The 144179-nt window shown below is 45.6% G+C and overlaps 1 protein-coding gene across 1 annotated transcript; it reads left to right on the forward strand.

The window, feature by feature from the left end:
* Nucleotides 1-43686: 43686 nt before the first annotated feature.
* Nucleotides 43687-92753, forward strand: ONECUT2 (one cut homeobox 2). Its single transcript, XM_062201721.1, has 2 exons — nt 43687-44914; nt 86419-92753. Exons 1-2 carry the CDS (start codon nt 43687-43689, stop codon nt 86703-86705), a joined length of 1515 nt encoding a protein of 504 aa, XP_062057705.1. The 3' UTR covers nt 86706-92753.
* The last annotated feature ends 51426 nt before the right edge of the window (nt 92754-144179 follow it).

Below are 144179 nucleotides of genomic sequence, written 5' to 3' on the forward strand. Positions count from 1 at the left end.
GCCCAAGCAGCTGGTCAACCCTAGAGAAAATTCAAGCAGCGCATGAATGTGGTCAACAAATTACAACTTGTTTGGACTAATCTCTAAGTTAATAAATGTCTTGTAACTGTGACATAGGCAACAAACCACAGTGATATTTGCAGTACTTTTAGAAATAGAAATCCCAAATACTTGTATATCACATTATATTGCGTCACCACTTTGTTGTTGTTTTTTTGTTTTTTTTGGACAGGCAGAGTGGACAGTGAGAGAGAGAGAGAGAGAGAGAGAGAGAGAGAGAGAGAGAGAAAGAGAGAAAGGTCTTCCTTTACCGTTGGTTCACCCTCCAATGGCCGCTGCGGCTGGTGCGTGGCGGCCGGCGCACCGCGCTGAACCGAAGCAAGGAGCCAGGTGCTTCTTCCTGGTCTCCCATGGGGTGCAGGGCCCAAGAACTTGGGCCATCCTCCACTGCACTCCCGGGCCATAGCAGAGGGCTGGCCTGGAAGAAGGGCAACAGGGACAGAATCCGATGCCCCGACTGGGACTAGAACCCGGTGTGCCGGCGCCACTAGGCGGAGGATTAGCCTGTTGAGCCACGGTGCCAGCCTATCTCACCACTTTGAAATGAATAGGTTTTAATGCCACCACTATTATTCAATACAGCAAAGAAGCACATATGCTGCATAAAAATTAGTTCTTTTTTTTTAAGATTTATTTATTTATTTGAAAGTCAGAGTTACACAGAGAGAGAGGAGTCTTCCATCTGATGGTTCACTCCACAATTGGCTGCAAAAGCCAGAGCTGAGCCGATCTGAAGCCAGGAGCCAGAAGCTTCTTCCGGATCTTCCAAGTAGGAGCAGGGGCCCAAGGGCTTGGGCCATCTTCTACTGCTGAGAGCTGGCTGGAGTGGAAGAGGAGCAGCCGGGACTAGAACCGGTGCCCATATGGGATGCTGGCACCTCAGGCTAGGGCATTAACCTGCTGAGCCACAATGCTGGCCCCAAGTGAGAGGGTTCACCATGTTTTTTTTTTTTAACTTTTATTTAATGAATATAAATTTCCAAAGTACAGCTTATGGGTTACAATGGCTTCCCCCCCTCCCATAACTTCCCTCCCACCCGCAACCCTCCCCTTTCCCGCTCCCTTTCCCCTTCCATTCACATAAAGATTCATTTTCAATTCTCTTTATATACAGAAGATCAGTTTAGTACATCACCATGGTTTTTATCCATCTATCAGAGAAGCAAATGAGTCCTTCAGTCAGCGATCAGACCCGTGTCAGGACAGCTGCATGACTCCCTCAAGTCCGTGAGCTCCTCTTGATGGAGGACAGGCAAGGACTCCTTGGGCAATTTTAAGATGCATTTAAGCGCGATGCCTGCGTGGGTTGCGGGGCGGTGAGGTGTGCGGACGCTGGCAAATCGGGCCCAGGATGGAGAGCTGGTGGTCCTGACGGCTCGTCTGACGCTGAGCTGGGTGGGGTAGAGAGTAGGGGGCGGTAGCCGGGGGTGGTGGGAGAAGCAGGCGGCGGCAAATCACTTATAAATGGCACCCAAGCAGGACCCGAAGCTAAAATTAGTTCTTAATATATTGACAGTTATATGCAATATAATTGCATCTTAAAATTATGATATCGTAGGGTCAGCATTGTTGTGCAGTGGGTTAAGCCCCAACCTGTGACACCGGCTCCCCATGAGTGCAGGTCCAAGTCCTGGATATTGCACTTCCAATCCAGCTCCCGGTTAACGTGCCTGAGAAATCAGCAGAATATGGGTCCCTGCCACATGGGAGGGACACATGGGAGACCCAGATGGTGTTCCTGGCTCCCAGCTTCACCTGGACTGGTCCCAGCTATTGTTAACAATCTGGGGAGGGAACCAGAAGATAGAAGATATCTCTCTTTCTCTCTCTCTCCCCCTCCCTCCCTCTCTCCCCTCCCCTTTGACTCTGCCTTTCAAAGAAATAAATAAATCTTTAGAAAAAATCATGCTATGTGGGCCATAGACTTCAGAAGATCAAAGAGATCCAAATGCCTAAAAATAATGTTGAGGTGCCATGCAGAGATGCCATGCAGAACCCAGGACTAACTTTCTTTCTTTTCTTTTTTTTTTATGGGACTTAACTTTGTAAGAGTGAAATTTATGGAATGATGCAACAGAGATTGTACTCCAGGATTCAAAGACTTTTTCTCATTTTAACCTCCCTCCAACCCTCTTGTAAGGGTACTGTTGACTTTCCAAGGTTATGGTGATAAAAATCCATGCACTTAAACATTAAGCAAGGCAATCTTCTCAAGGCAGACCCAGGACCAGAATTATCCCTTCTGATTCTGAGTACAGGACAGATCCACCCTGGGATATGTTTGAGGTCAGAAAAGCACAAAATTGGGGGGTAAGCATCGTGGTGCAGAAAGTTGAGCCAAAGCTTGACACGAGCATCCCATATCAGAGTGACGGGTCAAGTCCCAGCTGCTCTCTTTCTGATCCAGCTCCCTGTTGGGGCACCTGGGGAGGCAGCAGCAGATGCACCAGGTACTTAGGTCCCTCCTAACTACATGGGAGATCAGATGGAGTTCCAGGCTCCTGGCTTTGGCCTGGATCAGCCAAGGTCATTGTAACCATGTGGGGTATGAAACAGTAGATGGATCTCTTTCTCTCTCTCTCTCTCTCTCTCTCTCTGTCTCTCTCTCTGTCTCTCTCCCCCCCCCCTCCCTCTGTCACTCTTCCTTTCCAATAAATAAATAAATATTTTTAAAGGTTTTATTTATGCATTTGAGACATAGAATTACAGGCAGAAAAAGGGAGAGACAGTGAAAAAAAGTCTTCCATCCACTGGTTCATTTCCCAGGGACTGCAACAGTCAGAGCTGGGCCAATCCAAAGCCAGGAGCCAAGAGCTTCTTTTGGGTCTTCCATGTGGGTGCAGGGGCTCAAGAACGTGGTCCACCTTTCACTGCTTTCCCAGGCCATAAGCAGGGAGCTGCATTGGAAGTGGAGCAGCCGAGACATGAACTGGCAGCCAGGACATGAACCAGCACCCATATGGGATGCTGGCACTGCAGGCAGAGACTTAGCCTACTACACCACAGTGCCAGCCCTAAATAAATATTTTTTTAAAGTACAAAATTAGAAAGTTGCTTCCTTCTCTTTCTATGTAAGAGCCTGGATTTATTTATAAATAAGTTTATTTATTTATCAGAGTCTCTGTTCTTACTCTGAGCAGGCACCTATTCTCTCATCTAAATCCCACTCCCCTGCCATGACTGTGACTCTGGGGATGTTCACTAAGTTTTGAAGCATCTTCCCATTACCTTCTACAAATTTTCTACTCTCTATTGCTTATGTAAACAAGTGTCTGTTACTGGATGCTTCCTGGAACTGAATTCAAGCTGTATGTCTCTGAGGACATTGAATTCCATCTCCCTGGGGCTCTACTATTTCAGGATGGCTAGAACCTAGGCTTCACAACCTCCTCCTCAGTCCTCTCCAAGCTGTGGCGGCACTCAGGTGACCCTAGTGGCTTACAGTCTCAGTGACTCTTACGAGTTAATAAGTGCCTCCAGAGATTGAAAAAAAGGGGTGTCTGTGGAAAGGAGAGTCATTATTTTCCTATTATCAAAGGAGAGGAGAGCAGGATCCATTTTTCATCCTATTTAGAAATTAACTTCATCTCAACAATAGTTTTTAACCTAGAAATGTCAGTGTCTTCCTATTAGAAAGTCTTCATTATTCTGCAGGTGTGGAAGGCAGCCACGCACTGACTAGATGGCTGGACGCCCTTCTATAACCCCTTCACTGCCCTGCAAGCAGCTGTGCCTACTCCAGTACAACCTCATCTTAACTTTACTAAAAACAAAGCATATGTCCCACCAAACGAGCATGCAAACATGCTCACACCAGCTTCATTTGTAGCCACCAAAAACAGAACGAACTAAAATTTCCATCTAGGGATGAATGGTAAAACTGTGATATACACTATTCAGCAAAAAAAGGAAGGAACTACTGATACACTCAACAACATAAATGAATCTCAAAATAATCACATTGAGTGAATGAAGACAAACTTAAACGGATGTGTACTGAGTGATTATAAAATTCTTGAAAACACAAACTGATGTATAGTGATGGGTAGCAGGCCACTGGTTGCCTGGAATGGGAGAATGGGGAGGGGAGAAATGGGGAGAGTTAACAGGGAAGGGCCACAGTGGGAACACAAACTTCTGGAGGTAACAGATAGACTCATTATCTTGGTTTGGATGTGTTGTGACAAGCCAAAAACTCTCGTTGATTTGATTCCCAAGGTAACAGTGTTGGGAGTTGATGGGATCTTTAAGCAGCAATGAGATCACTGTGACTCCAACCTCATAAAGGGATTAATATAGTTCCCACGAGAATGGGTTACCATAACACAAGTCCAGCTTCCTCACTTGCTCTGTGCTATCCTCCCTCCTCACCAGGTGATCTATTTCCCACTCATTCACTTCCCTTCTGCTCTTCCACCCTCCAAGGAGCAGCACACGACCCTCATCAGAAGCCAAGCAGAAGCAGGCGCCATGCTCTAGGACATCTAGAACCATGAGCTCAACAAAGTACCCAGCCCCAGGTACTTTGCCATAGCAACACAAAGTGGACTGAGAGTGGTGAAGATTTTATGGGAATGCACAGATATCAAAACTATCAGATTTGAAACTAAATATTTGAGATTAATGATATGTCAGTTATAGTGCAATAAAACTAACTAAATAAACAAATGTAAGTTATTTAAAGTTCAGTTGACTTACCCCTGACTTTAGCATATTCTCCCCCTACCACCACCCTTTTCTCTCCTTGAAGAAGTTCACCACTTTCTGAATTCTATTTCCTTTTGGATACTTTCTGTTCTCAGCTCTATGATTTTTTTTTTGTAAAATACATATAACACCATTGATCACATTAACCATTTTTAGGTGAAAAGTTCAGTGAGACTAAGCGCACTCACATAGTTGTACAGCCATCATCACCATTCATCTCCAGAACTTTTTAGTCTTCCCGAACTAAAATTCTGCACCCATTAAACAATAACTTCCCATTCCCTCTCCCACCAGCCCCTAGCAACCACCATCATATTTTCTCTATCATTTTGACCACTCTAGAAAACTCACATAAGTGGAGTCATGTGATATTTGTCCCTTTTTTCCCCAAAGATTTATTTTATTTGAAAGAATTACAGAGAGAGAGAGAGAGAGAGAGAGAGAGAGAGAGAGAGAATGAATCTGTCTTCCATCCACTGGTTCACCTTGCAAATGGCTGCAAGGGTTGGAGCTGCGCTGGTCCAAAGCCAGGAACCAGGAGCTTTGCCTGGGTCTCCCACATGGGTGCAGGGGCCCAAGCACTTGGGCCATTTTCCACTGCTTTCCCAGGTACATTAGCAGGGAGCTGGATTGGAAGTGGAATAGCTGGAACTTGAACCACCACCTAAATGGGATGCCAGAGCTGCAGGCGGAGGCCTCACCTAGGACATACACTGTCCCCAGTATCTGTCCTTTTCTGACTAGCTTATTTCATTTAGCATAATGTCCTCAAGGTTCATCCATGCTGTAGAATTGTCAGAATTTCCTTTCTTTTATGTCAGAATAATATTCCACTGTACAGATAGACCACATTTGTTTTATCCATTCACCCACTGATGTACATTGGGGTTGCTTTCTCTTTTAACTGTGTCTAATCGGTTTTTAAAGTTAGGATTTTGTACCTTATCTGACTCATTCTTTTCAGAATCAAAGCAGTGGTCTCTTCTAACTCTCTACTCGCAAACCAGAATTAGAAGTCCTATACTTACTGAATTGTAATCTCATTTCTCAAAATATGGTATCTATATTCTATCAAAAAATAAACAAAAATAAAGATAACAAATCACAAAACACTCATATATAACCAAGCCTCATATTTGTAAAGATACTGTGTTTTAATTATCGAGATTATATCATCCCAGTGCAAGCAGATACAGTCACAACTGGATGGAGACTAAAATTCTCACTCCTTGATTCTTAGTCTTGCTGTTTTCCAGCTACATCGTGTAATCTCCCTAACTTGACTGAAAGACACATTATCAAATTGAGAGATATCATATCATAAAGTTATAGATTTTCCCACAAATTAATATATACATTTTGCATAATTCCAATAAAGATTACAACCAGATTTTGAGACTAGAAGACAGTCAGCAAAGTGAAGAACATCTTGACTTCATAAAGTGTTTGTGAATACCAGCCTGAAGAATCTGAAGAAACAACCCCAAAACTACTGAAAAACAATCAGTAATGAACACCTAGCCTTGGCAGACAGTAAAACACATAAAAAAGCTACTAAAACTAAAAGTGTATAACTAGTGGATGAGCAGACAGAAAAATCAGTGTATTCTATTCTTAAACAGAAATTCTGAAAACAGATCCAAGAATTCAGTGTATGATTATAATTACATTTTAAATCAGCCATTAAACAAATGGCACTGAGAAAATAAATGATAAGCTCCTATGAATGAACAGCAAGAAAGTCAAAGCTACAGTCACTCAGCTTCCCAGGTCTAAGGAGAGGTTGTCAGTGCTGTTGTTGCTGTACTGTTGTTTGTTTGGGAGGTGGAGAGACGGGAGCTCCGGTCCACCGGTTAACTACCCAGAGGCCTGCAATACCCATAGGACTGGAGACAGCAGCTGGGAACTCAATCCACATCTCCCACACAGGTGGCAAGAATTCACTTGTGGCGGCCATATCCTTTGCTTCCCAGGGTGTGCGTTAACAGGAAGCTAGAGTCAGGACCCAGAGCCAGGAATGAAACCCGTGTACCCCAATGTGGCCTTCAACCATCCTAAACAGCTCTTCACTCTCAGCAACATGCCAACATCTGCACTGTTGCTTATAATGCAACTATATTTATTTTTTGGTTTCACTTGCCAGGAAATTTTTATCAGGTTGCTCAAATGTTTGGATTAACTAACCATCTTGCAAACAGTCACTTATTCAAAGTGTGCACCATTTTTTACTGGCAAATTTTAAAGAATCCAGATTTTTTTTATATTACTAGCTGCAATAGAGAAGGCTGAAGAATGGCTGCTTAGATATTTCCAAGGAGGAAATATGATTTACAAATATTCAATGAATGCAAATTTAAGCCCATATTAAGGGCCAAGCAGTATACTAGGTGCTAACGATACAAAAATGAGTAAGGCCCAGTCCTAACTTTAAAATACTTTTTGACCCAATCAGTTAAGTAGAGAGACTGTGTGTAACACACATCACCTCTCCACTTATTGTGGAATGATATTGTTTGGTTTTCATTTGGTTATAACAAATGAAAACACTGAATGGAAGCATCAACTACCAGGTAAACATGAAAAATTCCAGAAGAAGTATTCAACAGAGCTTTTGCCTATTGGATCTCTGCAGAGATTAAGCAAGGTCGTTAGAATATGATGCCTGTGTCAGAGGATGCTCACCCCAGCAGATTTGCTGAACAAGATGGATCCTCTCCCATCTCTCCCGCTCGCCCCACAAAGCAGTCACAGCCAGATACTTTATCATCCACAGGATAGAGCATCCTCTGCCCAAACCAGCCTGACAAGCTGGTTGCGTTAGGCTGTGACATACAAAATATGGCATAATTGTAGACTGTAATCATCATGATGATAGCTGACTTGATAAGAGAGGTCAAATCCCATTTTTATATCCTGAATTTCTAAAATATTGTTTCGTCAAAAAAATCAATTTCTCATTTTTCTAGCGTTAACTTGAAAAGGGGATAATTGATCAAGCCTAAATCCCTTACATCACCCAGGACTGTGTGAAAGGCTCAGACCCAGCAAGCCACTTGAGTCAGGGCCAGGCGAACAGCAGTCGTCTTCCGCGTCTAACACCCATGGGCCCAAGCAACTTCAAAGCAAGAACACGTTTTACATCCTTTGGTTAAGACTGTGGGGAAAACATTGGCTTGTGGAATACAGATGCTCAGCTGGCTCATTTGGGTTTTGTGGTCCAATTTGTGGATGAGATATTTATAAAATCCGGTGATTACAATGCCATCTCATTAACATTCATTAAATGAAAACCACAAAGCACAGGATGGGAATTCCAGTCTGAGGGGAGAGAGAGGAGGACGATGAATAGGGAGACTGGCTTTTCCACCTTGGCTCAGGCAAAAAGACACCCAGATACATAGGGCCCCTTCTACTTCCTTTCAGTTAGAATTGTTCCTTATTGAAGGAAAAAGGGAAGAGAGAGAAAAGAGGGTAGCTTTTCGGTTTGTCAGTTTTGTTGGATCCCTAAGCAAACTAAGTCCCAGGCAAGGCCAAGTCCATTTTCCTGCAAATTTGAATTTGAGTTCTCCACTCTTTGAACGAGGCAAGTTTTACCTCCTCCAGAAACTCTGCCTAGGCTAAACTTACCCCCAGGAGGTCTCTACATGCACAGTGAGGCCACGTGGACCAGGCTGGTGTCACAGTGTTTTTAGCACAAAGTTGCTGTTGCTGTTGCTGCCTGGGGACTGACTTCTGTCCCCGTCCCTGTGTGCAGAGTAGCTTCATGGAGACAACCAACACTATGCAGTGAGAAAAGCCTGGGCTCCAATCCCAGCTCTGGCATATGCTGGTATCAGGACCCCGGATAATATCCGCTTTGTAAGGACCATACAGTGGCAGGGCTGGGGGGAAATACATGAAACACACATCTAATGATATCCACCACAATCTCAATCAGTTGTAACTAGGTTTATTATTCTTTATTCATATCACTGGCTTTTCCCTCCCAGTACATCCCAGTGCATTGTATGTAGAACCTCAGCAAGACTATCCATGTGGTGAACATTCAGTAATCACCAGTTGAGTGTAGGAATGATGCAGTGTTTAGAGGAAGAACATTTGAAGTCAGGCTCCACCTTCAGTGATTAATCAAACTCAGTGATTACAGCTATGGCAAATGCAGTGACCTTCCTTGAGGACTCTGCAAAATTGTCAGATGTGTCTTCCTTCTTTATCAATTAGATGAAAACCTCAATCTCCAGAGTTATTCCCTCCCATAGCATACTTGCTACCTTACCTTGTTTCCACAGCATATCTGCACACACACACACACACACAAAACAGTGCTGTTTCAGTGGTGCTTAGAGTCTCTGAACACAGCATCAGAAAGAACAATTGATAACACAGAGACCCAGAGGCAGAAACTGCTAGACTTCTAACCCACAACTGAAAATTGCAATCTTCATCCATACCCTTCACCCACTGTATATGAGGACAAGCGGCACAGCACCATCATCCAGCAAGGACGCTTCTGTGACTTTAACTTAGCACTGTCTGTGGGCCTATGTGGAAACACCAGAGCCACCTGCACACTTACTGGCCTGTAGGCTGAGAAACTGAGGCACAAGACTTCAGGAACCGGTTCTCCCCAGGGTTAGACAGAGACCAAGCTTGGAAGTTACAAGGAACAAGAGAATTCCTTAACACTCCTCACCCAAAAGTAATGGAATGGGCGCCTCCAGAGGTAATGAAATTTTCAAGATGGTATCACTGGAATGATGGGAGAGATTCTTGCCTTGGGAGGAAGCAGGAGTTGCCAGCTCTGTGGTTCTCCCACCTGTCTGACTCAGTGACTAGGTGCTGCTGCAAGGCAGGGAGGTGGAGGTAAAGTGAGCATCACGGATGCCATGGCCTTGGAGCCTTTAAGCCTTCAAAGCTCTGCTACTCCACCTCCCTGTTTATGATAGGTGGGTTCACGTGACAGAGTAGGTTGTTATCCACAGAATCACAACTCTGAAAGGCTTGGAAAACAAAATCCCCATCCTATTCATTAAATCTTTTCATTAAGGAGAGAAGATGTCTGGAGAAGAGATTATTTTTTTCATTCTTCAGCATCGGAAACTTAAAAGTCTTCATCTGTCACCTGATAGCTCCTTCCTCACAGCTGGAATATCCTTAAATTCCCTCTTCTATTTGCCAAACACACACTCTCATTGCACCCAAGTTTCATCTCAATTCTACTTCATTCAGCATTAAGTAGAATAGCAGCAGATGGCTTGGGGAGGATTTGAAAGACATTCAAATTCCCTCCCATCCAAAGTCTAGCCCTTCTACCTAATTGCGGCTGTCCCTGAAACAGCTGCTATCAGAGGTACAGCTTTAGATTAAAGCAGTTCTTCTAGAAAGACCCTGGAAAGTGCCCAACAAGGGCCATAAACATTGAGGCACAGGATAGCAAAAACAGAATCCTGCAAAGAGTGGGAACAAGACCGGAAGGTCAAGATGAGTGGGTGGGTAGGGAGCCAAATATGTAAAGTGAATGACAGATCACAGAGTTAAGAGAACGGCAAACCCATGAGTAACACCAACGTCAGGAAAAGGAAGTGAATCACCAACAGTTCTGGAGTGCAGGGGCAAAGAGGGCATCAAATGGAAACAGCTAAGAGGTAAAGCAAGTTTGCCCCATATTCATTCATTGATTCCTCGTTCATTGAAAACTTCCTGTCTACTGCATCCTAGGCACTGAGATGTCAGCCAGGACTATGCTCAACTAGCTCTGCCTGTTCACTGGCAGGTATGTAACTCGTCAACAAACCCTGGTTTTCTCCTTTGTTTTGCCAGGGGGTGACATAATTGTGTATAACACAGTTCCTGGCACATATTCATTGTTTCCCCCTACCTCCCTCTTGCCCTAATTCTGCAATTTGAGTAAGGTTGACTCTCACTTCAATCTTTGAGGCCCTATGGCAAAGCAGTTAGTCTCAGAGAGGCACTAAAGTCCACTAGGCCTGTGCCTCGAGCAAGTTGTTTTATCTCCAGAATCCCATGAGAGTGAGATCTGCAGTCATGCTCAATGGTGACTATTATTTTTCTTTGAAAATAATGCAATAATGCACGTGGAATAAACTACTATACAAATGAGCTAAAATTCTGCTGGGAAATCATGTAAGCCAGACATGAACTAGCCAGTGAGAAATGAAAGGACATCAAGGGGATTTACTAAATGATGATTCCACACTTGATTTGAAAGAGCAAGAAGACTTATCCAAACAATATACATTTAAATGGATCTTCAGATAATCTCTACAAGGTTGGAGTCACCATCATATAGGGTCCCAAGACTGTGGCTACATGAAGTCTCTGCACTAATATAAGGGCAGTAGGAATGACATGGCAAACACAATGTCTAAATGGTTGAAGGTGCTATAGCACTTCCAGCATTTATCCAGGCCAACCTATGTGCATTTTTAGATTGAATATGGGATGAACTACAAGAGCTCTTCCAGAGGTAAGGAATCTGAACTGCTAACAGTTCAAGAATACATGGTTTCATTCAGTTGAATGGATCTCATCCATTCATAGAACCAATATTCACCAAGCCCCTACTATGTGCCAGGAACTGTTTCAATTGCTAGAGATACAACTGTGAATAAAACACAAATCTCTGCCTTCTGAAGCTCACATATTAATGAGGGGAGGCAGAAATAAACAGACAAAGGGGAAAAGAAAAAAATAAAGAAGGGAGAAAGGCAACTCTTCCTTGCACTTATCACTGTCTAGAATTAAAAGCTGGGATCATCCAACAGGCCAGTCTACTGCAGTGGCTTTCAATGTGGTAAGCCTGGGCTTCAGCAGAAGTCAACTTGTGAAGAGCCCTGGCAGCTCTGCCAAGAGTTGGATCACTGGAAATGGACCTGCCCTGGAGTCGAAGGATGCCCAGGTCAGAGCCACAGATCTTATTGGCTCTAAGCTGAAAAGCCCTTCACTCAGCCCAACTTCCAAAGTGACCACTGCAACTGAGGGGACGGCCACGTAGGGTCAGCAACATTGCAGGCAGAACTGTAAATTTCTTGTTAGAGATGCCACCTGCCTTTACCTGGCCAGCTCTCCTCCCAGGCCAGCTAGGTAATGAAAGTCAACAGAGTGCCTTCCCCTAGGAGGTTCATGCCTCCCTTAGGATGTACCCCATGGGAAGAGATAGATAGGTCTGGGCCTCTTAACTTACAAGGCCTAAAGCCCACCAGATTATTATCAAGCCCCTTCTGTCAGGTTCTATTTGCCTCTCAATCAGAAAACTTAATTGTAGCTCAGACAGCACCTTTCTTAGCTCCTCTAATAATGACTCTGTCCTTTGTTCTAGACCCTGTCTAGCGCACTTGGGCCTCATTCCTTCGTAATCATAACCTCTACTCTACCTCCAATGGCTCTACTCCCAACCTGTGTGTACTGATGGTCTTCTTCCCCACTTAATGCTGTATAATTGTTCAGACCTGGTTAATGCCACTCTTAGGATCATTGGTTACTATCCTCACCCTGTCTTTTATGACCTTGTCTAAATATGATCAGAGTCAGCGAACTTGGAAGGCTTCCATAGCCTTGGCAACTCATGACGAGAGCCTAGGGTGGTTACTGGTGCCATAAACTAGAGTGTCAATTTGTTGGGTCAACAACAGGAGTCACTGTGCACTTACTCCTCATGTGGGATCTCTGTCCTTAATGTGCTGTACATTGTGATTTAATGCTATAACTAATACTCAAACAGTATGTTTCACTTTGTGTTTTTATGTGGGTGCAAACTGTTGAAATCTTTACTTAATATATACTAAATTGATCTTCTGTATATAAAGAGAATTGAAAATGAATCTTGATGTGAATAGAAGGGGAGAGGGAGCGGGAGAGGGGAGGGTTGCGGGTGGGAGGGAAGTTATGGGAGGGGGAAGCCATTGTAATCCATAAGCTGTACACTGGAAATTTATATTCATTAAATAAAAGTTCAAAAAAAAAAAAAAAGCTGGGGTCATATGTGAGAGTGGCTAGGTGACCTGCATGGCAAGAAGCTAGGCAGGCAAAGATCTGAATGACAGTATCTGAGTTACTGCCTTGTATTTCACGGAATGACATACTTTTCTTACTAGAAGGGACCTTAGTGATCAAGCCCAATGCTCTCAATTAAGTACAATGGAATCAAGACCTCAGGAAGCAACATGACATCTCAAAGCCAAATAAATTACTCAGGATTCTCTACACAGAGACTTCTCTGTTTTTATTTGCTGGAAGGCATAAATAGAAAAAAAAGTGATAATTATTCAATAAATACCTGTTGAGCAAGTACTTTGGGTGAGGGGGGCATTGTGATGGCAAGTCTTAGGAGCCCAAGCTCTCTAACAGGGAATGAGAACTGCACAATTAAAGTAAGCCAGAGATCCAACTACTGGATACAGAGTAACATAAGGACTGACAGCCGCTGGCTTTGACCCGGAAAACTGAGTAGATGTGATGGGATGAGCTGGCTTTGGATCAGCAGAAGAGGAAGGAGGGCAATCCTAACAGGAGGAACTTGTTAGAAATGGCACAGGAACAGGGCCGGCATTGTGGCATGGCAGGTAAAGGCTGTGCCATGCCATGTGGGTGCCAGTTCTGATACAGCTCCCTGCTGTGGCCTGGGAGAGGCAATGGAGGATGGCCCATGTGCTTGGGGCCCTATCACCCATATGGGAGACCTGAGTGAGGTTCCTGGCTCCTGGCTTTTTCCCGGCCCAGCCTCAGCCACTGCAGCTGTCTAGAATGGGAACCAACAGATGGAAGAGGGATATATATATATATTCTTTCTTTCTTTCTTTCATATATATATATATATATATATATATCCCTTTCTGTCTTTCCTTCTCTGTGTGTAACTCTGGTTTTCAAATAAATAATCTTTTTAAAAAAGAAAGACATGACACAACACAAGAAGGAGGAAGGCTGGGGAAGACCTTGAGGTCCCTTGGGAGTAGTGGAAGAGGAGTGGGACATTGAGGAACAAAGGCTAAATGGTGGGACTCCCAGTGCAAGACAAACTTTATGAGGAGAGGACTCTCAAGTCTGCCCTTGAAGATGGCAATGCCCACTATTGTCAGTCCCTGCCGCCTCTCCGCCTGCAGAGACTTTGACATTTGAGGGACTCCAGCTCATCTCAATCTTTTTTCCTCTTCCTCTTTACTTTTTCTTCTCGGTAGGTGCTGCACTGGGTATCAGTTCAAAATAAAAACAGGCAGCATTTATTCAGCATTTGAAGGATACCTCCTCTGCGTCAGCTGTGATGCTGAGCACTTTGCAAAGAACACCTCATTTAACCTTCACAACAACCCTGAGGGTAGGTACTACCAGCTGCAGCTTTGAGCTAGCAAACTGAATTGCACACAGGTTCAATAAATTGCCTGAGATCACCCAGCTATAAGACAGTGGAGTTGGGATTTTAATCCAGGTCTTCAGAACACCAAAGCTCAAGCACTTTCCAAGTGTTGCTATAAAGACTTTAAAGTACAAAATTGTACAAAAAGAAAAAAACAAACTTTGCATCATTCATAATTTAGCCTTTGCTCAGCCCAACCTATACGGACATTGCAATGTTTTGGCTTTCCTTTGACATTTCAATTTTAGGCCTTAGATTTCTCAGATGCAACAGAACTATGAGCAACTGGTACCAACATTTTTTTCTTATAAGCTCTTCCTGAATCCTCTGTAACCCAGGAGATACAGTTTATTTCCCTAGGCCTTTAAATCTTCCCAGGTGGCATGGTCCTATTGTATCTTTCTGAGACAAAATTAAAATGGTTAAAAGATGAAAGTGGAACAACAGGGATCAGGCCTTTGCAGGCTCAGCAAGCAAACACAAGTGCAAGAGCAGTTCATCTGTACCCACACATCCTCCAGTGTGGTAAAACCAGCATCATTCCTATGGCTGCACGAGGGAATCCCCCCCAGGCCACAGGATGGAAGAGGAAGAAGGCTGAGGTGCTACATTATACTACATGGGTGGCCCAGAAGACAGCAGCGAAGGAAAAGCTTTCCAGAGGGCAGATTTAGGTGAGGCCCCAACAACCACTTTCTATGGGGAGGTAAGTTGTCAATGCTAGAATATATATAAAACTCATGGGAAATGGTCCAGCTGGTTGATTAAGGGCAATACAAGAGACAATTTGGAAGACTAGGGGCAAGGAGGCCTGGGAAGAGGCATGTGGATAACATGTGGGAGAGGGCATGAATGATGAATATCTTTGTACGTATTACATGTTAATTCTCCCCAGAGAGCATCTCTGGTGGAAGACACTAAATCAAGTTGACAGAATGAATTGTCATCAGCCAGCCCAATGCTGGCACAATGTATGATTAAATATAATAGCCATGATTGCAGGCATGAAACCTATGTATGAGACAACGGCAGGGTTTCCCACTTGCCAAGGCTACTTACTACTGCTGCTTGCTACCGTACAACCTGCCAGCAAGAGACCAATGCTAAGCCACCAATACGACATCATCTCTCAAAGAGATCAACTAGACATGTGGTGACAGATCCATGACATTCGATCTCTTCTACCCTGAAGAGGGCAACAATTCCTTTGGCTGGGACAGAAACCTATTCCAGGTGTGTGTTTGCCTTTCTTGCTCACAGTGCTGGACAATGATTACTGTCCAAATGTCTACAAAGTGTTTAACACACCAACATGGAATTCTACAAAATACTACTTCAGACCAAATGACACACTTCAGAGGAGGATGTAAGTCACTGCAGGATCCTCTGGTCCCATCATATCCTGCACCGGTGAGAAGCCTCTGATCCTAAAGAGCAATGGAGTGGCTTCTCAATGGCACAGCTGAGGGGTCATTTTGGCAGGGATCCCCTGTGATGATGATGCACTGTTGACTAAGACTCCATATGTACCTAAGTGACCTACATGGTTCTGTGCCTCCAGAAGGTCTGATGTAGGGCTCAAGAGCCAAGAGGTGCAACTGTTTATCACCCTGCTTCCTATGACCCACTTGGAACATGTATGTCTGCTATCCATGCAATTTCCAGCTCTGTGGACTAAAGGTCCTAATCCCCAAAGGAGAAACACTTCTACCTGTGAGCACAGTTAAGAGTCCCTCTGAACTTTGAAGTATATGTCACATCATTACTTGGGAATCTGCAGGCTAAGAGCCCATACAGCAGTCAAACAAACAGGCCAGAATGACTGGCCCTGATCTGCAGGAGGAGCCTTGCTTCTGCAACACATGGAAGTGGGGAAGGTGTGTTTGCTTATTATGTGGCCCCTGGGGGAGTCTTTTGATGCCTCCATGCTCATAATTTAATGGTGCATGGATGAGAACTACAGCCATAGCCTGAAAAGAGCACAGTTACACAGGACTCAGATCCTCTGGAATAAGGTTTTGGTTACCTCCAGCAGGTAAGCCACCTAGACCAACATAGGGACTAGACGGAAGTGATGTGGATCTAGAATGAGTAGTAAAGAAGGCAATAATGAGCCTTGAGACCAACTCTACAGCCTTGAGGCCAACTGTAGCCTCAAGAACTTTGAGTGTTTCCTACTAAGACTTCACTTTGTACATTCCCTGGAAAGAAAACCAACTGAAATTCCTTAGAAGATGTTCCCAGAGAGGGCGGATTTATTGTAAGCAGTGAGTGGTTTTGAGTGCCACCGGGGATGGACTCTTGTGCACACTAAGGCGCTCCACCCAGGTCCCCTCTTCAGACACTCCCAACCCCTAGCTGCTAATACTGGGTGCCAATGACCCATAATTGGGTTATTCCTTGAGAATTGCCTTCAGTTGCAGGAAACTGCCTCACCTAGGGTGATGGCCCCACCCAGGGGCAGCCTATGGCCAGTGACTGACTTATGAAAGGATATGAAGGCCAGGATCCCATACTTCAATGTGGAATAACTCTGAGGAGTCATCGCAGCTCCAGAGCTCTCTGTAGAAGAGGCAGAGGCCTCAGGAATACAGATCAGTGTCTCGCTGTATCCCATTCGGCCTTCCCCCCTGCCTTACAGATGTATCTCCTGAAAACACTCACAACAAACTCTGCATTCTGGATCAAAGTCTATTTCCTAGGACAGCCACACTCACAGACCTGGCCTAAGAAGACTGGCACTGGGGTCTTGGCTCTATTTCCTTTAGTGAATTCTCCATTTAATCAAATCTACCTACTCTCTCAAAGTCTTTGCAGATATTCCTCCATCCCTGCCTCATTCTGAATCTTGGAGACTTCACAGGTTATTAAATAAATGCTTGGAAGAGCATCTTGCTTCTCCCAACACAGACGGCTAATAAAGATGGTAATATAAGGCATTTAATGTCAGAAAGTTCACAAGCCAGTGTCACTGCAGACATGATAAAGGGTTGTGAAGAACAGATCATTCAGGTCAAATGATCTTATGTGAGTCATGTAACCTCCACCAACCTGCTTCCTAATTTATTTAGAAGGCATGTTCTGAGTACTCTTTGGACTTCCACAAGACTTCTCTGTAAAGAAAACAGCACCAACTTCATATATTATGATATCCAGTGCACAGCAAACATTCTCCATGTGGTTAATATCAAGGAAGAAAACACCCACAAAATTGCTTTGAAAACCCTGACATACCACAAAAACATCAGCAATTAATGATTACAATACAACCTATTTAATATGTAATATTTTACAGTTTTTTTCAGAGGAGTAGTTTTGCCTCCTTAACAAGAACAAGGTCCTTCTTTTCCATTTCATTTAACTTTAAAGCAACTAATGCAGTGTTTGCCACTTGGTAGATGCTGGACCTTTTTTTCTGCCAAGGGCCATGTGGATATTTATAACATCATTTGCAGGACATACAAAATTATAAACCTGAAAATTAGCCTCTTGTGGATCTATTGAATGTTGTGCCCCTCCTGAAGTTGCCTTAGCAGTGCCAAACCAAATGATTTCTTGAACCTTACACAGCCAATGGACTGGATGGTCCCCAACCCTGGAGCTTTGCCCCACTTGGAGGATGGGGATCAGTGAGTGTACCATGCCTTGGCTGCTTGTGACCATTCAAATGGCAAATGCTCTATAGCGCTTTGTCCATGAAATAACTTTTCTTTTTCTTTTTGCATCAAATGGGAAAAGGAGAGAGGGAGAGAAATACATTCCCCAAACCACCATAAACATTTCAGTGATTTCTGATACATTCCTATTTGTCTGACTGTATTCCAACCAAGTTATTTCTAACCAGCCGATAGTTCAGGGTGCCAGTGTGTGTGCACTCATTTCCCTTTATGTTTTATTAAACAAGGACTCCAGGATTACATGTATCCCACGCTCAAACTTTTTAATGGAATCAAAATCCTCCAAGGATTATCTCAAAGCCGGGTAATATTCTTAAGGGGAAACTGGATGTAGCCAAATAGCTCTGTGGCTGGAAACATGTCTGTGTCCTTAAAGTGATGCCACAAATTTAGGATTTCTGTGTCACTCATCCACTTCGATGTTGGCATGCACATCATGAGGAAACACGTAGACCAAAATGTTGAAAACACTCAGACAAATGCCAATGTGTCTCAGGTTAAAGAGAAACACCATAAGTCTAATCCATTTCATTTTGTCCCATCTTTAAACAGCCCTAAATTGTGCATTCCCATCCTGCGAGGAAGGCTGACTTTTCTCCTTCTCTCTTTCTATGTTGATACACCCAACCTCCGTATCAGCCAGACAACTTTCTTTTCCAGAATTGCCTCAAATCTTTCCACACTAGCCTTCCTCACACACACTGCTTTCCAGAACCCATCCTATTTGTGAAACCTGGAATTTCTGCCCACATTAATGAACTACATTCAGCCTTGGCTTCTCTCCACAACACTAAGCCCAAGCCATGAGCAGTCCTCTGCTGTTATGGAAAAAATTACAATAATTACCTAGGAAAATAAGTTGCATTTGGTGTTTGAATGACAGTTCTCCATTGCACATGCTATACTTTTTTTTCATTTGTTTCTATTATAAAGTGTTGTTTGTTCATATTAATGATCTACCTTGATATTACACTGGAAGATGTGTAAGATTCACTCCTGCTTGATCAGGTTGGTGCACGAATCCCCTCAAATCACAGCACCTGAGAACACATCCTTGCTGGGTCCCATCCCCTTAGTTACAGCTGGATGCCAGAACAATGCAACTGCAACATTAACACTGAAGTCTCACTTGGCTGACCACATGCGTGTTTTCATGGTGGCTCCTGTTTTTTCACAAGATCTTCACTGACTGATATTAAAGAAATAAGAAGAGATGGAAATTCCAGATGCTAGTGCCAAGGAAAGAGTCATATTTGAACAAAAAGTTCAGAAGCTCTATCAAGTGATAATAACATGTAAACAGTCACTTTGATGTTAAGCAGATTCTGTAACCCTCTTAGGTGCTGTTTGTCCCAATGTGCAAATGACCCAGCTATATGAACACACAGGGACTTAAGAGACTCAAAGAATCGGGGCTAAGGAGCAACACTCGCCTTGTTTGCCAAGCCAAGTGGTGAGGCAGTGTCCTAGTACCCACCATGCTACTGTCCAAGGTATTTCCTCCTTCTTTTTCCTTTTACACAAACTGCAGGTGAATTTTTCATCAAACCTTAATATTTCCAAATAAGAGAGCTTGTAATATGTTGACTTTATAGATTGGCAGTTAAAGGCATATTCAAACAGATCTCAATTTAAATCCCCAGCTTCAAAAGTTACTAGAAGTATGATCAAATTTTGAACTTAATCCTCAGTTTCTCCTTCTGGAAAGTGGGGATAATATCAAGTCCTGTCTCACAGCTTTGTGGTGAGGATTAAGTGAAATAAGTTGGTCTGGTAGTTAAGATGCTGGTTGGGATGCCTGTGTCCCACACCAAATTGCCTTGGTTAGTTTCCAAGTTCTGTCTCCTGATTCTGTCAGCTAATGCGATCTCTTGTTGGCTGTAGTGATGGCTCAAGTAATCGGGTTCCTGCCACCCACACGGGAGATCTGGATTGAGTTTATAGCTCCCAGCTTTGGTTCTCTGACCATCGTGGGCATTTAGGGGGTAAACCACTGGATAGGAACATTCTCTCTCTCTCATTCTCTCTCTGTCTTTCAAAAAAAAAAAAAACAGTGACAGCAAACAGGTAAAATAATTAGCACAATACAGAACACAGTAAAGTTTTAAGCACTGCATTGTTTTAGTTTACATTTGGCCACCCAGAAAATCTAGCTGCTACCAAAATACACCAGCTACAAAATTATCACCGGTTTTGTCTTTTCTGACCACAGTTTAAAGGAAGGCTGAGTATTGTGAGGCAGGGGAAACCCTGAGCCAGAACCAGAAACTGGAATAAGTTATGTACTTCATTTATTACTAACTGTGGAGTTTAAGTGACTCATTGATCTCCTCTAGGCTTCAGTTTCTTCTCAGGTAAACCAGGAATAATAGTAATGCCACCGTTTATGTGGTGACACATAAACAAAATAGTGTGATAACATGCTGAGACTGTCAGGTGACAGAGAAGTGTGACTCAGTTTACTCACCTGTCCTTCATTTCATCACGAATTGTAATTCTATACGTTTTATATACCATGACACAATATTGTTTTGTTTTGTGTAGTCCATATTTATTTATGCTTATCCACATATTAATTCTTTCTGATGCCCCAGAGAGAAATAGGGAAATAAAAGCTTACCTATTAGAAAAAAAAATTCTCCTCAGAAATCATGCAAGCTAGAAAAAAAAAGGGGGGGGGGGCACAATCTTCTTCAAGTGATGCAACAAAGCAGCTGGCAACTCATATAAACTAGCCACCAGGAAAGAAGGAGAAATCAAGGTATTCTCAGATGAAGAAAACAACGTTTTTTGTTTTGTTTTGTTTTTGCCAGAAGACTTGCCCTAAAAAATGGGTAAGGGAAGTCTTCTAAAGGAAAGAAAAACAGCAATTTTCAGTAAATACACACAATTTTCCTTCTGCTCCTGAGTCCTCAAAATCCCATTTGATTGTTGAAGCAAACAATCATAACACTGTCTGATGTTGTGTGAAATGAATGCAAAGAAAGCAATGAAAATAAATATGTTATAAATGAGGATATACAGGCATGTGAAGAAAAGTTAAGATTTCCATTTTTTAATTCTTATATATTTGTTTTCATTTTTATTTGAAAGGCAGGCAGAAAGTGATAGAAAGACAGATAGAAGGAGAGATCCACTTGTTCACTCCCCAAATGCCTGCAACAGTCAAGGCTGGGCCAGGCCACAACCAGGAGCCAGGAACTCAATACAGATGTCCGACATGGATGACAGGGACCTACATACTCAAGTCTTCTTTTGCTGCCTCCTCACAGTGTGCATGAGCAGGAAGTTGGCTCAAAAGCAGAACCTAGGCACTCTAATAAATGATGCAGGCATCCTAAGCGGTGTCTTAACCATTGTGCCAAATACCTGCCCCAGACCTAAGATTTCTATATCTCACTTGAACTGGCAAAATGCCAACCCTGGTAGCCTGTGATAAGTTGTGTGTATGTACTGTAATACCTAGAGCAACCACTATTAAAACTATACAAATATGCACATGCAAAAACACTGTAGACAAACCAAAACAGAAATTCAATAAATTATTCAAGTAACGCACACAGGAAGGCACACACAAAAAAACAACAGAAAACAAAATATTAAGCTCTAATGTATCAATAATTATATTAAATGGGGCCAGTCTCATGATACAGCATATTAAGCCACTGTTTGCAATGCTGGCAACCCATATTAGAATGCCAGTTCAAGTTCTGGCTGTCCTGTTTTCAATGCTGCTTCTAACTAACGTGCTTAGGAAGGCAATGAAGGGTGGCCAAAGTACTAGGTCCATGCCACCCATGTAGGAGATCAAGATGGAGTTCCTGGCTCCTGGTTTTGGTTTGGCCCTGACCCAGCTGTTACAACTATTTGAGAAGTGAACAAGTAGATGAAAGATTTTTCTTTCCCTCTCTCTATTTCTTTCTCTCTTTTTTGTCACTCTGTCTTTCAGATCAATCAGTAAATCTTAAAAAACAAGTACATTAAATCTATGCTAATTAAAACACAGATATTAGCTTAGTGAATAAAAAAAAAAACATGACTCAATCATATGTGGTCTACAAGAAACTGAATTCAAATATAATTATATATGCAGTTTGAAAGTAAAAGGATAAACCATGTAACATTAATCAAAGAAAGCAGGTGTGGCTTTATTAATATCTGGTAGAATAAAGAGGGACTTTACATAATAATAAGGTAAATTCAGCAATAGGACATAGCAATCCTAACTAAGTTTTCACTAAACATAGAGTTGCAAAGCATGTTAAGCAAAAACTGACAAAATTGAAAGGATAAATAGGCAAATCCACAATTATCACCTCTCAATAATAGAAAAAATAAGCAAGGATCCAGAAGTACTCAGCAGTATCATCAACCAACAGGCTCTACTTAGTCTTTATAGAACACACACCAAAAACAGCAGGATACACATTCCTTCCAAGCACCCACACAATAGAAACCAGTGCAGATTACATCCTAAGTTAAAAAGAAAATCTCCAACAAATTTAAAGCAATTGAAATGATGGACTATATTCTTTGTCAACAATGCAATAAAACTAGAAATTGATAAAAGAAAAATAACAAGAAATTTCCAACCACTTGGAAACTAAACACACTTCCAAATAATCCATTAGGAATTCTCATAGGAATTTAAAAATACATACAACTGAATGAAAGAATGAATGAGTGAAAATGAAAACCCAACAAGTCAAAATATGCTAAAAGCAGTACTGAAAGGGAAATTTATGGCACCACATGCTTACTTTGGAACAAAGGAAAAGTTTCCAATCATTAACCTAATCCCTTACCTCAAGAACCTGAAAAAAGAAGAGCAAAATAAACCCAAAAGAAAAAAAAATAGAGAACAGAAATCATGAAATTGAAAACAGGAAGGCAAAGTTGATGAAAGAAAAGACTAGTTCTTTGAAAACAATAGAATCAATAAAATCAGCAGACCTCAAACTCACTAACAAATCAGTAAAGAGAAAATACAAATGGCCAGTATCAGGAATGAAGCACAGGGGCTAGCTCTTCAGACCCTGTAGACATGAAAAAGATAATAAAAGAATACTATGAACAATTCTGTAACATAAATTTGATAACTTGAACTGTACTAAGCCCTCAAAAAGCAAACTAATATCTAATGTAGAACAGACTGAAAAGTGCTACAATTATCAGGAGATTGGGTTTGGAACCTAAAAATTTTCTAAAAAGTAATTTTCAGGTTGAAATTATTTCCCTAGAGAGTCTGCCAAATATTCTAAGAATAGTTAACACAATTATTTATCTTCCTTTATTTTTAATAAACAATGATATATATTTGTGATGTACAGTATGGTATTATTCTGGGTAAGAATCCACAATTTCTTCAAAAAGGAAACACACAACTACCAGATAATGTGACAACTGTACAACTGAGCATTTGTACCAAAGAAATGCAGACTTAGGTCCACTTTAACAATGTACATCAGTATTTAAAGCAGTTTTATTTATAATGACATAATACTGGAAAGAATCTCCAAGGGTTATATGGTAAGCATAACTCTGTATCTCTGAACCATGGAATATTACTCAACAATAAAAAGGAATATCTTCTTCATAGATGTATCTTATTCAAACATAACAACCTGGATGACTTGCCAGAGAATGAAGCTGAGAGAAAGGCCAATCTCAAAGGGTTTAATAATATATGATTCCACTTACATAATATTCCTGGGATGACAAAATTATAGAAATGGAAAACAGACTGGTGGTTACCCAGGGCTAAGAAGGAAGTGAATATGATTACACAAAGGTACTTCAAAGAGTTCACGGAGCAACAAAATGGATGCAACTGGAAACCATTATACTTAGTGAAATAGGCCAGTCCCCAAAAGATAAATATCATATGCTTTCACTGATACGTGGCAGATAACATAGAATACAAAAAAAAAATGTGTAGGAATGAAATGGACATCTTTGTGATATGATTGTTGTTTTTTAGCTCTTGTTTATACTCCTGTGGAACTATGGTCTTTCTACATTTTACTTGTTGAATATTATGGCTAGTGGTGAATTAATGCTGTGATTATAGAGTAGATTGAAAGTATGTCTTTACAAAAATTACAGGAAAAAAAAAGGAGGAAGGAGGGGGATTGAGAGAGGAGGAGAAAGAGGGAGAAGGAGGGAAAGAAGTATGATTATCTTCTTAGAACTTTACCTAGGGGGCCAGCACTGTGGTACAGTAGGCTAAGCTTCTGCCTCTGGCACTGGCATCCCACATGGGCACCAGTTCATGTCCCAGCTGCTCCTCTTCCTATCCAGCTCTCTGCTATGGCCTGTGAAAGCAGTAGAAGATGGCCCAAGCCGTCGCAGCCATTTGGAGAATAAACCAGTGGATGGAAGCTCTTTCTCTCTATCTCTCCCTCTCTCTGTCTGTAACTCTACCCCTGAAATAAATAAATTTTAAAAAATCTTTTTAAAAATGCATTAAAAAGAACTATACCTATGAAATACATGAAATCTGTCCTTTTTATATTAACAAATATTAAAGTATGTAAAATGGAGTTCATGGAAAATGGAGATAAAGATAAGTTTTAAAAAGTTTAAAAATATTTTTAATTCCATGCATAGTTTTCACTTAATACACATTTCTGTTAACTTTTTGAAGAGCCCTGTATGCATTGATTTCAATTTTTTTAACAAAAATAAAATTATCTTTAATCCCATTTTCTACAAACTTTGTGAAGTGTCCTCATATGATGGCAACAAAAGGGATCCTTGGGATAATGGAAATGTTCTATAGCTTTGTGTCAGCATCAGTGTCCTGATTGTGATACTGTACTTCGTTCTGCAAGATTTTTTATTTAGAGAAGCTGGACAAAGGGGACAAGGGATCTCTCCACATTATTTCTTGAAAATAAATGTTTTTCTACAATTACCTCAACATCAAAATTTGCAGCTAACTTAAACATCTGGAAGGACAGAGTCACCATTTGCTTCAATGTGGAAGGCTGCAAGAACAATACTGGGAAGCAGAAATTCAGAGTTTTTAGACCTGTTGGGTTTTAGGTCATTATTAGATAACCAAAGGTCAAGTGAGCAGTTCCATACATGTCCGTGAAGCTCAGAAAACAAATCTGGGCAGTGTACATAAACATGAATGCCAGTGGCAGTAAACAATACTCAAAGCTGTTCAAGGTGTCCAAGCACGGAGGGAAAAGAATACAGCATCAGAACAGGAGCAAATGCAGTAGCAAGCCTTAGAAATTCCACACTGAGATGTCAAGTAAAGACCTGGCAGGACTGGAAGGACTGACCAGAGGTATGTTCAGGAAAAATACGTTGTCACCAAAGCCAGCAGAAAAGTATCTCAGGATGCAAAAGTGTTATCCACAAACTACAATTGAGAAAATATTTTTAAAAATAATAATCAGCTCAGACTTATGCACAACAAAATCACCTAGTTCCTGCCTTGCAGGATCTTAAGCAAAACCATCTGTGCAATGTATAATGTTTTCTCTTTTCTCATTTATTTTCTGAACCTAAGGGATGAGAGGAAATTTGGGCTTTTTAGTATCTGTTATGTATGGTGTGTCTTAACCACCACTGAAGCTACTTCTAGACAAGAACATTCCATTTTTTTCTAGACAAATTGGTGACTGCACTTACTCTCCTTTATGCTCATTTATTGACTCAGCCTCTGCTATTCTCCTACCACATCGCCCCGATCCTGTGCTCAAATGTGCCAAGCATACTCCTCACTGGCTTCTTGCCTGTATCTTCTGCTACTTTCCCCTAATTAGGTTTCCAACCAGACAATTCCAGGTTCCCACCTTTTCCCTGTCTGCATCTACTCTAGAAGATCTCAATCAACCCTGTTTGTATCTTTATCCCCAGCTTCTCACTCTAACTCTTGACTTGTACCCAGTTGTTTACCCTGTGTCTCTTCTTCAATGGCTAGTGGACGTCTGCATTTATTTATATATTTGTATTTATATTTACACTTATATTTATAGAGACTTGATTTTTCCCACCTCCTGAGTTGTTCCTATCCCCATCTTCCCCACCTTTCCTGGAGCTTCTTCTGGGTCTCCCACATGGTGCAGGGGCCCAAGCACTTAGGCCATCTTCCACTGCTTTCCCAGGCCATAGCAGAGAGCCAGATCAGAAGAGGAATAGCTTGGACTCAAAACGGTGCTCATATGGGATCCCAGAGCCATGGGCAGCAACTTTACATGCTATGCCACAGCACTAGCCCCAAGGGTGGTTTTAAAACACAGTCCCGGGGCTTGCGCTATGGCATAGCAAGAAAAGCTGCTACCTGCAATGCCAGCATCCCATATGGACACTGGTTCAAGTCTCAGCTGCTCTTCTTCCAATCCAGCTCTCTCTCTGCTATGGTCTGAGAAATCAGTAGAAGATGGCCTAAGTCGTTGGGCCCTTGCCACCTGTGTGGGAAACCTGGAAGAAAGTCCTGGCTCCTGGCTTCAGATTGGCGCAACTCTAGCCATTGTAGTCATCTGGGGAGAGAACCAGCAGATGGAAGACCATCTCTCTCTCTGCCTCTGCCTCTCTGTAACTCTGCCTTTCAAATAAATCAGATAAATAAATCTTAGGAAAAAAAAGTCCCAAATTCTCTGCTTTGATGTGTTCCTCCTCCTTGAATCTGAATGTGCCTGTGAGTAATTCTAGATAAAGGATGTGGTGAAAGTGACACTGTAGGTCGGCACCATGGCTCAATAGGCTAATCCTCCGCCTGCGGCGCCAGCACACCAGGTTCTAGTCCCGGTCGGGGCGCCGAATTCTGTCCTGGTTGCCCCTCTTCCAGGCCAGCTCTCTGCTGTGGCCCCGGGAGTGCAGTGCAAAATGGCCCAGGTTCTTGGGCCCTGCACCCACATGGGAAACCAGGAGAAGCACCTGGCTCCTGGCTTCGGATCAGCACGGTGCGCTGGCCGCAGCGGCCATTAGAGGGTGAACCAACAGCAAAAGGAAGACCTTTCTCTCTGTCTCTCTCTCTCTCACTGTCCATTCTGCCTGTCAAAAAAAAAAAAAATAGAAAGTGACACTGTGACTTCTGAGACTGCCTATGAAAGGCCACGCAGGTTTTACTGGTGCTTCTGAAATGCTCACTCTAGGAGCATTCTCAGGAAACCCCTCCCTCTCATGTTGTGAGAAGCCCGAATCACTGCAGGTAATAAAAGTGATTAAGCTCAGGGGCTGGCATTGTGGTGCAGCAGGTTAGGCCGTCACTAGGAACACCAACATCCCATATTAGCACCAGTTCCAGTCATGGATGCTCCACTTTGGATCCAGCTTCCTGCTAACATTCCTGGGAAAGCAGCAGAGGATGGCCCAAGTAGTTGGGTCCCTGCACCCATGAGAGAGACCCAGATGGAGTTCCAGGCTCCTGGCTTCATCCTAGACAAGGCCTAGCTATTGTGGCCATTTAGGAAGTGAAGCAATCAGTGGAAGACCTCTCCCTCCCTCTCTCCCCCTTCCCTCTGTCTTGTTCTCCCTGCCAATCTGTGATTCTGAAATTGTGGTTAGCCTTTTTCTTTTGCTTACATTCCATATCCAATTTATTAGCAAATCCTGCCACCTTTCCCCCAGAAGACGTCCCAGATCTGACCAGTTCTCCCCAGTCTAAGCAATCCCTTATCTATAAAATGGGTCTCTGCTAGGCAGAGTTCTTCATAAGAAACAACAGAACCTACCTTGGGCTACTTTCACTAACAAGAAATATAGTGAACAGGAATCAGATGGCTCTCAGAACAGACTAAAGGGGATGAGAACCAAGTTCAGAGAGTGGTGTGGAAACAGTGCAGCCTCGGCAGAAGGCACCACAGCCAGAGAACCAGCCTCTTGACAAGCTACCACTGCTGAACACAGAATACAGCACCTCATCTCGAGGATTCTAGGCTGACTCCATGCTGCTCTCCTGCTTCCTCCGTATTTTGTTGGTGGAGGTAGAACTGATATTTCTGAATCCTCATACAACGAATTCTCTCTGTAATGAGTTTTAGGGACTAGGTAACAGTTCCTAAGAATTATTCTAGCATGGGAAATGTAATACTACAGAGCTTACTGTCTAGATTTCTGGTCACTGGATTCAAGCCATCCTGAAAAAAGTAAGAACTACCTAATAATAGGATATCTAATATGTGTGCCCAATCCCTTAACCAAATCATTTGGACACAAATGATTTGAGAATTTTTCAAATGCTTGGAAGACATTAGTGTGGGGCTGGCACTGTGGCACAGAGGGTTAAATACCTGCCTGTGATGCCAGTATCCCCTATGAGTGCCCATTCACTTCTGATCCATCTTCCTGTTCATGCGCTTGGGAAAGCAACAGATGATGACCCAAGTCCTTGGATTCCTGCCACATGACCAGGATCTAGTTCCAGGCTCCTGACTGAGCCCCAGCCATTGTGGCCATTTGGGGAATGAACCATCAAATGGAAAATCAATCTCTCTCTCCCCCCCCCACCTTCCATCCCTCCCTCCTCTCTATAACTCAACCTTGCAAATAAATAAATATCTTAACAATATATATTAGTGGCAAAAATCATATGTTACATAACCCCAACCTGGGGCAACATACTCTCCTTAAACAAGACTACTTCTGCACAGGTTAATGTGAATATCAATTCTAAGTAGAATAAAGACTATGTAATCATCTTGCATCAGTTCAGGTAAGGTTATTCAAACATATGAGATCCAAAAAAAATTAGTGTTTAGAGGTTTTTAAATTTTACATCCAACCAAGAAATAATAAATATCTACTTTAAAAATAATAGTTTTGCTGGCTCTGCGGCTCAGTAGGCTAATCCTCCGCCTTGCGGTGCCGGCACACCGGGTTCTAGTCCCGGTCGGGGTGCCGGATTCTGTCCTGGTTGCCCCTCTTCCAGGCCAGCTCTCTGCTGGAGGATGGCCCAAGTACTTGGGCTCTGCACCCCATGGGAGACCAGGAGAAACACCTGGCTTCTGCCATCGGATCAGCGCAGTGCGCCGGCCGCAGCACGCCAGCTGCGACGGCCATTGAAGGGTGAACCAACAGCAAAAGGAAGACCTTCCTCTCTGTCTCTCTCTCACTGTCCACTCTGCCTGTCAAAAAAAACAATAATAATAGTTTTATACACATGATGCTTTGAGATATAAAGTACTCTATTGCATACAGATACATTTAAAGTTCTTATATGTTTGAATACCAACATCAATCTACCCTTTAAAATCATCTGAATAAAACTGCTTTCACAATATTACTATTTTTTATTTTGACAGGTAGAGTTATAGACAGAGAGACAGAGAGAAAGGTCTTCCTTCCGTTGCTTCACCTCCCAAATGGCCGCCACAGCTGGCGCTGTACCGATCTGAAGCCAGGAGCCAGGTGCCTCCTCTTGGCCTCCCACGTGAGTGCAGGTCCCCAAGCACTTGGGCCATCCTCCACTGCCTTCCTGGGCCACAGCAGAGAGCTGGATTGGAAGAAGAGCTGGACTAGAACCCGGTGCCCATATGGGATGCTGGCACCGCAGGCGGAGGATTAGCCAAGTGAGCCATGGCGCCAGCCCCACAATATTACTTTTTAAAAAATGTTCAGTTAAGCAAATCCTGTAATTCAGCTAGAGCAACCATCTATTTCCACCTGCTGCCTAGTTCAGGGCTTCCTGCTGACAGCGTCCCAGCCAGGCTGTCCCCCGCTGTGGGGTGAAGGGTTCACTCCTGCATGTGGCAGCCTACTGTACTCTGGGACAACTTTAATCACTAGAACCAAAGTCAGTGCCTTTGCCGCTTTTGCCCTTTGGTCCTAGCTCTGACCTAGAAGCAGAAAAAAACTACTCTGCCTCCTCTGCTGTGTGACAGCGAGGCAAATATTTGACGAGGCGGTCACACGGCACGTCATTAACCTCCTCTCTAAGCCAAACAGTAGCTCTAATGCTTCCACATAAAGTGTGGTTTCTTCTTCCTTCACATTCTGATGGCCCATGCTAAGCCCTCATTTATCAATGTCTGTATTAAAACGAAGTACCTAGCTTTAGATAAGTTTCCAGTCCAGAACACTCAGGCTACCTCTTACCTTCCTTATAAGCTACATTCTGTATTAATAGAAATTGTTAATGCACCATAAAGTTATATTTTCTGATTTCTGAAGCATAATACTATTGGGTTATTGTGCATTTACAGTGGATCAGGAGCCCCACCATTTCACATGGACTGTTATTACAATCCAATAACCTCCCTTGATTTACACTTTTCAATCTAAATAGTTCTACTTTGAAATTTTTAAAAAATCCATGCATGAGAGGGATGTTCAAAAAGTTCACAGAAATGCATATTATCAAAAAATGTATTGATTTCAAAACTTTTTTGCACCACAATAAATTTATAATCTTTGTTAAATTACATCATGTGAGATTTAGTTCCAACATTAATGTCTTTTTTAAAAATTTATTTATTTATTTGAAAGTCAGAGTTTCACAGGGAAGGGGGGATTGAGAGAGAGAGCGAGAGACAGAGAAAGGTCTTCCATCTGCTGGTTCACTCCCCAATTGGCTACAATGGCCAGAGCTGTGCCTATCAGAAGCCAGGAGCTTCTTCTGGGTCTCCAATGCGGGTGCAAGGGCCCAAGGACTTGGGCCATCTTCCACTGTTTTCCCAGACCATAGCAGAGAGCTGGATCAGAAGTGGAGCAGCTGGGACTCGAACAGGTGCCCATTTGGGATGCCGGCACTGCAGGTGGCGGCTTTACCCACTACACTATAGCGCCAGCCCACAACATTCATACTTCATTTTGAATCTTGATTTTGTCCTTCCCTATGTTAGCTCATATATTAGCTCAATGTCTCCCCACAAATTTGGTTGGTAATCCTTCCAGCTTTTGATAGACTTTGCTAGAAATACTAGAAAAAATAGAATCAAGAGTCTTACAGCATGTCCCTAGAGATTTTCCTCCAAGACAACATCTTCAGGTACTTACTATGTAAAACAGCAAATAATGCATAAATACGCACACACATACATAGCAATACCAAGCTTTCTATGGAACATACTAAATGAGTAGGTAAAAACAAGCATACAGGGGCCAGCAAGCCTAAGCCTGCAGCATTGGCTTCCCAGATGGGTGCCGGTTTGTGTCCTGGCTGTTCCTCTTCCTATACAGCTCTCTGCTTATTGTCTGGGAAAGCAGTGGAAGGAGGCCCAAGTGTTGGGGCCCCTGCACCCATGTGGGAGACCCAGAAGCTCCTGAAGTTGGATCAGCCTGGCTCTGGCTGCTGTGGAAATTTGGGGAGCGAATGAGCTGATAGAAGTCTCTCTCTCTCTCTCTCTCTCTCTCTCTCTCTCTCTCAAATAAATAAATAAATAAATAAACAAAATATTTTTTAAAAAGCATACAAATGCTATACAGAGAAGAAAATGATATAGCTCAGAACCATCAGGGAAGGTTTTTAGTAATTAATTTCCAACACAAGTTTAACTATATTAGGGCATTTAAAAAGATGTCTTCCCTTTCTCAAAAATTAAAAACAGAACTATGGTATGATCCAGCAATTCCACTACTGAGTATATATTCAAGGGAAATAAAAAGAGTATGTGGAAAAGAGAGCTGCATGCCCATGTTCATTGCAGCATTATCCATAGTAGTAAGAAATGGAATCAACCTAAGTATCCATCAATGGATAAAGAGATAGACATACTTCAAGAAGTTCTTGGAAAATGGAACTGAAAGATAAGTTGATGGTGCAAGAAAGATTTGAAATCCATGCATTCTTCCACAACATGTGTTTTCCACAAACTTTCTCAAGATCCTTCATGTATGAACTTCAGATTTGTGTGCATCAAAATGAATTTATCTTTTAATCACACTTTCATTTGAAGTAGCCTTATAAACAAGGGAATACTATTTATATTTTTATATAAAAATATTTATTTATTCATTTGAAAGACAAAGCTAGAGAGGGAGAGGCAAGGGGCAGAGACACAGAGAGAAGATCATTTGCTGGTTCACTCCCCAAATGGCCGCAACAGCCAGGAGTGGGCAAGGATGAAGCCGGGAGCCTGGACCTCCATCCAGGGTGTGGGTGGCAGGGGCCCAAGCACCGGCCATCTTGTGCTGCTTTGGCATGGGCATTGGCAGGGACCTGGATCAGAAGTTAGAGCAGCCAAGACTACAACTGAGACTCATATGGGATGCCAGAGTTGCAGGTGGTGGCTTAACCTGCTGCGCCACAGCACCGGCCACTATTCAGCCTTTTTAAAAGGAGGAAATCCTCTCATTTGTGACAACGAGTATAAACCTGGAAACATCATGGTGAGTGAAATAAGCCAGGCACAGAAAGAGCATGATCTCCCTTACATGTGGAATCCAAGAGTCAACTCACTGAATCAGAGTGGATGACAGTTACCAGGGGCTGGGAGCCCTGGGGAGAGGTATGTCAAAGGATATAACAGAGGAGTAAGCTCAAGACATATGTCGTACAGTAGGATGATCAGAGTTAGTAACAATGTATCAAATGCTCGAAAATTGCTGAGATTGTTGCAATGTTCTCACTACAAAAAATGATCACGATATATATATATATTTCAAAACATTATGTTGCATACCATAGATAAAACATTTATTTGACATGAAAATGTAATTGGAAATCAAGTCCTTCCTAAAATGCGCAATTGTTTGCATTGGAGGATCACAACATAAAATCCCACCATGGCAGGCACCCAGAAAGGTTAAAAATGCAGTACTGAAGGATTCAAAGTTGCATAGAGGACAGAGGATAAGCCAAGGAGAAATCTTGACCCTTTGAGGATCAATAAACTACTATCGATGTGAGTCCTGCCACTGCCCACTTCACTCCACCCACCCCAGCCGTGGAGAAATGAACGCTTTCCTATACACGCACATATATGTTAATGATAGTTTGGTGTTCCAAGGGATTATTCACTTTTAAAATGGGACAAGTGGAGGGCTCATTTACCAGGCAAGTGACTGTGGTTTAATACGTGTTCATTTGATCATCACTCAATTTTGTTTTCAGGACACCAAGAATGCAAAATATCCGGGGCTGCTGCTGTTTGCTCACATTGTGTAACAGCCTGATGTTAAACACAACCCTTGAAACTGTCCTCACATCTTCTCAGTCAAGATACTTTGATGACACAGCAAATCTCACCAGAGTTCCACTTTGAAGAAAGCAGGCTTAAATAAGGGTTTTGTTTTGTCAAGTATCTTTTTTTTTTTTTTGGCATGTAGAATTTAAAATCCCTTTCAAAAGAAATACCCACCCAAAACTCTGTAGTAAATTCCAGAAGTGGCACAACTCTTCAGCAATTCCTGTCTCATCAATCACTTTAAATCATGACAGTTTCTGTTTCTGTCATTCTCTGTCCTCCGTTCCTTCTGCCTTTCTTGACCAGAAAATTAGATAGTTAGGAGGGAAAAACTCCGAACATACAGTGAGTGGAAATTGGGAGCACCAAACCCACTCATTGAAGTTGATTCTGTGAAATTAGGAATACAAGAAAACTTGTTTTTGAAAAAGAGAACCTTGAAAGCTTTTTGCAATGTGGAGTTAATCATCACAAATTTCTCCACTGGAAACATGGAGCTCTTAAGGCCATTAGCCCCCCTAGACTATCTGGATTTAGACTTAAGATATCTAGAGTACACAGGAAATTAACTCACTCATCGGAAAGACCTCATTTGGGTAAAAGGGACCCATAGCACCTCAGATGTTAGGCATGGGAGGGACCCTGGAGGGCACCCAGAGGAGGAGCTAGGGGCTCTTCATCACCCTGGACAATGACAGGATCAGGACTGGAAGGCAGCCCCTGTCTCCCTGGACTCTGAGGTTAAGACAGAGTCTCCCCTAAACCAGTCATTCCTAGCTGCCCCCGACCAACACCTTACCACACCAAAAATAAGAAACACAAAACAGCAGGGGGGCAAATTTGAGATGGGATCTAAATAATTATTGGATGTTTTTATTGGTTTTTTTTCTTTATATAAAAAAGAGCAAGTATTAATACCACCTTACTAATCTACAAGATCCATCAGAACAGCGACCACATCTGATTTGTTTGATTTGTTTGCTGTCCTGTCCCCAGCATTGAAAAATAGATCTCTGATGATACTTTTCATTTGTTTATTTTTTTACTGTCTGCTTTCCAAACACCCTTCAGATTTGGGAGCGACTCCCTACAGTGCACAGAAAAGGTAGGATGTAGACCCCTCCCCACTTTTCACTCACCGAACTAGGACCCAGGTTCTTGCCCCAGGAGAGGCTGCCCACCCGCTGGCACTTCCGAAGGCAACATCAAAGCCCAGGAATAGCATAGGAGTTACTCTGCAGCAGCAGGAGAGGAACATGGACCGGGCAACAGGGCATCTGTGAAGGCTTGTGAACCAGCTACTTCCTGGCATGCCCTTGGTTCTTTCTTCAGATTCTCCCTTGGTTCCTGTATGGCCTGCCCCTCACATCTGTGAGCTGTCTGGTGTCTTCCATATGGAAAACAAAGTTCTGTTTTACTAAGAGAGTCTAATGCAGCTTCTGTTGCTTGCAACCAAAAACTCTGATAGGCACACAGCAGACACTTGAATATTTCTTAAATGAGAAAATAAATTAATGAATCAATTTATTGTCATGACTCTGTACTTTACAATTTCCAAACAGCTCTCATATTCTGATTTTTGACCTGGTTACTGCCCCATTTAGATTCTATTTGTCATATTTAACAGAGCAAGCTCTTCTCCAGGCAGGAGTCAAATAAAAACAAAAAGTTTTAAAATCTAAATAGGCTTCAACATCACTTCCCCAAGAATGCTGAGCTCTCACAGTGTCAGAGACTGCTGTAAGCAATGAGAAAACCCTAAAAAGAAAGCTATGATCTGGGGAGTAAGAGCTAGGAAATATAGGACATGAAAAAAAGTTTAAGATTTTTTTTCCACAAAGCAAATTAGATATGCAAATAGCCTTAAAGAAGACACCCAGAAGTGGCAAGTGAAACTTCAAGTGTGAGCTGCCTTCTCCAGGTGCAGGGGGCTGGGCAGGTCCAGGCATTAAGGAAACAGCATCTGCAAAGGTGAGGAGTATGCACCTTCAATACACAAAACCTTTGCTTTAATCACACCACTGCTCTGGCTACCAAGGGGGAGTTCCTTGGCCTTGGCCTAAAACTGAACCCACCTCACCTCTTACCCCTTTCCCCAAAAAAAATTAAATGAAAAATTTTACAGACTCTGAATATTTGTTTCAGAATGGCCCTAAGAATCTCACCATTTTGTTACCAATTTATGTGTATAATATAAAGAACGTGACATAGTGCATTCTGTTTGGTTTATGTGGACACTGTGGAGTCCCCAGAATAGGTTTCCCAAACTGGGAAAACACTACCAAATCCATTAAGTATCTCAGTAGGCAAGAGGGGGCAGTCACTTTGTGTTCCGGGACCTCCACTCAGCCCCACGGATGGCATTTGTGATGATGGGGCACCCAGGTCCCATCTGTACTCTGTAGCTGATATCTTGGGGGCCAGGGCTTCACTCTCTCCAGAAGAAAGTCTGAAGATCACATTTCACCACGAACAGAAGAGAGAGAAAGAAAGAGAGAAGGGAACAGTGGGAATGAGGCGCTTCCTTCTTTGATGCTTTTTTTTTTTTTTTTGCTCTACACAGCCTGTGCATTTCCTGCATAATCTGTGATTCCTATAAAATGTAGTGAAAATATATTTCACAGTATAATGGAAACCCACGTGACATTGAGAAGAGGACATAACATGTTTATACCCTCTGGCTCTCAGGGCTTCTCTCAAAAAGACGCAACAACAACAAAACAGGGGACCTTTGGTGCCCTGGACACCTCAGATGCTAACTCATCTGGTGTCACCCGTGAAGCTCTAACCACTGAGCCTTCTTTTGTGTGCATCCTCCATACCCGTTTTGGCTGTTTTGCGTGTGACACGCAGCCATTCCCGAGCCGGTCCTGGGGCAGAGATGAAAATCAGCCGCCCTGTTGCCCTTGGGGCTCCCAGAGGCACCCAACCTGCGGATCCCACCCAGGAGCTTCAGCCTCCAGCATCCTGGCGCCTGCCTGCGGGGACCCTCACCCCCTACCCCGGCCGGCCCCCCAGGAAACCTCTCTCACCACGGTCCTCCTCTTGGCCTCCAGCCCCTCTTGATCTGCAGCCCCTCGAGCACCTGCACAATCCCAAGCCCGGCCCGGCGGGCCCGGAGCGAGAAGAGGAGCCGAGCCCCCAAGGTCCGACCCGGTTGTTGCGCACGGTCCCGGCCGAGGGCACCCATGGATCCAGCCGCCCCTCCTCTGCTCCCCGAACCCTGCGACCTCCCCCGCCCCCACTCGGCAGGAGAATCAATGGTGGCCGCTGATTTTCCACGGCAATCGCAGCTGTCTAATTCATCAGTGAATAATTAAATCAGGGGCAGCCAGGCCTGCTGGAAGCGTGGGGTCTCCCTTCCCGGGTCCCACCCGGGTGTCAGTGGGGAGCTGCACGAGCGGACAGGGCACAGGCCTGGTCCCTGTGCAGAGGCCGGGAGGCCGCGCTCCCACCGCGCGAGCAAGCCGAGACCCAAGTGCGGGGAGCCGGCCGGGAGGGCGCACGCGGGGCCGGCGGGGCACCAGTCCAGGCCCGGCCCCCGGCCAGCCCTGTGCCTTCATTGAGGTGCAGGTCCGCATCACGGCCTCGAGCCCGGGGGCCGCGCGTGGACAGCGCTTGGCATTCGATCCCGCACCCTCCGTGCGCCCACTTCGCGAAGGTAGAGGGAGTCCACCCTCGGGAGGCGATTGCCTTTGAGGAAGATGGAGAGGAGCCGAGAGAAGCGCCTAGAAACCGCATTGATTTAGACATCAATCCTGCCCGGCTCCCTCCGCCTCCCGAGCCGCTGGGCCGCGCCGCCCCCTCCCTGGGACGCGGCTCGGCGCGGGTCCCGGGGCCGGCGAGGGGAGCCGCTCGCAGCCTCCCGCGCCCGCGGCCTCGACGCCCGCACCCGGGCGGCTGCAACCTCGCTACCCCGAGGCCAACAGGTCTCCCCCGGCCCTTTCCGAGCCGGCCACGCTGCCCGCGCGGCTCGCTCGACCCCGGCGGCGGGACGCCCTCGGCGCTCGGATTCTGCGAGCGCCGGCGGCCGGGTCCGCGGAGCCCCGCGCTGCCGCGGCGCCTGTTCGCCCCGGCCGCGAGAACCGGGTCCGCTCCTGCAACGAAGCGGCCGCCTCCGAACCCCACGTCCTCCAGAGTTGCTTTCTCTTACGCATTTGCAAGCAAAACAATTCAGAATTCCTAAAGGGCCACGGGCACAGTTTTCTAGGTGTAAGACGCTCCTGAAATACTCGAATGAGCTCTGTTATTTTTTATCTTGTTATCCTGAAGGATCAGCTCGGATTTCTTCTCTTCTTTCATTTCTTCGGGAGCTGAGAGTCAAGGAATCTAAAATAAATAAATACTCTGCGATTCTTTTTTTAAAAACTGATTCGAATAATTATTTTAAAACTTCCCTGTTGGTTTTGTTAGTTTTCAAGTAAAAACATTGGCACTAGAAGTAGGAAATATTTTTTTGAAGTTTAAAATCCAGCCAACTCTTACTTCTAAGTATTCTATTAATTTTTTTTTCTCACGGTAGGCAGACAATTGAAATGTATATAAAGATACTTAAACGCTCCCGTTTTCATCAAGAGAGAAAGTGGTAGCTTTTAGTAGTACTATCTGAATAACACCGACTCCTCAATCAGAAAACTATGATTTCCAGAGGAAACAAACGGTGGCTTTCGGAAGGTCATATATTTTAAAAAGCGCCGCCCGTGCTCAGTGTCCAGGGCGACTTGAAAACAATTCCACTTTCGGGAGTTAAATTTGTCCTTCTTTTTTTTTTTTTTTTTTTTTTTTTTTTTTTTTTTTTTTACAATCAACTGCAACTTTTGCCTTCCTTTGCAAAGGATGACAAAAAGATTTCACGCGCAACTTGGCCTGAACAAAGGGGCCTGGCGCCGGCTCCTTTTGCGGGGTGACGGCCGGCCGGGAGGGGGAATTTATTTTGAGCGCACTGGAGTTGTGCTTTTGGAAACTCCTCGGTGCAAATGCGATCTGCACAAACCTCGCAGCTAAGGCGCCAGGGACTGGGGTGGGGTGGGGTCGGGAGGACAGTGGCCAAGGAGCGCCAAGTCGGCCAAGGGAAAAATTCGCCTTCCTTCTCAGGCTAACAAGTTGCTTATTTAAAATGCAATGCTCTTTTGGAGAAATATCCCCATTCTCCCCTCCTTCCCCAGAGAAACCCACAGGTACTGGCAGACTCGAAATCTCTCTTTTGAACTACGTTTTCCCCAAGGAGGAAGATTCGTCCTCCCATCAGCTCCCTGAGTGTTCCCACGAAAACAGCTCGGGAGTCGGGGAAGCAAGAAAGGGTCTGCGGTGGGCCCCGAATCTTGGCAAGTGAGGGCCCTGCGCGGGCCCGCAGTCCTGGCACCCAGGCCCGGGGTCAGCAGCCCACGTTCAGGTCCGAGACCCGGGCACCAAGTGCCACCCAGACAAGTCCCGCGAGGGGCCGGGGGGGCTCGGGTCAGGGAAGGGGCAGAAGCGAAGCGCGTGCGGGTGTGTGTTTTAGGGGACACGGAACCCAAACAGTCCCCTCCTTGTAGGGGGTTGGGGGTTGGGGTGGAGGCGGACGGCCGAGGTCTCCGACCCAGATCCTATCCGGCTACAAAACCAGGCAGGTGTGCGCACCAGCAGCTTTGCTCGGGGTCGGGCCACGGCTGCCCGTCCACACCCCTGCCCCTGACACCGGCGCAAACGTTCTGTGGGATGGGGGTCTCCTCCTCCTCTCGGTCTTTCGATCCTACCCACTCCCTGCGTCCTAACTACTGCAGAAATTGTGGGTTTTGCTCTCCGAAGCCCAGCTCGTCAGGCGCTGGGCTTGGGGCTCCGGAGGAGCCTTCGCGCGGCGGGCAGGGCTCCTGTAGCTTCACGTCCCTCGCCCCCGGCTGTGGGAAGACCCACAGACCCCAGCTCTCTCCCTCTCTCCGGGCCCCCGAACGGCGTGTCTTCTGTCGAGCTAAAAGTTAGGGGCAGACTCCCCCGCGAATCCGCCAGCCTGGCGTTGCAGATTTCCCTAAGACCGACGGGGCGGAGGAGGGAGACCGACTAGGGTCCGCTCGCTCTGAGTACTCAGAAAACCAAACAAAATGTAAAAGGGGAAACACAGCTTTGCTAGGTGCACCGGGGAACCTGCGGAGCGTCAGGGAACGTCCGGGCTGCGAGGCCTCCGGCGGTCAGGGGCGCTGGGCTTCGGGCTTACTTTCCTACTGCCCGCGCTCCGCCAGCCCAGCTTCCAGACGGAAGAAAATTGAAGCTAATGGAGATATCAAACAGAGCCACAACTCCTAAGGCTCTTGCCGCCGCAAACACCCCGCGTCCATCTTCACGGAGCACAGAGTCGTGCGGGGTCTGCGTTGCCAGAGGCTCGGGAGAAAAGAGGGGGAAACTCCACGCCCTCAGAAGGAAGCCTCTGTTACCACGACTCTTATTAGTGGATAACAACACGAGCAGTTCTCTCTCCTCTCAAAATTCCCCCACAAGATGGAAACAGCATTTGTCGTCCGATTCATACAAATGCTTGAGGCCTTTCTGGAAAACCATTACCATTCAATGGCTAGAAAATTGCTCTCTTTCCTTTACAAAAAAAGAAGAAGAAAAGGCGCCGCAGCAGCCACAACAGACAACAAAAACTTTCTCCTGCATAATCCTCACCAGCAGAATGACAAAGAAATGATATTGACTTACCCCCGAACCATGATGTGTTTGATAAGGGGGGCACTTTTTTTGAAGATTTCTGTTCGGGGAGCTACACAGACAGCTGCAATTCATAGGCGCTGATTGCCAGAAACGCTATGGATTGGCATGGGGTGTGCAGCTCACAGATCCTGATCAATACCCCTACACTCACACGCCAGATGGTTTGGGGAAGGGCAAAAATAAAATAGTCCAAATCAACCCACCATTATGTCTTTTTGTATTGCTCTGATAAACCTAGTGGTAGCGCAAATGTGTTCTGCTCCACACAAAATCTGGAGGGATTCTGAGCATTAGGGTAGACATAAGCACCATCCCCCCCTTACCGCCCCCGAATTTAGGCTGTGCTTACTGTTGTTTAGTAAAAACAAAGCTGTTGGCACCTTAAGCAGATTGGGTTCACTTAGGGTCTGTTTATTTTTTTGTGAATAATTTATGGAGTCTCGGTTTTAACTGAATGGTCTCTCTCTCTCTCTCTCTCTCTCCCAGCCTAAAAATATTTTCATGTGAAAACCTGATAGTAAATATTTCCAGTCTTTTCCTGCAGTTGCTAACTGGAGTTCTGAATTTTTTATTCTCTTACAGAGCAATAGCCTGTGTTTGCTGTCGAAGTTGTATTTTATTTACAGGCGTCTTTTGACTCTTTGAAGTTTGTGATCTTGAAGAAAAATCTACCTGTGGGTGTGACATGCTAAGAAATGGACATCCTGGTCTGGCTATGTTCTTGGCACAACTGTTTGGACAGGCTCTAAGAGAGGAACTGGCATTTAGGATACCATATTTCTAGAGGGTCTAATTGTGAATCAACTGCTGGGGGAAGGGAGAGGGAGGATGGAAGAGTAACTTCCAAACAAAAAAACAAAATTCTGAGTCGCAGAACTTCTATGAGTTGAGTACAGGTGCTAAGCAAGTAGCATTTAAAAAGCAACTCTTTTTTTTAATTTTTAAAAATAGTTATAAAGAAACAGCAGAGATTTCTAAACATATTTGAAAATTTCATTAGTATTGATAGTCAAAATTATCTTGAGGTAGAAAATAAGTATTTTTTCCTTTCTAGAAATAAAGAGAAAAGAGCATCCAACCTGTATTCAGTTTAAAAAAAAAAAAGGAAGTAAAAAGAAAGACAGAAAAAAATTAGGGTACTGACCAAACAACACATTCATTTCCCTTTTTTAATGGGTTTTGGGGATAAAACATAAAACCTCAAACCAAAGTCAGAAAAATAACGTGGAAAAATCTGCCTTAATCTAGTCCAATGAAATTATATACAAAGAAGCCAATACGGCTTCATGATTTCCCTGAGATCGCTGATATTGATCGAGAGGGGGAGGGAGGAAGGAAGGAAGCAAGGCTGCGAGAAAATGGAGCTCACCTTTCTGCTCCCAGGCACATCGAAATGCAATTCCCAGGAGCAGATTTATCTTGGTGGCCTGGTAAATGAGTTTATCATTTTGAAAAATTATTTAAATGGCAATTTATGTACTTAGCTTTCAGTACGGAGATGGCGCCAACCTGGGGGGTGGGGGTCACCAGCTATTCCTTGAGGCTGAAGCTAGGGCAACAGAGGCTGCCTTCAGCGCTGGAGTACAACAGACCCAGCCCTGCCCCTCTCCTGCGGCATCTCAGTCCCTGAGCACTTGTGGACCAAAAGCAGGCTGCACGTGTGTGGACTTCTGTTCCACTCGCTGTGCGTTTCCAACATTAACTGGTGCACACCATCCCAAGTGTCCAGCTGCCATACATAAAGCAGGGAGTGGGAAGGATTCAGCAGGAGGAGGCTCAGGGGAGAGGAGAACCCAAGAAACAGAAGACAAGGGGGTTATTTCACCTGTCCCCTGTTAAAGCACTCAAGATGGGAGCAGCTAGAAAAGTATGTCTGCCAAAGCAAGGGGATCTGCCGCTTTCTTATCCAGGCTTTGATATCACCAAGACGACACGGTTTTGAAAGACTAATTGGCAACATATTGGCCCGGGCTCCTTAAGGCTGATCTGTGAATAAGGTCACTGTCCATTCGTGTGACAGAATGGTGTGGGAGATTTCCCCCTTCCGTATCTAGAAGAGAGAGGAGGGCAGCGGAAAAGGTCACTGAGACTAAGAACTGCTTTCCAAATGAATTAAACCTTGGCTCCAGTGCCACGAAGGCTCATACAGTATTCCAGGCTGGGTCCTTGTTTTCTTATCAAGTTTTCTCTAACAGCTGGAAGTGGTTGGAGGGGGCTGTCTTAAGGAGACCCCCTGCTCTTCTTTTGACAGCTGATCAAAAGAAAATAGGTCACGCTTCTCAAACTTATGTCCACCCTGTCCTTAATTACTGTCTCTTTAAACAAAAGCAACATCTGCGCAACCTCAGCCAGCTTGAATCTTCGGAGGCAAACAGAGAGCAACCTGCTTTGGAAAAATCGGCTACTTTCTAGGCTTTCAATGCGGGGTGTTGGCCTCTCTGGCTGTCTTCCACTTCCCCTGCACCTGACGCGGGCCTCGGAAAATCCCACGTCCTCTCGGCCCCCAGCCCAACCTGGGTTGGCCAAAGGACAGAAATTCTAGCAAGACCAAGGGGCACTTGTAAAAGCTAAGGCTTGGGAGCGCTATCCAGCTGGTGGGGCTCTGGTGTTGGAGAAACGAGGTTTAAATACGCAGATGTCAGCGGGGACTCCAGGGTCCTCCACCCACCGCAGAAACCCCAGGCGTTCCTCTCCCGGGATTCGAGAGAAACAGTGTATGTGCCTCTGTGTGCGTACATGTGTGTGTGTGCGCGCGCCTGTGTGTGCATGTGTGAGCATGTGTTTGGATGGGGGGTTATCCTGAGCCTGTGTGTGAGCGCCCGCGGTGTCTGTTAGGGGAAGGATACCGGACTAGTGTCCTATTTGATTTGCTTGCTCTCTGCCCCCCGCTGAAGTTTGCTGGCAATGGACGTGGGCCACCCTGCTCACCCCTACCCCTCCAGCTCCTACACGCCCCTCTGCTTTCCAAATGGCTAATGAAGCAAATACTTGCTCCCCTTGAAATTGTAGCTCCCGAAATTCTAATTTTATTTTTGCAATCTAACGGGGCCCTTCTGAAGCCTCATAACTGGGAGATTTATGGGCTCGCCGGATAATTAAGTGATGTTATTGTGTTAACTTTGCATGCATTATGCGCCCGCGCTGAGCGCGGCCGGGCCGCCGCTGGAGTTCCCTTCGCCGCCCCGTAGATTATGCACGCCCTGGTCCCGGGAACCTACGGTGCATTAGAATACATTAGCGCTTGCATTTTAAAAGGCTGAACTCCCGGCTCCCCGCGAGGGACTCTCGGGAGGCGGCTTGCAGGGAAGCGTGCGTTTGTTTCTGCACCCGCGAGCGGCGGAGTCTCCTCCTCCGGCCGGTCAGGCTGAAGAAGAGCTTTGAGGTGAGAGGAAGGGGACTGAGCGCTGCCCCTTTCCCCAGACCGCAGCTGCCCCGGGGGCCGCGGGGCTGCGTCGTTCGTATAATCCCCCTGCCTCGCCCGCACTCCAGCCGCCCTCTGCCCGCCGCCCCTCCCCTCCCTCTCTCCCTCCCTCCCTCTTTCCCTCTCCTTGACGTTTGATTCCAGTAGCAGAGGAGGAAAAAAAGGCACCGAGCCGTCAGCCAAACATGAAACGCGCGTCCCCGCCCCCTCGCGGCCACTGGCAGCTACGCGCAAAGGGCCCGCCCCCCGGGGCAGCTGCGGCTGCGGAGTGGCTGCTCGCCGCGCCAGTCCGGCACAGCCCCGCCCCGGGCCCGGGAGGGTAGGTTGGCTGCCCCGGCGAGCGGCAGAGCCCTTCTGGACAGCTCCCGCTCACCCAAACAGAAGACGTCGGCGCCGGAGCGGGCTCGGACATGGCGAGGCAGCGCGCCGGCCCGAGCGGCGGGGCCCGGTGATCCCTCCCTCCTTCCCCGCCCCCTCCCCTCTCCCGCACGCACGCCCCGGCCGCCCCCACCCCGCCCCCACCCGGGCGCGCCCGCCCGCAGCCGGGGCGCACCCCGCGCGCACGCCCGTTCCACAAGCTCCGCACTCCGCGCCCGCGGCCGAGCCCCGCCACGCGCGCCTCGCCAGCCCGCCGGCCGCCCCCGCCGCCCCCGCCGCCCCCGGGCCCCGATGGACTGAATGAAGGCTGCCTACACCGCCTATCGATGCCTCACCAAAGACCTAGAAGGCTGCGCCATGAACCCGGAGCTGACAATGGAAAGTCTGGGCACTTTGCACGGGCCGGCCGGCGGCGGCAGCGGCGGGGGCGGCGGCGGGGGCGGCGGGGGCGGCGGCGGGGGCCCGGGGCATGAACAGGAGCTGCTGGCCAGCCCCAGCCCCCACCACGCGGGCCGCGGCGCCGCGGGCTCGCTGCGGGGCCCGCCGCCGCCCACGGCGCACCAAGAGCTGGGCACGGCGGCGGCTGCGGCGGCAGCGGCGGCGTCGCGCTCGGCCATGGTCACCAGCATGGCCTCGATCCTGGACGGCGGCGACTACCGACCCGAGCTCTCCATCCCGCTGCACCACGCCATGAGCATGTCCTGCGACTCGTCCCCGCCGGGCATGGGCATGAGCAACACCTATACCACGCTGACGCCGCTGCAGCCGCTGCCGCCCATCTCCACCGTGTCCGACAAGTTCCACCACCCGCACCCGCACCACCACCCGCACCACCACCACCACCACCACCACCAGCGCCTGTCGGGCAACGTCAGCGGCAGCTTCACCCTCATGCGCGACGAGCGCGGGCTCCCGGCCATGAACAACCTCTACAGTCCCTACAAGGAGATGCCGGGCATGAGCCAGAGTCTGTCCCCGCTGGCCGCCACGCCGCTGGGCAACGGGCTGGGCGGCCTCCACAACGCGCAGCAGAGTCTGCCCAACTACGGCCCTCCGGGCCACGACAAAATGCTCAGCCCCAACTTTGACGCGCACCACACTGCCATGCTGACGCGCGGGGAGCAGCACCTGTCCCGAGGCCTGGGCACCCCGCCCGCGGCCATGATGTCGCACCTCAACGGCCTGCACCACCCGGGCCACGCTCAGTCGCACGGGCCGGTGCTGGCGCCCAGCCGCGAGCGCCCGCCCTCTTCGTCGTCGGGCTCGCAGGTGGCTACTTCGGGCCAGCTGGAGGAGATCAACACCAAAGAGGTGGCTCAGCGCATCACGGCCGAGCTGAAGCGCTATAGCATCCCGCAGGCCATCTTCGCGCAGAGGGTGCTGTGCCGGTCTCAGGGGACTCTCTCCGACCTGCTCCGCAATCCAAAACCGTGGAGTAAACTCAAATCTGGCAGGGAGACCTTCCGCAGGATGTGGAAGTGGCTGCAGGAGCCGGAGTTCCAGCGCATGTCCGCCTTGCGCCTGGCAGGTGAGCCCTTGGGTCAGCGGGGCTGGGCTGCCGGGAAGGCTCCTAGGAGCCAGAGCAGACCTACTGGCCCCGTCTCTTCTCCCGGTGCCTTTCTGCTTTACCCTGTGCGCTTCCGTTGTGTTTTATTTCTTCTTCCATTTCTCTTTCTCCTCTTCCACTTCTCCTGGTTCCTGTCCTCTCTTTTCTTCTCTTCCCCTCTCCCTGTCCCTGAGCTTTCATTGACCGACAACCCACCCCCCCTTCATTCTCCAACCTTTGGCCTCCCTCTGACCTTTCCGAGCAGCGGGAGGCGGGAGAGGGGTGCGCGGTGCCTGCTGGAAGCCCCTCTCTTTCCAACACTCACAGAAACCAGGAACTGCCCTGATTCAAAACCTGTGCACTTGAACTCTGTTTAGACCGCATATTGCCGTTCTCCAGGCTGCCCAATCTCCCTTCGTGGCGGTAGCTGAGATGCTCTGTTCTTGAGAGGACAGAGCTCTCCCTCTCCCGACCACACCACACCACACCACATCAGACAAACTTTGGTCTTTAGCGAGCGGCACTGCCTTGCCCGCCTGGGGGGCTGGCGGCCCGGATACAGCGCCGCGTCCGGAACCCGACTCTGGCTTTGGCTTTGGCGCAGAGTTTCTGACCAGGCTTGACGGTGAGAGCGGGCTGTGGCTAGCGCCGGCGTCATTGCCTACATCAAGGGGAGGGTGCAAAGGCGAAGGTTGGGACTGTCTAGTTCACTGCTTTAGAAAGACGGGGGAGAAGAGGCAGTGGAGAGCTCCCAGCCTCGCTGGCCGGTCACCCTAACCGCGCTCCCAGCGTCTGCTAAGGTATGCCGAGTTTCCTGGAGAGGCCAGGCGCTCGCAGAAAAAGGTGCTGGGAAATTAAGATGCAGATTAGTTAATTAATGCATCTGGGCCGCAGGCTGCAGGCTCCGCCTTTGCGTTAAGCGGGCTCTGATTGTGCGCTGAGCCCCGCGGCAGGGAAGGCGGGCGGACCGCGGAAGGGGCCGGATCCACGCGCCGGCTACATTGTTCTGGAGCGGTCTCGGCTCTTTGTGCCTCCTCTAGTGGCCGAGCCGCGAGGTACAGCCCTCTATTGTTCTAGGAGCACAGAAATCTCCTGTGTGGGCGGCGGGTGCAGGAGCGAGAGCGAAAGACGCAGCAGAGGCTGAGACTGGCACGCCGTTGCGCGCTTTTGTGCGCAGAGACCCCGCGCCGCGCGTGTGGCTACTGCGCTGCTTGTGGACTGGGCCAGGGGCCCACTGGGGCAGTGTCCAGGCCCCCTGAAGGGGACGACACACAACACTCTCCTGGCAGCCGAGGTTGGCGGCTTCTCTTGGACTGAGGGGATTTCTCGACATCTGCGGGCTATAGGGCAAACCGATTCGTGGTAGCGTTGATTTGCATAGCGCGGATAATGAGACGCGCACGGTTCCGAGCCCGCCGGGCAAGGCAAATTCCGGAGCTAAGAGCTCAGGCTCCCTCTCGCGCTCCCCTGGGCTTTCCTCGGCACAGCTGCGCACGGCTTGTGGGGTGCACGCGACCAACGCCTGCCAGGGATGGGGGATGTGACAGGCAGCGTTTTCCCCAGGGTTCGGGGAGGGGGCGTTTCCGCTCTGACAGCCTCCTCCGTGGATCCCAACCTGCCACTCAATAGTCGCCCCTCAGTGTTGACCTAAGAAAGTAACAAAAACCAGCTTTCTCCCCACCAAGATTGGTGGACTCTGGACACTGTTGGGCGAATTTAGAAATCGACATTCTTTTTCTTTCTTCTTTATTTTAATCTTCATCTTCTACCATTTTCTCTTGGTTTCCGGCAAAGATAAAGCCGTCCGTGGAAAGCGGTGGGAGATGGACCCAAGCCTGGCTGACGGGTCTGGACGTGGTCCCACCCCCTTGTCGTGTAGCCCCGGCAGGCCCCGGGCCTTCTCCCGCCGGCCTCCTGGGCACTGAGAGCCAGAAGGAACTTGGCAGCTGGTCCAGAGGGTACCGTTCACAGCAGGGTGACAGCTGTTCCACGCTGGCCCATCTCGGAGCGCTGCCGCCCCCTCACGCCTGTCGCGCAAAGGACACGGTGTTGTAAAAACACTTGTGCCTCCTGCCTGAGCAGGGCTGGAGGCGATGTGGAAAGTAATGCTGGAGTGATTGGCGCCCTTCGGAGAGGCCCAGAGTGGCGCCCCCGGGCTCCTCAGCTCCACACGCACCAGCGGCTGGCCCGGGCAGGGCACGGCCAGAGCTGCCCGCTTCTGGGTGGAACAGCGCAGGAGCCGCCTCGGCTGGACACCGCCGCCTCCCCCAGCGAGCGGGAAATGCCTGCTGCCGACCCTGCCTGGCTCAAGCATTCAAATGTGTCTGTTTTATTACCGCAGGTTGAAAAGGGACGAGAGCTTTAGCCTTTTTTATCTGGCCATTCTATCAGCAACTACAAGTGTGTTGAGTGGTTATTATTACAGAGGAGGCCTTTCAGTTTGGGGTCAGTAGATCAGTCTCTTCAGACACGGGCACAGAAGCGAGGCTGCTAAGTAGGTATTATGTGCTCAGGAGCGCTCGGGGCAAGCAGCGAATGGAGAAGAGGGGGCCTTCTCCGCCAAGAGATCGATCGCTCGCTCGCTCGGAATCCCCGCCGGGAAGCCTGGGAGGGCCCAGGCCATAGCGACCCGGGGGTTACACAAGCCCGCGAGCCCGCCAGGCCCGCCCCGCGCCCCGCACTCAGGCCCCCAGACCAGGCCCTTTTCTTTCTGTCCACCTGTCCCCTTATAGCTTTCCGTTTCCGTTCACGCTGGGCCCACTCGGGTCCTGGCAGAAGGCCCAACAGGCGAGTTTGAGCCGGCCAGCGTGAAGATGTCTAATTTGGTCAGCGCCTGCAAACCTCACCGTGGGAGCAAGTACGGTGCGTCACCACGGCGCAGCCCAACCAGGGAAGGAACTTCTGAGAGGAAAGGAGCAGATAGGCGTCGGGGAAGCGCAGACTGCCCCAGCGTTAGATTTCAAGATTAATGACCTCCAATTGTGCGGCGGCGCACGCGGAAAGAGTGGCCAGGACGGCGAGTGGTGCAAGTGGGCAGGGTCAGGCCAGCTAGGCGTTGAGGTCCTGAGGCCGGCTCCCACGGGGCGGTTTTTATTAACCTGGCAGCAGGCAGAGAGGACAGATCCCTGCGAATTCGAGCACGCACGCGTTCGACTTTGAACGCAGGCGGCCTCCCAACCAAGCACAAACTCCTGCACCGAGGCACTGAGTGAACCCAGGCATGAACCTGACGTGCGCCTCGCGGAGGGAGAGCCAGGCCTCGGTTTCTTCCAACGCCTGGAAGCCACAGCTGAGCACCCCCGACTATTTGCCCTGCCTACATTTCCGCCTCCAGTGAGCCTCGCTCCTCCTGCGAGCAGTCCCCGCCCCGTACAGACTCACGCACCTCTCCAGGCTGCAGCTCCCAGCAGCCGATTCTGTTAAGGCGGCCAAAAGCCCTTAGCCAACCCGCCAAGATGTCGCCCTGGCCAGCTGACACCCGCAGCACGACCAGGCCAGGGCTCAGCGTGGCTCCTGCCACGGCACCACGTGCGTGCCAGTCTCCGGCTGCGCCGCGGCGGTCCTCGGGGAACGCGTGCAGCCGTGCGTCTCGGAAGCGGCGAGGCTGGGAGGAGACCTCCCTCGCGGCGGACGCCTCCTCTCCCCTCCCCTCCTGCTGCCCAGCTCCCGGCCCAGGCCCCCTCTGCAGTCGGTTTAGTTCACAATCCCAGCCCGGGAGGCCGAATGCAACCCACGTCGGCGTGGAACAAATATTTTCGGCCGCTGGCAAGGCGGATTAATAATTGGAAAGCTCTTTAGCGTCCTCGTTAAGACCCAGGTGCCGGGAGAACACCTTCTAACCCGCATGAAGGTTGGTGGGAGCCGGAACACGGCGGAGGGGCGTGAACCCGACGCGAGAAGCGGCCCAGGCCTCCCGGCGCCCTGGACGCGAGAAGCGGCCCATTTATTTTTATTCCAGGCTTTCCACCGTGTGGTTATGTCACTTTCTCAAACAAATGTGTATATGGAGGGAGATCGATGCTGATAATGTTTAGAAGATTAAAAGAGCATTAATGCTGGCAACAATAACGCAAACGTGTGGACCCAGATTTCATTGATCTGGAACATGATCCGGCGCGTTTCCAGTAAGCCCGACGGCGCGCTCTTCCCAGCAGAGCGCTCGCCAGCGCCCAGGCTCCCCGCGCAGCTGCGGCACTGGGCGGTCCTGGAGGCGGACCGCAGCTCCTCCCCCGCGCAGCTCCGGCCCGCCTTTTCTTCCCTGGGGTTTTCTCCTTCTCTCGCAGGGCTGCTTGCCGTCTGCCCCAGTCCCTGGGCGTTCGTACTGCTGTTCTGCGCCCACCCGGAGGGCTCCTCGGCGTGGCGAGGACCGGCACCCCAGTCTTCCCAGCTCTCCTGTCCTTAGCTGTCACCGCGGGGTCCGAGTAGCCCGAACCTGGTCCAAGGAGGCCCTGGGCAACAACATCTATTTTTCTTTTTCTTTTTTTTTTCCATCGAAACCATCCTGGAAAGCCCCGAGTTTCGAATTTCGGTCTCGATATGCGCAAGCGACCAGGCCCAAGTCTGGAAATGAGGTGGCAAAAGCTGCTTGCTAACCGCGCAGCTTAATGATCCGTGGATCCGCTCCGGAGTCCCACGCGTGACTTATTCACGCAGGTGCCTTTAGTTGACTAACTAAAAGCGGTCCCACTAACAAAAGCTGGGCTTTACCCCTCAGAACGGCCATGTCTGCCCTGGGCTACCAGGATGGAGCAGGGAAGATTCTTGCGTCCTACCTCGGCTGGAGAAGGAAGGTAGGAAGAGCTCAAGAATCCCACGGCTCTCCCTTCCCAACCCCTCCATGTCCCCGCGGAGGTGAAGGCCACAGGCCCACCCTGGGTAGGGAGATTTTTCTCTGAGACTGTGGTCTTACACCTGCTACCCACTCATGGCTGTGCTTCTGGAAGAAATACTAAGGCAAATTTTATGGAAAGAATGAAAGAGCTGGGACTACAGTGGATTGGGATGAGAACTAAGTTGTCTTGTTTTTTTATTTTTTTAATTATAAATCCTCCAGTTGGAGAAAGCAAAGCTTTTCCTTCAAGGGGAAGTCTTAATCTGGGAGGAAAGAAGCATTTTCCTTCCTTCTCCAGGAACATGAGGAAAAGAAGCAGGAAAGGGGGAGAGACAGATCTCAATTTGGTTCTGAGATGAGACAGGGAATGAGCCTACGGTCTCCTCTGACTCCCAGGGGTGCTCCCTGAGGAAGAGAGGTTTTGTGTGTGTGTGTGTGTGTGTGTGTGTGAAAGATTTATTTGAAAGGCAGAGAGAGATCTTTGATCTGCTGGTTCATTCCCCAAATGGTCCCAATGACCAGGGCTGAGCCAGGAGCCAGGAGCCAGGAGCCAGAAGCTTGCTCTGGGTCTCCCACATGAGTGTAGAGGCCCAAAGACCTGGGCCATCTTCTGATGCTTTCCCAGGCCATTAGCAGGGAGCTGGATTGGAAGTGGAACATCTGGGACTCAGGACTCGAACCAGTACCCATATGGGATGCTAGCACTGCAGGTGGAGGCTTAACCTTCTACACCACAGTGCCGGCCCCAAAAAGGGAACTTTGATCCACCACCTTGACTGCTAGTCAGGAGGAAGGGCCCCACTTGTCTCCTGAAAACTTGGAGCTGGGTCAGGGGGGCACTGAAACTAAGCAGGGTGAGTCTGGACAACAGCTGGCCCTTCCCCCACAGGACCCACTGGAAGGACCTCTGGGATCTGGGAGGGGTGAATGGGCATTTGGAGGGTGGGATTTTAGGCTCTCCCCCAGCCCCATCTTAGAATTCTAAAACAGGGCAGGACTCCCAGTGAATGGTCTGGGTAGGGCGGGAACAATTGCCACAGTCTCCCTATGGTCCTACAAGATCCTAGCAGTTGATGCCCTCTCCTGGTGAGTGGGGTCTGCCCAGAGGCCACAGGCTGCTGCCTGCTTTACCTTGCTTTACATTCCAGAGCTCTGGGCCTGAGCCCCGGAGGGAAGGAGAACCTGCCTCTTCCCCTGTCGTCAAACCAGGGTTTCATTTTAGAACCACCCCTTGATGTGACAGGGAGGGCCCCGGTGCCCCTGCCAGGCTCTCTGGCCTTTAAGCACCCATTTCTCAAGGGAAGTAAGAGGAAGGGGCTGCACAGGTCTTGTGAAGAAAGTTCTAGGCCCCACCACATCACCCTGCTGGCTGCAGTTGGCAGAAAGTGTCTTCATGAAAAGTGGTGTCATGTAGGATAACCCTAGGGGGAATGACAACCTCAAGGAGAAGCAGAGAGATTTCATTTCTGGGTTGTTGCCAAGGGAAGGGAAACGAGGAGGACATACATAGAAATCACCACTTGGATGACAAGCTGTGGGGAAGAGGGCCAAGATGGAGGCACCTCGGGCCTTAAACTTCATCTTCAGACTCTCTGAGCTGTGCTTACCCTAAATCTTCCAGTGATCACTATCTTTCCTGACCTGGGGAAAGCCACTTCTTCATGGGGAGAATCTCTGTGCCGTTGGTGAGGAAGCCCTATGCTGTTAGGAGCAGAGGGCCTGCCTGGGCTGACTCAACCTGGGGGCAGGGCACATTACCACCCCTCACCACCCAGTCTTTCCTCCTAACCAGCTTCTGTGCCTCTGGAAATGGCTTTTGGATTTCTAAATTTCATATAAGGCAATAAGTTTAAAATGTGCCTAGTTTTTGTTTGTTTTAAACAAGTAGAGAGGGAGGAGGTAGGGCAGTTAATTTGGTAGCCCAGCCCACCTGATGCCATCTGGGCACGGCATGGAGGTAGGCTGTGGGCTGGGCGGACAGATAGTCTCACTTGGGGAGCCAGATTCCTAGAAGCTGTGGACATTTATTGTGAAAAACTGTCCCACACAAGCTGCCCCAGAGGGCAGGGACTGCAGTCCAGCTTGGCGCCTCTCTCACCATTTGAGGATCCATTACTCTTTCTGTAGAGAGCAGACTTTGTTTGGGTTGGAAGCACACCTCCACCGTAATTTAATCAGCATTGGACTTTGGCTCGTGTAATCAAATATACATATACTTTCTCCTGCAGGAAGAAAAATAATTTCTCTGTAACTGGTATTGACTTGAAGTCATGTAATCTCTGGAAAGCATCACATTTTTAAAGGGAAAGGTAAAATTAAGGGGAAAAGAATCCACAGGTCCAGTGGTTTGCCTTGTCCATTACAAAGAAGGGGCAGAGGGAACACTCTGAGAGCATGGATATTCGTGCAGCTCCAATTGCAGATATTTCACTACAATTCCTCTGTGCGGTCAGTTTCTGAGATCTGTATTGATAGGAAACCAAGTTAGCTGTCTCACCAGATCCTAGGACGTGGGTTAATGTGTGTTGTATTGGCATCCTTGAAGGAACCTGTGTAGCATCTCATTTTTCTGCCTTTCGTTGGAGAGTAGCAGCTCCCTGAGTTCCAGCAGAGTCTAGGTGGGCAGCAGGCCCCATTCTTTTAAGGATGATGGGCACCCATTGCCAGCTTGTTCTCTACTCCATCCCAGGGCAGAAGCATGAGACTGTTCCCTAGAGCATGCTGGAGCAAGCTTGGACTCCCCATCCCCCAGGGTGAGGCTCCAGGCTTTGCCCAAGTTGAGTCTGTTAGGGAATCTGTTGTAAACACAGATCCATTGATTTGCATTTGTCAGAGAGTAAAGTTAAACCAGTGAAAAGAGAAGCCCTTACCCTTTTATGCAGGGCCAGGGAAACCTTTCATATTGATCCTATTGATCCAACCTTTCCCTTTAAGGAAACCACATAGTTAAAGACCCTCGTTCAATAGATTTACCCTTCGCGCTTGTGATATTCCTTTAAGTGTTCTCATCTAGGATAGCTGGGCATTAAGCCCACACTCCAAACCAAACAAAAATGAAAAGGGAGTGGAAAGGGAGGGGGTCAGGAGGCAGAATTGTGGGAAGTGAAATTAAATCAAATTGAAATGTGTAATGACCCAGTTGGGGATGTTTTTCTCATTTTTCTAAGATGGCATGAAGAGACAAAGACAAAATAGATGCATTTAGCATCTCTTGCTCTTTTTTTTCCACAAAAGAAAAAAAAATCTGTGTATATGTATAGAGTAGCAATATCTCAGGAACATCATTTTCTACTGTAACATTATTTCAGTTCAACCACTAGCTTGGTTAATTTAAGCTGATTCACTTTAAAAGTAGCGATACTGCCACAGTCATTATTTTGGTTGATTTGTGGCAAATCAAGAACACAACTTTCCTTAGAAATGCAGTATTTTGGATTCTGTATATAAGCAAGCTTGGACACCAAAGTCAGTTAAGAAGAGAGGGAGCTTGGAGTTGTGTATTAGGATGGAAATGAGTAGATGCTAGCTCAGGAATAAGGTACATTTGTTTTAGGGCAGTGTTGATAGAACAGGAATTGCTAAATGTTCAGTATCCCTCTTGATTACAGATATGAAAATGAAAGTCCCCTTTGTCTCCACAACTGTTGGCACCATCGGTTTCATTTCTTCCTTGACCTTAATTTGCTCTGTAAATAACATCTATCCGTAATTTTTTTCCAATGTGGTACATGAGCTATTCCTAATTGGCTATCTCTTGGGTTGTTTTTGGACATTCATGTTTGTTTTATGTGATTGAAAAATATTAATGATTCCTTAGGTGAGCTAATGTATTTATCTGCTGAGTGAGTTCAAAGGGCAGAGTTCAGCTATGGTTCAGGTTAATTGAACAGGAAGCAGTGAGCTCTCCAGGCTGTGTTGAACAAGGGACCAGTCCCTTAAAATATCACACTCAGCAAACACACAATTTCGCTGTCCTCATCCTGGAGTCTGATGTAAGAGGCTCAGATCAACTTGGATTGCCTGTTTAAAAACCCAAAGCAAAGCACAGCAACTGCAACAAAAACCCTTGAGTCCCCCTCGGGGAAGAAGAGTTTTCTCATTGGCTAATTGCTTTATTGGTAGCACTGACCTGCAGAGCAGCTGCAGGGGCCTGGATGAAGGCTTAGGCCTCAGAATAATGTGCTCCATTAGAACAGGGCAAGGCAGTTTTTTGTTTACTCGATTGGAGCTCCCTGCAAAGTGCCATTAACCCCAACCCAACTGCATGTGTGCTGCAGAAGCCAAAGGTCACGCCAGTCGGTCTGTAGGCACAGCCAGCTTTGCCCTGGTGGGCGGGAGGGGGCATCCTGTTGGCACCATCCTTCCTGGAGCTTAGCCAGCCCCGGGGACTCCTTCCAGAGCTTTGACCAAAGCAAGCAGTTGCACAACTTGTTTACATTTCCCAACTGCTGAATCATGTTATTGATGATTAAACAGTTTTGATCTGAGTACCATCAATCACACACACACACACACACACACACACACACTCCTCACTGATCATCTCTTTTCTATTTATGTTCCCTTCATTACTGTGCATTACAGTAAATAGAATTGTGCAAACTGTGCTTTTAGCACGAATATAGTAGCCTGGATAAGTGCTTGGATCAACAGGAAACAAATCTCCAAATCTGGCTGGGGAGTTATTTGGAAGGAAGTTTTAAGTGGAGCCTTGAACCACAGCTTCCAGTGCCAGCACCATGAACTACACTGCCACCTGCTGGGGGTCGTCTTAGAGGCAATCAGTTCTGCACTAACCCATGGTCCCAGCCCCTTCCTTCATGTTGTCCCTGGTATTTGTGTCCCCTTCCCCACCCTCCAGATCACCACCCATGCAAACATTATCTCCCTGGAAATATCTTAGGTGACTTTTCCCAATCCTCTGGGACTCAACCCTCTGCCTTTTCTAAATAATTACCCCAGAGAAATCAGTTCTGCCTATCATGGGTGAGGTGATTCACCCACCCTGCTCCTTGAGGTAATAGTGTTCTGGTTGGAAAAGTGTTGAGGGAGGAGAGGCAGAGGAAGCAGAAAGTATCTACAGGAGAGAAGAGAAAAGCTTGTGTGCCAAAGAGGAGGTATGGCTCAGTGGATGGTGCGAGGGAGGGTGATGCCAACTGTCAGATGCTCAGCACAGGTGAAATACTGCACAAACGAGAGTAGACAGGAGAGAGTTCTCATCCACTGGGAGGATGTGGAGGAAGAGATGCCAACTCAGCAAGCTCTAGGTGGGCTCTGGGAAGCCCCCTGGGGAGAGAAGTGAAGCAGCCGTTTTTTCAACTGCAGAGAACACAGCCAATGAGCTAGACTTGGAGCCAAACTGTGGAGCTGGCTGCAGCTCTGTGGGTGGCAGCTGCTTCCAGACTTGCCTCCCATCGATCACAGCCAGGAGCCCTGTGGCAGCCTAGCGCCTGTGGATGGGTCGCTGCCTCCGCGCCCCGCGCGGGCTTCAGCACCACGAACAGCGCCACGGGGCACCGCGAGTGTCTGCATCCACCTAGAGATGGGAGATGGGCCCTCTATTGGGCAAGACTCTGGCAGAGCAGGGCTTCTTTGGCTCTCAATAAGAGGTCAGTTATAATAAAGGAAGAGGAGGGTCAGGAGTGGGAAGACAAAAGGTGCTGAAGAAGAGCTTGGCAGGGGGATGCACTGTCTCCCTCCCCTGCTGCCTCTGGAGGCACTCCTGCAGCTCTAGGTGTTTCAGGTTTAGGATTTCCTCTGAAGGTTTACTACCTGGTTGCCCCACACACCGATGTGCATGAGTGGGTGCCTTTGTTTCCTCACCTGTGTACTCCTGATTTTTGAAAATGTGGGTCTCATTAACGTTAAACAACATTCTCACATGTCAGCATAATATGGCAGGGAGAGCACGCTATGGGACCTCAGTGTCTGCTGTGGATGTAGAAACTGGGTGTGATTTCTTGAGAGTATTAGTGATGGGGCTGGCTTTAAACAGAACCTTATTACCACGTCTGCTCCCCTACAAAGGCTAGGGGTGTTGAGTCACTTCCAGTAGGCCACACAGTGGAGTCATATGGTCCTGACCAGAGTGAGGGCTGACACCAGGCGCCGACCCCTGACACAGGCCTTGTTCAATCAAGTGCTCTGCTTTATTTGTGGTTTTATTCCAGAGGAGAGAGGCAGGTGGGCACTTTCGGTCAATGATGGAGCACAACTCATATCTCTGGGGTCTCAGTGAAATGCCCCTTGATGTTCTAGAGATAATTAAAATGTAAATTTTTCACTTTATTTCAAGGAGCGTTGGTTAAACCCTAGTTTCTTGCTGAAGTGTTTCTCAGAGAGGTGGGGTAGAGAAACAGATAAACATGTCCCCTTCAAAAGAAAGTGAAGAACTTTTCTCAAACATGAAAAAAGAAAGAAAGAAAAGAAAGTGAACGGTGTGATAAATAAATGAGATTTTTCTTCCCTGTCATAATTCATCTTTAAATTCCAAGTGACTATTGTGTGAAAGGAGAGAAAATCTAGCCCCAAAAAAACAATTCTGGTACAGCATTCAAATCCAGTGTTGAGAAAAAACAATCGTCCATGTGTCTGAGTATTTAAAATTTTGCTCTAAAAATGAATAGGAATATATCTGAGCCAGATCTAAAAGCTGGTTTTAAATCTACTTGCTAAACTCTGACTAGAGCAGCTACTCTAAGTGGTATAATATGTACTTCTTAGTAGTTATTAGGCTATGCTATCAAAACCCTTTCCTGTAAAACATGGATTTGATAGTGAGCATAGGCTGCTTAGTAAAGCCTGTTTTGTATGCGTCACTGCATCTTATTTAAATAAGGCCTAGACTTGGACTGAATGCCCTTCCTTTCTAGTGAACACTGTATGTTTTCTAAAAGATAGTTTGACAAGACTGCCATGGGAACAGGATATTTTCTACAGTCTTTTTTGGCTCCAAATACTAAAGCAAATATGTGAAGTAAGATAACTTTATGCTCTTCTGTATCAGGGCCACAGATCTGAAAGATGCAGGGGCTAAATCTCAGATGCAGTTGCCTTCTAATATGTTTCAAGGTTCAGTTCATGTTCAAAGCACAAGAGTGAATTCTCTAGTCACTCCCAGTAACTAACCCCACTCATCTTCCCTTTCATTCTTCTGAAAAGGGAGAAACAATCCTCCTGTTCAAGGTCAAGTCCTCTACTAGGTTCAGGGCCCCTGCCTTTCCTGCCTTCTCAGGACCCTCCCTTCTCATGCACTTATAACCTCCTCCTAACCTCCTCTTCTCTGCCGACATCTTTCCATTCTGCATTTTTATGCTCCATTCTTTTTCTAAAATGCCCCCTACCTGATGACTGTTGTAGCTTCCTTCCCTTCATTTCTGGGGAGAGTTGCTATAAGCCAGTTTCTGTTTCTTACCTCCTCCCTCATCCTCAGCCCTCCTGTGTTCTCTACCTCCTCTTAACACTGTCACTTTAAAAAAAAATGTATTTGAAAGGCAGAGTGAAAGATGGGAGGAGGAGGGGAAAGATCCTCCATCTACTGGTTCATTCCCCAAATGGTCACAACAGCCAAATCTGGGCCAGGCCAAAGCCAGGAACCAGAATCTCCATCTGGGTCTCCAGCATGGGTGGCAGAGACCCAAGCCCTTGGAACATCTTCAACCCTGCCTTCCCAGGTGCATTAGCAGGAAGCTGAGTAGCTGGGATGAAGGATCACAAGCAGCAACTTAATACCCTGTATCACAACACTGGTCCTGCAATGTGACTGTTGAGGTCTTTATAGATAAATCCTGTGGATTCTCAAGCCACTCCACAACATTCAACACACTGTTGACCATTCTTTGCTACAATACTTTCTTCTCTTGATCTCTATACTCATTTTCTTTTTAGCATTGTATTCATTCCTTTTCTTTCTAGCCACCTCTTATTTGTCCATAAAGCCCTATATTTTGGCCTAGGTGATTTTGTTGTTGGTTTTTCCACCCAGCATACCCACTCTGGAAGATCTTATCCATTTGGTTACCACATCTTTACACGAAAGCCTTCTAGGTCTCTCTTGAGCCTGCCATCTGTCTCCTGAGTTCCAGGTCCATGTTTCTTCTCCATTTGGACATATTTGCCTAAGACCTTCAAACTCAGGCCGTCTCAAAGTGAACTCATTTTCCTACTTGCCAACCCTATGCACCACTACCACCAACTATGAGTCTCTTCTTTTATTCCCTATTTGGCCAACATCATCCTGTCCACAGAATCTCAAGCCAGGGGCCAGTGCTGTGGCATAATGGGTAAAACTGCCACCTGCAGAGCCGGCATCCCATATGGGCATTGGTTTCAGTCCCTGATGCTCTACTTCCAATCCAGCTCTCTGCTATGGCCTAGGAAAGCAGTAGAAGATGGCCCAAATGGTTGGACCCCTGCACCCACGTGGGATACCCAGAAGAAGCTCCTGGCTCCTGGTTTCGGATCAGCCAAGCTCCAGCTGTTGCAGCAAACTGCAACAATGGATAGAAGACCAATCTCTCTCTCTCTCTCTCTCTCTCTCTCTCTCTCTCTCTCTCTCTCTCTGCCTCTCCTTCTCTCTGTGTGTAATTCTGATTTCCAAATAAAAAATAAATAAAATAATCTCAAGCCGGAAATCAGACAGTTACCCTGGCCTCTTGCCCTTTCGTCTTTCCCCATCAGTCAACCATTCTGGCCATGTGGCTTATTCCTCCTAGTATCTGTCTTAAATTATGCCATCCCTCTGCTGCTGCCTTAATTGGAGCCATCTCCAATGTCAACAGCCTCCTGACTAGCCTCCCTGTCACTGGTCTACTCTCTCTCATTCATTTCCATTCTTTAAAAAAAAATTATTTATTGACTTGAAAGAGTTACACAGAGAGAAGGAGGGGCAGAGAGAGTCTTCCATCCAGTGGTTCACTCTCCAAATGGCCAGAGCTGGGCCAATCCAGAGCCAGGAGCTTCTTCCGGGTCTCCCATGTGGGTGCAGGGGCCCAAGGACTTGGGCCATTTTCTACTGTTTTCCCAGGCCATAGCAGAGAGCTGGATCAGAAGTGCAACAGCCGGGACTCGAACTGGCGCTCAAATGGGATGCGGGCACTGCAGGGGGTGGCTTTACCCACCTCGCCACAGTGCTGGCCCCTCATTTCCATTCTTGAGCTAGTGATTTTTCTGGAACCCACATCTGACCACATTCTACCCTTGTTTAATACTCTTTATTCTTTTTGGTTCAACTGACTTGAATTCAACTTCAGCGCTTGGCTTAGATGCTCCTGCCTTAAGAAGTCTTCTCTGATCTTGTAAATTGGTGTCTCCTAGAAGTGCAGTGGAGAATGGCCCAAGTGCTTGGGCTCTGCACCCCATGGGAGACCAGGAGAAGCACCTGGCTCCTGCCTTCAGATCAGCGTGGTGCGCCGGCCACAGTGTGCCGGCCGCAGCGGCCATTGGAGGGTGAACCAATGGCAAAGGAAGACCTTTCTCTCTGTCTCTGTCTCTCACTGTCCACTCTGCCTGTCCAAAAAAAAAAAAAAATTTGGTGTCTCCTAGAACTACTACTCCCATTTCATTTAGAACATAATAGGGATCACCTGATGATTTGTCAATGTCACCCCATCAGATTAAATTTCAGAAGAATGGAGGTTGGATACAGCATACAGTAGGTAGTCAATAGATATCTATGAATATATTAATACACCTTTTCTGTCATGGGACACCATTTCTGTCTGTTGTAGTCACCTCAATTAGTAGATGACATTTGAAAAAGAATAGTCAATACTGGTACATCATTTAAACAAAATATTTCCTATTTCACAATATCAAATTCTTATCAATAGCATTTTCCTCCAAAGCTAAGACACTCCAGCCATGGATTAATTGTAAAACTTTTTTTGCCTTTGATTTTATTGGATTTTAAATATTTCAGTGGATAAATCCTTGTTTGCCTTTACAATAGCTTAATGTAGACTAAAGTCACGTTCGGAGCTTCAGAGGATTGCCAGTGAAATGAGAGCTATGAAATGATGACCCACTAGACACCAGAATAGGGACCCATTTTCCCAGCTGGTTCTAGAGTCCCTCAAGGTAACCTGCTCTGACCAGGCCCAGGCCCTTCTGCCTGCTGTGCTGCTTGAGTTGTGTCCACATCTTTGCACTGTGTCCCTCCCACCTGGGATGCTTTTACCATTCATCTCCCTAGGTCCTCTCTGTCCTACTGGCCATCCTCAATCCTCCTTCCCTGAATTCTCCCCAGCTGGCTGTGGCCCATTCTTCCCTCTCCCTGTCCTGAACTGCCTCAGATCAGTGGGACTGATTTCTTCTTCAAGACATCTTCATGATCAGTAAACCAAATTGACATTTAAATTGCCATTACTTGATATTCTACAAATTCTTACATTGTTACTGACTTAAATTTAGCTCTAAAGAAACAAGAAGCCAACATTTTTGTAAGTTTATGCTCTTCTTTTCATTTGCTTATCTTTTGGCCAGCAAGTACATAAAGTTACTTGAGACTTTTGAAAGCCCGTAGTTAAAACATTGTGGGGAATGAATACAATTCTGTCTATAGAGCACTGACCTAAGAAGTTAGGAGTAGGGTGGGGTGCTTTCTCCACTTCAATTTTTACTAGGTTTTAAAAACTTGAGCAGATAAATTCTTATTTATTTTTATCATCCACATGACATTGAGTGAGAACAGATTTTATTACTACTTCAACTTCTGTGAGAAACTAAAACTAAGATAATTTAATTGTTCTACATCTTATATGGAAATTATATATTGTCCTGTGATATTCTCTTTTAGAGTTTATCTGACATTCATATATGAATAACAAATTGTGAAGACCAGCATATATAAACATAAGTTAATGTAAAAATTAAAAATTTTAGGCATTTTTTCTGATGCTGCCGATTGAATGCATTGGTTTGCTGGATGATGACTAGGTTTGCCCAGTAAGCAGTTAACTTAAGTGCCTGCTATATCTATGCCTTGCATAGCCAAACCAGGATCACTTTGACAAGACAGAGACATGCAGGGTATGGGTGACTAGGGAGCCACCCTGAAGCCTCTTTGAGGGGTCTTAGAATCATAGTTCTGGTATGTTCTGAGCCCACCCTTCTCTCTGGTGGGGGCACAACTGCTGGACATGACTGCCAAAGACCAGGCCTACCCGGTGCCCCAGCCTACTCCTCTGCCATGCTCCAAAGGAAGCACGTAGGACCAGGAGGAGTTGGCAATGCTGGGCCCAACCCTCCCTTGAACCCAGCTCTTCTTCTAGACTTTCAGACTCATCCTTCTTCCATAGGCAAGTTCTGCGAGGCAACTAAAAGGGCAGAGTGAGGTGTTGATAGGTGATTGGATTTGGAAGGAAAGAGAAGACAATCCAGAGTGAAGCCACTTTTATACCATAAGCCACACCTACCCAGGACCCAGGTATTCTACCTCCTTAGAGCTCTGGAAATGTCTACAATATGACTGTCTCTGAGATGAAGGAGGAGCCCAGACCAAGAGCACAGGAAGCCCAAGCAGTTCCTGAGAAAAGTGTCTATGTGAGCAAATCTTTTTTCCTCCAGGCTGTTGGGAAGGAACTGTGGATAGCAAGAAGTCCTCTCTCCGCCTTCCCCTCACCCCTCTCTCAGAGCTGATCTTAGAGAGGCAAATAGTGGTGGCAAGGTAGCACAGTGAAATGAATGTCTTTGGAGTCAGACAGGCTTGGGAGTTAATTCTTTTTTTAAAAGATTTATTTATTTATTTGAGAGGTAGAGTTACAGACAGTGAGAGGAAGAGGCAGAGAGAAAGGTCTTCCATCCACTGGTTCACTCCCCAAATGGCCGCAATGGCCAGAGCTGCGCTGATTCGAAGCCAGGAGCCAGGAGCTTCTTCCGGGTCTCCCCACGTGGGTGCAGGGGCCCAAGGACTTGGGCCATCTTCTACTGCTTTCCTAGGCCATAGCAGAGAGCTGGATTGGAAGAGGAGCAGCCAGGACTAGAACCAGCACCCATATTGGATGCTGGCGCCACAGGCAGAGGATTAACCTACTGCACCATGGCACTGGCCCCCTGGGAGTTAAGTCTAACTCTGCCATTGAGTACCTCCCTGGTACTCAACCTCTCTAGGCCTCAGTTTCCTCTTTTGTAAAACGGGAGTGCTATGTCCACCTTGGAGAGCTGTAAGTATTAGAAATCATCTGTAAAATGACTATCAGGTTACAGGTTGATGTGAAGTATCTTTTGGATTTCCTCATAGAATCCTTTGCCAGGAGTAGTGATCCAAGGGACAAGATGTCATTAAGTGTTAGGAACCTGGAGAAAGGATGTAAAATAACTATTTTATTGAATATTTGTTACATGCTGTGTATAACTTACCTAACCAGACAATAATGCTGGGCAATGCACCATGCCAAAACTCATGGCATTCAACAGTAAACATTTATTTCTCACATATCTGCAGGTTCCAGCAGATCTAGGCTCCCAGCTGGGTTTGCCCATGCATCTGGGGTGCAACAAAGCTTGATCATGTGTTGGTTGGGAGAGGGGCTCTGCTCCTTATGTCTCCCTTCCTTTCCTGGAACCACCAGGTTAGCCTGGGCATGACTCTGTTGGCAATGGCAGAGGTAGAAGGCACAAGCCGTCACATGCTCTGTGATATCCCTATGGTGAAGGAAAGTCATAAGACTGAGCCAATGGCCGGCACCACAGCTCACTTGGCTAATCCTCCACCTGTGGCGCCAGCACCCTGGGTTCTAGTCCTGATTGGGGCTCCGGATTCTGTCCCAGTTGCTCCTATTCCAGTCCATCTCTCTGCTGTGGCCTGGGAGGGCAGTGAAGGATGGCCCAAGTGCTTGGGCCCTGCACCCGCATAGGACCAGGAGGAAGCATCTGGCTCCAGATCGGTGCAGTGCGCTGGCTGTAGCGGCCATTTGGGGGGTGAACCAATGGAAGGAAGACCTTTCTCTCTGTCTCTCTAACTCTGCCTGTCCAAAAAAAAAAAAATACTGAGCCAAGAGACAGAATGGAATGGCTACAAGCTTACGTGGCAAGGAACATAAGTACAGAAAGGGTAAAAGGGCTGGCACTGTGGCACAAGTAATGTCATTTGTGTTTCCTACATCCCATATCAGCAGCTGATTTGAGTCCCAGCTACTCCATTTCTGATCCAGCTTCCTGTTAAGGTGCCTGGGAAAGCAGTGGATGATGTCCCTAATGCTTGGGCCTCTGCTGCTCATGTGAGCGATCTGGATGGAATTCCTGGCTCCTGGCTTCTGCCTGGCCCAGCCCTGGCTTTTGCAGGCATTTGGGTAGTAAATTAGCAGGTAGAAGATCTTTCCCTTCCTCTTGCCCCCATCTCTCCCTCTATCTGTGGTGTTCTGCCTTTCAAATAAATAAATAAATTTGTTTTAAAAAGAAAGAAAGAAAGAAAAGGTGAAGAATTGGACCATTTTTGTTTTTGTTTCTGTCTACCTCATGTCACACTTTTAGTTCACTTGTTCTTGTAGGAAGCACTCCCAAGATCAAGGGATGTTAACAGGGTAGGACTGATTTCTGTTTATATAGAAGATGAATGTGGAAGTGTTTCACATTCACAAGTAACATATCTGTGTCCATTGGACCACAGCCCATGTCTCTGGACTGTGGCTTAGCCTACTAAATCACCTTCATCTTCCTCTTAGCCCTGTCCCAGTTCCTAGCACACAACTGGCACTCAATAAATGCAGAAGTCTTGGATGGCTCTTTGACACAGCAGTTAAGATGCCACTTGAGTTCAAGTCCTACCTCTGTTCCTGATTCCAGATTGCTGCTCATGTGCACCCTGGGAGGCAGCAAATGATGACTCAAATACTTGAGTCCCTGCCACCCACATTTTTTTTCTATATAAACAGTTTATTGACCCTAAACAGCAACACAGACAAACGCTCCCGTGAAGATGAGTGTTGTGCGGTGGGGACGCCTCCAGCTGCGTCCCAGGCTCTTCGGCACACAGCCTGGGGCCGCAGGACGACTGTGGGAGGGAGGGCACCAGCGGGAGGCCACAGTGCAGCACCGTGAAGCATGCTGCATCCAAGAGCAAGGGGACTAGCGCCTGGGTATAAAAGTTTATCCAGGCTCCTGGCATCAGCCTGGCTCAGCCCCAGCTGTTGCAGGCATTTGGGGAATAAATCAGATGGAGATCTCTGCCTCCCTTTGCCTTTCAAATAAATGAATATATAAAATATTGTAAAATGTGCAACTCTACATGATCCCAAGGGTCACACAGCTTCAGTGCCCTAAAGGAAGGGCCCCTTCAGCTCTATGATTGCATTTAATTCAATGTATATTTTAAAATAAAGTTTCACGTTAAACTTCTAAAACTTTTACCATTGAAATAAAAACCAGACACCTAAGAAACAAAAATCTAAGTCTGTTGCTTACACAAGTTAAGGCATCCAGTTCAGATCTTGGCTGTTCTGTGTTGACAAAACCCAATGTAAATGCTGTGTGATGTTTGCCAATAATATTCATTGAAGCAGCTTGCAGGTGGTATCAGAAAGATCAAAAGAGTTACTCATTTGTGCCTCTAACAATGTCTAGGTTTTTTTTTTTTTTTTTAAAGATTTACTTATTTACTTGAGAGACACAGTTACAGACAGAGGGAGAGACAGAGAAAGGTCACCCATCCTCTGGTTCACTCCCCAAATGGCCGGAAAGGCCAGAGCTGGGCTGATCCAAAGCCGGGAGCCAGAAGCCAGGAGCATCTTCTAAGTTTCCCATTTGGGTTCAGGGACCCAAAAACTTGGGCATCTTCTACTGCTTTCCCAGGCTATTAACAGAGAGCTGGATTGGAAGAGGAGCAGCCAGGACACGAACAGATGCCACATGGGATACCAGTGCTGCAGGCGGAGACTTAACCTACTACCCATGCCAGCCTCGGTTGTTTTTTTTCTTTTTTAACCTTAGGTTCTACAACTGCTTTTCTTTCTTTTTTTTTAAAAAAATCATATGCAGTGTTAAAGACTTGACAGTTCTGTCTTGAGTCTTAATTTGGATGTTACGGGATGGCTTCCATTAGTGAGTATGCCCCAGGAATGTGTTTATTTGCATCCTCCTTCTCCCCTGCCTGTCCCCTAATGGTCTGGTACACAGAGGCCACTTGAGCTGATTTATGTGGATCTCAGACTGGCTCACATATGTGCATTACTTAATTCCAAGAGGATATCACATTGATTTCCAAGCCCCACTCTTCAAGACATTTCCCTGACATAGCTATCTTAGCTGCCTTGACTCCACTGTCTGAAAAGGAAAACATTTTAAACCTTTGGAAGCAATTTTGATGGACATTTCATTGTGCTCTGTATTACTTACATAATTAAATTTCCTTCACTTCAACGTCTGTTTAAAATTAAATTGAGAAATATTTTTGAGCTCCATTGGGCAGTTAACTTTGTTTAGCTGGATTTGTTCTGCATACATATGAAATGGCATCCTGTGAATCAATGCACTTCCCATAGAGTGAAGAAATGACAGCCTTCGTGGGCGGGGGTAGCCTCCTGCTATTCGTAATAGGCTGTTCCTAGCTATTAAGCTTGTTTACCCTATAATTCCGATGGTGCTTGTGTTTTGGTGCCTGCAGTTTGGCAGGCTGATTTATGTGGATGCTTGGCACTGTGAGCAAATCTGTAACTTCTCTCATGGCTTAGCTGGAGTTCTAGGACTCCTGCTTACAAATTCACAGCCCAGCTCAGGGCAGCTAGCTTCCTTTGGGTACACAGAGAAGTCTTATTTGCATAGCCAAGGGAGTAGAATTCTAGCTTGAGTTTGAAGGCAAATCAGGTAAGTTGTTAGAAGATTCATTCCCCAGCAGAACAAATGTGATTCTCAGTGTTTGTTTGGAAGCTCCTCCCAGTCTGCTATTGAGGACAGAAAATCAGACCCTCCTCATCTTTTATCCTAGTTCCTGTAGAGCCAGCTATTCCATCAAATTCTGCGCCAAGGCAACCCCTGGGGATAGCAATGTGATCAGAGAAGTTAACATTCCAAAAGTACTGCTTTAGTATTTTCTAAAAAAGTTGTCATGAAGAGCTGCTTTTTGTTGCATTGTTAGACTTCATTAGGTTCTTAAAGGTCTGTCAAGATCTTTATCTTGTTCATCTCTGTGCCTCAAATGATAATAGGTATATAACATTGTGAGCCTTACATAAGGAGTGCATAAGATGCTTACAACAACTGATGTATAGTGAGTGTTTCTAATTCAGCTGTTTTTAGTAGTTCTTGGTTACTACTGCCTTTTATAACTGCTCAGTATAAAAGCAAGAGACTGGCCTGAGTCACCAACTCTCCCGTAGTTTTTGTATACTGAGAGTATAGCTTGACATCATCACAGAGAGAATGAATGCTGGACTCAGACCTGTTTGTGTCTGAGCTCCACTATTCACCAGCTGTGTGACTTCAGGCAAGGGATTAACCTCAGAAAGCATCTGTTTTCTTTTCTGTAGAATGCAAATAAGGCTGATGTGGGCAGACATCTCATTGGTGTGCTGATTAACTGAGATATCCAGCACATTCACTTCTGATTTTCTCAATACCACACATGACACCTTATTGCATGGGTGCACATCTGTTCCTCAGCGTAATTTGTGTGTCATTTTCACTGCTGAAATTTGTAATGTGCAAGATTGCCAGATTCTACACTTGTCACTGGCTACACTGCTTGCAGATGAGTCAAACATGCAGCAGGGCCATTTCCTCCCTACCCCTTAGTGTCCTTTTAAGACTCATGCTGAGAGCTGTAAATCTGCTGTGCACACAGTAGGCTCCAACTGAATCCTTACAGGCTCATGTTGGGAGAAAGTCCATTTCGCAAAGGTAGAAGGCATAAAGCAAACATTCTACATTTGATAGAATTTTGCACATAAAATTTGCAGCGAAGCCAACAAGACCCAACTCTATCTCCTTAAGGATCACAGGTTGGGTCTTATCAGAAAGTTATTTTCATAGATGCACAGTGGTCTTGGGGTTAAAAGTGCTAAGGAGAATGGTTTCCTCTTTAGTATTTTTTCTGGATCCTGCCTCTTTATCACAGTCCCCAAATCCAATTATGTGGGCTCCTGTCTGACACCCCCAAGAGCCCCTGTTTTGGGTCACAACCTTGTCTTTGATCCCAAATCCAGGAGCCTTAACAAGAAAGGAAAAATAGAAAGGAAACCCAGACAACCAACTGTTGCTTTCAGGAAGTACTAACTTATTTGCTAATAGGAGATTTTGAAGCCATGGACCTCTGAATTCTCAACATTCAAGTGTATTTAAACAGTCTCCAGTATCTTCTCCTGACCCCAAATTACTCCCAAGCATTAATTGTCCTAGTGGTTTCATGGCCACATTATTTCATATTCATTACTGTTTTCATGAAAAATTATAACACTAATTAGAGCAGCTTCCAGTTAATTCACTTGGTGATTCATTACTCTCTCCCCACATGGTGTTCTGTATGTGGTCATCCTGGAGAAAGCCTCCAAGGGTAATTGCTGCTCTATTCCCTGAGTGATCACCTAATGCCATTAGTTCTGATGTGCAGGCGCATCTCAGCAGCTCGGATGGGGCCTGGTTACAGCTGCACCCTCCCTGCCCTCTGGATGGAGAGAGGGAGGGGATCCTGCAGTGAGGAAGGGGTCCAGGGCAGCCAAGGAGAGGGACAGTTCAGAGAGAAGTGGGAGAGGAGCTCTGGGATGTAAGCATCACTAACATCTTCTGAGTCCAGGGGTCAGAACAGGATGGAACAAAACCTGCCCTAAGAACGTGCATGTAGGTCAGAGTGTGGAAGGCTGCTTCTTTTTGGTTTTGGCAGATGTGTGGCCAGGCACTGAGCTAGACTTTGGAAGCCTAGTTCCCTCTAAGAGCTCTGACATCCAGTTCTTTTAATTAAAAATTCATTTGACCCATTAGCCTGGCTGTTCTAACAAAGAAAACAAACAGAAAATAACAGGTGTTGGTGAGGATGGCAAGAAATTGGAGCCTTGTGCAGTGAGTGGGAATGTAAAATGATGCAGCCTCTATGGAAAGATCATGGCAGTTCCACAGAAATTCAAATACTGCATTACCATGTGACCCCCAAATACCACTTCTGGGCTTATACTCCAGAAGAACTGAAAGCAAGGTCTCAAAGAGATATTTGTATATCCATGTCTAATGCAGCATTATTCATAATCGCCAAAAGGTGGAAGCATTCTATCTGCCCATCAACAGATAAACAAAATATGGCATATGCACACATTACAATAATCTTCACCCTAAAGAGGAAGGACACTCTTCACAGTCTATAGTACTGACGAACCCTGAGATGTGGTTCTTAGTGAAAAAAGCCAGTCACTAAAAGACAAATGCAGGCCAACGCCACGGCTCACTTTGCTAATCCTCCGCTTGCGGCGCTGGCACACCGGGTTCTAGTCCTAGTTGGGGCGCCGGATTCTGTCCCGGTTGCTCCTCTTCCAGTCCAGCTCTCTGCTGTGGCCCGGGAAGGCAGTGGAGGATGGCCCAAGTGCTTGGGCCCTGCGCCTGCATGGGAGACCAGGAGGAGGCACCTGGATTGGCACAGCGCACCGGCCATAGCAGTCATTTGGGGGGTGAACCAACGGAAAAGGAAGACCTTTCTCTCTGTGTCGCTCTCTCTCACTGTCTAGATCTGCTTGTCAAAAAAAAAAAAAAATGCTACAGGATTTCACTTCTATGAGGTATGCAGGGGGGAAACAACGTAGAACATCTGGGACTGAGCAGAGAGGGGAATGAGGAGTTGTTTAATGAGGATAGAGTTTCAATTTTGCAGGATAAAACGTTCTAGAGCTTGACTGCACAACAGTCAAGACACTTAACAGAGCTATATATTTGAATAGGATTAAGATATATGTATTTTACCTCAATTTCCAAGAAAAAGGTGATTTCTCATGTATACTGCAATGCTTCCTTAATTAAAAAAAAAAAAAAAACAGAAACAGGAGAAAAAATTCTGCCACCCACAGACAACCACATTATTATTTTGCTTTTATTAAAAGTATCTTTTAGTTACTTAAGTAACACACTGAAACATTCTCACTATAAAAAACCAAGATACTAATGATCAGGATGAAGTCCTCTTTGCCCACTTCCTTTAACCTCAGTCTCCTTCATTACTGCCTAGGATAATCACTCTTATGGCTACAAACACAGCTGCTGATCCAGGTGCCTCCAATGTATTTATCTGCCTATATTCAGACTCACAGAAAAACTGCTTTATATATCTGTACATTTATATAGGTCTGTACATTGTTTTAGCCTAAGGGGCATCACCCAGCATGCAGCAGTCTGAAGCTCCCTTCCTTCATGCAGTAGTGCCTGCCCGGCTTCCACATGTAACTGAGGTTCCTCAACCTGCATGTTATGAGTATGAGGACCCTTCAAAAAGCTCTAAGGAAAATGGTATTCAAAGATAAGTTTATTTTGATGCAAAAAACATGTGAAATCCATGCATGGTTTTTCATAAGACACATTTTCAGTGAACTTACTGAAGATCCCTCATATATATGATTCCAAAATTTTTTTGAGCAAAAGAAACTTTTAACTCTATTCTTCCATGACCCTTTAAAAATACTCTGATATTTTCATTTATTTCGCCATTCCTGTATTGACGGGCAGCGCTGTGTGAACACTCTCGTGCCCTCCCTCCCTGTGCACCTGTATGTGTCCTGGAGCTGCATCTGTATGTGTCCTGGAGCAGACGGTGAGGACAGGGCTGCTGGAGCAGGCAGTGCGCATGTCTTCATTCTGACAGATGGTACCACACTGTCTCCCAAATTGGTTCCCTGTCAGCATGGCAACAGAGCCCCTGTTTTTCCCCACTTGCCAAAAAATATATCATCCACTTCATTTATTTATTTATTTTTTTGGCATAGCTGGTGGAGTAAACAGTGGCATTTGTTAACATTTACTTGTTATATTTTTGTGATTTCTGGTGAGTCTGTATATGCTGGTCATACATATTTCCTTTTCTGAGCCTGTCCTGATCATATCCTTTGTCCATTTTCTCAATGGCATATTTCCCTTTCCTCCTTTTGAACATTCTTTGTATATTCTGGGTGCAGATCCTTTGTATCTTACTACTATACTGCAAATATTTTCTCCCATGGATTTTTTTTTTGAAACTTACTAAGGCTTCTTTTAACATTGATGCAAATTACTCTCATGTTGTTTTATTTTATATGTTTTGTTTCTTGGGTCATTTGTAAACATTCAGATTTTTACTTCTTAATCTAGAATTTCTTTTTGAGAATGATGTGAGATTGGGGTCTATTTTTCCCCCCACAAAAAGATAGTCCTTTAATCCACCATTTGTTTCTGAACACTTCATCCTTTTCTCACCATTTGAAATATAATACTTTTTAAACTATACATTGAATTCTTTTATATACTTTGCAGTGTTTCCGGACTCCATGCTGTTTTATAGATCTGTTAATTTCCATGTCAACTTCCCACTATTTAAATAATGTTTGCTCTATCATTTGTCTTAAACTCTGATAGTGTATTTTCCTCCTCATCTTTTGTTTCTGTATTAAGCTCTCCTTGCACTTCACTCTCCCATAGGAATCATGGGATCAGCCTGAATTTACATATTATTTTGACCTTCTCAATTATGTATAGGGCACAGAGTTCCATTTATTCAAATCTTGGCAAGGAAAGAAAAGTTTTAGTTCTGATCTATTTTTTAAAAAAATCGTTTAATTTTTTAAATCTTTATTTATTTGAAAGGCAGAGTAAGAGAGAGAGAGAGAGAGAGATCTTCCATCCGCTGGTTCACTACTAAAATGCCCACAACAGCTGGGGCTAGGCCAGGCCAAAGCCAGGAGCCCAGAACTCTATCCAGGTGTCCTACGTGGGTAGCAGGGACTCAAGTACTTGAGCCATCACGTGCTGCCCTCCAAGCACATGAGTAGGAAGCTGGATCAGAAGCAGAGGCAGGACTTGATCCCAGGCTCTCCACTGGCATGGATGCTGGCATGCTGAGCAGTGGCTTAGCTTGCTGCATAACATCCACCCTGATGTTTCCACTTTGGGGTTAGCATTACTCTTACTTACTTGTACTACTGTGAAGGATTTCTTTCTGTTAAATTTTCAAATAGCTTCTTTCTTTTATATAATGTATTATATGGATTTAAAAATATATTATTGATAATGAAATACAGAATCAGGGAGTACATAAAACAATCATACAGCTTAATGAATTATTGTAAAGCAAACTGAATATTGCAGCACTCTGGAAGGAATAAGCAATGCTGCTTATCAAAAACCCCTCCCTTCACTGTAAAGGTAAGCAAAAGTCTGCCTTTTATTTATTTATTTATTTTTTAATTTTTTTTGACAGGCAGAGTGGACAGTGAGAGAGAGACAGACAGAAAGGTCTTCCTTTTGCCATTGGTTCACCCTCCAATGGCCGCCGCGGTAGGTGCGCTGCGGCCGGCGCACCACGCTGATCCGATGGCAGGAGCCAGGTGCTAATCCTGGTCTCCCATGGGGTGCAGGGCCAAAGCACTTGGGCCATCCTCCACTGCACTCCCTGGCCACAGCAGAGAGCTGGCCTGGAAGAGGGGCAACCGGGACAGGATCGGTGCCCCGACCAGGACTAGAACCTGGTGTGCCGGTGCCGCAAGGCGGAGAATTAGCCTAGTGAGCCACGGCGCTGGCCTTTTTTATTTTTTTTTTAAGTCTGCCTTTTATATAATAGCCTCCTGCTTTGTTTCATAGTTCTTAACACACAAGTACACATCCTCACCATTATAGTTTTGCTGGGTTTTTTTTTTTTTGTAATTTTATAAAGACAGTATATATTTCTTTGTGTCTGTCTTCCTTTTTCCAAGATTATGATCCAGCATTAGGCCCTCATACATACTGTTGCAAGCAAAAGTAGCAGTGGTTCCTCCTTCTTCATAGCTATATGATATTCCATTCAACTAATATGCCAGTTGATCTATGTTCCTGTTCATAGACGCTTGAGTTGTTTCCAGTTTTGTTGCACACAGATGCTCGGAACATTCCTGTACATGTATGCTAGTGTACAGAGACATATATTTCTGTGGGGTTTTCTGAGTGTCCTCAAATGCAGATCTTGAAGGAAGGATTCAAGTACAGGCATAGTTTATTTCAAAGGTGATTCCAGAAAATGCTAGTGGACGAGTAGAGAAGCAAGACAGAGAAGGGAAGAGGTCCGGTAAATGTTTCATCAAGCACAGTCCCAGAGCGGGCAACAGGAGCTCATTCCTACAGAGCAATTCCGTGGAACTCCATAGAGAACATGCCCTGGACTTTTCCAGCTGAGGGAAAAGGGTGCTGGCATGTTGATCTGGCAGATCCAGTTATTCCCTGACGGGCAGAAGCTCCTGGAAAGGGCACTGATTCTCCAGTGCTTCTGGCCTGCCCTCCCGGCAGCAGTCAGGCAGAGAAATGAAGGTGCTGGGAGTTGGAAGTTGGGCTGGTGGGGGCCACACTGTGGTGAAGGCCAAGGGAAAGTGCAAGCCATGTCAAGATCTACCACCAGGGAATCACCAAGAGCAGAGTTTCTCCATCATGGAGAGGAACTGCCGGCCAGTACGCCAATTCACTGTACCAATTTACACTCCACCAGCAGCCCAGGAAGGTTCCCAGGAAGTCACATCCTTGGAGGCTCTTGGCATTGGCAAACCTTCATGCTTAAATCATTTTGGTGGTGTGTAGTGTTGTTGTTTTAATTCCTGGATTGGCAATAATTTTTTATGTGCCTTTTGTTTTCCTCTATTAAAAAGGATCCCAGCATCAAGGTAGGGAAGGGGAGAACAGCATAGAGAAATGGGGCAGGAGAAGGATAACCTCAAAAGAAGGATGGGAGGGGAATGTTGTGAAGGCAGAATAGTCTCTGTAAGAAATTGGAGAAGGGGTCTCCACACCCAGAGATGAAGGCAGAGACCACCTTCTCAGTGGGCTTTTCTCCAGGCAGGTGTCCAGGAGAAGGGGAATGGCAGGTCTTCTCTCAACTGTGGAAGCCCCGCATTGCTCACTCTGACCACCTTTTTCCTTTAGTAGACAAGAGTGCTGCAGGCACTGAAGGCAGAGATTCATTTGTGTGGTTAAAAATCAGCATTTCCAGGGGCAGATGCTTGCCACAGTAGTTAAATTGCTGCCTGGGATACCTGCATCCCATGTTGGAATCCCTGGGTTTGAGTGTGAGTTCCACTTCTGATCCAGGTTCCTGCTAATGTGCATCCTGGGACAAAGCAGGTGATGACCCAAGTACTGGGGTCCCTGCCACCCATGTGGGAGACCCAGATGGAGTTATCTGGGACCTGGGACTCCTGGCTTAGGCCCCTGGCTTAGCCCTAGCTGTTGTGGCCATCTGGGGAGTGAACAAGTGGATGGAAGCTCTCTCAATCTATGCACATGTGTGTCTCTGCCTCAAATAAATAATAAGCAATTTAAAAAGTCAGCATGTCCAGGAGCAGCTGTGTTCCAGATCCCCCCTCAGGCACCACTGCCTACCCTGGGCCAGGTCCCCTAGGGAAAAGGCTCCTGGGCTAGAGAATCCATCTCCGGCTGAGCATCCCCTGGAGGTGCGGGATCAAGTCAAAGGTGTTGCCCATCAGTCAGCTTCCAAATTTCCATGAAAGAGAGACTTTCAATGAAACGTCTCTGCAGAGACTCAGCCAACATACCACTTAGCCACAGGTGCTGTGTGTAGACCACAGACGAGTGCAGCAACCACAGGTGTAAGCACCATCTTGTAGCTGCAGATTCTGTAAAGTGAGCCCACCTGACCCACCACTTTTTGCCAGAATGTTCTCTGGCTTCAGGGCAGGCAATGGGATTATTGGCATGAAAGAAATCTTGGCCTTTTGTGAACTGGCACGTCAGATCCTTGATGCCCTCTCCCAGCAAGTGTAGTGGGGGTGCTTTGCCCAGATTTGTGCTTAGGGCTTGGTCTCCTTGCTCAAACCCCAGGGTCACCTTGGTCTCTTGGTCAGTTTGAGAGGTAGCACCAATGTCCATCAGTGCAACAACACTGGAATGATCAGGAGTCTCTGGCTGCCCCAAAAAAGGCCACCTCAGGGACAGGACTGATGGGAAGGTGCCCTCCAGTCCTTCCTCCATGGGGCACGTGCACACTCTTTTTTTTTTTTTAATTTTTTTTAATGAATATAAATTTCCAGTGTACAGCTTATGGATTACAATGGCTTCCCCCTCCCATAACTTCCCTCCCACCCACAACCCTCCCCTCTCCCGCTCCCTCTCCCCTTCCATTTGCATCAAGATTCATTTTCAATTCTCTTTATATACAGAAGATCAATTTAGTATAAAGATTTCAACAGTTTGCACCCACATAGAAACACAAAGTGAAACATACTGTTTGAGTACTAGTTATAGCATTAAATCAAAATGTACAGCACATTAAGGACAGAGATCCCACATGAGGAGCAAGTGCACAGTGGCTCTTGTTGTTGACCCAACAAATTGACACTCTAGTTTATGGCGCCAGTAACCACCCTAGGCTCTCGTCATGAGTTGCCAAGGCTATGGAAGCCTTCCAAGTTTGCCGACTCTGATCATATTTAGACAAGGTCATAAAAGACAGAGTGAGGATAGTAACCAATGATCCTAAGAGTGGCATTTACCAGGTTTGAACAATTATACAGCATTAAGTGGGGAAGAGGACCGTCAGTACACACATGTTGGGAGTAGAGCCATTGGTGGTAGAGTAGAGGTTATGATTACAAAGGAATGAGGCCCAAGTAAGCTAGACAGGGTCTAGAACAAAGGACAGAGTCATTATTAGATGTGCTAAGAAAGGTGCTGTCTAAGCTACAATTATGTTTTCTGATTGAGAGGCAAATAGAACCTGATAGAAGGGGCTTGATAATAATCTGGTGGGCTTTAGGCCTTATAAATTCAGAGGCCCAGACCTATCTATCTCTTCACATGGGGTATATCCTAAGGGAGGTGTGAACCTCCTAGGGGAAGGCACTCTGTTGACTTTCATTACTTGGCTGGGCTGGGAGGAGAGCTGGCCAGGTAAAGGCAGGTGGCATCTCTAACAAGAAATTTACAGTTCTGCCTGCAATGTTGCTGACCCTACTTGACCATCCCCTCAGCTGCAGTGGTCACTTTGGAAGTTGGGCTGAGTGAAGGGCTTTTCAGCTTAGAGCCAATAAGATCTGTGGCTCTGACCTGGGCATCCTTCGACTCCAGGGCAGGTCCATTTCCAGTGATCCAACTCTTGGCAGAGCTGCCAGGGCTCTTCACAAGCTGACTTCTGCTGAAGCCCCGGCTTACCACATTGAAAGCACTGCAGTGGACTGGCCTGTTGGGTCTCCTTGAGGGCAGATCACTGTACAGATCAGCCATTAATAGGCCTGCCACCCATTGCTTCTGATGCCTAGCTTTCTTTTCCTCCTGGTTTGTGTTAAAGCAGACCAGAGGATGCAAGTCAAGGGAGACGTGCACACTCTTGAGAGACACGAAGCGGCCACTGTTGGGATCACAGGCCGTGTTCACCTCCCTTGGCACAACACCAATTTCAGCCACTGGCTCATATAAAGAAGAGGCCTTTCTCAGGTCGCACCAGTCTGTGAGTTGTGGGGTGGCCCAGTATTGGACCCAAAGCAAGTTCCTGTGGCACCATACAACTGAGCTTGGTCCTGGGCAGTTACTACTAATCTTCAGCGTCTTTTATGTAATGACTGGAAATTTGCATTTTTTCTTCTTCATAAAGGGCCTGTTAAAGTATTTTGGGGGAGAGGGGTGCAGTTTTCCTATTGTAACATCTGGCTTTTTCTTATTAATCAATTTCCGGTAGATTCTATATAATCTGGGTTCAAGACTGTTGTCAGCCATATGTGTAACAAATATCCAGGACTTTCCTGTTTTGTCTCAAGATTGTCTTTTGATAAACTGAAGTTCTTCATTTTAATGGGCCCTGATACATAAATCTTTTCCCTTTGGGTTGGCACTTGCTGAGTCTTAAGAAAGTTTTGCCATAATTATGAAGTTGTTGCCTTGTGTTATTCTCTCAAGGCTTCAATGTCTTGCCATTCACACTCAATTCTGTGATCTGTGTAGATCTTGTCTTTTGTGTATGACATGAAGCAGGGGTCAAGAACCACCACCTACACGATGCCCATACACTTACCTGAACCCATCATCACACTTCCTGGTATTCTCCATTGCCAACTGCGTCATGAAATCAAGTGTTCATAGGTGTATGGGTCTCCCTCTGGGCTTCCTGCTCTGTCCCACTGGCCTGATCTTGTATATCCTCACCCCAGTACATTACCATTGTCAACTTACTAAAGCTCTTGATATAGCTCTTAGTTGTAGCTCCTGCCTTGTTCCTATTCATCAACAATAGCTGGACTATTCTGATTTTTGCATTCTTCTGTAAGTTTCAGAATCACCTTGAAAAATTCCAAAGACTGAAAGGAAAGAGAGGAGGAAAGGAGGTGGACCAAGAAATCTGCTTAGATTTTCGTTAGAGATTACATTGTATCTCCAGACCAATATGAAGAGAATTAAACTCTTGATAGTAAGTGCTGACTCTTCCAATCCATGAATGTAGGGATTCTTTAATTTCTCTCCCAGAGTTTTGTACTTTTTCTGACAGTCTTGCGTTCCTATTGTCAGAATTATCCTGTGCTATTTTGATCCTACTATTAATGACATCTTTTTCATTTTCACTTTGTTGTGTTCTATAGAAGCACAATTGATTTTTGTCTACTGATTTTGAGTACTATTAATTCTAACAGTTTATCTGTGTATTCTCTTGGATTTTTTTATATACACACAATCAATATTGATTTTCTATGTTTGCCTTGTAACTAGCCACCTTACTGAACTTTCTTATTACTTCTAATAATTTTTCTTTGAGGCTCTTGGGTTTTCCAAGTAAAAAGTCACATCAACTTACAGTTATAAGGGCTCTCTTTCTGCCTGGAGAAGCAGTGTAGGGTAGCTGAAAGGTACAAGGAATCTGGACTCAGAATGTCTGAATTTGAACCCTAGATCCATTACTGACTATGTAAACTTACTAATTTGCTTAATCTCCTATACCTCAATATCATGAATAATAAACTGTTTTCTAGGATAGCTGTAAAAAGTAAATGACTTCATACAGTTAGAACAGTGCCAAATAATGAGCTATCAGCTTATGTCAGCTTTTGTCATTTTTAAAAAATATTTATTCATCGACTTGAAAGACAGAGTAACAGAAAAAGAGACAGAGACAGGGAGAGACTGACCTTCTATTTGCTGGCTCAATCCATGTACCACAATATCCACCCCAGCTTTTATCATGTTATCAATTTTATTCCTATTTTTTTCTTATTATATTGACTACATTTTTTATTTCCCTATATTGGCTACTTTTCCACCATAAGACTGAATAATAATGGTGCTTGCAGGCCCTATCTGAAACTTTATCACTATTCTTTCTGCTGTTTTATGGGATTTTTTTTTTCATGTCTGACATATCTCAAATTCCCTTTCACTGAACTTGTAAATCTGGTTTAACCCCGCAGAGAGAGACTTTCCAGAGGTTCTTTAGTTCAAACTAAGTTATTCATATAAAAATGAAAAACATTAATGATAAAATTATTTGTTTTGAGACATCATAAAGATCCGGTTGGGGAAACAGATGCCAGCCCTTCCCTTTCACTGGAGAAAGGGTGCCATTTGCCAATACAGTAAAACGTGGGGCATTTGGGATGAGCTCAGGGGTATTCATGGCCACACAGGGCTACTGATCAGTCTTTTGGGGGGCAGTATCACATTCTTGAGTTTTTAAGTTTGATTAAATTCTTAGCAAGCTGAAGTAGGTTTTTAACATATTTTACTTTTCATAAAGAATATATAGGTATACTTTTTACATCATTAAATAACTGAGAATGCCTTCTTATAGGAAAGACCACCTGAACTGCATACAAGTCTAGCATTGCAACCATAATGTCAGTTTTGCTTTTAATATCTTCCAGTGTTACTACTGTATTTCTCATTTTCCTGTAAAATTTTTATCTTTTTTAAAAAAGATGTATTTGTTTATTTGAAAGGCAGAGTTACAGAGGGGGAAAGAGAGAGAGAGAGATGTCTTCCATCTGCTGGTTCACTCTCCAAATGGCCATAACGGCCAGAGCTTAGCCAATCTAAAGCCAGGAGCCAGGAGCTTCTTCCAGGTCCGCCACATGAGTGCAGGGTCCCAAGCACGTGGGCCATATCCTGCTGCTTTCCTAGGCACATTAGCAGGGGAACAGGAGCAGCTGGGACTTGAACTCGCACCCATATGGGTTGCTGGCGCTATAGGGAGAGTCTTAGCCTGCTACACCACAACGCCAGCCCCAAAATTTTTATCTTAATCATCTTTCATCTTGGTGATTTTTCTTTATATACTGTTACCTATAGATCTATTTTCTTTTTAATTATTTTTGTTCCTGTTTCATAAAAGCCATCTCTTTTTGCATCACATTGTGATTATCAAGCGAGTCTCTAAAATGTTCTTTAAGTTTCTGTAAGATATTTTCAGATAAATTTTCTCTGATTTTTCAGATCATGGCCCTTATATATGTTTCCCACTATTTTTTTTTTTATCTCCTTTATGGTGGTTCTTTGCTCTCAAATGAGAAAAGACTCATTCACACTTGATGTGGTGCACAGAAAGGTGTGTGTTTTGCACACAGCTTCCTCTTTGCATGTTAGTGTTCACTAACCTACACGAAGCCAGCAGCTGATGCACCTACTGGAGCCCCTACCCTGCTGAACTGACATGGAATCAACTCCTGCCTGCTCTGATCAGATGAACTGTATGCAGCAGTGCCCAGTACCTGCACTTCAAGGGCTGCTGCTCTTGTCCTTACACTCATTCACAGCACTCTAGGAGCTATGCCTCCAGGGAGCGCTGCACCACCACCATCATCCCTCCTCCATCCCCCAACTGGTGGGTGGCAGGAGTGGACAGCACTCAGGCTGTTCCAAAAGGCAGCACCTACCAAGTAGACTGATGGCTGCTAAAGCTGTATTTCTGAACAGTTGGAAGACTCAGACATGTGGGTGCCGTCTTTCTCTATAGTCCCATTGGCCTTCTAAACGTTTAGGTGAAAATTCCCCAGAAATGCCCTACCACCACCACCAAAAAGGCTGACTGCAGTCATAGTTTTCATTGTGGTAAGCTTGATTTTTCACTGTGGGTCTTAAATGATTTTAATGGGAAGTCCGAGAGGCTGCCCCAGATGTTAAGTCAGGTGTTTCTGTCCAGAAGTAAATATGTGTTTTAGCAACCCAGGGCTTCCTAGATGGCTTGGAGGGATGCAGCTGTAGGGCAGAGCTAAAGATTCCTCGTAGCCAGGCTTCTGCATAGGCAGAATAGAGGACTAGGAATTGTGATTTCAAAGCTGACTGCCCCTTAAGCTGTATTCCAACAGGCAGGTAAGAGAGAAAGGCCTCTGGACTAGACAAGGGCTTCTGTGTTCTTACAGCTCTGTCACGGCCCAGTCATATCAGTACTAGGTACACTATGTCACCTCTAGGAGTTCTGGCCTCCAAATCTCTAAAACAGAGACTGGGCCAAATGGTCTCTAAGGTCCTGCTGTTCTAGGGCCTCATGGTTTTACTGGCTAGCCTGGACCATCTCATGTTAGAATCCCATTCTTCAGGATTCCTTATTTTTACCATCAGACCTTCTGCTGCAGGGAAGTGGAAGTAGGGCCTGCCCAGCTGGGCCAGCTGCAGGACTTCTGGGCAGCTTGCGTTCCCCTCCTCTCTTGTTCTGTCTCAATCTGCTCTCTCCTCCTTCCCTCTTGCTTCCACATCCTCCTGACTGTAATGTTGGCTCTAATTAAACCACATAGCTGGGATCTCACGTGCATGTGAGCTGTTCACCCAGGAGCACCTCGGCTGTCCAGGACACTCTGCTCAATGGCTTAGAGGTCTTGCCAGGGCTTTGCCTATATCCACAATTAGAAGGGAACAAAAGGGGGAAGGAAAGCCAACAACCAGTGGACTACAAGTCCCTTGGCACAGTGCATCCCTGGCCTCTGTTCTTGGCTCCCTAAATGGATGCTGGTCTGGATGTCACTGGCTCCACTGCCTGAATGGGTTGGCATCTGGTCCATGAAGACCAAGTTTCTGAGAAAGCCAGATCTCCAACTTGAGACAAAGCCACCAAGCTCTCCCCAGCCTACCCCCAACTCAGATCAGGGGCATTTGGAAAAACAAAGGCCAAGTTAGAGTTTAATTGTTGGGGCCAAGTTCATTGGACTGGCTCAGTAGTAATCTGGATCCAGGTAGCCCTTGATGATAAAGTTCCACAGAGGAATAGAACAGACTACAGGGAATCTAACTGCAAACCACAGCTTCCAAAATTTAAGAAGCACAGATCAAATATGGACTTTTAAATAGCATCTTCCCCTCCAGTAAGCCTTCCCTGCTCTTAGCTGGTTATCAATGTCCTAGCACTAGCCCTGAGGGAACAATGGAATTGCCTAGAGCCCAAGCTCCAACTCCTTGTATGTCACCCTCTCCTATGTCCTCATAGTAATCTGTTGGCACTTGCTCTTAGCCTGCATGACCAAAACTGACCAACACTGACCAACACTGAAGATTAACGGAATGTTAAATATGTACTATCAAAAAGTATTCAATTATTTTTTAAAAATTTATTTATTTCAGAGGCAGAAAGATGGATATACAGAGAGAATTCCCATCCACCAGTTCATTCCTCAAATACCCATGACAGCCAGAGCTGGGCTAGACTGAAGCCAGGAGCTGGGAGCTCCTGGTCTCCCACTAGGGTGGCAGGAAAAAAATTACTTGAGCCATCACCTCTACCTCCCAGGGTCTGCATCAGCAGGAAGCCAGAGTCAGGAGCTAGAGCTGCGAATTGAACCCAGGCACTCAGTGTGGGATGTGGACAAATTAACTGCTAGGCCAAAAGTGTTCAAAGTCTGAAATTCTATTTTGTTTTTTGCTTTCTGGTTTAATGCAAGATCTTACTATTTTGAAGGTTCTGGAATATGCAAATTAGTTCCACAAGAAGGTTGCTTTTAAATCACCATCACCTCTTCCATGGGTTTGCTATTCTAGCAGCAACAAAGTGAAAGAAGGTTGTTTCTTTATTTGTTATTATCTCAAAAACCCATAGCTTTCTCAGGGAACAAGGTCAGACATCCAAATGTGAACTATTTTGTAATTGATTTTCCCAGCATAACCCCACTTGATGGCCTTGGTTGATCTTTGCAACATAACTACAGCCCCCCACGTTCCCCCTGGAGTATTCCCTTTTCCATGAAGAAGGTCACTCTCCCCCTCAGCACAAGCCCTTCTAAAAGGGGCAGCTTGGCGCTCTCCAGCAGCAGGATGAAAAGGATTCTGGTATAGGCATAGTTTTCAGACCCATATACTTAGAGGTTAAGTATCTGCTGACAAATGCAGCCTGGATGAGTACCTTCCCCTCCCCCAGCCTCTGCCCTGGCAAGATCATATTGAACTATTCAGGGAAAGTATTTACTGAATGCAAGGAGAATAGAGTACTGCTGCATTATTTATGATGGGCTAACAATACCCATCACATGTAGAATGTATTTGGACATAAATTAGTGATGTTAGGAAACACCAGTGGTCCACAACCTATTAGGATCTCTGACACGTGTGTGAAAACACAGAACGGTCTTACCTTGCACAAGGCTGGGAATTGGCTATGAGACAACTGCACAAGGAAAACAAAGCTCTTTAACCTTTTCTTTGCCATGAGCCCTCTGAGCAGTTCATCTACTCTTGAGTAAGACCTGAGGAATCACTTCAAATAATGAATTCCCTACTTTATCCTCTTTTTCTCTCTGTGAAAGAAAACTGTTCACATTTCCTGAGTGCCTACTATATGCTAAATGTTACAGCTGGCTGCTTGATGTCCTGGAGTGGTGGCTGTTAGTATCCCCATTTACAGGTGAGAAAACTGAGGCCCAAGTTCATGCAGCTGATAAGTGGCCAACATGGAGCATGTTCTTGATTTCAAGCTGAGGCTTCTCACCACACACTTCACTCCCTCCCTGGACAGGAAGGCAAAGGGTGTTCTCAGTTTCTATATCAGTTATCTGCCAGCATAGTAATGCTGTACAACACAGAACTGCAAAATGGGTGGCATAAGACAACATTTACTTCTGCTTAGAAATCTGCAAGTTGGCTGGGCTGATCTGCTGATCCAGACCATGCTCGGCTGATCTCAGCTGGGCTCACTCAAGCATCTGCAGTCAGCTGCTGGGTCAGCTGAGGCTGTGATCCCAGAGGGCCTGGCCTAGGACAGGCTATCTCCCCCAGCAGGCCAAAGTGCCTGCACCAAGCACGCAGCTTCTGGAGGCCTGGTCTCACAGCTGCCATGCCATCACCTCCACCACAAATCGGCCAAAGCCAGCCAAAAGGTTGGCCCAGAGCCACAAGAAGGCGGATCTTGCTGGAGGAGCTGTAGTCACATTATGAGACATGTAGACATCAGGGAGGTTTTTGCAATCAGTCTGCCACAGCTCCTCTATGGGGCTGCTTCCCGGAAGCCCCGATTCCCTCAGCTCCTTCTGCTCAAAGTCTATCCCCGATTTTTGGCTGCAGCAGGTAACTGGGCTACTTGGAGATCTCCCCCTTGTCCAGCTCTGAACATCTCTGCCTGACATTGAGTTTGCTGTGGAGCCAGGGTCCTCCCCAAAGCTTTCTGCAACGACCTCTCTTTGGGCCGTGTGCTTACGGCTTTAGGGAGGATTGACGGGAAAAGCAATTTCTGCAGGAATCCCCATGCTCACCGAGTCTGCATAGGAAATAACATTCTAGGTGGCAGTGGAAAGGGAGGCGCTGAGCAGGCCTAGCCTGAGGTGGGCGTGGCTCGGAGGTGGAGCCTGGCCAGGTGGGCTTAGCCCACAGGACAAAGGCAATGGCCAGACAGGCATGGGCCTGAAAAGCACGTGCAAAACAGGCGAGAGACAGAAGTTAAAAGTCCCACGTGAAGGATCAGCTATGAACAGAAGCCGATGACTGCAGAAGCTGGCGCCCTAGGAGCCCACCCTTCCCTGCTGCTCTCTCCCTCAGGTAGTTCATGCGTGCCCACTAGGACTGCCACTGGGTGCCCCCAAACCCGGAAGCTTCCAGACTGGGAGGGTGGAGAGCCCAGCTCCTGATTCCCTCCTCTGCTGGGAGGAGGGGTGAAGCACCCGGAGGTGGGAGGCACCGCTCGGGAGCCTGCAGTTTCCACCATCTGAGGACTGAAGGAGGGTGAGAGGAGGTGTCCCTGGGAAAGGCCGCATTTGCCTTTGGTTTGGGAGAGTGAGCAAAACCGCCAGCTAGAGGGCAAAGGCTGTGAAAACCAAGTCCCTCACCAGAAGGACCTGGGCAAGCATTTCTGGCCATCACCTCTAGGCAAACCAGGCACAAGCAGGCAAAGTGACTTACTGGAGTCGCTCAGCAGTCCGTGGCAGAGCTGATGGGGACCTACTTCCCACTTTGCCACTCTACTGTCCTTCCACTGGTTGCCTCAAGAAATACAAAACTGTAAATACGGACTTTAGCTTTCAGGTCTTAGCCATGTTCCCTTCCTGTCTAATGAGGCTACTGGGCAGGAGTCCTCATTGTTCCAGTACTCATAAGACTGTAGCCAAGAATCAGGGTGAATTCTCTAAGAACAAATAGGAAGCTTCCAGCCAAGCACAGAGATGGTTGTTCAATGGTTTAAACCCAAAGGGTTTAAGGTGGCCCAAGTGACCTCTTACCTTCCATTCAGAATTTTCCTTGAGCAGGTCGGACTCGGGAGCAACTGAGCAGCATAAGGTTGTGGTAGTCTCACTCCAACTGCACTGCCCATGAGCACCTGCCCTTCAGTTGGGTTTCTGTCACAACCCTGAGTTGTAGGGAGCTATTTGGCCCTTCCCTGGCTGTTCAGAAATGGGTACTTACTGACTACAGAGTGGAATATTTTTAGGAATACTAATGCCATTTACACTCTACCTGTGCCTATGGGAGACAGCTGGCTATGTTATGAAAATTCTGAGGCCACAACCTCATACCAGCTTCCAGACAACATTCAACCTGTCAACTTCTCAGACTTTCAAAGTCTCCTCTTTTGATACTCCTTCAGCCCCTGGCCCAGTGCTTTTGTAAGACTCATGGGCTGGCCACTACCAGTTGTAAGGACTCTGGGAAAATTAAGGATCAACTGCCTCAGTACTTTAGGCTCTTGTACATTTGGAGACCACAGCCTACAGGATTGCATTTGCTGATGTGAAATCTGAGCACTCTGGAGAGCACCTGGGGAGGCACAGGAAGGGTGTATTGACCTATTCTTTTTTTTTTTTTTTTTTTTTTTTTTTTTTTTTTTGCCGCAGCATAGAAGGCTAAGTCTCCGCCTGTAGTGCCAGCATCCAATATGGATGCCAGTTCAAGTACCAGCTGCTCCACTTCAGATCTAGCTCCCTGCTGGTGGCCTGAGAAAGCAGCGGAGGATGGCCCAACTCCTTGAGCCCCTGCACCTAAGTGGGAGACCCAGAAGAAGCTCCTAGCTCCTGGCTTCAGCCTGGCCTAGCCCTGGCCACTGGAGCCAATTGGGGAATGAACCAACAGATGGAAAATCTCTCTCTCTCTCCCTGCCTTTCAAACAAAAATAAATAAATATTTTTTAAAAGAGATTTATTTATTTGTTTGAGAGGCAGAGTTACACACAGAGAAAGAGATCCTCCATCTGTTAGTTCACTCCCTAGATGGCAGCAACAGCTAGGACTGGGCCAGGCCGAAGCCAGGAGCTTCACTCAGGTCTGCCACACGGGTGGCAGTAACACAGACACTTGGGCCATTTTCCACTGCTTTCCCAGGTCATCAGCAGGGAGCTGGATTGGAAGTGGAGCAGCCAGGACAGGAACCAGCTCCTATCTGGGACGCGGCGTTGCAGGCAGTGGCTGCACCACAGCACCAGCCCTTTGACCTAGTCTTTCTCTGCAGCCTGCTGAATATTAAGTTTTTAACATTTTTCTTCTAAATTAAGAGTATATACAACACACACACACACACACACGAGTACTTCAAAAGGTTCATGGAAAATGGAATTAAAAGATAAATTTATCTTGTGTGCAAAAAATATCAAAATCCATCCGTAGTTTTTCCATGATATACTTTTTTCATGAACTTTTGGAAGACTTTGTATGTGCATACATTGCAAGATTTTTTGCACCAAAGTCAACTCATCTTTTAATCCTATTTCCCACAAGCCTTTTGAGGTACCTTCTTAAGTGTTTATATCTTTCCATATATATATATGGAAACATATATATACACACATACACATGTACATACATATATATGGATATATACACACACATTATATATAGCCAAATGTAATTTAGCAAGTCCATGTGTCTAATCACCCTATTAAAAGCACTATTATAGCTGAAAAATAACCCATATTGGCATAAAAAGTGATTGCTATATGGTTAATCCAAAGGACTAGAAATTGACAGAAGACCTCAACTAATACTTGCAGAAGGTTTTTGCCACAATTTTGTTACTGGGAGCTTATAACACATCACTGTTTATTTAGAGTCCTCCAGATGAAAGCCTGGCACCAAGCATTCCAGGAGGTGGGAGCAAGGGTGAGAGATGGTGGTCAGGGACCTGAAGTAGCAGTGTGGTCAAGCACACTGGTTCCCCAAAGGGGTTGGGAAAACAGAGTCCAGAACCCGACCTCACAGGTGACAGTCACAATCCCGGTGTGGAGCCCAGACTTCCCTGCACAGAGGGTGTCTTCAAGGTGCAGTTGAGTGTGGGTAACACCCTGGAGAGATGAAGGAGAGACAGTGTGGCCTCAGGGCCATCACTTACACTATCCAAGTCTCCATTTATTTCCCTTTGAAAACAAAACAATTTCTGCCCAATGGCCTAGTTCTGGATTGCTAGAGGAATCCAGTAAGAGAAAAGGCCAGAGTGAACATTTACCCAGGTTATCTCACAGAATCCTTTCCTGAGGAGAGCGCTCTGATTTCCTTCATCAGGTGGTAAGGACAGACATGCCTGTATTCAAATCCAGGCCCTGCCACCTACAATACCCATACTCTGAGTCTTTCCCTCCCTGGTTGTTTTGTTGTGTTTTTAATGTTTCAAAAGTCAGAATGGAGGGGATTTGAGTCAGAATGATACCATCACCCTGTCATTTCCAATTTGATTCTGTTAGCAATGTTTAGAATCGTGATGGGTAGAAGGTTTGATTTGGCAAAAAAAGAAAACATGCACTTTGCAGGTCTTCTGCAGCCTCAGCTGCATGAAGGAGGAACTCCCTCACTGGGCTTCTCTCGGGGACCTGCTGTCTCCCCTCGCTTCCCAGAATCTGATTTCAGAGATAAAGAATTTTGAGGATGTGCTGGGAGGGCAGGGACAAAAAGAGAATGGCAACTGCACAACCAGACTGCGTGAGCCGGCCCTGCTGTCTTCCCCAGGCTCCCAGCCCATGGTTAACGGATGCCTTCCATCACCCGCAGATGAGCTGGGAAGGCTGGGTATTGACAGCCAGGCAGTTTGCACAGTAAAGTTTAATGCTTTACATCACTTTGTACGACTTGGTCAATGTTGTCAATGGATCACCTTCCAGGTGCTGGTTCTCCCACTCTCCCTGACTCTTCTCCTTCTTCTCTTTTCCTTCAAGCATGCAAACGTAAAGAGCAAGAACCAAACAAAGACAGGAACAACTCCCAGAAGAAATCCCGCCTGGTGTTCACCGACCTCCAGCGTCGCACGCTCTTCGCCATCTTCAAGGAGAACAAACGTCCGTCGAAGGAGATGCAGATCACCATTTCTCAGCAGCTGGGCCTGGAGCTCACCACCGTCAGCAACTTCTTCATGAACGCCCGGCGCCGCAGCCTGGAGAAGTGGCAAGACGACCTGAGCACAGGGGGTTCCTCGTCCACCTCCAGCACTTGCACCAAAGCCTGATGGAAGGACTCTCACTTGGGCACAAGTCACCTCCGAATGAGGACAACAGATACCAAAAGAAAACACAAAGGAAAAAGACACCGGATTCTCAGCTGGGGCCCTTCACTGGTGATTTGAAAGCACAATTCTCTTGAAAACAAACTTCTATTCTAGCTGTAATCATAGGCCAGGTGTTCTTTTTTGTTCTTAATGGCTATGGAGTCCAAGTGCAAGCTGAAAATTAATCTCTTTGAACCAGACACTGTCCTCTGAGCATGCTAAGCATTACAGAAGCCCAAATGGGGCCTGTAGGAGCTGATTCCAGTATGGTGTCACCTAGGCTCAGGATTACTTCAAATGTCAACAATCCCACTTGAGTCCTGCCGACCTCTTGCAGTAAGAGTCCCCACAGGAAATGGTAGGAATTCGGTCTGTGTAAGGACTCTAAGTGTAGGCTTCCAGGATGCTATTGGAAGAGAAGAATCTTATTGACAAGATGGACCTCATTTGCTTTCCAAGTGCTTAGCCTCATGATACCACAGTACACCAAAGTTCACAGCCATAGTAAAGAAAACATCAGAATGGTAATTACTGAGCACAAGTTTTAAATATGGAAGTTAAAAAAAAATCCAAGGACCTGTTTTTCCAACTCAGGCATCTTTTCATTGAGTAGCTTAGAACACTTTAAGTTGATTCAGTTTACAATTTTCTTTACCTCCTGGAAATTTCACATGGTCTTGGATCTGTCCCCAAACAAATCAGTTCACTTGAGCTCAAAGTATCAAGCACAACAAAGAGAAACAGAGTAAGAAAGGTTCTGGATTCACCACATCTGGATTTTCAAGAAGCCGATTGTGAAGTCCTTGGGGAATCGTTGGGAACATGGCTTCAAGCACATTTTGCAGTTTGCTACAAATTCTGTTTGTACATAATGCAGACGCACACTCAGGAGGCCAATTTAACTGTTATGGTACATAGAGAAAATACAGCATTTTAAAAGATCTAAATATTTTTAGAGCATTAATATATCCTTCTTGGTTTATCAGTCATCTGGTTCCTCCTATCATGCATTATGATCACTGCATAACTCATTCTCTCACTTTCTGATTTCTGTTGTTCCCTCATCCATCCAGTTAGTAGGAATGTTTTCAGTGTTTTCTAGCAAGGAAACAAATAATAAACCAAACTACCATGCATGTTGCTCATGACTGTCATCTAGTCCTAAATCTCCTCCATGTTGAATCACCCTTGCAAAACAGCTACATAAATCTGGAAAAAAAAAAAAAAAACAACAACACAGCACACCAAAGAAGCAGAATACTGCAAACCAAAGACGTTTCTTACTTGCCATTTTCTAGCCTAGAAATACTGTGATTACTTTTAGAAATCAGAAAACCTCTGCAACCCCGAACGGCATTCAGCTCTTGCATCAGGCTCACCATCAGGCTGAGCGAACCAGCCACGCCAAGGACAGTAGCCAAGCTTCACCATGCCAGCTCTGGTTCCTGGCTGTCACCTTCCCACAGCAAGTGGCAGAGAGAGCGCCCACAGAACTCCGGGAGATTGCGAAGGTCACAATGTGCGTATTTACCAGTGAACGGCCCCAGGTGGGCACCGTGGGGGTGTTCAAAGCAAGCCAAACGCAGCAATGATTCTTTACAGACACTTGAGACTGACTTTTTTATGAATTACTTAATCGAAACCAAAGAAACTTTTTCTGCACCTACTTCTGCAACAAACAAAACTGTCCCATTAAAGTGAATAAATAAATCCGTGAAATCAGTGGAAATCACCACCAAGAAGGAAACACGACAGAAATTAAAACAAAAACAAAAAAACAGTGAGACACACTGTGTTCAAACAGACCTTTGGGACAATTTTTGGAAGCAGATTTTAAAAAAAGGGTTGAGACAAGAATAGAAGTAAGGAAGGGCCTCAGTGGCTGCTGCTTCATTTGACAACTCACGCGGTAATCTTAAAGTTGAAGATTGTCTTTAATTTGTGCCTATGCAGTTTTTCAAAAGAACACGGAACAGAGCAACAGAAACCTCAACAGCTACAATACCAAAGATGAGGATTTCTCATACCTTTTGTTTCAGTTCATTATCTCTTCTTGCCTGGCTAAAATACTAATAGCGCCATTGATCTGTACAAAGGTAATCAATTTTGTTTCTCTGAGCAACAAAAGGAAAGGGTCATTTATTTGATGTTATTGTTTCCCTTTAAGTTTGTCTTATGGGTTTTTTAACCCCAACATGGAATCTCTCAAAAAGCTTCCATGGACTCCAAGTTCAAGATGTTGGGATACTGAATGAGTCTCCCCTCTCTGCTCAGCAGTGTGGGGACTGGTATTGTCACTTGAATGTTCTTTGCTTAACCCTTAGACTTGGTTCCTTCTATGTTCAGAGTCTGATCATCAGGGGAGGGAAGGGGAGTGAGAGTCAAGGGTGGGGAGGGGTCTTGGTGACACATCCTCTCCCAAGCCACAGAACCAAAGAGTTTATAGAGGAGTTTACAGTCTCGTCTTCATGGGACTGCTACATCCTAACAGGGCTTCATTTGGGGGTGGGGGAAAACATGTAAAAATAATTGCCAGTTTCTACTTTTCTATTAGCTTTTTAAAAATCAGCTGTAAAGTTGCATTTCTAAAGAAAGATATATATAATATATGAATACATATATAGATCAACTTGACATTGGTGATCACTCAAAATTCTTGCTGTCCAAATTCATGTCTTGTTTTTGTCAAGTGCTTCATTTGCTAAGTATTCAGTTCAGAATTTTGCTCATTTCTCATGCCATTTCAGAGTTAATTTGCCACTGTGGATGATGTGGAGTATTCACATTTCTATGAAAGTTCCTGGGAAAGGTTGAAAGTCAAGTTCAAGGATTTCAACATTTAACCTGTTGGTAAATGGATCCATGGGGTCAATGAGCTTGATTTGAATTTTAAGCCCTATTTTATGCCTCAACCATGGTCAAGATAGTGAGTGAGGTTCATCCACCAAAGCTGAGCCATGGACAGTGCAGTGCTAATCTGCAACTGCTGGGAAGGCTCAGGGGTCTGTTCCCATCAGGCATGGGATGTGAGGCCAGCCCCACACACTCTCCTGTCCTCCAGGAGATGCCTGTCCATCAGGGTTTTCCAGAGCCCCTCGGTGAGTGGATCCACCAAAAGGGACTTCTCATGGGGAAGTCCAGCTCCTGTGGCAATGGGCTGATTAGGTTTCCTCAGGGTGGTAATTGCCAGTTTGCATTGACAAGCCTGTGTTGCAACCACAGCTAGCTCTAGGGTGGGGCAGTGGTGGCGTTGGGGTAGGGTATATTGCAATCCTGGAGAGAAAATATAAAGCAAGTTTTGAGGAGAGTCCCAGAATCCTCCCCCAGGAGAGCTCCACTGTCTCCCTCCTTGCTCCCACCGTGCAGGGGAGTCGTCGTGGAGCTGTAAGAGAATGAGGCTCTCTGTGATTTTTGTAATTCATCCTGCCTGGGAGTCACTCCTTGACTGCTCCCTTGTGTCCCTTTATCCTGTGCTCATACTTCATGTACCCTTCGTCAAAAGACTCAGAAAAGGGTACATTTCAGCTGGGGGTTGCTACCCTGTGGGTTGATAAAGATGAATTTCAACTTTGGAATTTCTAAATGAGTCCTGGTGACTTGTAGCCACTGGAAATGGTTGTTCTTCTTGAGGTTAGATTGAGGAACCGAGCCTGCTTGGTTTGATTAGTGACTCTTCGACACATCAGCATTTGGTCTTGGACGTCCTCTAAAGATATCTAGACCAAAAGAGGCTGTCTTTGTGCCCTGAAATTTCAACACTGGCCAAATCAATGTTCTGATGAGTGGAGGAAGATGTTGCAAAGTAAGAAAAGGCAGTAACTCCCTGCAGTAGCACCTGACAAATGTCTCATAGCAGATAGTGTCTAAGAGAAATGCTTGCATTTAAAAAATTATTTACATTTATAAAAATACATGTGTACCTATACATTTTGTATCAAAATTTTAAGTCATGCAAAATTTCAATTTGTTAGACATCTGAAAGAAAAAAATTACTATATTGAAAGATAATAGAATCTAACCCAGTGTGTTTCCTCAAGTATCTTAAAATTTTATTTTAAATTAAGAATTTCAAAGAACATAACCATATGGACTTGGTTATAATTTAGAATCCATTTCCTTAATCCAAGAAAAATTCCAGGCATGCCTCAGCCATCAGCAATGAATGGGACAGTGTAAAGGGACAGTTCTCCACCCAACTTGACAGGCAGTAGAAATACAAATGCTTACGGCTATTGAGAGGGGACATTTTTTTTTCCTTCATTCCTTTACATAAATAGGCTAGCTTTGTTTTTCAGTGTGATTTTGGTACTGGGGATGTAATTTCTTTCATTCCAGGAAATTAAAAAGAAGATAGAGCCAATACATTTTTTTTTTCCAAAGGAAAATAGCAGCAGTGGTAAAACCTCAACACCAGTATTGAAAACTTTTGTTAAAATGTAAGAGTGCTTAGGTTGTACTCCATAAAGGCATGGGCTAGACTGAGTCAGGAAGGACCTAGCACGACACTGCTTCTGGAGAAATCAGAGTATGCTAGACAGCTGCTCTTCTCCCACAAGCTCTTGGCAACTGTAAGGTTAGGAAAGCCACGCTTAATTTTTCACTTCAAGGCAAAATAAAATCAAAATTAGAAAGGTAATTCTGCTAAAGTCAAACAATGTATTTCAAAGCCAAATTTGGGACCTTTTGGATAATCAACCATTTTACCATGTCTATGCTGGGCACTCACCTATTAGTGACAAGAAATTAAAGTTGAAACGATTTTTAAAAAATCACTACTTCCTGGGTGTGGGGAGAAACTTTCACACTTCTGAAAGCATTGGCAGAATTACAGGAGTATCTGTGTATCAAAGTGTCATGACAGCAAGCCTTTAGAATGAACTTGGGTTTTCAGGAGGTTGTATAGTTGGAATTTTTTTTTAAACAAAAGAACAGACTGGGTTCCAATTTTGTTGAAGAAAAATGAATTCTATTTTTTAAAAAGAGAAAAAGAGATGATACGCGCGGTCAGGGATTACCACAAGCCCCAGTTACAAGAACTTTGAAAATAACCCTCTAGATTAATAACAGATTAGAGTTGAGTTTTCTTGTTGTTGTTGCTAATGCTGTGTGATTCAGACTTGTTAGCCTAACTAGGATGAGGGAATGGAAAGTGGTAGAAGAAGAAATAGACCTGGTATACCTGTATCTTTTGAAATTTATCTACAAATCTGGTTAGATTGTGATAATTATTTACTTTTAAAACCAAGTTATTTCTGAAACAACAAAAATTCCAAGTTTTAAAATAAAGCCACAAAAATCATTACTGAAGGAAGACTGACACCCCAGTTGGTTGTATAAATCTCAAAAGATAATGATATTGGCTTTAAATATGGATGACCCAATTCCTATTTACATCAATGATTTGTTTCTTTCTAAAGTCAGGGGTGGAGTGGAGTTTTGTTTGTTTTAGAAAGTCCCAGAATAAAGTACAAAAATAATTTTTAAAAATTAATATAGGAACCCTTCTCCCATGTAAGTAGATAGAAATATATCTTATAATTGAAGCTGATGGGCCATGGTGAGAATCTCACAATCCCTCATTGTCCAAAATGATACCAAAATGACTCTGACAGGCTGAGGCACATCCAAGCTAGAGCCCAACCTTCCCATACAGATTTTTGAGTTAGGTTAATTGGAATTAAACAGCTAATGCCTTTCTAGTGGAGAAAAAACACCTTGCTACAGATTCATTCATCCAAAGGAAATGTTCCACTCTGCTCCATTTTTAGCAGTAGGCATTTGGTGTAGCATAAATCTTGGTAGCTAAGTTGGCCTAAAGCTTACACAGTCTGTCAGCTTGGATGTATACAGATTTAGATACATATTTTGATATGTATTCTCACTCATGTCTTTACAGCAACACACAATACCTATAAGTGTCTAGACTGTGTACATACAAGTGTGTACAGGCATCTTAATACATCTCTACTGTAATCTGTTACGATAAATAAATTTTAAATAATTGTTTAACATGTATGTGTTACTTCTACAATATACATTGTCTTCATTATTATTTATTGTAACATTGAAAACTAAAATACAGGAAGGGGAAAAAAAGTATCCCAGCATCTCCATTTTGTACACTTGGAATTAATTCCATTTGGTCACACCCAAGATAAACTTAACTTTCTAGAAACTCTGGGTATTATTCAATCACCTGTATCAGAATGACACCTATGCTTGATGGCTTCGGTTGAATAGCTTTATTCTGGATCGTTCATAACTAAAGCTAAATCCAAAGACCTGAAAAGGGACCAAAAAAATTTTAAAAAAGAAAAAGGAAAAGAAAGAAAAATAATAATGTGCAAAGCAATGGGGAGAAAGTGGGCTCTGGCTTCCAGGGTTGAGATGATGGTGACATGGCCTTGTGGAGGCTGTGCCAGCTGGGGGGAGGGGGGTGATTTTTTTCATGCTTGTCACATCTAAATGGTCTTTAATGTGAAAAGGCTTTAGAAATTATAATTTACTGCTTTATTTTAATTTTAGACACAGAAAGAGGTTACACATTTTGTCAGCCAAAAAGTGCACACAACTTCCCAAAAAAATGTGTTTTTTTTTTAATTGTCTCTTTGGGTTATCACCCAACAAGCTAAGTACGGTGACTGTAATTAATTTATTTAAATTAGTTTTAGTACTGCAATGTATAGGATTTGGGTACTTATTTAATCGTCCTTCCTTAGTTGGATTTTATTTCTTGTGCTTATTTATCAAAATCTAAACCAATGGTGCATCAGAGATGCAAAATCCTATTTAGATGACTCTCGAAGTTTAGTTTGCTTTATAAAGCAGTAAAATTCTGTTACAGGCAGGGAAGAATTAACTACAGGTTATAGAAAAAAAAAAAAGCAGAATTGGGGATATTTCTCCTTCTTGAGTTAACTTTTAAAATAGGTTAAGTAACAATTATTAAATTATTTAATTTAAGTTCGCAGCCCCACCTGGTACCAGGCGAACTTCACTTCCTAGTTATTGAGGCCCTCAGAGCCTTCCTATTGTAACTTATTTATTTAACTTATTCAGCATCTGTGAAAGGTGCACTGTATAGTTTATATTTTTTATTTAAAACAACAGAGAGCACTGCAGTTTGTTTGCTGTCAGAACAACAGAGCAAAATTTCATGGACAAGCAATGACTATTCAACCTGAACTTGTGCATTCAGAAAACTTAAGTTGAGACCCTGCCTCACCAGCCTGGATTTCGGGGCTTCTATACAGAAACTGGAAAAAAAAAATCATAAACAAAAAGAGAGAAACCCTTACACTAGCTGCTTCCAAGAATGAACTCTGTGTGTGTGTGTGTGTGTGTGTAAAGCAACAAAACAAAAAAAAAAGGAATAAAAAAAGCAGAAAAAATAAAAACAGAAAAAACTTTCTATTTCTAGTGAGAACCAAAGGAGGCTACCTCACTGACTGTTTCCTTGTGTAATTTTAATCGTGTTGATGACACCAAAGATACCAAAGATTTCTTTCTCTGTGCGGTCTGCGTTTTGCCTGTGCTCTTTTATAATTTGAACTATTCTCTCTGATGTATGGTATGTACAGCCACAGCTCAGATACCCCAAAGAAATGATTATCTATGCGACGGTGGCTGCTAATTTGGAAAGGGATATTTTCTGTGTTTCGCTCATTTGTTTGCTGTCCCCTCCTCATGTTCAGGGGTGCAAGTTCGGACACTGTTATATTTGGATTCCTTAAATTCTGATTCCAAATGGGTAAAAATACTGGTTGGAAATGGCCTTCAGTCCTAGCCGTAGCCTGTCCACACTTAGGAGCCATCACAGGAAAGAGTTCCAATTACTAAACCACAGCAACTCATAACCACTGGACAAGAGAGCTGGAAAGGCCCTTAGAAATCCCTTAGTCCAGCCCCTATGGCTGCAGGAGTGACACAGTTATCTCAGTCAAATGACTACCTAGAGACGAAGGCTACACAAGCCTCCTGGCTCCACCCCAGTGCAGTGCCCATGGTGCAGTGTCACCTGGGCCTGAGACAGGTCACATGTGGGCAGACAGGAAGGTGGCAGTCCTTTAGCCATCATCAGACACTGTGGTTTACCCCTTGACACTTCATTCTGCGGGAACAGTCACAGGCATTTTCTGTGTCTGTCCAGTTATATCTCCACAGTCATATACAATCAGTTGCTTAATAAAGGTGATCAGCTGTGAAATATCAGGGCTCATCCAGGCATTACTGAGCCCACAGGATGACTGCTTCTTAACCTCTCCACTACACAATGTTGTATAAATAAGCTTTTGATTCAGTGAGAGGAGAAGGTTCACTCTTGTCTGATTGAGTTTAATTATTATAGTTTTTTAAGTCAGCATTTATTAAGAACATTTGATCACCATTTGTACATATGACATTTCGGCTCTCCAGCTTTACATTCTGGGTGCTTACACTTCATTGCTAAGCCAACTCTGTATTTATGAGGGAAGTTTAAGCTTCACATCATTTGGTTATTCATTGTAAATAAAAAATCTAAGACTTCCAGAGAAATTAATATGTCAGTTTAAGTTGCTTCCCTCTTCTCTAATTACTCATGGAATTAATTGGTCTTACGTTTCTTTTAATTCTTTTTTTTTTTTTTTTTTTTTTGGACAGGCAGAGTGGACAGTGAAAGAGAGAGACAGAGAGAAAGGTCTTCCTTTACCGTTGGTTCACCCTCCAATGGCCGCTGCAGCCGGCGCATCATGCTGATCCGAAGCCAGGAGCCAGGTGCTTCTCCTGGTCTCCCATGCGGGTGCAGGGCCCAAGCACTTGGGCCATCCTCCACTGCACTCCCGGGCCATAGCAGAGAGCTGGCCTGGAAGAGGGGCAACCGGGATAGAATCCGGCGCCCCAAGCGGGACTAGAACCCGGTGTACCGACGCCGCAAGGCGGAGGATTAGCCTGTTAAGCCACGGCGCCGGCCACGTTTCTTTTAATTCTATCAAATGACTAAATCACTATTATGATCCATTCATCAAAGTGATCCAGATGTTAGTCATAGAATCTTTCTCAGCTTTTGATCAAATGGGTTTTACACACATGCAAAGATCCACCTCCTATCTCGAATGCTTTCCACTGAGTACTGGTATTTTGCATTTCATGTAATGTAGTTATTCTGAGCTTTTAAGGAACCCATTTAGAAAGAGAAGCTAAGACAGGAAAGACCCAATCAACTTGTCAGTTTCATGCATCAACAGAGGGTAGCTAGTAGAGTTTAGAAGACAGACTGACAACTGTAGGACACATTCAGTTGCCCTCTTTGTGACTTTCTAAGCACCATCCTGACAGACAAGTTCCCTGCTGTCTCAACAGGCTCACAGCACTCTCTTCTCCCTATACAAGGTAAACCTGTAAGGCCTTCCTTCCAATCAGCAAATTGCTTTGGTTTTCTTTCCAGATTCTTATTGGAAACAGAAGTCTCAGACAATCTGAGAATCCAACAAAGATGATTTAACTCATGGGGCAGCAGAGCGCTCCCCTGTAAGTCGATATTACCTTCCCCAGCCTTCCCACCACCAAGCCCCCATAAGAGAGAACCTAGAAAGAGCGATGGCAGCCTGAACACAGAAAACATCCCCCGGTGGCAGACCCCTCCTCAGCAATCCCCCCTCAAGCCTCATGCTTCACTTGCAAAGTGTGACATAACCACGGGACGAGTGCCTTGCTTGAACCAAAGCAACGATTTAGCCAGTTTGGACCTCTCTGTGCTTTTTTTAATCCTTCCTGTGAATACCTCAGCTTCAACTGGGCCTCCATGCAGTAAATTGGTGGGCTTATTGTACTGTGGTGCTTTGCAATGCAACCCTGCAAAGAACAAGATTTGTACTAATACCAAAGGTTCTTTCTCTATGTTTCCTCCTCCTGCCTCCCCGTTCTTCCCCTTTTCTAGTTCTTCATGGTTCCAAAGCTTTAATATGAACCTGGGCATGTTGGCAATGCAGACCGCGCAATTCCTTACCGAATTTTCTCAGATATACCTCATAGATAATAGTGTTTAGAGTAATGTTATTATAGCGTATGTAATAAATTATTCACTGTTTCTTTTGGTAACTGTGATTTAAAAAAAGAAAAAAAAAGAAAAAAAAGCTTTATACGTTTTAGGTTGTGCTTTTGTAATAGACAAAAAGGTGCGCTTAAAAAGAAAATGTATGTTCTTTTTTTTCCCCTTTGGATTTTATTTATTCTGGATTGGGGAAAGTTGCAGAATGAGCCCAAAGTTTACAGTTTCATATTTTGCTGAAGAAACAATCTGTGTTCATTTGCTCTGTTAAAAAAATGATTATTTTCTACTTTTGTGCTACTTGGTCTGAACAATTAATTGTTCTGTGTTAACAGTGTAGTATTATAATTAGCAACTGCCAATCAGTGCTATAATTTTATGCATGAAGCTAAAAATTTAGCTGTGTGATGCATTGTGGTTTTAATAGCAACATTTTTTCATTTTGAACTAGACCCTCCCCTTCGGTCCAACAGACTTTATTTATGCATGGACGCCTATTGTTTGTTAGCAGTCGTGCAACAGTTGTGTATCATTGACCTGTGAAAATGTACACAGTTCAGCCTCAGACAGTGCTAATACTGGTTTATTGGAAGATGTCTCACCTCGAAAATACCTTCACATCTGTTGGGATTTCAAAATGAGACTGAATTGGGTTCAAATTTTATAATGAAAAAGGTCATTCCAAGTTGAGTTAGTCCTGCATTCCACAAATTGGGGTCCTCATAACCCAGTTACATCACTGTATCCAAGAGGGGTTTGAAAACAAATGTAGAAAAGCAACTCACCTCTGCCTTTTTAATTGCCACTAGAAGAGTGCTTTGGCTTTGTGTTCATGACCTCAGACCCATCTGGCCACACACCTGGGGATGCTAATTCATCCAGCTTTAGCTCTCTTGGGTCTCTGGCTTGGCAATGGCAATTTTTTGACTGTGTGTGGTTTCTTCTAATATTTTGTTGTCAGGTCAGTTTCTAGCAGAAACTCAAATGGCATCAATATCACTAATTCTTCTCTGGCTTTTTTTGTCCACTCTCCTGGACATTCCACCAAGTGGTTTCAGAAAAAGATGTAGAACCACTCCCAAAAAATTCACCTGTGCAGCTGCAACATAATTTCTCCTCACTAGGGTCAGAGGTCACTGTAACTGACTCTATCCACCCCACAATGTTCTATCCATCTTCTAAAGGGGAAGTAGAAGCAGTTTTCAAATACAGTTTATGAAAACCATCCCCAGTTATCTGGGGTCTCTGTATCTCAAAAGATATTTTTCCATGGCAGAGGATTGGGCAAACTTTTGATATTTAAGTTCTGAGCTCCACTCTGAAGCTTCATACCTATTTCCCAATCTGATATGTTTGACATAAAGCCAAATCAACCACCAAGCACATTTTATTTTGCATAGGGAGTGTATTCATTAATACAAAACCACATGGTTTTAGTTGGCTTTATAAAAGTACATTGTGATCATGAAAGCTTTGTAATACAGTATTTTTATTTTTCCTCTAATTAATCTGCCAAAGATGGGAATGGATACAAGAATTTTTAAATCAGCTTTTGTAAGACAGTTGATGATTGTAATAGTGTTTAACCTTCCAGAAAGCTTTATATGTTCTTCTGCAATAAATCAAACCCATATTTATTTCAGTAAAGTTCTCACCTACTCACAAAACCACAAATTGTTCCTTTTGATGCAGATATAGTTGTATCGACAAAGTTCAAATGCATTTTAGATCCAAAGAATACAGAGGGTGTCTGAGACATGAGTGTGCCCAGTCTTTTCTATCACAGGCCACACACGGGTCTGGCTCACTGGGATTTGCCAAGAAGACTTGTCTATGAAATTCAAGGTATATTTTGTTATGCCATTTCATGTCCTTTTTTTTAACTTTGTGGAAAGTGATATGTTGAATCTAGTGTAAGCGGAGTTTTCCAGACAACTGAAGTAGCTACATTGTGAATGTTATTTTGTTATTAAAGGGTTTTTACTCAATGCTTTGTGCTAATGGATGTCCTTTTCCTTGGAGACACAGAACTATGGAATTATCTTTTTGTGGCCTCAAGGGTGGGGAATATGGGCCTGCCCTGGAAAGCCAATGGAAGGTCAAGGGCTAGAAGGTAGGTTTGGGGCACTAGGAAGACATCTCTGTATCTTTCAGCTTTAAAAAGAGCTGGGTTCGAACTCTCTAACTTTCCTCTTTCTGGATCCCAAAGCTTCTCTGAGATCCCTTACCCTTAAGCACATGGCAGCATGAGGGCAGAAACTGATTTGTATAGGAAAGGCAAGATGGAGAAAATGGCAACTTTGAATGGTCTGTAACTCCACACACATACCTACCCTCCCCAAGTTGAATTGACACAGCCAAGGCTGTTGACCCATCTGATTGGCTCCACCTGGGTCATCAATGAAGGCGGTCCCCTTTCTCTTGACATCTATAGGGATCTACTTCTCCTCAATCCAGTGCTCTTCCAGAGCAGAAGCCCTCTTCCCACCCATTGTGTACGTCCCATTTAGCTTTCTCACTCAAAACTTTTGGAGATAAAATTATTTGGAATACAAAGATAGGTAATGAATAGGGGTTTTTAATGTTTTGTTTCTAAGTTGTATTTTAGATAGACCAAATTCTTTGAACTGGAAAAACACAGAGGGAAAAGAAGCCTGTACTGTCTCTCTGTGCCTTGCTCCCCTCTCAGGGGTCCTGCACATTGCCCATGCTGTTGGTCTTTCTTAGGGGACAGGCTGAACCACAGCTACTGAGCCAACAAAAAACACTGCCCATCAATGCGGACTTTATCTTAGCATATAACTCCTCTTCAAAAACTCGTAGCATTTAGAGTTTCCCCATATCCTTTACTTTGGCTTCACTGGCATTTTGCATAAGAGTCAGTTAATTGTCTAGGAAAGATTTTTTTCAGACTGTGACCGGGAACCTGCCATCTGGGAAGAAAGGTGAAGTATCCAAAGACTAGCTATTGGGTAGGTAGTCACATCATTAACAGGTACATCCTTGAAGATTAAATATCACTTCCTTTCTTTACTATGTTTTTTGTGGTACACAAGTCCAAATGCTACCAGAGAACTCTGCACCAGGAAAGGTTGCAGAACATCTGGCATGCTGAGATTTCTGAAATAAAAACCCAAGCTTCAGACTGACAGACTGATAAAGAACTGCTGAAGTTTGGAGGCCGAGAGCTGAAGGAGAAAACTTGCTGTTGGTTTCTGTTAATCCATATCTCCAATCAGCAAATCTTATTTTTTCCCTTCCATCCAAGAGCAGTTCAGCCTTTTCTGCAAAGGTTTCATGGGCAAAGATAATTAGGGATTGATCAACATTTTAATTAGCTCTTTTCTTCATTGTTTGCTTTTCTCAAAAAGGTGTCTTCTTGGCTTTCAGAGAAACAGCCTGGCCAATTTTTTTCCTATTTGAATATTTCCACCTAAATTAATACTTGATTATCACAGGTATTGCCAATTCTTTTTTGGTTGGTGAAATCTCATAAGAAAAACTACCCTCCCATCAAAGTTCCAGTTCCACAAAAGTTCCAGTATCTTTTCTTCCACCTGGCTCTGTTCTCAGATCCAAGTCAGTCTTGGCTATTTTCTCACTTTTGGCCTTGGCCTCAGATGTGTTTACTTGTGGTAGTAAAAACACCTTTTAATTTTGCATGCTGGCCTGTGGGGCTTCACTCCTTTCTTCCAATCTGTTGGTTACTTTATGGTATTTAAAAATGACTGTAGTGGGGGAAGGACGGAGTGGTAAGAGAAGTCCCAGCTCTGTTTAAAGTTTCAAAATGGAAAAGAAACCCATGGGGACATAGCTCTAGAATTCCTCTCTGTCCAAGAACACCCTTTGCCACCTGCCTTCTATGAAGTGGTTCCAGAAACCCAGCACTTTAATAGAACCCAACTACCCAGACTCATGGGTGTCTGTTCAGATTCCAAGAGGACAGGAGACCAGAGAGTCACATACACACCTCTCATTTTATTTCCTTGCTTCTACAGATATTACCTCAAAGAAAATCATTGGAAACTTGAAGCTGTTATTTTTAGTCATTCTGTTTGCCATCACCTCTTACATTTCAAATCAGGAAAACATGCACCTAAAATTCATACTTGCTCCTGTTTTGCAAAAGAAAACCCACACACTGATCCACATGCTTATTTCCTTTCACCCTGGGCTGTATTCCCAAGCATGCTAGAACCCAGACTTTGCCCTGTGTCAGACATATGAAGTCAGATTGTGATGACAGCTTTTCCAAGGACAGTCAGCAGGATGTATGTCCACCGGCTGCCCTCAAATCCTGGGGGGACTGAGGATGACTCTTCATTGTCAAGGGTATGCTCACCCCTAGCAAGCTCCCTGTCCTTGGGAAGATTTCTTTGAATGTTAATTACATTTTCAATTTTGCTCACTCCCTACCCTGTTTTGTCTGCAACGTTGCTTACACTGGATTCTTTCTATTTTTATTCCTATCATTAAATGGTAGTGCTGTAAATTCTGCAATTAATGTCAAATAAACTGCTTTAATTCATTTGACCATGGCTCAGTGACCTTCTTTCTCCCTTCCTGGAAAGACTCAAACACTCTCACACTGCCTCCCATTGTAGTTTCATAAAGTGAAATTGCAACTTCTCCCTCTAACAGGACGCAGGCACATTCTATAACCAGTTAACAGACACACAAACACAGGGATACTCTAAAGAGTACCTTGTTATTAAGTGATTAAAACTTTAGAGATAACCTACCCTAAGCTTATCCTTATACAGATTTCATATGAGTCACCTGTGGTGAGTCAAGAGCAAGACCATATAATTTGCACCCTGAGGAAGAATCAAGGCAGACAGACTTGGAGCTAAGAGCATTCATATGGCATCTAGACTCTGCTACAAGTTGACTTTGAGCAAGTCATTCAAATTCTGGTCTTCAGTTTCTCCAAATATACAAGGTGGAAGTTAGGATAGGTTAAACCCAAAATCTTTTCATTTGCCAAGAATTTTTGAAGTAATTTATATCTTTGCATAGATAATACTACAGATTATTATTTTCTGCAAATTAATGAATTACAAAATTCTTAGGCTGGCACTTGGTTAATATGCCACTAGGAATGCCCACACCCCATATCATAATGCCTGGTTTGAAGTGTTCCACTTCTGATTCCAGCCTATTTCTAATGAACACCATGGGAGACAGCACACAGTGACTCAAGTACTTGCGTTCCTTCTCCCCACATGACAGACCCAGAATGAGTTCCAGGCTCCTGTCATCAGCCTGGCACAGCCCTAGTAATTACAGGTATGTGGAAGTGAACCAGTGGATGGAAGATCTCTGTCTCTGTCTCTCTCCATCTCTTTCAAATAAATAAAATAAATAATTTTTTAAAGATAAGAGTTTGTCTATTCGTTTTTAACATATATGTCCTAAGTTTCAAAGGAGTCCCATTAAGTTAAACTTTGGTCTGACCCACCTATAACTCAGCTCATGAAGTACCAAGTGCCTTTATCTAGACTAATGGTTTTTAACTTTGGATGCAGATTAGAATCAGAGAGCATTTAAAATATACTGATACGTAGGTCCATCCCACACCAATTAATCCAACTCATTGGGTGCCTCAAATATTGGTGTGCCAGTTAGCTTTTGCTGTATAACCAATCACTCTGACCCACAGAGGCTTAAAAAAACATGTAATTACACACTGCAAAAAAAAAAAAAAAAGATAAAACCCATGTATCCTATTGTACCCCATAAATATGCACAAATATTTTGTGTTAATTTAAAATTAATTTTATATAATTCTTAAAATTTTACGAAAAATAACCCCCTGGTTTAAGGCTGACAATTCTGTTATCAGTTTGGGCTGGTCTTGGCGGGGCTCACTCGGGCAGCTGTAGTCAGTTCCCCAGGGGCCTAGAAGCTGGCCAGCCTAGAGTGGCCTTTATCTGAACAACTGAATCCTGTTGTCCTTTACACCCCTGCAGGCTGCCCGGGAAGGGTCAAGCACACAAGTCCCCCTGAGGCCTACACAGGGAACCGGTGTAGTCACTTCTGCATCTTATGGACAGAAGAAGCCCCTAAGTCCAGCCCAGATGCTCAGGGAAAGGAGTGGAAAGAGGCTCCACAGGGGCTGATGGGGAAAACTGTGAAACAACATTCCCAAAAAAGAAGTGAAGGACTGCACTTTGAATGTGAATTATATTGATTTTGTAATCTACCACAATCCATATTTTTAAAAACTCACAAAGTCTAACATGTAGCTCAATTTGTAAAGCAGCACTGCCAAGCCTACTGTCCCCCTGTTTTTCCCCACGCCCCCAACCCTTATTTGTGTCAAGTCTCAAAATTTTTGGTGTTATAGCTTGAGTCCACTTTATGAAAAATCTCTTTACAACATCCAAACTTGCAAAGCAGGTATCATCCATGGGCTGAGTGTATACAGTTGCAAACAAATATTCTAGGACAGGCATTTTGTGCAGTGGTTACTTGGGACAACCACTCTCACATCAGAGACCCTGCTTGGATCCCCAGCTCCTCCACTTCTGATCCAGCTTCCTGATAATGTGCCCCTTAACAGGCAGCAGGTAATGGCTCAAGTACTTTGGTTTACCACGTGTGTGGAGACCCAGATAGAGTTCCAGTCTCCTACACAGAAAAGAGCATCTTAAAAATCAGTTGCATAGGGGCTGGTGCCATGGCTCACTTGGTTAATCCTCCACCTTGCGGCGCCAGCATCCCATATGGGCACCGGGTTCTAGTCACCACTGCTCCTCTTCCAGTCCAGCTCTCTGCTGTGGCCCGGGAGTGCAGTGGAGGATGGCCCAAGTGCTTGGGCTCCTGCACCCGCATGGGAGACCAGGAGGAAGCACCTGGCTCCTGGCTTCAGATCGGCGCAGCACCGGCTGTAGTGACCATTTGGGGGGTGAACCAATGGAAGGAAGACCTTTCTCTCTGTCTCTCTGTCTCTCTCTCTCTCTCTCTCACTGTCTATAACTCTACCTGTCAAGTAAATAAGTAAAAAAAAAATTTTAAAAATCAGTTGCATAAACATCCTCAGCTTGTGGCAAGGCTAGACAAGGTCACCAAAACCTCTTCAGATTCTGCTATCCCTTGTCTCTAAAGGTCATTATTCTTGCTCAGAAAGTGAAACACTGGCTAAAGATGGTAAATTTCAAGGCCAAGGATCTATGGTCTCAGTTTAGCCCCATCAGGATGGGTGAAATGAGCAATTTCACAATCCAAGTAGACTCTTCATGACAAAGCAGACACACTGGAGGAAAATGCTTCCTGTTTTGGGAGCTCATTGACATGAGGCTATTCGTCTAGCTTTGGTTAAAGCCATCTGATGATATCCTTCTATCAAAATGCCCTAAATCATGGGCCATGAAAATCCCTTCTCATGCATTTTCTCTGCTCCTTGGATTCTTCCCTCCTTAAATGGGGCTAATTATAAGGGGATGAGTCATTCACAAACAGGAAGTTAAAAGCAGGAATAAATTCATGTATGCCCATCAAGCATCAGGAAGCAATGGTCAGCCCCCAATGGCTCCCTGAGCATAATTATTTCTGAAGTTAGTGATGGTGGTAGCCAACCTTGCAGGCAGCCACTGTGTCATCACCTTCAGAATACTTCCTTGCCCTGCACAACAGCTGTTCAGAGCACATACTTTAGGGCAGGGTCTGTCTGCCCTACTGACAAATACAAGAGTGGGAATGTGACAACATAAAGAGCACAAGCAAAATTGGCACTCAGACCCAGGTGTCGGCATTGCTCCTGTGCAGGTAGTCACCAATGCTGCACTGTGGAGACCTGAAGATGAGTAAGGAATGCTTCCTATGGTGGAACTGATTAGACACACACCACCAAATCATTCTTGCTGTGGCACCATATCAGATCTATTTCAAAGAGGTGGCACAAACAAAAATGCCAAGATTTCAGAGTAAATGGGAATCATCCCCAACTAGCCTGGACAAATCTCTCACAGGCATTTAGCAATTAAGATACCTGTCCTGGACCCGCATTCCTAACTGTGCAGCAGGTTAAGCTACCACCTGCAATGCCAGCATCTCATATGGGCATTGGTTCCAGTCCTGGCTGCTCCACTTCTCATCCACCTCTCTGCTAATGGCCTGGGAAAAGTAGCAGAAGATGACCCAAATGCTTGGGCCCATGCCACCAACATGGGAAACTTGGATGAAGTTCCTGGCTCCTGGCTTCAGCCTTGCCCAGCCCCAATTATTGCAGCCATTTGAGGAGTAAACCAGCAAATGGAAAATTCTCTCTGTTTCTCCCTCTAACTCTTTTAAATAAATAAATAAATCTTTAAAACAAAAAAACAAAAAAAGATACTTGTCTCCCACATAGAAATCTGACTCCGGCTTCCTGCCAATGCAGACCCTAGGAAGCATGATGGCTCAAGTAATTGAGTCCTTGCCACCCACATGGAAGACCTGAATTGCGTCCCTGGATTCCAGTGCCAGCCAGGGCCATTGCAGGCATTTGGGGAGTAAACTAACCAATCGGAACATCTTTCACTCACGCTCTTTTCTCTCTTTTCCTTCCTCCTTCCCTCCCTCCTTCCCTTTGTCTCTCAAATGAGTAAATAAAATGTTTAAAAAGGCTGCTATCCATTAATATTTACAAATACTACATGTTTATTACTAAGCCCAAATGCAAAAAAAAAAGGGGGGGGGGCAAAATAAACCCAAGTGAACACAGCTCAATGCACATCCAAGCTATGCAGGTTTGTGGCAATTGATCCCTGCCTGCAGGCAGCTAACCTCAGATGTAGAGTGTGTTCTTCATTAATATTTAGATGGCTGAATCATGCCTCCAAATACTTTCAGCTCTAATCTGAGTCAACAGGTTTATATTTATGTACTAGGTCTCACCTCTTATTAATATGAGGCTCTGTACAAGTCACTTAAAATTCTCTGAACTTCAGTTTTCCTAATATAAGTTGAGGATAAGAATGTATTACTGTCCAGTCTCATTGACCGAAGTTATTATGAGTATGAAATCGCATGATATATATAGAAGTGAGCTATTAAAGACAGCTACCATTATATATGAGAGACATCAGAGAGGTTAGGTAACTTGCCCTAGGTAACACAGTAGGGGAACCAGGATTTGAGTCCAAGAATGTCAGTCTCAAAGCCTCCCTAGAAGAGGTGTTAATGTACCAAACATGGATTCCCCAAGTGAAAGGTGAGAGCCACATCACATTGGTTGTGAATACAAGTCATATGCCATTGCCTAACAGCCTTGACAATAAGAAAATGACTAGCAGAATTTGTAAACATGTGTGTTCTACTCCAAAATGATTATTCAAAAAGATTTTCACACAATGACTCAACCAATTTGATCACACACATCATTTGGGTTCTTTTTGGTAGATAATTGTAGCCACCAAAAGCTTTTGAGATAGGCAAAAGTTACCTACTTCCAGACAACTCCCTGCCAGATTCTGAAGAAAGTGAGTCCAGCATCAAATAGTGCCACATACACTCACTTAGCAAATCAGGACCAGAGTCACACATGCCCTCTGCCATATACATTCAGTCTGAATGTCCCTGTGCTACCAGGAGTTCTAACCACATATGCTTAGCAACATCCCAGAGACAAGATTTTGCTAGTCCTTGGGTAACATCAGACAACAGGTAACCTCCTAGAGTGGACTCAACACAGGAGCTTTTAGGGATCAAACCTCTTGTGCTTTCCCCAAGGGGGCAGGCCGCAGATTTCACTGGATTCTTAGGCCCAGTTCATACACAAGAACAGGATAGGGTCTCCCCAACCCACCTATCTTAAGTCCCTTTAATAATTTTTCAGTCACCAGCGTGCATCTGTCACATGAGGGGACACAATATAAACTACTACAGTCAGAATGGGTCTAAACCTTGGTCAATGCCTATGGGTTTTATGGTTAATTAATTTGTCATTTATACTTTTTGTTTCACATCAGATATTCTTATACTTTGCTCTGAATATTTTGAGGAAAGAGAAAGTAAAAGGAAGGGAAGGGGGAGGAGAAACAGGGTTAAAGGAGAAGGAGGAAATGAAAAGAGAAGAGCATGAAGTAGAGGCGGAGTGCCAATCACTGCAATGTGCTAGGGGCCTAGAACTGATGAGTAAGGCATGGGTTTCTGCAGATCCTTTAATCAGAACTTAACAAGAGTAGCCGCATCCCCCAATCTGTCTGCTGTGTTCCTCCAACAGCAAAACCCAAGATCATCCACATGGATTAAATGTTAGGAAATTGTAATGTTTGTGACACTTAAATTCCCCAAGATCTAAAGTCGATTTTATAGCCATGGGAAGCTGGGAAGGGGCATGAGGATAAGCCCCTCTTCCCCTAAAACTGGCCTATTCCACAATGAGAGACATTCCTTTGCTAAGAAACATCACCAAGGTAAAGTACTGATGTTCCCATAAGGTCTGTTATGGAAAGGATAAGTCTAGGACCACGGACAGCTTCCCAAACCCTCTCATTTACCACTGTTACCATGACTGGTCACTGCCTCAGCCTAGCTTCTGCTGGGTCTTGGCTGGCTCAGGCATTCCACAGTCTAGCAGAGAGGCGAAGGAGGTCAAGAGCGGCTGATGTAAGGTTGCTACTGGGCCACCCGGCTCTCCTCCACCCACAGAGCAGAGCAGAGGATACAGGAGGCCTTGAGTGCTGGCTCCTCATTGGTTTGAAGTGTCTTTCATGGATCATTGCTTCAGTGAGGAATCTGGTGTCCTCTCAGAGAAGCGGCAGCATCTTCCAGCCACTCGGGGCTGAGCCATGTCCAGACATTTCTCTCCAAGACAGCTTCTTTTTATCACAAGTGTGAGAAACAAAGAATGACTCTGTCCCTCTAGCATATACAATGGGAAACCTTGCACACGCATGTGTCCCTGTATGACCCATGTGAGAACATCAGTGAGGCATGTACCAGGAGTAGAATTACTGGGTATGAGGTAATTATATAGTGAACTTGACCAAACAGACAGTAGCTTTCATGGCATATGAAATAAAAAATGCAACCTGCTGTGAAACTGGGGCCTGAAATCTCACTTTTCACAAAGTACTCTTTTGGCCCTGTTTGGCTGTTCCTTTTTGGTTATTTCTTCCTTAGGGCTTATCTCTTATATTTTCAGTTATTCCCTCTTATCCTTGCTGTCTGCATCATTAGTTCTCAATCAGGGTTGATTTCTCCCCCAAGGAACATTTAACAATGCCTGGAGGCCGGCGCCGCAGCTCAATAGGTTAATCCTCTGCCTGTGGCGCCGGCACACCGAGTTCTAGTTCCGGTCAGGGTGCCGGATTCTGTCCCAGTTGCTCCTCTTCCAGTCCAGCTCTCTGCTGTGGCCCAGGAGGGCAGTGGAGGATGGCCCAAGTGCTTGGGCCCTGCACCCGAATGGGAGACCAGGAGAAGCACCTGGCTCCTGGTTTTGGATCAGCGCGGTGTGCCGGTCGCAGCACACCAGCCACAGCGGCCATTGGAGGGTGAACTAACAGAAAAAGGAAGACCTTTCTCTCTGTCTCTCTCTCTCTCACTGTCCACTCTGTCAAAAAAAAAAAAAAAACAATTCCTGGAAACATCTTCAGTGGTCACAACTAAAGGGAGTCACTGCATCTAGTGGGTAAAGTCCAGGGATGCTGCTGATCACACCTACAACACACAGGACGGCCATCCACCACCTGCCACCTACCAGAGAATCCTCAGCCCCAATGCCACTAGTCTAAGAATGAGACACTCTGCTCTACACCCATTCTATTCTCTCATTGCAGCTTTATCATTTTGCTTACATGTGTTCACACAAAATGCATATGGTTGGGTACAAGTGTTTTTTTAAAATTTATTTTATTAATTTAAAAGGCAGAGTGACAGAAAGACAGGAAGAGTCAGATCTTCCATCTGCTGGTTCACTCTCCAAATGGCTGCAATAGCCTGAGTTGGGCCAGGCCAAAGTCAGGAGCCAGGAATTCCACCCCAATGTCCTTTGTAGGTGGTAGGGGTCCAAGTACTTAGACCATGTTCTGCTGCTTTCACAGTTGCATTAGCAAGCAGCTGGATTGGAAGCAGAGTAGGTGGGACTCAAACTGGCGCTCTGATATGGGATGCCAACATCGTAAATGGCACGCCACAATGTGCATGTGCCACCAGTGCATGTATCTTTAATTTATGTTTTGAGTATTGCACCAGATTATCTCATTCTTTTTCTTATTTCCCTGTGTTCAAGATCCATTTATATTTCTGTATGTGCTCTGATCCATAGCGTCTAAGTGCTGCACTGAAGTCTATGGGGAACAACACTATGTTTATCCACAGGAGCAGGCCCCAGGGCTACCTTCCACTTCCACTTCCACCACCACCAACACTGCCACAGAGAATATGCTGTGTGTGTTCCTGTATGGTGCCACAGGAGAGCATCCGAAGGGCATGTACCAGTAGTAGAATCCCTGTATGAGGTAGCTGTACAGTGAACTTGACCAGATATTCTCAAACAGCTCTCCAGAAAGGCTACTCACAGTATACTCACACCAGTAGTACACAAAAGATCCTAGATTCTTTGTGGAGTAGGTTTTCTCAGGGTGACCATTTGTGCAGTGGTTAAGATGCTGCTTGGGATGCCTGCATCCCATATCAAAAGGCCTGGGTTCATTTCCTGATTCCAGTCCCTGCTAATGTGCACTGTGGGAGACACCAAATGATGGATCAAGTACTTGGGTCTCTGTCAAACATGGGGGAGACCCAGAGTGAGTTCCTGACTCCTGGCTTCAACTTGGCCCAGCTCTGTCCATTGTGAGCATTTGGGGAGTGCACCAGAAGAAGTAATATTGGTCTCTCTCTCCCCTTTTCAAAGAAATAAAATTCAGGAATAAAGTTAAGGTGGTCTTGAAAATGTATATAGCCTATGCTAATGAAATCACCACCACATTCCGAATGGTTTTGTCAGATCAGCTTCCTCACATAAAGTAGCTTAAGTTGCTTGGAAAGAGAGGCAAGAAGTGCTTACTACTGGTAAAAGAAGCCACTGGAAAGAGGGGAGGGGACGACCCAAACACAGGAGTTCCTGTTGCAATTCATTTGGCTAGGTTGTTGGGTGTCTGTTACTAAGCTTTAAAGGAAAAAAATCAGAATAATTTTCACTTGAAGCCTATGTCTTTCTTCCACAGAGTTTCCACCAAAGCCCAGAGGAACAGCCTAGAGAAACAGAAGCATGCAGAGCCCAGCCCCTGTGGACTTGGTGTGCACACTTGGCCACGCTGTTATTCATACTTCCTTAGTCTTTTAGCTTGCCCAGAACATGTAATCAACACAGCAACAAAACCACAAATAAAAGCCTATCAATGATGCATTAGCAGAGAATGTATACAAGCAAATTTTTTAAAGGTTCAATTAGGGTTCATCCTGGGTTTTGGCACAAAAGAAAAAAAGGTTCAATAACATTGTACACCAAAGTTGGTCACCTCCAATGCCCTGAAGCTAAAGGCCCTTCCCACCAAGCTAGCAAATGGTGGACAATGAGCCCTGACTGTCAGACACTGGCCCTGAGCTGCTGAGAAGGCATTTAAGGATATCAGCAGGACCGGCCAGACAGCAGGGAGCCTCTTGGGATGGGACTGTGACCCTGATGCCAGTGCCCTGGTGTCCTTTGAGGTGTGCAGGACAAAACCTACTCTGGGTTAAATATCTCCCCACATTACTTGTCTTCTAGATTTTCTCCCAGATCTTCCCTCAAAACAAAAGGTGGCAGCTGGGAGATCCTTTTACATCCACTCCCATGTGTTCTCCATATGAAAGTCCTTATTCAGATTTCCTTGGTTTTTAACTAATGCGCTTTTCCTGTTTCAGGACCCGGGATTACATTCAGGCTTCACGTCTCCTTAGAACCCCCGAGGCTGAGACACGGGATTTTTCTGGTGGTTTTTCTCATGACTAGCCTATTGGAGACCACAGAAGTCAGGGGCCTTTCTTATCATATCAAGGTTATATACCATTGACACGACCCTGAACACCCGTCTGAGGAGGGTTTGTCAGTTTCCCTCACTGCAAAGTTACTCTTTTCCCCCATTCCATACCATCTCTCTGAAGTCAGTGTATTCTACACTTCTTCCCCATCTGTCTTCAGTGTCCCATCTTTCCAGAATATTCAGCTTAGTGCTGTTCTAGGCCGAGGGCTAAGACCTCATTTGCAGTGACACAGCACCTTTTTCCTTTCCGCATTGGGCCTTTCTAAGCTTAGGCTCAGGAGGAGCAGCCCTATCTTTGTGAAAGCTTCTGTCTTTAGTCACCTCCCACTGCAATGGATACAACCATCTCAGAGTTCCTAGGAAAGCTCCAATCTCAGCAGTTTGGTCCAGCCTTCCATGAACATGCTTTAATCTTTAATTCAGAAAAAAAAAAAAAAAAGTCATCAGATCAATAATGTCCATGTGTGGGGATACACACACACACACAGAGAGAGAGAGAGAGAGAGAGAGAGAGACGTAGAACACCCCATAAGCAAAATTCTGAAGCAGGCAAAGTTGATCTCTGAGGCCCTGTCTCTTGCCTGAAAAGTCTCTCTCCCAATATGTCTTTCAGGCCATCACTGAGAGCCCCCATCCTTATCTGCCCACCACCACCCTGGATTCTCACTGCCACTCCTTCCCACTAAGTCAAGACACAAGTGAATTTGCAACTAGAGCTGCAAACTGGATCCAGAGCAGGAAAGGTGGGATGGAGACCCCAGACGCTCCCCACAGGAAGAAAGAGGCCAGGAAGGGTGGTTGGCAAGAGCGATGATTGTTAATCCATCTCCCTGTCATTGCCGGAGACCTCTGAAAGTCTCCTACCTCTGTGCTTTCAACCTACGGAAAACACAGTCATCATCGAACAGTGAAAAATTGATTCTGCCTCTAGGTGTTTCTATTTAGCCAGGGGATCCAGAGGCAACTTTTGATTTGCATTTCTATCGCTCCCTCTCCAGGCCTGATTAAGGTAACCTGTGCTTCCCCACTGTACCATTAGTTTCCACAACCACCTTTGGCTTCTCACGGTCCCCATCAAACTCCATTTTAGAAATAGTAGGCATCTCTCAGAAACTTGGGAAACTTTCTGCTTTCTCCCTGTGTGAAGTTTTAGAAAAAGATTTATTTTACCTTCTAGGCTTATTTTACTTAGCTGAAGTCATCGGAGACAGCATAAACTTTGCATTTTTATCAGACTTCTTTCAAATGTGCTGACGCTGCAGCTGAATTTCAATGATTGCGCTCAATGATTTGCAATAGAGAGTATCAAAAAGGCACACTCACTCCCAGAGCTTTCCTGTTGGTAAAAGTCCAGAGAGCACAGCATTTTCTGTCTATTTATTGTCAACACAAGTGCACTGACTCACATTCTTTTCACAAATAAGTATGAGCAGCACCCTCCTATGAGCCCAGCACTTCCATTAGCAAACAAAAAGTTTCAAATAGTCCACTTTGTTTCCGAATCCTGATAATCCAACTGGGAGTCAATGTACGCATATAATATGGTTAAACAACATTAGAAAGTAATACGGGGTCCAGCACAGCAAATTAAGCTGCAGCCTCAATGCCAGCATCCCATATGGGTGCCGGTTTGAGTCCTGGCTACTCCACTTCTTTCCAGCTTCCTGCTAACAGCCTGAGAAAAGCAACAGAAGATGGCCCAAGTGTTTGGGCCCCTGCCACCCATGTGGGAGACTAAGATGAAGCTGTTGGCTTTGATCTAGCCCAGCCCTGACTATTGCAGCCATCTGGGAAGTGAAATAGCAGATGGAAGAACTCTCTCTCTCTCTGTCTCTACCTCTCTCTATAACTCTGACTTTCAAATAAATAAATAAATGATTTTAAACAAAATAAAGGGAAAATTTTTTTAAAAATGCTAGATGTTGCATGCCCAGAGTAGTCAACTTGAGGGAAAAAACCCTCATTCTGCAATAGTGTCATGGCTCAAAATGTCTTTAGATATTTTGTAGAGCAGAATCAAATTGGGGGGCAAAAAATGGGAGAATTGAGATAGTGGAATAGGGAGGGAGCTTACTGCTCCAGTCTAGGGGAAGATAGTTTAAAAACAGTGTAGAAAGCTCAGTTTGAGGGAGGAGTCAGGGAGAAAACAGCAGAGGAAATACCACACTTATTAGAGGGACACTGTGAACCTACATGGAGGGTGTACACACATACAATTCAAGACCCCAGCAGCCGAGAGCCTCAGCCCCAGCTTTGGAGAGTGAGGTGAGACTACACTGAAGCAGCCCAAGCTACTGGCGATAAAGCTGTGCGAAGAGCCTGGCGAGAGTCTGTATTGGAGCCCTAAGGGAAACAGTGTATTTGCCAACCTAGAGGGAAAAGAGGGGGGCATATTTCTCTCTCCATAACCACCTAGCACCTGTAACTGGTTGAGAGAAGGTGGGCAACATTTTGGACATATACAATAGCTGTGCCAGCTTGTGTACTCTTGCCCAGCAACCAGCCAAGAGGAGACACCTGAGTCTGACTGGGAGACTTGGCAGGAGGCTGACTGTGGGAGCCTTATGTGCCAGGACTCTGAAAAACACTGTGGCTACATGGGAGGGCACAGGGTGTGGCTGGCACTTTGGGCAGTCACTGTGCACGGCTCCACATGCTCAAGGCTCCCTGATTCCCTGGTGAGGGTCACTGCTGCAGGATCTGTGTTCACACCAGGACTGCACAAGTCCTTTGTGTGATTCTTGTGGCAGTGTGGATGAAAATTGTATACACTGGGGCTAGCGACCAGGCATTGGTCTCCTTTAAGGAGAGGAGGTGAGCAAGAGACTACACCAACAAACCTGAACAAAACTCCCCTCTGATGAAAAGAGAGAGATTTACCATGCCCAACTTGGGTATCACCCTCGACACTCCCCTCATCCTAAAGCACTGAGCAGAGCTCTGTGACCACACACAGAATATACATCTGGGTATTCACTGAAAGAATAGATACTCCACTAAGCCACAGAGGCATAGTTCAAAGATAAAAGCCACCACAGGGAAGAAAAAAAAAAAAAGTATCACCACAAATGCCTAATAACAAAGGCAGCAATTTAAAAAACAAGAGTAAGGAAGACAACATGATTCCCCAACCACCACTGCCTGGATCAATGCCTCACACTCATCATTTCATTACTGGTCTTTAAAAGAGGTCTTAACTAATCTTGCCTGCAAAACTTCTTTGGGTAAACATTCCTTTATGTCCTTGGTTAAAAGGCCAATAAACTCTCTTTCTTACTTAAGCTAATTTGACTTGAGTTACTGTGACTTGTAACCAAAAGAGGTCCTGACAAATACAAAGAATTCCTATAAAAAAATTCTATGTGAGGTGTCATGGGCTAACTTGTATTGGAATAGTTAGCAAACTAAATGTGGTCAGAGGACACTTGGGGCTCTAAACAGGACCTACTGGAGTTGGCTCTAAGAAACATAAAAGCTCAGTAACATCTAACAGATTAGCATTCGTGCAATCCAAATGTGTTGATTCTTTCATAATAATTATCTTGGGAAACCAAATATACATTCTAACCATTTGGCAAGAACAATATGAAAGGCTAAGAGTTCAAGTGGAAAGAGCCCCCAAATTAGGAAGAACATGAAGTTACAGACTACTGGGAAACCACAAGAATGGAAAGGGTCAAGTCCAGAAGAGAGGGTCACCAGCAGCTATCCATCAAAGAGCAGTGAGATCAAGAACTAGTCAAGTGTCAGCAGCGAGCTCACGGGTGGAGGGCTCTTGGGGGAAGAGGCTTACAGGGGCATGAACATAATCAGTTGAGAAGCAGGGTCCTGAGCCTCTGATTCGAGCCACGGAGAGCTGGCTTCCCGTGGACCACATTGCATCACAGGGTAAGTCCTGAACCCAGCTAGAGTAGGGGCCAGAGACTTCACTTCTCATAGGAGGGCTCTGAGACTTGCCAAGACACCATGACCTTGAATGACCAAGCTGTTGAGAACACTGAGGGGCTGCAACCAAATGACTAGCCAGATTCAGGTAGATTTGCTTGAGCACAGGAACAAAAGTCCTGGGTATCCCAGAAAGCCCTTACCTTTTCTCCTATTTCCAAGGAAATGAGTAAAGTTGCTGTAAGTTTCTCCATTAAGTTTTCAAGTCTCAAAGAAAATCTGCTTCCTCCCAATGTCTATCTCTTTGATGTATATGTACACAATGGCCCTGACAAAAGTCCCTCTTTCATATACAGAGCTCCCATCTCTCACCATACCATCCAGCTGATACAATATTTATTAAGGCTTAAATAGCACTGTTGAGTGCACATGTTGATTTAGAATGATGGAGCATGTCAATGCAAAGCACAGGAACTCAGCCACAGAGTAGGGACCCCCAAAGGACAAGTAGATATATCATTTGCTAAAGACTCACCCTAGCAAATGTCACCAGCAGGGAAGAACCATTCTTTAATTAGCGCTTTCTTTACACCTATTGTTAACACCACTTTTTAAAAAAAAAAATTTTTTTTTAAATTCAAAATGATATATGCACAAGATTAAGATATTCAAACAGTATAGACTGCTATTAAATGAAAAATAAGCTCTCCTTCCCACCTCCCCCACTGAGTTCCACCCTTCACAGGAAATCCCTTTAACCTTTTGTTGTTTATTCTCCTGATAAATCACCACCATAATGCTAAACAATAGGCTTAGATCTCAATTCCTCCTATTATCAGGAGTGTGATAATATCAAGTCATCCACTCTGTAACAGTTCATTTACACTTCCCACCATATCTCAACTATTCTTGGTTTTGTTAGTTACTTTAATGCGTGTAGTTCTTCAGTTTGTTGCCTTTACACTTTCAAATAGTATACACACTTTTATACTTTTAAGTAACATACATAAGCTTATAATTTTTCCATTTTTCATCCCAAAGTTAAACTAAGCAAGCTGAACCCCTATACTTGCCCTAAGGCTGCTCACAACTTGAATCTCACAGCTGGTGAACTACTCCCACCCACACTCCCACCTGCACCTCCACCATGTCAGCTGTTGAACATACATTCCCATCGGCACCTCCACTGTGTCCATTACACACACAATTCTTGCCTACAACAGTAACTAAATCTTCTGTCTTGATAACAAACAAACAAACAAAACACTAGCAGCCATTTCATTATATGATTACAGCACTATTACTGCAAAAATAGTATGGTCAGAACCACTGATTCTCTTGAAGGGAAACGCCTCACAGGTCAAATGGAATCTCTTGACTCACGATATTGGTTGCTCGGATTCAGGCCGCCGTTTTGGGGGTTTCGTGTTTGAACACTTTCTTCTCCCGTTTTCCCGCGCTTTTCTTGGCGTTCCTAATTATGCTCTCAGTGCTGGCGACGGTCCCCTAACAGTCTGAGCTGCCATCGCTCCATCTGGAAATAGGTCATCAACACTCTTCCTGCGCGTCCCACCGGGCTGACAGCAGGAGAGCCGCCTCCGCGCACTCAATCAACATTTCTGGTTGATTAAATGAGGGGGCCCGGGCAGGGGTCTTGGGTTAAGGGTCTGGCTGCTCCATGGCTAATGGACCATCATCCTCCCTCCAAGCCCTCAGCTTGGCTCTGCCATCTCCCCCAGAGAACTTTCCAGAAAGACTCCGGTAATCACGTGTTCTGTTCGTGGCCTTTCTTAGCAAGGAGATGAGAGCCAAAGCGCACACCTGCCTCTCCCTCAGGCTCCGCAGCAGGTTTCACCGCCGGGGAGAAGCAGCCGCTCTGTGGAAGCCGCAGCGCCACGGAGGCGGTTCTGACCGGATCTTCCTTGTTCGCGGCCCCCACCTCGCTTCTGAAAAGGCGCCGCCGCCGGTCTGGTTCCGGTCTTACTCAGGTCTCCTTGGTCCCGTAGGGAGGACACTGGCTGTTTAAGGTTCACAGCTTCCTCCTCTGTGGAGGCCCCGGGCTCTGCCGGTGAGAGGCCAGTCACCCGCGTGAGGTGACAGACCTCGGTGACGCTCTCCCGATCCAGTCAGAACCAGACGGAAGCGGTTTGCCCGCGATGACAGAAGCACCAATTGCTGGTGAGTCTCTCTCTTCCGCGTTGAAAAGCCAGGTTTGCTGCAAGTGCCTGAAACCCACCTCAGACTAAGAAGGCTGTAGCGCCTCCGGGGTGTGGCTGTCCCCACCAAACTCGGGGTGGAATTTGTTTTTAAAGATTTAATTATTTGAAAGGCAGAGTTCCAGACAGGCAGAGGAGTGTTATAGGCGGACCCAGGAGGGGCCTTTAAGAGGTGATAAGATCATGAGGGTTCTGCCCTCCTAGTCGATTCGGCCACTCGTGGATTAATGGATAAATGGGTTTATTGAGGGAGTCGAGCTCTCTCTACAAACGTGGTGTGGCTCACCATGCATGGGGTGCCCTGTGCCCTTGGAACTCTACAGAGGAGCCACCCCGGCCAAAAGGTTCTGCCAGGTACACCCCTTGACCCTGCCCTTCCCAGCCTCCAGGACTGTAATACTGACATTTCTTTTCCTTCCAAATGACCCAAACTGTGAAATTAAGTTATAGCAACAGAAAACAAAGACCTTAAATCCGCACAAGCACCTGCTGGAACTCACAGCTTGGAAGAGCTCTCTTGGAGAGCCAGTTCCACTTGCACAGTCCACAGGCCATGGCCCTTTCCAGTGGCTTCCAAGGCCTCCAGACCAGGTTTCGGAGCACTTTCCAGGCTCTGAGGCCCCCACTCTGCACCAAAGCCCCAAAGTGCCCAGCATACCCCAGACTCTCCTAGGAGCCCTAAGGCCCTACCAGAGGGAGGGTAATGGCAGGAAGCCATAATGTCTTAAAACAGTAGATTAAAACAAACCAGAGCATTTTGGATCATATTACACATCACTTTCCTCACGTCTGACAACAGAAAAAAAAAAAATCAAAGGCGGTAAAAGACAATCGTAGACCATAATGGTCTAATAACTTGGTGATAAAAGTGCTTGTGGGAGCAGCGTGGGAGCAGCCTGCTCCTGGTGCAGGAATCAAAGCTCTCCTCCAAATCCACAGCGGTGTGTTCGGAGGCATTACTGCTAAGTGCTCACTCAAGACTTCCTCCAAAATGCAGTGGGAAGCTCGCTGGAGAATCGTAATTAGGCCTCAGTTGTGGGCCATATTCACACATTGTGCATCATCCTTAAAGATGACAGAAAAAAAATTACCCAGGGCTATGTGGAGTGAATGTTAGATCTCTTATCATTGTCCTCCCTAGAAAAAAAAAAGCACCACTTAATAATCCTGTCTAGACTCATAGCTATCTGAATATTGAGCAGTATGACTTTGTTTTGTTTTGAAATGAAAGAAGAAAAGCCCAGAAAACAGGCAGTGAGCACAGAACCTCGACATTTACTTTACAGCCTGTGGACATGGTCAGACCCTTGGGAAAGTACAGTGGAAAGCACTTTTCCTTGCTTGGGGCACTGTCAACACCTGCAGGAGACAAAAACCCCAGGAAAGTCACAGATCGACATAATCAGGAGCACAGCAGCAGCCCAGATCTGGTGAACTTTTTAAGATACATCATCTGTTGAAAACCACTCCCACATAATAGTCTGTGTGATGGAAGAAATGTCCAACCGATCCAATAGTCCCTGCTCTTCTTCCTTGTTTTTCTGCCCCAGCCCACTCCTATCCTCAGTTTTGCTCACAGGAAATACCTTCCTAGGAACTGACAACAAATCCTGCCATTACGCATGCTCTGCACCCGAGCATTGGTCCCAGGCCTGCAGCTGCCTTTGCTCCCTATTCCCAAGTAGAGAGTACCCACCCTGGGGAAGAGCTCCCTTCAGATCAGCACCCCAAGAGAACAGGCCTAAGTCTGATTCCAAGCCATCCTTGTTTCCTATGGCTGTCATTTCTCCATCATCTTTTCTAAATGGACCACTCAAACAGTGCTGCAAATTTATTGTGCTGTCTTCTATTTCCCCTCACCAAGAGCACTTAGGACTCACTTGGGCTCTTCCATGTCCCCATCTTGGCCCTTGGTTATTTATTGCCTTAGTCCACCCAGCATTTTCATGAATGTAGCCTTCTCTCCTTAAACACACAGCCATCTGCCCCATTTCGTTGCTTGTCTTGACAATACCGGTGCCCATGGCGGAATCTCAATAATCCCTTATTCAGTTGACTGAACTGTTAATACATCCAGCTTTAATCTGCAGACCTGGGGGATGAGGATAATGAGAGAACAAAATCACTTGGCAATGTGTAAATTTAATTTCTTCTCTTCATTTTTTTTTATTTTCCTAAAAAAAAAATTTACAACATTATTTAAGGAGCAGCAGTTTAACTCTTGAGATGCTGCTTGGGATCTTAGCATCCCATATCAGAGCATCTGGGTTTATGTCCCATCTCCACTTCCAATCCAGCACCCTAGGAAACAGCAGTGATCTCTTAAGTACTTGAGCCCTACCACTCACTTTGGAGACCCAGATGGAGTCCCAAGCTCCTGGCTTTCCAATTTACTCCCAAATTTTTGCAGTAGGAAGTAGAAAAAGGTGAGAATTCAATCCAGGTATCCCACATGAGTGGCAGGGGCCCAATTATTTGAACATAACTATTGCCTCCCATGGTCTGCATTAGCAGGAAACTGGAGTCAGGAGCTGAAGCCAGGTATCAGATCCAGATACTCTGTTGTAGGATGCAGGTGTGTTGATCACTATGTTAAACACTGCACCCATTTTTGCTTACATTATTTCTTCCACCTACTCCCACCAACCTCCAAAAGAACCAGTTCCCTCCATTTCTTTATAAGACTTGGGGAAAGAACAGTCCATTTTTCTTTGCAAGATGTGAATATGTGCAAAGAGAGACACATTTGTGAAGGCAGAAGAGATGAAGGGTCTCCTAACCCACAGGGTGCTCAAGGCCAAAGCCATCAATAGTTGGCTACACATTCTCTTTAGGAAAATGGTAAGCAACTTGTCATCCATTTGTTCTTTTCTTCCTCTTTCTGAAGTCTTACTGGGCTGCAAAGCATTTGTAGAATGTTTCTGAGAGACCATGCAATGAAAATTTCCCTCATCCCTCATTCTATTTTCATGACAACTGTGGGTGGTCAGTAACGAATTATTATTTCCACTTGAAAAATGCTAAAATCTGCACTTTAATAAAGGCCTCCTAGCTAACAACTAAGGTATTACAAGTCAGTGCCAAAGGAATGAATTATTCAAATGCATTCCTAAACAAACTGACTCTCTCAGTGGTGGGAAACATAAATCCTCACTGAAAATATAATTCCTAAAAAAAACTGTAAAACTCTGAGAAAATGTAGGTAAATATTTATCTTATCCTGGCATTGAAAGAATCCTCCAAGTACAGAATAATGCAAGAAATCACAAAGGAAAAGACTAACATATTAGATCACATGGAGATCTGAAACATCTAATGTTAAAAAAATTAAAGAACAGAAAAAACATTATCCATATACATGACAGACAAAGGCTAATATTCTTACTTTATAAGACATTCATACAAATCAATAAGAAAAACAAATAGAAACATGGGTAAAGGTTATGAATAGATGTTTTGCAAAGAGAAGATACAAATGACTGGCTAAAATGCATAAGAAAGCTAGTCAGCCACAAAGTCACCAGATATAGCTTCTCGCTTTTCAAACTAGTGAAAAATAGAAATGTTTATAGCACCAGATGCTACACAGGTGATGTGAGAGGGGAATGTAAACCACATGGCCTTTCTGGAAGGCATTTTGGCCAATGTTCATCCAAAGCCTTAAAATACACATATTCTCTGACCAGGTAACTTCTCCCTAAGGGCTCTATTATAAAAATTAATCAGAAATGTTTGTAGAGGAGATTCCTTAAAGAGTACCTATACCAGTAAAATATAGAAATAAAGGAGAGTAGTTTAAACTACGGTGTCACTATAGAATGGAATATTATAGAGATGTCAACATTTTACAATAATGTTAGTGGCAAGAAAAAATACCAATGAGATGGTATTACATGGAAAACACCATCTGCCAAATGGTTTCTTGTGTAGAATCTCAAATATATAATAGATATATGCCTAGAAAAAAAGCCTTAGAAAGTAATGTCCATGAGTTGAACAATGATACAAACTTTTAAGTATCATTCTAGTTTTCTACAGTAAGAGGCATTTTTAAAAAAGATTTATTTATTGGGGCTGGCCCTGCGGCACAGTGGGTTAACGGCCTGGCCTGAAGCGCCAGCATCCCATATGGGCGCCAGTTCGAGACCCGGCTGCTCCACTTCCTGTCCAGCTCTCTGCTATGGCCTGGGAAAGCAGTAGAAGATGGCCCAAGTCCTTGGGCCCCTGCACCCATGTGGGAGACCTGGAAGAAGCTCCTGGCTCCTGGCTTCGGATCGGCACAGCTCCAGCCGTTGCGGCCATCTGGGGAGTAAACCATCGGATGGAAGACCTCTCTCTCTCTCTCTGTCTGCCTCTCCTCCTTCTGTGTAACTCTTTCAAATAAATAAATAAATCTTAAAAAAAAAGATTTAAAAAAAAAAAAACCTAAAATTTAAAGAGGCAAAGTTACAGACAGAGAGGGAGAAACTGAGAGAGATCTTCCATCTGCTGATTCACTCCTCAAATGGGCACAATGCCTGGAGCTGGGCCAATCCAGAGCCAGGAGCTTGTTCCAGGTCTCCCACATGGGTGCAGGGGCCCAAGCACATTGGCCATTGTCTACTGCTTTCCCAGACCATCAGCAGAGAGCTGGATGGGAAGTGGAGCAGCCGGGACTCGAATGGGAAGCCGGTGCCACAGGCAGATGCATAACCTACTATGCCACAGTGCCTGTCCTGAGAGGCATTTATTTTATAAGCAGAAAAACAATAATTGAAAAAAGCATCTGTGTGTTGTTTCTTTCATAATAACATTTCAGTTATTTATTTTTAAACTTTTGCATATTTATTCATTTTAATTGAAAGGCAGGGAGAGACAAAGAGACACATAGATAGATGGTCAAACACAGAGAGATTCCATCCACTGGTTCACTCCCCAAATGCCTGCAATAGCCAGGGCTGGGCCAGGCAAGAAGCCAGGAGCTGGAAACTCAGTACTGATCTCTCACATGACTGGCAGATATCCAAGTACTTGAGCTATCACCTGTTGCCTCTCAAGGTGAACAACATCAGGAATCTTGAATTGGGAACAGAGCCGGGACTTAAACTCAGACACTGTGATATGGGCTGTGGGTGTCCCAAGCAACATTTTAACTGCTACACCAAATATAACCTCTCCCTATCTTATTTTTTTATTCTGAAATACTTAACTGACAAAATTTAAATATACTTAAGGTATATAACATGACTTACATATACATTGCGCAGTGATTTCCACAAGCAAATTAACATTATTAGGTTTATTTTATTTACCTGAAAGGCAAAGTGTAGAGAAACAGGGAGAAACAGGGGGGTGGAGTGGGAAATTTTCCATCTGTTGTTTCACCTCCCCCAAAATGACCACAATAGCCGGGTTTGGGCCAAGTCAAACCCAGGAGACCAGCACTCTATCCAGGTCTCCTGTGTAAGTTTTAGGGGCCCAAATACTTGGCCATCTTCTGCTGCTTTCCCAGACACATTAGCAGGGAACTGGTTAGGCAGTGGAGCAGCCAGAAATCAAATTGGCACTCTGATATGGGATTGCAAGCAGCAGGTTAACCCCCTGCACCACAACGCTGACCCCTAAAGAAAAGTAATTAGCACATCCGCCAGTTCCCATGCTATCTATTAGAACCCCAGAACTTGTTCATCAGATACCACTTGGGCATCATCTCCCCATTTCCCCTACCCTGTGGCCAGTGGCAACCACCATTCTACCCTCTGCTTCTGTTTGAGGATTGCACATCAGTGAGATCACACAGTATTTGTCTTTCTGTGTCTAGCTTATTGCACTTAGCATAACATCCTCCAGGGTCAACCATGTTGTCACAAATAAGTTTCTGTGACTTTAATGAAGCTGTCTCCATTATGTAACTGGCATAATGGAACCTCACCTCTGGTCATATGATTTCACAGCCACTCTTCTTAACACCTCATGACAGTCCCCCATTTCATGGGAGGGAAAATAGATACACAACTACAAAACCCACAGTACTGTAAAATCACTTCCTAGTTGATCACATAGCTACAATTGATGGTTATTAGTAATTAGCCCTAATTGATGCTTCTGTGTCCTGCTTTTTCTATTCAATATTATTTATTATTTAAATTCGCATGTGTCAGCATTCTCACCATGGGCATCATGCCAATAATGAGGCAATCATTGCTTTGTGTTCACCCAACTGTTGCCCTTTCACTCTGGGCCTGTAGTGAGACTACATTTCCCAGTCTCCCTTGCAGTTAGATGCACCCACATGACTGACTCCTGGCCCCTAGAGCATGGGTAGAATCCTGTTATTTCCAGATTTGGTTCATGAAACCTCGCCTGCAACCCTCCCTTCCCTCATCCACCTGTCAGACACAGAGAGGAAACGGTGGCACCCCTAATTTCGAAGCCTGCGTCCCTGACTGATGGTGTGCAGTAGAGAAGGCCCTTCCTCTACTGGATTGGGATTTGCCAAGCCACCCAAGCTAAAGCAGTTCTCCAACCCTGAGCCAAACAACTATCCTATTGTCTTGAGAAGTCATGGTCTCCTGAACCTCCTTCCTGTATTGGATATTTTCATCGTTAACAAATACAATGACATGGATCTCTTTAAACAAACTGTGCCATTTTATTTGTTCCTTCTGGCTTGTCCAAGTACTCATGGGATACATTCCCCAAAGAGGCCCCTGGGTCATCAGGAGAGGTACGGTTTCATAGCCCTTAGCACTCTGTCGCCAACTGCTCTTCAGAAATCCTGGAGCCAACGAGCATGGCATGGGCAGCTTCTGCTGTTTCCCCACATCCCCAGCAACACTGGGCTTTATTGTCTTGAGTTATGTTTTCTACTGCTGCAGCACCTCTTCGAAAGTGTTTCTTACGAGTTTCCTGGGCTCTTCGATCCTTGCCACACTCACTCGGAGTTCCTCTGCTACAGAGGATGTGGCAGGAAGGTGTCGCGTTAGCAGCCGCAGGGACATCCAGGCAGCCCCAGGGACAGTCACTTGACCTGCAGGGAAATGATGACACCACAAAACGCTGTCAATGGAATCAGGCTTTCGCTCCTACCTTACAAAAGAGGCCTCTAGAAACTCACAGCAGCCACGGTAGTTTTCACGGGGAAAAGGCGTTCTGTGTTTCAAAGGCTGGCTTTTGAGCCCACGAAGCCTGAGGCCTGCAGGACCCGGGGCGTGCGGTTTGGGCATAAATAATAGATTTGGGAGAATACGTGATCAGTCAGAAGCAGACAGCTCTGCCCCGGGCGAGATGAAGTTTTCTACTGACTGAGGCGGCGGGGAAGTAGAGAAGGAAGAAGGGAGCTTAAACGGCGGGTCCTGAAGGCAGGGGGCCGCGTCGGGGCTGCATCGCCGCCTCTCGCCCCTGCGCGCACCGGCCCACCTTTCAGCAAGGTTCCTGCGCAGGCGCTGTTCTGAGCGCCGTGGGTCCCACCGTGAATGAGGAAGATCAAAGTCTTGCTTCCGATCAGCGACGTTGTAATGGGGAGAAATGGACGTTAGTCATTAAATCAACAGAAATGTGTGTGTGTGCCTACCTGCACACACACAACATGGGTAATGAGTGATGCTAAGTGCTCTGAAGACAACAAGACGGAGCAGAGAGTGAGAGATGCTGCTTTAAATAAGGGGTCTGTGGGGTCCGTGTTTGGTCTGCTTGGGCCGCTGGCGTCCCATATCAGAGCGCCTGATTCTGAACCTCAGTTCTACTCCTGGTTCCAGCGTCTGGCTAACATGCGTGCTGGGAGGCAGCAGTAATGGCTTGGATATGTGGGTTCCTGCCACCCACGTGGGAGACCTGGGTGGAGTACACAGCTCCTGGCCTTGGAAATGGCCCAGCTCTGCACCGGTCATCTGAGGAGTAAACCAGCAGATGGGAGATCTCTCCCTCTGCCTCCCACCTCCACCCCCTTTCTCTCCCTCTCTGTCTGCCTTTAAAATTAACAAGAAAGTAGGTGGTTAGGAGAGGCCTCTCTGAAATTGTGACATTTGAATAGTAACTGGGAATGGAACCGAATTCGAGCATGGAGCATTCTACTAAATGAGAGTTGCAAAAGACGTGTAAGATTAATGTGGCTGGCACCAATAAGAGAGAGGGAGAGGGACACAGGAGAGAGGAGGGCCGAGAGAGTAGGGAGGCCAGGGCACTATGGGGCAGGATGTCTGGGCAGCAGGCAGTGACTGAGTCCCAGGGGGCACTACAGAGCCAAGGCAGTGAGGTGGCACCACAGGGATGTGGCTGATGGTCTTCTGGCCTCCGCTGTCTCCTCCTGGCTCCCCACTGGTGAACGCTGGCGCCCACTTCCCTCTCCCTGCCTGTGGGCCTCTGCAGTGCACCCAGCAGGCAGTTGGCTTGCCCTGAACCTTGAGGAGGTCTCTGGCAGAGTGCTAAGCAAGCTCCATCCCCGAGTTCCCACACCCCCTGCTTTGCAACCTCATTGCTCCCCAAATTCCTGCTGTCTCGGTGTAGTCCGAGCAAGTGCCACATGTGCACCAGGTTTCCAGATCTCAGCCCCTTTCTCAAATGCAGGAATTCAGACCAAGGCCATCTGATCACATGAAGAGGTAACCCACGCATTGAAACAGGAGTGAGCCAGCCCTCCATAGAAGCAGTTGCTGACACACAAAAGTGAATCTCTAACTGGGTGAATATAGGAACGTAAGAGAGATTTTTCTTTCCGGCAGCTTCTTTTTTGTTGTTGTTGTTTTTGTTTTTTAAACTTTTATTTAATAAATATAAATTTCCAAAGTACAGCTTATGGTTTACAATGGCTTTTCCCTCCCCATAACTTCCCTCCTACCCGCAACCCTCCCCACTCCCGCTCCCTCTCCCATTCCATTCACATCAAGATTCATTTTCAATTATCTTTATATACAGAAGATCAATTTAGCATGTATTAAGTAAAGATTTCAACAGTTTGCACCCACACAGAAACACAAAGTGTAAAGTACTGTTTGAGTACTAGTTATAGCATTAATTCACAATGTACAACACATTAAGGACTGAGATTCTTCATGAGGAGTAAGTGCACAGTGACTCCTGTTGTTGACTTAAGAAATTAACACTCTTGTTTATGGCGTCAATAATCACCCTAGGACCAGCAGCTTCTTACTATCTATTTTTCCACTCCAGTAGGTGAATACATGTACAGCCACAGGCCCACCTGCATGCATGCACACACACATACATACACACACACACCTCCACATGGTCCAGCAAAGATCAGGAATCTGGCACCAGCTATCGACAGATGGCCACTCTTGTTCTAAATGAACTGCGGCCTGGGCCTCCTTTTCATCTCCAAGGCCATTTCATCTCCCTCCCGGACTTCTCCTGTGACCTTCATTTTATTCTCTGCTTGTGCCTGAGTGTGGCGGCTGAACTGGATTGATTCAAGTTCCTGTCTTGTTTTAAATTCAAGGGCTAAACAGAGCATTTAAATGAACTGGTAGCAGAACTGACCATCAGGATTTTGGAGTCTGGTTAACATTTCTCCCTCAGCGTCCTCCGCTGTTCCCCCCACTTGTCACTACTCCGTCTCCAGGTTAGCTTCTGGGTGAAGTTCACGGCTGGTTAAAAATGACATCATCAGGGTGAGTGAGAGTAGATTAATGTTCACCCCCATCCATCCATCCATCACCAGCGGTCCTGGGTTCATTACGTGTGCACCAGGCACAGTTTCCCTCCATGCCCCATAATTCATCCACAGGTCTAATGATTGAGGGTTAGGTTTGTCAGTTTTCTCAGGTTTTGGTAGAAGAGACAACAATTCTTTGGTGCCCAGCATCTTTTGTCCTAGAGAGAAGACGCGAGGAGAATGGGAAAGTCCTGACACCGTGACATAAATGTCACAGCACATCCATTCGTCATTTCTGAAGAGCTCCCACAAGAGCAGGGACATGGAACCCACACCTTTTCTTCTGCACAAGGTCTTCAGTCTGATTGCTGTTTTTCAGGGAGTCACCTGGTCCCTCCATTCTCTCATTCCACTGTAATTGCCTGTGATGCCTTTCATGACAAAGGAAGGGGCACGGGAGGAGAGGCCCAGGCACCCATCCCCCAGGGCTGGAGCAGGTACGTGTGACATCACGCCCCCACTCCATTTTCAAGGATCTGTTCATCGGTCCATCCATGCATCAGTGCTCCATCTCTCCGTGCACTGTAACAGCTACTGTGCCAGGTGCTGGGCCATTTTGTTTTGTTTTAAAGGTTTATTTACTTATTTGAAAGGCAGAGATGCAGAGAGGCAGAGGCAGACAGAGAGAGGTCTTCCATCCACTGGTTCACTCCCCAGATGGCCACAATGGCAGGAACTGGGCCGATTCAAAGGCAGGAGCCACAGGTGTGGGGGCTCAAGGACTTAGGCCACCTTTCCCAGGCTTTCCCAGGCCATAGCAGAGAGCTGGATCGGAAGTGGAGCAGCCGGTATTCAATCTGGCAGCCATATGGGATGCTGGCACTGCAGGCAGTGGCTTTACCCGCTACGCCACAGCGCTGGCCCCTTGGGCCGTTTTAAAACCTGTTTTCACTCAGGTATGGTGAGGTCAGTAAACTCAGAGGCAACAGCCATCGGAAGGAGACTTTCTTACAGTACCCTGGAGGAGGGGATAGGCCGTGCCCTACCAGGCAGAGCCACTTGGAGAAGCAGCAGCCTGGGTCGGGAAGCAGAGGGAGTGCTCTCAGTTAGGGTAGGAGCCTTTATTGTGGTTCTCCAGGGAAGGAGCAGGTGGAGCCAAGTAGATTGCTGGGCAAGTTTAGGTTTGGGCACTTTGAATAACTTCAGTGGGGCCCTGTCTGTAGGGGTGATCTTCGGTTGCCTATTACTTGGTCCTGAGCAGATGTGGGGCAAGAGGATGGTGTCAGGGCTGCCTGAACCTGAGAAAGGTGTTAGATGGGGCGATAGACTTGGGACTGGTTGATTTGCATATCAAAGGCATTCTTGCTGCCAAGTTATTTGTCATGCCTAGGAATTAGCTAAGGCTGTCAGAGGCAGCTTCTCCCTGGGTCCACATGGTCCCAAGATGTCAAAGCAAGATAAAATATAGAAAGCAATCATAATGAATACATAAGAGTTTCAAAAATTGATCACCTCTGCCTTTGAAGAGCCCACAGACCTCACAACAAACAAACAGTTCCAGTAGTTTTGATACCATAATGGCACAAGGAATTATACCAGTCTTTGAAGGTGTCTGCTCAGCACACAAACTTCTCATTCTTGGGAAATAGATCCCATATCCCACGTGGTAGCCACCACCCCCAACCCTAGCTAATTGGGCCAAGATGGCCACCTGGTCTCAAGCTCAGCTAGTGGGATTTCCCCTCCCATGGACTTGTACAGAGATTCAAAGGCTGCAGACCTGAGTGGGTAGGTATCACAACAGGTAAACTCAGGGGCCAGAGAGGTCTGGCTGCACCATACAGATCAGGGATCCCCAACCCTGGCTACACAGTAGAGTTGTTAGGTAGGAAGTCAGTTATGAGCTTATGTGTGTGTAACAGGCACAAAGAGAAGACATCTATGTCCAGCATATGCATCTGCATCTCAAAGTCATCCCGATAATGTTTCAGGGGCAGCCTGGCCCTCGCATCCTGCCCTGCCCCCTTCTACCTGATAACATGCCAGGTGGAGGTTCCCACCCCTTCTGCCTGACAATCTTCCACAATCTCCCAGGTGCAGCCCAGTAACTGCATCTCAAACACCCTGTTCCCTTCCTCCTGTCTGATAACATTTGCATCCATAAAGTCCTTTGTGTCAGACCTTCAAGAGAAGTTTTTCTTTTTTCTTTTTTTTTTTTTTTGACAGGCAGAGTGGACAGTGAGAGAGAGAGAGAGACAGAGAGAAAGGTCTTCCTTTTGCCGTTGGTTCACCCTCCAATGGCCACCGCGGCCGGCGCACCGTGCTGATCCGAAGCCAGGAGCCAGGTGCTTCTCCTGGTCTCCCATGGGGTGCAGGGCCCAAGCATTTGGGCCATCCTCCACTGCACTCCTGAGCCACAGCAGAGAGCTAGCCTGGAAGAGGGGCAACTGGGACAGAATCCGGCGCCCCGACCGGGACTAGAACCTGGTGTGCCTGCGCCGGTAGGCGGAGGATTAGCTATTGAGCCACAGCGCCCGCTTCCAAGAGAAGTTTTTCTATTTACATCCAAAAAGCGCTTTGTTCCAAGAGGAGCAGAGGTGGGGAAGCAAGACCCATCTCCTAAAAACCCCCAGCCTCAACTGGACTGTGCGCTCAGCCCTCTGTGTCTCTGCTGAGCCGCCCGCCTGGCCTGGTCAGGTGTAATCTCTCCACTCAACATGTAACCTCGCTCCTTCCTCCTCCCCAGCCTCTCAGGCTCTGTCTGGAGAGGTGCCCATCCGTCCTTACAGATGTCCCTTCCCTAATAAACCTTGCTATTTTACCTCCCACTACTCTCTGTCTCATGCCTGAATTCTTTCTTGCGCAAAGACAAGAACCCTGCAATTTCTCTGGTAACAGAGTCATCTGAAGAGCTTGTAAGAAACGCTTAAGCCCCAGCCCCAGCTCAGACCACTTAGATCACAATCTCTGAGGGTAGGTCCCAGATGTCACAGCCCTGGTCCCAGGCCTGACTCACTCTTCATCCCTTCTCTGATCAGGCTTTTAGCCCATGTCCCATGTCAGTGTACATTGGTTCAACCTCCTGGCTCTGGCTCCTGACTCCAACTTCCTGCCAGTGCACACTGGGAGGCAGCAGGTGCTGGTCAAGTAGTTGGGTCCCTGCCACCCATGTGGGAGACCTGGATTGTGTTCTTAGCTCCAGGTTTTAATTCAGCCCAACCCCACCTATTTCTCTCTCTCTCTCTCTCTCTCTCTCTGCCACACTCTTCTCTTACACACGTGCTGACTCTCAAATAAATAAATAATAGTAATAAAAATGGAATTATCCTTGGCCTAGGCCCTCTGAAAGCACCACCTGCAGACTCTGTCCTATTTTGCTGAGTGGTGCTCACATGGGATTGGGCCATTGTAAGTGTGCATATTCTATACGTTCACAGGCTCATGGAGCATGGCAATAGGGTGTTTGGGGCATTTTTAAAAATATTTATTTATTTAAAAGGCAGAGTTACAGAGAGGCAAAGGAAGAGAGAGAGAGATTATTTATTTAAAAGGCAGAGTTACAGAGAGGCAAAGGCAGAGAGGAGAGAGGGAGAGAGGGGGAGAGAGAGAGAGAGAGAGAGAGAGAGAGAGAGGTCTTCCATATGCTGGTTCATTCCCCAAATGGCTGTAATGGCCAGAGCTGCGCCAATCTGAAGCCAGGAGCCAGGAGCTTCTTCTGGCTCTCCCATGCAGGTGCAGGCGCCCAAGGACTTGAGCCATCTTCTACTGCTTTCTTAGGCCATATCACAGAGCTGGATCAGAAGTGTAGCAGCTGGGACTCGAACCAGCGCCCACATGGGATGTTGGCACTGCAGGCGGCTGCTTTACCCACTACACCACAGTGCTGGCCCCTATTTGGGCCACTTTAAATCAACTTTCTTTCACTGAACTTCTAATAAAGTGAATGCTCGTCAAAAGAAGATATGCAATGCACCCTAGAAGCCAATGCCATGATTGACCAGGAAATATTTTTGAAGAGGGAGATGGGTGGGAGGAAGGATGGGCACTTCTGCTCTGTAGGAGCTTGCAGTCTAGCTGGAGAGGGGGTTTCGATGTTGCTGCTGATGTATAAAATATAAATACATATGCACATGTACATGCTGTTTCATTCACACACAGAAAGCCAAGCATAACCCACACTGGACAAATAGAGGTATTCCATGTGATCAGAAAAGAAAGATCACTCTGTGCTTGGCTGCTGCAGGGAGACTTCTCAGTTGTGGGAGGGTTTATTTAGCCTGGTATTTAAAAGAAAACTGGGTTTCAGACAGGTGGAGAAGGCAGGCAGGACATCCCAGGCCCATGGACCAGGATAACCAGCTTTGTAGGTGCTTGAAAGAAAACTGTGAAACACAGGCCCCATCCAAAGGCGTTGTGCACCTTCTACCAGCTCCCTCAGATCTTCTCTGCATTCTTTATTCTCCCACACTCTTGGGGTTTATGACTTCTTTATCTGTCATGCAAACCAGAGACTTAAGGGCCTAAACACCACTGACCCGAGTCCAAGCAAGAGTAAGCACCCAAGTGGGGTCCTCTGACCTCTCAGAGAGCAGGTGTCAGGAGAAAAAGGGAACGATTAGGGGAGACAGGAGACCTGGACTCACTATTAGAAATCTGTTTTCAAAGACAGAGAAGTCCAACACAGAAAACCTGGAGCCACTTAAAATTGGTTAACAGGGTGAGCATTTAGCCTAGCAGTTAAGACACCTGCATCTCACGTTGGAGTGCCTGACTCCTGCTTCCTCCTAATACAGCCCCTGGGAGGCAGCAGTGATGGCTCAAGTATTTGGAGTCCCTGCCATCCATGTGAGAGACCTGAATTAAGCACCCTCTTCCTAGCTTTGTTCTGGCCCAGCCCTGGCTGTCATGAGCATTTGCAAGAATGAACCAGTGGATGAGAACTCTCTCTGTCCAAAAAACCAGTAGCTTTCCCTCCACTTTGCTGGAGCATGAGAATAATGTTGGATCTGGGGACAGGTGTCTTAGAGTCACCCCGACACAGGACTCAGTTTCCCCACGGTACAGTGCAGAGTGGACCCTGACCTCTCTCCAAGGACGCCCCCCACCCCCACCCTCCACAGCTGATCCTGTTGATGGGTTTTTGCCCACCAGGGCAGCTTATTTGTAGCTGTAGGCTTTCAGCCATGCTCAGCTCTGCCCCTTTCTGCTGTTGTGGAACATTTTCCGTGCCACTAGGGAGTGTAAATGCTCCTCACATGCATTTTTGAAAGACCTTGGAAACCTCTGCATAAATCAGTGGAAGTTCATTTATGGTTGTAGAATATTCTGGATAATTTATTTGGTGTCAAGCATCCTGAGTCAGAGCCTTCCCTTTTCCACCAGGGCCCTGCTGGGCCTCGCTGCATTTCCCTTGCGTGTTTGTTTTGGTTGGCCCTGAAATGCTAGCCGGCCACAAGGAGCCCTTTATCGTTATTCCAAATAGCTCTTCCCCTTCCTAATGACATTCTCTTTGGAGATTTGACTTGGAGCCAGTGCTTCTTCCCCTTTTAAAAAACCAACAGCTAATACTGAGCTCTCGCTTCCAAGCCGCACAGGCCACGGCTCTCAGATTTCAGCCTTGTCCTGCTGCCCTTCCTCAGAGTTTGAACTCTGCGGTGCCAGCTTGTAGAGCCATCTGATGAGTGCCTGCTGTCCTCCCGTGGCCAGGGCAGACAATTGAACCTGCTTGTTAGCGATACAATAAAAACGCTAAGGTTTTACACTGAACCGTCCGCAGCTTGGTGGGTGAGCATCCTCGGGCCCTCTTACCAGAAACAGGTAGAAAGATCCAGTTGACAGTCTTAGTGATCTGCCCAGTGTCCACCTCCTGTGGCTGTAGAATGAGCTGTGGGAGAGGGTGTTCCCTGCTTTTTGTTCCCTCAGCATTTCTCCACCCTGATCGTGTGGCCTGGCCTTAAACTCCTGTCCTGTGAGAACAATCAGAATGACACCTTTAGTGTCTGGGCCTTATTTTATGGCCTCATGATCTTGTGCCCTCTGCAGTTCACAGGTCACATCAGGCAGCAGGCCAGGAGGTTTTTGATGTAACCTCTTAACCCCGGAAACAAAAGAACGGAGGTCCACAGAGACAATCCATCTAAAAATGATCCCATAAAGAAGGCAACTCAATCAGCCCAGAGCATGCAAATCACCTAAGATCTCCATGGCACACCCTGCTAAATCTAAACTTTGAGCTGAAAAAGGACACAAGCCCCATGATCCCATCACATAAATCTAAGCTTGAGAAAAGCAAAGAAATGAGTTGACAACCAGCTCAGAATGGAACGATTTGAAGATGTGATTCATAAATTGGTTCCCTCCCCACCTCTCCCTCTGCGATCTGCGCACAAGCTCACACACATACCAGTCAGTACCACAGCACAGTGGGAGAGCAAACACCTTGTCCATGGATGGGCGGGTAGGGGAGGCCTGTGAAAGGCCAGGTGCTTTCTCTTGGCCATCCTCCTCCTCACCTCCCCCACCAGAGACAAGCTGGAAGTTAGGAGAGCAGGCAGCCCATCAGAAAGACAAGGACCTGCCACAGAGGTGAAAGGGTAGCCCCTCAAAGAAAGGCAAATTCTGCAGAACAGATGTCACCTCCCCCACTACACAGATTGTCCCTCAACAGTCCTTAATAGCTGGCACACACGCCCCTGGGGCAAAGGGTCAGATTCATTTCCGAGGTGAGGAGAAACTCTATCCAAAGAGTTAGGGGACGGGCAGGGGTGCTCCTGTGTTTATGAGCATTAAAGTGTTGTTGTTTTCTTTAGAAAGAAACACTTAAGTGTGTGTATGGAGATACCTAGATAAGATGCGATGCTGGGAAATGGATCTTGAGAACGTAGCTAGATAAGTCTGCGTGAGTGAAAGTTCTGATCAGAGGCCAGAGCTGTGGGAGAGAACAGTAGATGGAGCTTACCCGTTTAGATGAAGACTGGGTTTGCAAATAAAAGGTGTGTCATCTTCAACATTGAAAATGAAAAGCTGTGTAGACACATTTGGATTCTCCTGGCAGATGTTACATTTGAAAACTTCTTAATGTTCTTATCAATTTTTGAGATCCGCTTCTTGCATTTCTTCGATCTCATCATCTTCATAATCTTGAATTGGGGTGTCTTTTTCATTTGGGGGCGTCATAGTGTCTTCCTTGTTCTTGTTAGCTTGGTTTTTGCGTTTGTTGTTTGGCATGTTGGAGATATTTGGTTTCTTCACTGTGGTGTTTTTTCTTGTTACACTATGGCTGTATATTAAGTGGACTGTCTGCTTTCAGTGGAGCCTTAGAGGCTTGAGATGAGTGTGGACTGAGAGCTGTGTTTGGTTCCTCAGGGTTGAGGATGTGTCAAGGATGACACTCCCAGGTTAGGTGTGGTAAATCTCTCTTTCTTTTTTTGATTTAAAAGGGAAGTAATTCCGCACAGCTGAACGTAATTGGAGGTAGTTAGCAGGCAAATGATATACCCACAGGAGCCAGAGATCGGAAGCTCTTTCCCCAGGACCACACAGGGAATCTCTGCTGCCCTCAGTGTGGGCTCCAATTCTCCTGCAGTCTCCCACTGGGTTGCCAAGTTAGATGCTAATCTCCTGTTATTTCACCCCTCCCCCCAGAGTCAGGTTTTTCTGCTAGGCTCAGGGCTGGTGCAGACCTGAGGTCGCCCTGCTTATGACGTATGTCCAAAATGGCGCCTGCTCTGTCTTGCTCGCCTTTGAGAGGTGAGCGGAGAGAGAGAAATTTGTGTCCGTATCAGTCACTTTTTAAATTTTTCCTCTCTCTCTTCTAGTTAGCCTGGTGAACTTTTCCCCACGGAGTTTCAAGCCTCGTTCCCTCTAGCCTCCTCTTTCCGCTTGCCTGCTGGTATCTCGGGCTATGGAGGTTCGGCTCACCTCGCGTTCCAGCGCTGGTGCGTTGAGTCTGCCGCTGGTGTCCCGAACTTGGGCTCCCACGCTCTCCACGCAGGTCCACTGTGAATCACTAGTTCCGGAAGAGTTTCCTCCGCTGTTTCATCCCCCACTCTTCCTTGACCCTGCAGTATCTCCACTTATATTAAACTTTCTCTCCCCCCGGACTAAGTGTGCTCCCTGCCTATTCCGCCATCTTGCTGCCTCCTGTGTTCAGCTGTCCTCCTATAGGTTCCTATGGACTTTTTCCAGCCACTTTTATTGTATTCAGTACTTTGGGATGGCTCTGTAAACAGATGAAGCCAATAATGTATTAACAGTACCAACTGAGAGAAAGTATGGTTAACTGAGGTTACTAAAAACAAAAAGCAATTCAAATCAATTGGCAATCTACAAAAAGACTTAAAGATTTTAAAAGCTATTATTAAAATTGCTATAATATATGTGTGTACATATTGTATGTCCACATGGGGAAACTTTATTAAGAGTTTTATTTTAAATGGCTTATAGATAAGATTGTCCATAAATTTAAGCTGCTAAAATCAATCAAAGATACATTTTAATTTGTGGGACCTGAATCTGTGTATCATATGTTTTAGACTTGTTGGTAGAAAGAAACTAAAAACATTTTAGATGGTTGTGCTTAAGTTTACTGGCTAAACAAACTACACCATGTTAGATATTTAAGAGGTGTTTTCAAATACATGATTCTTAAAATTTATAGAAGGCATTGGACCTTCTGGTAAATGTTTTCTTAAGTTGTTATCTAATGGTTGAAACGGTTTGCTAAGTATTCATGTGATATTGCTATTGTCAGCAAGCGATCTAGGACTTGCTCCCTCATTTCTCTATTCTAAGCCCAACTTGTTCTTTCATTTCTCTATTCTCTTCAAGGTAGGAAACTAATTCTATTATGAAGGAATCTGTAGGACGCACAATTTAATCTTTAGACCTTATAAAAGAGATGGCTAACATTTTTCTGCAATAGCATAGCCAAAATAAGAACTCAAATAATAATCTCATAGCTAGATTCACTTCGCCATCAGCCAAGTATACAGTAAGTAGAAAAAACCTCCCTTTCAGACCAAAGGGAAAGAAAGTTTTAAAGTGAGAATATAATTTTCCTCATGGGCATTGTCTACCTTAGAAAAACTACTACAGAACATGCCTGTGACTATAGACTTGTAGTTCAGGCCACCGAATATTAGAGATGGGAAATGGGCACTCCCTTGACTTGCATCCTCTGGTCTGCTTTAACACAAACCAGGAGGAAAAGAAAGCTAGGCATCAGAAGCAATGGGTGGCAGGCCTATTAATGGCTGATCTGTACAGTGATCTGCCCTCAAGGAGACCCAACAGGCCAGTCCACTGCAGTGGCTTTCAATGTGGTAAGCCTGGGCTTCAGCAGAAGTCAGCTTGTGAAGAGCCCTGGCAGCTCTGCCAAGAGTTGGATCACTGGAAATGGACCTGCCCTGGAGTCGAAGGATGCCCAGGTCAGAGCCACAGATCTTATTGGCTCTAAGCTGAAAAGCCCTTCACTCAGCCCAACTTCCAAAGTGACCACTGCAGCTGAGGGGATGGTCAAGTAGGGTCAGCAACATTGCAGGCAGAACTGTAAATTTCTTGTTAGAGATGCCACCTGCCTTTACCTGGCCAGCTCTCCTCCCAGGCCAGCCAAGTAATGAAAGTCAACAGAGTGCCTTCCCCTAGGAGGTTCACACCTCCCTTAGGATATACCCCATGTGAAGAGATAGATAGGTCTGGGCCTCTGAATTTACAAGGCCTAAAGCCCACCAGATTATTATCAAGCCCCTTCTATCAGGTTCTATTTGCCTCTCAATCAGAAAACTTACTTGTAGCTTAGACAGCACCTTTCTTAGCTCCTCTAATAATGACTCTGTCCTTTGTTCTAGGCCCTGTCTAGTGCACTTGGGCCTCATTCCTTTGTAATCATAACCTCTACTCTACCACCAATGGCTCTACTCCCAACATGTGTGTACTGATGGTCCTCTTCCCCACTTAATGCTGTATAATTGTTCAAACCTGGTAAATGCCACTCTTAGGATCATTGGTTACTATCCTCACTCTGTCTTTTATGACCTTGTCTAAATATGATCAGAGTCGGCAAACTTGGAAGGCTTCCATAGCCTTGGCAACTCATGACGACAGCCTAGGATGGTTACTGGCGCCATAAACTAGAGTGTCAATTTGTTGTGTCAACAACAGGAGCCACTGTGCACTTGCTCCTCATGTGGGATCTCTGTCCTTAATGTGCTGTACATTGTGATTTAATGCTATAACTAGTACTCAAACAGTATGTTTCACTTTGTGTTTCTATGTGGGTGCAAACTGTTGAAATCTTTATACTAAATTGATCTTCTGTATATAAAGAGAATTGAAAATGAATCTTGATGCAAATGGAAGGGGAGAGGGAGCGGGAGAGGGGAGGGTTGTGGGTGGGAGGGAAGTTATGGGAGGGGGAAGCCATTGTAATCCATAAGCTGTACACTGGAAATTTATATTCATTAAATAAAAGTTAAAAAAAAAAAAAAGATGTTACATTTGAAAGAACCTCTGGCTGCTCTATCTCATCCTGGCTTCTTTCCCCCTTTTTAAGATTTATTTTATTTATTTGATAGACAGAGTTACAGAGAGATGTAGAGCCAGAGAGGAGAGAGAGAGAGAGAGAGAGAGAGAGAGAGGTCTTCCATCCACTGGTTCACTCCCTAAATAGCCGCAACAGCCAGAGCTGAGCTAATCTGAAGCCAGGAGCTTCTTCCGGATCTCCCACGTGGGTGCAGGTGCCCAAGGACTTGGGCCATCTTCTACTGTTTTCCCAGGCCATAGCTGAGAGCTGGGTTGGATATGGAGTAGCTGAGACTCTAACCGGCTCCCGTATGGGATGCCAGCACTGCAGGCCAGGGCTTTAACCTGCTGTGCCACAGCGCCGGCCCTGTCCTTTCCCTTTAATTTTGCACCAGTTTCTAAAGTCCCTGGGATCAGAGAATATATTTTAACCATGTCTGAACAATAGCACAACTGCATCCAATATAAAATGTGCCATGAACAAAAGACCCTAAAGCCATTCTAGTTCAGGTACTGACCCTGGAAAGAAAGAATCTTGACCTTGGCCTTGGAGATCAACTCTGTGTGGCCTTGGACAAGTCACTGCACCTCACTGAGCTTTCATTGCCTTCATCTATGAATTCCATTGTACCTGGGCTTCCTGAGTGGCTGCTTCACACTGGCTCTGCTCAAGTGCTCAGACAACCTCGATCCTTTGACTCGAGGCTGCATGACTGCTTCAGGGGGATCCTGTCTAGGCACAAGAGAATGCACTCAGTAGTGTCTTCGCTGTCTCTGTTCTTGAACTCAAGGTTTCCACAACCCGTTTCCTTCCGAGAGCATCTGAAATACAGCCCACTGGAAGAGGCACCATTTTCCAAGTGATACCTGAGCAGCAGACATTATTTTTGGAATGTTCTGCAGAATCCTCTGTGCTATTTTGGAAGCCCAGACTGCAGAATACATGTGAATTGTGCTGAAGCTGGGCAAAAATAAGAACAGCCAATCTCAGACCCTCCTGGGGAGTTTGCCGAGAGAGGGCACTGAGGCCATCTCGGCTGGAAAGGCTAGAGAATCACGCTACTTAATCACCACCACACTCAAGCGTGGAAACCAACCAGAGGTCACCGGGTTAGCTGGGAACTGTCATGATGACAGCCTGAGTTCCTCCATCCCCAGCCCCCAATAACGACTGCTCCACCAAGCAACCACACTGGTCTCGAGCGTTTGCTGCTTTCTTTTTAAATTACAGATTTTTTTTATTAACGTGTAAGATGTGGGCATTTTTATGGGGTATAGGGAAATCCTTTAAAACATGTATACAGCATAAACAGATTAAGCCAGACAACATCCTTTCCATCTCCTTAATCTTTTCTTCATGTTTAGAGCCTACAGCTCCTCTCCCCTCAGTGGTTCATCCAGTAAAGAATACCTGATTGTGAACTACAGTCACGGCCGTGCTGGGGAACATGGGAATTCGTTCTGTGTCTTGGTTCCTGTCCTGATGCGGATAAGGAGGTAGCAACGAGGAGCTGAGGGTTGGCAGCACCTGCACGGAAGCGTACATGCACCACAGCCCCATGTGCACGACCGAAACTGCACTCCCTTCCATGTAGACTGCAGCTGCTAGGTTTTGCCATTTAGAAGCGGTGCCACCCACAGCGCCTGTGCCGGTCTCCTAGTGAGGGTCATCTAGCTCTAGTTGTGGGTTCTTGGGGTAGGAGAGGGTTTGAAGTTTGACTGAACAGCCCCTTCCGTGGGGCTTAGTTATATTGTTCCCAGTGGACATCATAGGTGATAGTAGTGAGGTGCACATGGTGGTGGTATAATTGAAACTTGCCACAAGCAGGCATTCAGAAGAGTTGAGTGGTCACACTGGAGCTGAAGGCTGGACATGGGGTGACCGGGAAAGGGCCTGGGTCCGTTGGAGTAAAGATAACCTGACTAACTCAATTGGCCGAGGGATATTAGGTCAGCAAATAGGACAGAGGCTAAGTTCCAGGGAGATAGCTTAGCCTCCTAGAGCTAAGTTTATTAAACCACGCGGAAGCTACAATACCTTGCAGATGGGAAAACGTATACACTACAGTTGGAGACCTGAACCGTACTAGGTTGGATGTTGATCAGGAATCTATTAAATAGCCCTTTGCTGGGAAGACTTCACCCTTCAGCTCCCCCGGGGTAGGGAAGGTCTCCCACATTATGCAATAATAAAATAAGCATCTGGGTCTCTGCAGCTGTCAGTTGCTCTTTCAACTCTAGGATCCATCTTTGGGCCAGAAGCCTGGTCTGGGCCTAGGAGGACACTGGCCTCGGGATGCTCAAGTTGGCTGCACTCTCCTTTCCCGCAGACTATGCACAGTGCCTGGGGCATAAGGAGGAGAGGTGGTGCAGTTTGCTCTGCTGAGCCTCCCCAGCAGGAACAGTAGTAACAAATGCGCTTTTCACACTAAGGTTTCTTCGTTAGTTCTCCCATTAAGCCTAGATCCTCCCCTGGTAGATTGCAAACTCGAAGTCCGTGTGATCCCAAAGCTATTGCACTGCAGGTGCCCAGCAGTGACAATGGCCTCAGACTGGGCTCCTGTCTGCAGTCTATGTGGTAGCAGCCCGTGTGCCTTTACCTGTTGTCAAACTTGCAAGCATTTATTCTGTCTTTATGACTGTCATGGGGACTGAGGTTCTTCAGAGAGAAAGAGCGCACTGATGACACGGTGGTTTTACACCTTCCCCCTGGACAGGGAGTTTGCACATAGTTGTGAGCTGTGAGTGGTTAGTGCACTGCTGGTGTCGCTGAAGGCAGGGTTGATCTCTCACTTGCTTGATAGTCACAGTCAAGAGAATCTAGATTGTGTTGGGGAAGAGACCAGTTGTACTCATGGCTAACTGAAGTATTAAAATGAGGTTGTCCCTACAGCCTTCCTAATCATGCAGGATCCCTGTAGCCAAAACAGTGTATGTTCCAGCTGCAGAGAGTTGACTGCTCTCAGCTTGCACAGCACCTTAGGGGAGGGAAGAACATATGGATAGGGAATGGGTTGGAGAAAGAAGGGTGGGAATGTTGTCATCTGGATGGCTTTAGGGTCCTAAGGAGTAGAGAAGGACGGCACTGGGGAGGTCTGGATGGATCTGTGTAGGAGTTTCCTGTAGATAAATTTCTGATCCCCCAACTACTATCCCCAGTATGAAATGGCTGAATTATATGTAATCAACTGCATTGTATCTAAAGCCTTAGAACTAGTCAGGTGCTCCCCCCACCCAATACCATTTCTTACCCTCTAATCCTACCTGATCTTTAACAAAGCATTAATAATTCTAAGGATAATCTCTATTTTGTTGTGCTTTTTTGTAACTATTTTAAATAAATCAATTTGTACTGTAAAAAAAAAAAAAAGAAGAAGAAAAACTGGTGCCAGCTAAAAATATCCAATATGGCTTCAGGCTGAGTCCCTAGGATGACCTTCAGGCTGTTCTAAAGTAATTATAATGAAATTGTCATGGGTGGTGCTCCCACTCCATCATGTACCTGACACCATGACAACTGAGATTTCTCAAATAGGACATGGAAATAGGTAGAACTCAATCCCCGCCCCCAAGCCTCACCCTCTATGAATATTCAATTAAGCCTCACCCCCAGACACCACACCTACATGCTCCAGATAATATATAAGGACAGCCTTGAACCTTGTTGATTGCAGCTCATTCTATCTCAAGCTTTCCCATGCTTATTCCTTGAGTTTGTACTTTTGCTTTAAATAAATCTTGTTTCTCTGCACAGCTTTTTCTACATCTCTTCCTTAAATTCTTTCTCATGTGGAGACCAGGCTGGATCAAGCCTTGCTAGCAAAGGTGAACCTCCACAATACTCTGACCTCCATCTCTATTTTTATGTGTTATATTCTTCCGTCTTTACAGCAATATGAGGGGCTGGGCGTCCTATGAGGTTCAGCTACTTGCTCAGATCTCACAGCTAACACACAGGGAGCTGGGATGGGGATTCCAGGCCCTCAGATTTGGGCCTGTGCTTAAAAACACCCACTACGGCCCTGACCCTCTTTTCTCTCTGCTCTTTTTTCTTTTCTTTTCCTTTCTTTTTCTTTCTCCTTGCTTCCTTCCTTCCTTTCTTCCTTCCTTCTTTCTCTTTTTTTTTTCTTACAGACGTATTCATTTATTTGAAAGGCAGAGTATCAGAGAGAGAGCAATCTTACATCTTCTGGTTCACCCCTCAAACAGCCACCCCTTGCATCTTCTGGTTCATCCCTCAAATAGCCAGGGCTAGGCAAAGCCAAAATCAGAAACCAGGAACTCCATCCGGGTCTCCCACATGGGTGGTTAAGGATCTAAGTGCTTGGGTCACCATCAACTGCCCTCCCAGGTGCACCAACATGGAGCTGGCTCAGAAGTGGAGTAGCTGGAACTTTAACCTGCAGTTTGATAAGGGATGCTGCTGTCACAAGTGGCTGCTGCTTCACCCACTGTGCCACAACACTGGCTCCCTGAGAACCCCTCCCCCCATCTCCACACCCTAACCATATAATAGTGCCTCAGCAGCAGAACAATGAGCCTCTCAGAAGTTGAGGAGTGTTTCTGGGTAGGGGGAAGTGGGCAAAGCAGGGAATGTGCAGTGAATCTGCTGGTACCCTCCTAAGAGATCTGTCCACAGCCTGTGAGCACGACCTGTTTTGGAAAAGGGAACATAACAGATGTAATTAAGCCAAGACATAGTCTAGCCTGAGTCCAAAATACAGATTGATGCATTAAGTGCCTTGGGAGTGTGTCAGAGAAGAATTCTTTATCTCAGTGAAGGTTTCCTACAGCTACCTCTCTCTTGCAGATGTATGTTCCGTGTAACTAGATTTTCAAAACATCCATCGCCTTGGACATTTTTTGGAACACCCCTCCTATGTGAAATATGTTTCCATGATGCGGATCAACTGCTTGTTCCCAATAAGCCCTTGGGTTATAGACAAGGGAGAGGCCCCTGTCCGTGATAGAACCTTCCAGCAGGCAGACAGGCATGAGGGGCCTCCTCACTTCGCCATTGATGGTGAATGATGCTTCCCTGGCTTACCTGAAAACCCAGTATAAGGTGCAGTTGGCTGTGCCCCACTGTCCTTCTTTGTCATGGGAAGATAGGTGAAGCTCTAGGCCCACGTAGCCATTGTTATGGGCTGGGGAAGGAGGAAGGATTTCTCATGGCTGTTTCTAGCCAGCCACGCATACTTGTTGTTCCCATCTGTAAGCTGGAAGGACCATGTACCCTCAGTGCAGGGGTGGTTAAAATACACAAGGCGCAGCCTGCTGCTTAAGCTTGAACCAGGGACGTGGATGCTCATTTGACACCGTCTCCCAGTGTTTCCCAGCTTTCCCAAGTAGGACACAGGTGAGAGTCTGCTTTGCTTGTGCTGCTCTGAGAAGCCCGGGTCCACTCTGTCCTGGGCAGCCAGAGAGGACTTGCCTGACAGTCTGGAACCCCTGAGGCCACACCTGGCCACCCAAAGTCTCAGGGGACCAAAGAGCTCCCAACTCCCTGAGAAATCTCCCCAAACACAAAGAGTTAGGAGCTCTGTCTTACATATACTGTTTTTTTCCTATCTATTCAAGATTTAATAAACCCAATTTTTTTTAAAAAAGTCATGAAATCCAAACCCTCAAAAGCAAATCTTGGGAACATGGAAATATTTGAATATTCCTCCAAAGCAGATAAAAGACGAGTAGAGGATTTTCAAATGAGAAGCTTATGTTAAGATTTCTGATAGAATGAAACCACTATAATATAAAGTTCTCTGGGCTGCTGTTTCTTCCCATGAGTTCTGCTGAGAAATAACTGCCTCTCCTTGGCATTGAACATCCTTGTGGATAGGTAGTTTGGGGCATATAAAAGCCCCATTTTCCTCCAGTTTCAGAACAAAGACTCCCTTCCTCCATCCGCTGACTCTCCCAAGCTTCAGGCGCACACACGTGCACGCACACCCATGTACACACGCACAATGAACCAAGAAAGGAAGGAAAAGAAATCCGTAATGAGAGAGCCCACTAATGGATTGGCTTAAGTATAGAACAACAGCCCATCACAGTTCTAGAAAATAATCAATCAGGCACTTAATTTTAAACATGAAAGTAAGCTGCCAGGAGACTGTTAATAGATAACCAGATAAATTAACAGTTGTAGGTGGGATCTGAGACCAGTGCAGACTTTCCACCAGGCTCAGGCTCCCTGCATATAAAGGGCCTCTCCAGCGTGGCACTTGATCTCACACTGTTTCAAAGTGGGAAATCTCCTTTTAGCCAATATCCCTTCGCAGCGGGTTCGTCACTTCAGGGAACTGTCCTTTGTGCGTCTTCCATAAATTTTATAACACCACTACTTTAAAATATCGATGGGCAACTTGGCCTTGGCCCAGGCCCGCAGTGGGTTAGCGTGGACATGAAAACCTTCAGGATTGAAGAAACAGGAAGGAACACCTTCCCCGCTGACCCTTGTTAAGGGACAATTGTGTAAGTGCGGTGGCTACCTGAGCTGAGGCCTGCCTGCCTTTGATGGATAGCTCTTCCCCTCCAGGAGCTGGCTCAGAGCCCTGTGGGGACAGGAGGGCATTTGGGACGTACACAGGCAGTGTCCAGGCGCCCGCAGCTCCGCAAAGGGTAAGTGAAAGCTACACACAATCCCCCAGGTTGCTCAAACTTGAACCTGAACTTTTCCCGACACTCAAGCTCACTGCAAAATGACAGTGAATAAGGATCCACAGCTCTGTACTCTGTCTCTTCCCCTCGCCAGTGACCCCCTCAGAACAAGTGGCCAAAAGTAAATGGAAACAAGGAACATAAATGATAGGACAAGGGAACTGACCCCTGGCTTCCTGAGGCTCTGTGAGCCTTCTGAACTCATCATGTCCTTTTGCAATCACACTCTCTTTATCATAACAAGGACAATAAACCACTGTAAAAATCCTGCCTCCTGGAATAAAGCCACCACGGAGAACAGCACAGCAATAGTTTGCCACACACATTACCAATGCAAGTTAATAGTAGCTACCACTCGTGGGGGCCTTTAACACACCTACTCACTGTGGTAGCTCTCCAGTTCTGACCCCACTGCAATGGAAATGAGAGGTCAACAGTCCACAAGCAACCCAGACAGGGTTTATGGCAGGATGCTCCAGCCCAAGGGAGCCAACTTGCTAGGACCAGGTCCTCCCATCTGGCTCAGTGAGGGGCGCTGGGCAGGGATTTGGATCAGGTGGGGAGGTGTAGCAGTGTCCCCTG

The sequence above is a fragment of the Lepus europaeus genome, chromosome 9 (assembly GCF_033115175.1).
Source record: "Lepus europaeus isolate LE1 chromosome 9, mLepTim1.pri, whole genome shotgun sequence".
In the NCBI taxonomy this organism is placed as follows: domain Eukaryota; kingdom Metazoa; phylum Chordata; class Mammalia; order Lagomorpha; family Leporidae; genus Lepus; species Lepus europaeus.

Bases quoted from the DNA above. Each gene is read 5' to 3' on its own strand.
- ONECUT2 (XM_062201721.1), top strand. From the start codon at position 43,687: ATGAAGGCTGCCTACACCGCCTATCGATGCCTCACCAAAGACCTAGAA. The intron at 44,915-86,418 runs GTGAGCCCTTGG...TTTTCCTTCAAG, and splicing joins GTCCGCCTTGCGCCTGGCAG to CATGCAAACGTAAAGAGCAA.